A 121,896-nucleotide genomic window follows, 5' to 3' on the forward strand; every position below is an offset into this window, starting at 1 on the left:
TAACATTAGCAGCTAAACACATAACCCTAAAAAAATAACTTTTCTCTTGAATAACATTGAATAAAAACATACTGTTTGAAAATGTAAACAAGTAGGTAAACTAAGTGAACAGGATTGTGTAACAGTCTTATCTTACATTATTATCATGCGTAGCTCAGAGATTTTTTCCATGTTAGCTTATTTAGCTAGCTAACTAGCTACAGTTGAAAATTGACAGTTGCTGGCTAGAAATGAGAAGCTGCTTTTGTCTTCTGCATTATTTTAGACTGCACTAAATGTGATTTCTGTTAAAGTCTTAATAAAAACAAGTCTGTTTTTTGGTCATCTCCATCTTTTGGTGTTGACACACTGATTAAACTTAAACAAATCTCTTGACTCTATCAGATCTAAAAGGTTTGTTGTGGCTCTATATCTCTGTAACCAGACAGAAAACAGTCTGGCTGTTCAGTTTACACTGAAACAAGCTTTGGGATGTTTCCTAAATAACATGCACGGGTTAGAGACGCAACACAGGTTGGATGGAGATAGGCAGCAGCTCTTCTGTACATGTAACCTTGAAGTGGGGTTTAAATGCATAACAGACTAGGGGATTTATTATTATAATCCAGAAGAAGAGCACTGATATAACGCAATCTTAACTGTTTTGGTCAAGCTTTAAATCAGCCATGTTGCCTCCAGAAGATACAGTATGAAGCCCCCCTCCGCCTTCGGCCAGTTTGTTGACAGTGAAAACGTGTTTGTTGACCTCCTTTCTCCCCAGGGTCCTCTTCATGTTGTCTGGGATAAAGACTGAGCACCAGGAAAGCCGGGCCAGCGACCTCAGCCATCAGCCCCGAGGCTGGAGGGATTTCCCAGTGTATAAACAATGGTGTGATCCCTCTGAGTTTACTAATACACATGAAGTCTACAGGCCACGTGTCCAAGCAGAGAGGATAAGCAAGAATAAATCCAACTCTAACATGATTTAGAGTCATCTAGAGTTATATATATATATATATATATAATCTTTATTTTATTTTTTTATTTAGGTTTGAGTCAAAAAAAGCCTCTCTATGCATTCCAGTGGTGATGATATTCACATTTACCTGAGAGGAGGATTTACAGAAAGTAAAATAGCAACTATTTGCTGCTTTTCTGCTTTTCTCTGTTTTATATTATTGCACATTATCATTGTAAGGATGAAATAATCAGAATCAGCTAGTATATCTACACATACAATTTGAATTTTGCTTTCAATGTACTTACAGAGCAAAATTGCAGAGTTATGTTGGATAGAAATAGACATTCAGCTAAAAACAAGGACAACAAAGCTGACATAACTATATAACTGTAAAATGTACATACAGTGTCTATATACAAACTGTAAACAATAATACCATAGTGCAAAGAGTGCTGGGACAAATAATGAATATGTATTTTCTTTACATATGAAGAGGGTGGTTATGTAGAGTAATATGCTTGCATACATGTCTTGTGTACTTGAATTTATATTCGGCAAGGATAGGTTTGGTGATATTTTATATTTTTCCTGTTGTCAACAAAACCTATTAACAGATCAAAACCACAAGTTTTGTTGGTTAAATTGACAGAAACTTAATTGGCAACTATTTTAATAATCAATTACTCGTTTCAGTCAAACTAAAGTGTGAAACATTTCCTGGTTCCAGCTTCTAAATTGTGATTCTTCTTTTCTTTGTCTTATGTGTTAAAACAAATTAATAATTTGGGTTTGTACAATGGGTCAGACAAAACAAGACATTTGAGGACATCAGCTTGGGCTCACTTATTTTTTATAGACCAGATTATTAACAGATCAGTTGATATTGAGAATAATAGTTGCAGACAGTTATTTTTGTACAACTGGAAAAACAATTCCCTAGTCAATTTGTCACAATAAACATGATGATCATTTGTGTTGTTTTTTCCTTTATCGTCTCGTTTCATTGTGCCCAAGTTGCATTCATATCACTTCATTATGTTTCACTCTGTTTGCTGTCAATCAACTGCTGCCAACACAAAACTGCCACAGTATGTGGTGGAAATCTTTGTTTTACTGGAACAACAACTTAATTTCAAGCTTGGTTTGACACAAAAACGGATAAGAAATATGTGCACATAAGAAAAAGCTTATTATTATACAGATTGGGAGGACTGTAAACTAAAGGTAGATGGGTGAAAATAGTCGGGAAGTGAAGAACAAACCTTGAAATTTTGTGTCTGATGCTGAGACAGTTCAGTAAAACAAAGCTGCATCTGTTCCTCTGCAGAGACAGATGTGAAAGCAGCAGGAGAGCAGGTATGAATCCCTGCAGGCCTCCACGCACTCACTCTATTCTCTCCTGTTAAACCTCTGAACAATATTTCTTAGATTTTTTTTCCCCCATTTCTGTGACAAGGTAGAGAATAGGTTTCAAAGACTTCATATCTTCAGAGCTCTAACCTAAATGTAGCAGCGGTGGAAAAGGCTTGAGGTTGCCGTGCCGGTGGGACTCTGCAGTCTGGCGGACTTTGCCGTCTGGTTAGGAAACAGCTGCCTTGACCCACTTCTCTGCTCCATGTGAAGCTCGTCTCTGGATCTGATATGATGTCTATTGCGTTTTATTATTTATTATTTGGACCTCAGCTAAAAGTGGCTGCACATAAAGAGCAGTGGAATCGATATACTGTAAACAGTGGTGGAATGTACCTAAGTACCAAGTACTATACTTAAGTACAATTTTGAGGTAGGCCTAATTGTATTTCCATTTTTAGCTACTTTTACTTCTACTCCACCACATTACTACTACACTTACTACATTTATTTGACAGCTTTAGTTACTTTGCAGATTCAGATTCAATAATACTAAGTACTAAGTAAGTCCACTAATAAATTATGATATATTATTATAGATTAAAATACTCAGCAGTATATAAAGTCATAGCTCCACCTTTACCAACTGCAAAATTAAAGTGATGAACACATCAATGCATCAATAATTAAATGCCAGTTATATGATATTATTTTGAAATGGGCCATTCTAAAGAATGACTATTTTTCCTTTAGTACTTTACTGTAAGTATATTTTGTTATGTACTTGTACTTGTAATCGATACATTTCAGCCATGCAGAAAAAGTTATTAAAAGAGTAGTTTGTCTGTCCATTTAAAGAGCAGCTAGCTAGTGTATGTATACATAAAAAAAGGAAATATAACACATTTATTAAAGGTTAGTCTCAAAAGCCTTCAGATTTTGTGCAAAGTTGATTAAAAACAACAACAAATTAAGCACGAAAGTGCATTCATCAAGTTGAAATGTCTTTTTTAAATGCGTCCTACTTGGCTTAATTTATTGGAAGCCATAATAAAGATGAAAAACATACTCTCACAAACCTGTGTTAAAAAACTAAGCTCCTTTGATTACATCTTTTTGTTTTTATTATTCTTGGAAAATAAATGTCTAAAAATCACCTCAAAGTTCCTTGTTTTCTTGAGTCAGTGCAAAGGAGAAACACAACCAGACATTTTTTTAACTGACACCGGCTATAATGATAACAGAAGAGGTTTTCCCATGTTTTTCATCTGTGTCATCAGCCTGAACTTCCGCTATATTATAAACAAGCGAAGACAACTTTTGTTTGACTTTGTCGTCATACTGCTGTGTGATGTCTTTATTTGTATTTCATATTTCTGCAAACAGCATCCAAGCAGCACTTTGTGTTTTTTGCAAATGTCCTCCCCTCCCCCCAAAGAATTTCTTTGAGATCCACTTAAACGTTCCTTAGGAGCAGGGTAATAAAAGGGCTCAGGTTGCCCCTGTGTTCATTCACTGGAGACGTAGTACGGCAAACAGACAAGGAGAGTGAAAGGCTAACCCTGTTGTTTGGAGTCAACTACATCCTGTACAGTATAATCCCTAAACGGAGGTCTTTTGTTGGGAAGTGCTGAGCTAACTGCAGGGCGTGGTGGTATTACTGTACCATACCTCGACAGAGCTGTCAGGATGAAATACAACTCCCAAAACTAGGAGAAAGAGGAGATGGGTGCACCAAAGAGGCTGATGTGAACCAGTCTGAAAACCTCAAATAAAGGTTGTGTTGTTTTGTCCTGAAAACACCACAGGGATTATAGGTCAGACAAAAAAAGGCCTGCAGTCGACAAGCTTAAATCATATTCATAGCTCTGAACAAAATCAGGTCATTTCATAATGGGAATGTTGCATCCCAAATGACAGACAAATCCAGTCTCAGTGTGACAGTGATTTACAGTGAACGCCCCTGCGGCTGAAAACAGGCAAAGGATGCCAGTGATAAGTGAGAGAATGGTTCACCAGACGTGTTGTTATAACAGGACGTGGTCACACATCCAGCTGCACAATTGCATAATATGAGAATAGGAAATTCTGCTGATAAACTGTCTATTGTTCCAAAAGCAGACCAACAAAATAAACATAACATGGGCTTGTCTGCCAGCTAGTCCAAACAACAACACTGGCTTCATGAGATGGATGTACAGTAGGATGTGTGTTCCAGCAAATTAGACACCTTATAACATACAAAACCTAAATGGATTTCAGTCAGAAACACATGTCAAGAAACTGACTATTTTATAGCCAATTGTTATACAGTTAGATTTGGTGGAAAATGCTCTGCTCTTTCAACAAATATGATTGAATATTTTGGATGTTACAAATCAGCTGGAGCCAAACAGCTGAAGAATGAGCCGGTGATTTTGAAGCGTGAATGAAGCAGCAATCAGCTGAGGTCTGAACTAACAGTATGCTGCAGACAAGATGAAGATGAAGACGTCAAAAGAAATGTGAAAAGGAATTCATTATGAGCATGCTAAACATGCAGCGGTTTCCTTTGACGTATTAAATATTTTTGTGCAGTTTGAGTAAGATGATTCGGGCTCTTGTTTTAAAAACTCAAAACATGTGCTGATAACCAGACAAGTCAAGTAATTTTATCTACATAGCCCAAAACTTCTAATTGTTTAGAGGGTTGACCCTCTACGGTGTCAAGCGACGAAGAGGGGGAACCCTCAACGTCGGCTTATGGATGTCAGGGGGAAATGACCAAATGGCAGTGTGTGACGAATAGGGGTGAGACCGCATTGGTACAATATATGACACATAGACCTTTGATTCCCACGAAGAAAACAAATAACTAGTGCTGTCAGTTAAACGCGTTATTAACGGCGTTAACGCAAACTCATTTTAACGGCGTCAATTTTTTTATCGTGAGATTAACGTTCTTTTTGGCCTAGCAAACTTTGTAGTTTTTTTTCGCTTGCTGTTGCAACAACTAGTAATGTTAGAAAAACTACAACACCACACCGGATCTAGCTAGACCGTAAACAAAACAACAGGTACGCCGCACACACTTGTTTGGGCTTACGAGCCGGCCAAAGAGTAGTAGGCTAACGTTACGTTTTGAGTTGATGGCGAGCGTGAGACGCCGAAATGGATGCCTATAAGATTCTGAATGGAAAGTTTACTTTTAAAAAGTTGTCGAGGGAGACCGTAGTTTCACACATATACAGCCTGTATGACACGGAGAAAGCAGCCCAACTGGAACTGCTGCAAAGTGCTGCAAACGCTGTCTCAATAACCGGTGATCACTGGACGTCAGTGAGTAATCAACATTATTTAGAAGTTACTGCACACTATATTGACTATGTATATCAGCATACAGTTTTAGAACTGTGTTGTTTGTATTGTTTTTGGACTGTTTTTGTCATTTGGGACATTGTCCACCCCCTTTTCTGTGCAGGAGAATTGTTACAGTCCTTATTAGAAAAACGTAAAGGTTACAAATGTCCTGCTGTGGCATCCGTTTTTTGGACCATTTTGTTTGTACTGTATAAGCAAAGTGTTAGTGTTACATTTCAGTTAGGTTAGGTACTTTTAGGAATTGTGCAATAGTGACAGATTCACACATTTTTCTTTTGTTTACAGTAAATAAATAATAAACAATTACAAATCTTAAAGTCAAGTTCATAAAGTAACTTTCTTTGCATTCTTTTGCTTCCCAATTAAGATACACTGGTAAGAATGGCTTTCCATTGTTAATATGTACTTAAAACAGTTCTGAAATGCAAAATAATAGAATTTTATTCATGTGATAAAACATGCGATTAATTGTGATTAACTATAGAAATTTGGCGATTAATCGCGATTTAAAAAATTAATCGTTTGACAGCCCTACAAATAACCATTTAAACTGTGGGAGTCATGTAGAGGGAGCAGTAGAATGACAATATGGAGAAACAGAATGCCAATATTAAGTAAAAAAAAGTACATACCAGATAATATTAGATTAGGATAAATATGTAAATATCCTGTCTAATTTTACTTATTGTCAATAATGTGTTAGATGGCCTTTTAATACTTTATCTGTCACACTGCGCTAGTCCCCACTGGTGCCTACTGAAGACATATACTTGTTAATCCATTGTTTTGGTCTTTTCATGAGATTTGTTGTCAATAAGAAAAAAACTGAATATCACTAGAATAATACTTTACGTGTAATAGCCTAAGTCACTGCGATTTAATTACCTCAAAACTGAAGACCTGTTTCATGCGTTTGTTCACATATTAATGAATATAATGTGCAATGTATAGCATTTGCAGCTGACTGACTAAATGGAGGAGCGGTTTGTCTTGACAGACTTTAAAGGAGTTTTTATTTAGTTATTGTTTCGTCTCATACAATCAAATGCATATCAAGCCCTTATAATAAATATAGATTGTATTCTTTTAAATCTAAACATCTATCAGTCCTCCAGAGGTTTCGTTAGTGGGCCCTCATGACTCTTCTCGCTCACAAACATCCTTGCTTAAAGCGTAACGAGGCCTTCTCACAGTTTGTGTATAACGAGATGAAATGTGGTCTTGGTAAGTGGGTAAAGCCGGGATGCTGAGCTCAGTTCAGCAGCAGCAGAGCCTCAGGGGGGCTTCATGCAGGCAGGTTATATCAGGTCAGGATTGGAGCTGGATCCCCTACAGCGGCTGGCGGAGTCGTATCCTGCCTTGTTTTCATTCTAGATGTCCGCTCGGGGACCAGCTCTGGTGGAATTGGTTCAGCCCCAGGTAGCGGTGGATGAGGAATCCATATTTTCAGCTAAATAGGGAGATCTGCACTGCTGTTCAGAGCAATAACCTCACCATCAGTGGTGAAAACCAGACATATATGGCTCAGACAAAAGGTTGGCTGTCTGTTCCCTTTGTGTCTTGTTATTCCGCTTTTTCATCACAAAAACTAACTTCAGTATATGTTACAGTTGAGCTGAAATAAGCTTTGGCTAAACATGCAGACCAAATGGCACATGATTTGAATTTCCACACACTGTATTTCATCAACAAAACAGCATCTCCCAGGATCGCAACACATCACATCTCTGACTCAGGCTCCAGTTGTTTCGGCCACGACTTTGGAATATGAAATGATTTACAGCGACGTTAAAAACTCCAGCGAGCCAGAGGAATACAAATATAAACATCACTTAAAGTTCCTGTGCCCAGATGAACTCAATAGCAAAAACAAATGTCTGGTTAAGTCAGGCACGGAGTCTTTCTGCACATTCTTTCACCAAATGGGTTTCTCATCTGCTGCTTTGTCTCTTCTTCAGCATCTGTTGCTGCTAGGAAATCTGAACACAGCATTAATCTGAGGTGGTAAAAGTTTCTAAAAATGTTCCTGACGGGCATTCGTTCTGTAAATACAGAGTTTGGAACTTCATGGGGGATTGTGATGACTTGAAACCAGTATGTAATAGAAATAGATACTAATTGACATGCAATACAAAATACATAACTGTTCTGTTTTGGGCTGACAATCATGTATTTTTAATTTATACAACGGTTTTCTACGGGCTTCAGCTCTATCATGGGTGAATATGTGAATGCACTAATATAAATATATTGCTTTAATATCTTTCCAGACACCCTCACATCCCTTTGACTACTCCAAAACCAGTTGATGAGCTAATGGAAAAAACATCTTTTGCTGATTGCTTTCTTTCGGATTGGCCAGTGCAGATTGTTTGATTTAATCCTTTATGTGGTCGGTAAGTTGCTGATGGTCTTAGTACAAAAACCTTTGCTTTGTTCCTTTTTTTCCATTCATTTGTCACCGTCCAGTAGAAACATGTTTCTCCAAATTTGGTGATTTTACATTTTTCACATAAACTGAAGGACTAAACTCTACTACATTATGTTACCTTAAAACATTTCAAAACAACATTGAACTCTCTCAAAAAATGGTATTGTAAAAAAGCAGAATCTTTGCTGAAGAACCTCGCCTCAGTACACTTTATTGGTTTTGCTTTAGTCAAATTATCAATATGAAGAAGTAAAAAGCAGCAAAAGATTCCAGTTAAAAGTATTTTGCAGAGCAGAAACATTGCTCAGCTCTACAAAAATCTAGATATATTTAGTCTGAAGGCCCGTGTATAACTACTGTATTTGTGGCTGCCTTTATTCAGATTGGCTTTGACTGCTCTGACTGTATGGGGGGACGTGACATTGAGACGAAACCACTCCGGATGGTCGAGAGCAGAAACCGGCTCAGACTGCTCACCACAAGTTTGGCTGTGTTTGTGAGTCAGACTGAGAGAAGCAGAGGACTTTCAGGTGATTATAGACGAGGCCCTCAGCTGATTGACTTTCTGACATAATATAAATCTCCGCCGTCTTGAAAAGACTCGAAAAGACATGTTTTGTATCCACACAGACGTTGAGGTTTTCCTCCCTGGGACATCAGATTGATTATTGTGTGCTAAGAACCACTGCCTTGTTGTAAACATCTGTTTTGTATGCTAGCTAATGTGCTAGTGGCTTGTAGATGAATGTTTTCATGGCGGTCACTTACACAATAACAGGAAGGGGGCAGAAAGAGAACATGCATGAAATATCTTCCTTCAGTAAAACTCAGATGCAGGATATCTATTCCATATTCCCTTGTCACTATTTAGCATTATCAAGTTAGTCGGACTATTAGCTTTCGAACAAAACCAGTTACAATGTGTGTTTACTGAGTTTCTCGTCTATGTATCTAATCGTATATTAGCGATTTAATTCAATGGCCATCGTGATGTAACGACAGACATCGTGAGGCCCCCCCCCCCCCCCGTGGCCTTCATTGCGTGCTTAAAAAGTAACATATCTGATGTATTAACGATAGACAGATTGGTTTGCATTGGTGAATATAGCTCCTGTAGTGGATTTTGTGACTATATGATTTCAGTTTGGCTCAGCACTCAGTCAAGCAGCGCAGCAGAGAGGAGATACAGGTAGGCTAATACAGATTTGCAGAATATTAATTAATTCAAATCAATTTTGAATTCAAACTAAAAATAGAATAACCTCTCCTTCCAACAAGTAATCAGCATGGCTACAAAGTCAGGCTGAATGAAGGACAACAATATGGCTTTTCAGTCTGCTTATCAGCCAACCAGGATGCCCCAATTTAGTTAAACTCTTTGGATTAGGCTACTCACATTGACCATAACCTCAAAACATGTCTACCCTTTGGAACCTCTAATTACACTTACAACAGTATATTCAATTCAATTTTATTTATAGTCTCAAATCATAACAGGCACGTTACAGATAGAGAAGGTCTAGACCACCACACTCTATCATTTACAAAGACCCAACAATTCCAGTAATTCCCCCAAGAGCAAGCACTTAGTGCGACAGTGGCGAGGAAAAATTCCCTTTGTTTGGGGGTACGATGAACAGTGGCAATTATAGTCACAATGAAGAGACCACTCTGTACTGTCATACTACTTTGTATTTTTTTTTTCAGGTAGCTTTCTTTTTTCCGCTTGTAGCCACGCTATGCGGTGTGATTAACGAATGCTAATGTGGGTCTGTTGGTCGGTCAACCTGACTATCGCAACTACTTTTTGTCAAATTATCCTGAAATTTTGTCAAACAGTGTCCATGATCTTCAGATAGGCTAATTAATTCAAATTACACCGACTTTTCCACTAGCGCCACCAATTTTTTGATTTAATTTTAAAAGGTTTTTAATGAAATGTCTCGGCATCTATTGGTTTATGCTGATTAGCACATTTTAGCACGTTGTAAAAGTAAACTAAGTGAGATAAACATTGTCTGCTAAATATACTGCTAATATTATTTAAACAGAACTGTGAGCATGTTAGTATGCTGGCATTAGCATTTAAAGGGATACTTCACCGATTTAGCATTAAGCTTTGTATCAGCAGAAACACGGTAGTATTTTTGAATGACCGTGCTTCCCTCCCTCATGTCCCCTTGAGAGGAAAGATCTCTGTATTGTGGGTCTGGAAAAATGTATACCGATGACGCAAAAATCATCGTTTTACGTCATCGGTATAAATTTTGGCAATGGACTACAGCCAGTACTTCCGCATAGCCCATAGGGGGTTGGACTGTTGGCTTTTTCCGGAGATTGCTGAGGTAAAAATGAGTGCCAGCCATCTTGAATCATCGCTTAGCTTCTCAGCAGAAACAGATCTATTCATCCCGAAGGAAATTTTAGAACAACAATTATGTGCATTCAAACTACCGCACACATGTACCACTGGGATACATTGCTAGCCGGTAAGGGGACATCCTCAGCGGTGTGCGGAAAGCGGGACGAGGGTAGGAGCTAGGTGGAAACCTAACGCTAGCTGGCCACCTGTGCCAGGCTTCGCCTGCTACGGAGACCAGCACCTCAGCCTGCAGTGCCACTAGCCGGAATACTTGACTGGCTTCGCCTGCTATGGAGACCAGCACATCAGCCTGCGGTGTTGCTCGATGCCGCTAACCAGTAAGGGGATGTCCCTAGCTCATACTCCTAGCTCATATGCAGGAGTATGAGCTAGGTGAAAAGCTAACGCTAGCCAGCCACCCGTCCCATCAATCCTGCTTGCAAGTGTCTCTTTGGACAACAAACTGGACTACATCCAACTTCAAGGAAACTCCCAACGCGAGTTCAGAGACTGCTGTGTTTTTGTTGTTGTGGAAACATGGCTGAACAACAGTGCTGCTCTGTCACTGGGTAAGACTAGCTAGTGGAGGTGGGCTTTTTTAACACGGACTGTTGCAGAAATGGGGTGCTTGTATCCAACTAACTGCTAACCGCTGGTGGAGTTTGTGACTGTTAGATGAGACCGTTCTACATTCCACGCAAATTTACGGCTGTGTTTATACTCTGTTTACAGCCTGCCAAGCGCTAATGCTAGTATGTGTTAGCTGAACTTTACGGAGCATATAATGTGTTTCGTATGTCGTTTTTATATATTTGAATTGTGTAACCACTTGAGCCACAGTGAAACGTTGTTTCGTGTATAGGGTTGAAATGACAATAAAACACAGTTGAATTGAGTTGACCGTCTCGCTGTCTGTCTGTAAATGGTAGGCATGGCTTGGGAGTGGACTCAGAGCAGCAAAGCAAGTGCATTCTGGGATTTGGTGTCTTTCAGCCACATGAGCAAAAACACATTTCCTGGCTTTTCTCGGCCTAGAAGGCACCAATTTCAATTTTCTTTTCACATTTATACTACATAAGTGACCCAATTTAAAGATATATTCAGCTTTCCAGTGGTGAAATATCCCTTTAACTCAAAGTACTATTGTGGCTTATCAATGGTGGAAGAAGTATTCAAATCATTCACTTAAGTAAAAGTAGCAATACCACAGTTTAGAAATACTCTAACAAGTACAAATTTATTTTACTTAAGTAAAATAAAAAACAGTATTAGCATCAAAACATACTAAGTATGTACCAAAAGTAAAAGTATTCATTATGCAGAATGGCCCATTTTAGATTGATATTATATTATTGGATTATAATTATTGGTGCATCCATGTGTTCACCACTTTAATGTTGCAGCTGGTAGAGGTGGAGATGATTTAATTGAATTTGAATAAAAAGGAAAACTTCTGAGAAGTAGTGGAGTAGAAGTATAAAGTAGCTAACATGGAACAACTCAAGTACAAGTACCTCAAAACTGTAGTCTACCTAAAAACAGTAGGCTACTTGAGTAAATGTAGTTATATTCCGCCACTGATGGCTGTAGACTTTCAATTTTGCTTTGAGGTAAATATCTTTTTCCATTTTTGTTGTTTAACAGATAGCCGTCGTGGTGTGACCTCCAGGGTGGTGCCAGACATGCTTTCAAAGCCTACAGCTTGCTGATGTAATCTGTGTGTTTCCATTTCACATTAAACAAACACAGCATTGTCAATACCAGAGATGTCCCATCATGTCTCCTTCACCCACGGGCCAACACCAAATCCAGATGTAACCCAAGAGCTCACTTTACTTTTTCAGCCGCAGATCCCGGGCAGATCTCCGCGTCTTGACAACGGCAACCAGAAAGCAATCACAGCAGTCAGACCCTGTTCTCAAGAGTTACAATTAGATTTGTAGCGCTCCAGACTCGGTGTTGAGCAATCCGCCAGCCCAGACTACACCCTGCTATGAGTTCATTGAGAAACTACCCACACTACACCCATTCATCTCAGTCAGCAGGGTATGCAGGAAACCAGAACCCCATTTCCAATGCACCGCCAGCCATACCAGAGGCACACACTCACACAAAGACCCCAGCACGGATGGCTTGCATTGTATCACTGACTTTCCTTCCTGCGTATTCACATATTTGCTCAACCTCTTCTGGTTTGATTGTGCTTTTTTGTTTTGGTAGGATTAAGTCAAGAAAACATTTACATGCAGGTATGAAAACAGAGAAGGAACATGAGTGCTGGCTAAATAAAGCAGTAGGGAGAAAAGGTTAATGTGTACAATGCAGTCAGAAGAAGCTCAAAGTAGGTCAGTTGGCAGAGAGCCCTTTTACTGGCAACAAAAAGGTAAGTAACAGTACCGGAGGTAGAGTTAAAGGTCAGGAATCCTTCAACAAATGCATGGTGTTTGTTTTTGTGCATATTTAAACGTAAGTGTACTCTGCAGCAACGTATTTCAAAAAAGCCAGAGGCAATGGCGGTCCTCACCATCCACCAACATGTTTGAGGGGGGTTTTGTTGCCTCGTTTAGATCCTTCACTTCCCAGAATTCCCACCCGCATCGCCCCTGCCCACAGAGCACACAAAGGATGGATGGATCCTCTCCATAAATAACCAACGGAGCAAAGCCAAAACCACTATGTTTTTCTCTCCATGCTTTGTTTCAAAGCCCCCGGACAGCTCACTCCAGAAAGTAGCTGTCCAAATGTGCTGGATCCATAACACAGGCAGATAAATCTTTGGCACACATTTGAATAAAGGGAAAATAAAAGTGCAGGATTTTGAAGATAGAGGAGAAGAAAAGCTGAAATATGATCAGTTTAGACTGACTTGTCTGCACATGAGATTATAAACAAAGAATATGTGTTGATATAATATGTCATGGAGGGTTTATCCCATGGTTTATCAGTTATGAAAAGAGTCTGAAACATCACTTTGAATCAGTGCAAATACTCCATCAACATAAAATGAATCACCAATTTTGACAATGATTAATTGTAATAATTTAAAGCAAAGATGTCAAACATTATCTTGTTCCAACTTCTCAAATGTGATGTTTTGTTGGTTTTGTGTTATTTAAAATGATCCCTCCCTCATATCTTGTTGATGTAGTAGTCCGTGCTACTGATTTTGTTATTATCACCTGACTCTGCAGTTCCTTTCAGCTCTGCGATGCTTTTTAGTCTCTTTCAGCTCATTGTTTTGGATTTACAACCTGCAGTTTCAGTGTTTTAGTGCACTCTCACTGCTCTCATCAATGTTGTTTACCGCAGCAGGCTGAAAATGACCAAAAGATCCCCAACTAATACCGTTTTAAGCTTCTGTGTTTGGCAATAAAAGATTAATTAATTAAACAATCCAACGCCTCATATTCTTCATCTGGTTTTATGTTTCTCCCCTTCTAACCCTAACTATAGACTAAACATTGAATTGATTATTCAGTAAAAATAACTGACTGACGAAAATAATGGTTATTTGCAGCCTTTCTTTACAGACAAAGACACACAAAAACTGCCTCATCGTCTCATGCTCAGCTTAAAGGGTCTCATTTCACTCCCACAATGCTGCAGCTTTAAAGCGCCCTGGGATTAGTGGCCTGATTAAAGCTGCATGTGCTCACACATCCCTGTAACACACCACATACAGTAAACACACACACACACACACACACACACACACACACAACCGCCCAATCAGACATAACAGACGGGGTCAATACTGTCAGTCTGTCACCTTGCCAACCGGAGGTCTAATTGTGCTTCCAACCAGGCAGAGGAGAGTGTCAACACGTTATCAGGCATCATCACCTTCGAGACTCTAATTCCTACACAGTGGTTCCCAACCTTTACTGTCTGACGCCTCCCCACAACCCCTCACAGATGGACTCAAGTACCTTCTTCCACACTATATACTGACTTGATTAGTCTTCTCCTGCTGTGGATTGAGCGACACATATACCAGCTTATTGTTCAGTGGAGTGGATGATTGGGAGCAAGACCTGTGAGCCTATACTGTGTCAGTATGACCTCGGTATCCTCACATTTTTTATTAGAAAAAAAAGGTATTTTTCAGCTCTTGTTTCCACTAGTAAAGCTCTGCTGTATGCCGGGATCTGTATGTTGTCTGAATTTTAAAACTGCTCTTGACACTGAAGCATTATCCTGCAGTAGCTGGTGACAGGATGATGAACAGTTGGCTCTGCAGCAGAATATAAGACCGATCCAGAGGCAAATTACTCACAGGGGAAGGTGTGCCCGGGCAATGTACAGAGAATGAACAAGTGAGAGGGATAGAAAAAACACTGAACGTTGAACTCTGGATTTTAAAAGATGGCCTTGGCGCCCAGTTAAGAGTAATTCACGTTCACAGTGAGCGTTTACATGTGCAGCACAATCTAAGTCCAATTCAGACTTTTATTGCCTTGTTTTTCAGCGACCGTGGATCACTTATATCACTGCCAAGCTGAAGGCCAAATAAAGCAAAGCCTTTAGCCGCGCACAAGGAGCTATTCAGGTCATTGAAATACAACTGTGACAATCAGACGTTAATGAAACCCTTCATGTTAGTGAGGTTGGTCAAACTGGAGCCGTGGAGCGGTTGCTAAAGGCTACAGAGCTCATAGTGCTGTGACTGTTTCTTCTGATCTGTGCTTGATTCAGCTAATGATGCAGAAGGGAATTAATCTACTGTAATGTTTGAGCAAAGTGACTGAGGATATTAAGCACAGCACATAATGTGGGCAGAGAGAGCGGTTTGGAGGTGGAAATCATCAGATCATTTGAATCGAATCATTTCATCCAGTTCAGCACAAAGATTTATAGTCACTGGCCATGTACAATAGTTTGTTGTTGTTAAAGGAAAAAGTTAAACTTTTCTGGGAAATACACTTTTTTCACTTTCTTTCTCAGAGTTAGATGAGAAGATCAGTAGCAAAGTACGGAGCTGGAGCCAGAAAACGATTAGCCTAGCTTAGCATAAACTAATATTGCTAACTTCTAACACATATTAAACAAACAAGACAAAACGTGTTCATCAGTAAGCTTTAAGAGGTGTACGCATATCTTTTTCCATTTTTGTTGTTTAACAGATAGCCGTCGTGGTAGCCGGGCTAGCTGTTTCCACACGCTTCTAGTCTTTATGCTAAGCTAGGCTAATCATTCCCCAGCACCATTTAACTTCTAGAAGCGAATAAGCATATTTCCCCAAATGTTGAACTATTCCTTTCATGTGACAGTGCTACTTGTTACTAGAGGTAGACTCATGGAAAACCAACACGAACTGGGCATACATAAATGCATTTTTATTTTTATTTTTATTTATTTTTTATTTTATATATAATATAATATTTTATTAACAAGTTATTTTTACCTGCAGTTCACAGTCCACACTCTCAGTCTTGCCTCGAAAAACACATGTTGTTCTTCTGCGATGATATTGACACCATATGATCTCAGCTGATTTACGGGTGACTTTGACCCTGTTTACACTTGGTTTTAAAGTGTGTATTGGGTGATGGGATCATAAGTGGACAACACTAAATATAAGTGTAAATGACCACCAAGACGCGTTCTGATCCGATCACTCAAACCACTTGCCGAGGTGGTCTGGGACGCATAATGTAAATGCTAATGCGTCCTGATGCTTCCCCGACAAAGAAAAAACGTCGTCAATGCAGGACATGGTTGTTGTTTTGGTGACAGTGCCCTAACAATCTATAACTTGCCCATTTTACGATGAGTTTCACCAATGTTGCCCTATGGAAGTAGATGTGTTGGATTTTACAGCGATATCTTCAGCTGTACCAACACAACCGTTAACGTGACTGGCGAGAGTGTGGACATCATAACTGAGCAGGGCCCTTTCACCTTGTAGTTGAAGTGACTAAGGCAGTAACGAAAACAAGACAAGAAAAATAAAGACCTGAGGTAAGTGCAGTTTCCAAGCCGAGGGCATCAGTGTTATGTAAAGTACTACGACTTTATGAGAGGAGGAAAAGTAAACAGTATGAGAGAGGATCAGACAGGTCCCAGTTGCAAAACTACAAACCACATTTTTTCTGTCTCAGGTACATGGATGAGAATGCCTGCTCCAAATGAAGGTTTTTGTTTGGGTGTTAGCCATGCAAATCATTTAAGTTGTATGTGTTTTTGAGACTTCTGCCTCCACTAAATTACAATGAAGGTGAATCAAATTTGGTTTGTGGTGCTCACAGCACTGAAAGACCTCACAATTTATGACCAATGGCAACGTGCAGGGCTAATAGGAAGTAGTGTCATTAAGGTGTGGAGGTCCGGGTGGTGGATGGTTGTGTGGCACCTCTGACTTTCATGAAAGAAATCAGATTGTGTACCATGTTTTGATTAATCATAACCACAACCTTTTCATAACCTTAACCAAATGAGCTGCCATAACTTTAACCATACCACACCCATACTACTTTGTCATAACCAGGACCTTTCCCTAACCTTAATCATACCATAATTGCTTAAAAAACCTTGTCATTCGATGTGAAAATAATGTCATGAACGTAGTGGTTTTGCAGAGTTGTCCCCGTTTACTCTGGATAATCCACAGAAGTAGCTGTCAACAGCTTCCTTCAGTAGAAATGAAAACTGTCCATGTTGAAGAGTTATCGGTGTGATGAGACACTTTTTGTGAACAGAGAAGTTGCTGCTGAATTACTAAATGTAATTGTTTCGATCTACGTTGTGTTGCGGCGATGGCAGAAATCTGAGTGACGGATATCTGGAAACAAAACCAAAACTATCTACTATCTATCTATCTATGGATAGTTTCAGAGAGAAGTGAGACAATTATGTTATGCTATGGGGGTGGGGGGGCATAAGGCATAACTTCTCAAAGTTTACGGTACAAATGGCACAAAAACATCATGACCCAAACTGTGTGTCAGACTCATATTTTCTCACTCTTCTCCTTCTTGTGTGTTTTGTGCATTCCTCCGCTGCTGCCGGGCCACATGGCTGCACAAGGTCACAGGGCACAAAGAGGGAGACACTGAGGACGAGTGGGGGGCCTCGCCTGTCTCAGCGCAGGCTGTGGAGTTAGGGTGGTGGAGGGGTGGTGGTCTCATAAATCTGCCTGAGCTGGTTTGCGAGAGTTTGAGGGACAGTGTTTCACAGGCAGCAGTGAGGGGCCACCTCTGCCCGGCCTGCAACAGAGGAGCTGTTGTCAGACCAACGCCTCCTGCTTCTGTCCATCCAGCGAAACGGCAAAGAGGATCCCTGCTTCAGGCAACAGAGCCCTGTGATCTCCACTTATGGAAGATGTATGGCTACTCTGCCCTCTGTTAAACCTGGGGTCAAATCTGCAGGGGCGCTTATGTAACCCAAACACCACAGACACCTGGAGGAGATGAAAGGCAGGCGGCTCATTTTTCACTCGCACTATTACGGGCTATTTCCGTGCTGAAATGCACCATAATACCAATGAAAGACCTCTGGAGGCCTTTTCTGCTCATGTAATACAGTAGGTGTGAGACCACAAATGCTGCGGCCATGATGGCAGTTGTCATGGTGACCAGGGCTCAGATGCCAACACAAATCTCCCCTTGGCCAGTGATTGTTTGACTTCTCTGCTGAGATTCAAAAGGAGGATTTTGGGCTGTAACTCAAGCTTGCAAGAGGCTCTGCTAAATCTTTCATTTCTACCAACGGCGAGCTACTGATGCGTCTCAGGCTTGAGTAGAAACCAACCGAAATGACACGCCACTAAATATTGAAGACTAATGGACTCTTTCAATTCAGCCAAATGTTGTTTTTTTGGCTTATTTCAGGCTGTTTTCTTCCAAAGCGGCTACATAAACAGATGGGAAAAGGAGTTGCGTTTGTCATAGGAAACAGGTGCTTGCATGCACATAATCACATGCCATACACAGAAGAAAAGCCCCCCATTACCCACTTGTGGCCCAGAGAATGTGCTCCAGCTGGGCATGGTGTACATTACACAAACAAGTGTTTTGAGTGCCCTTACAAGAGGCATTCATCTGAGGATATGAGTGTTCAGAGGGGGACAATGAGAGCTGATAGGGTCCCTCTGGTTGTGATAAATGAGCTGACACAAATTAGAGCATTCGGAAACATGAGAGGCAGGCTAATTACAGGAGATTTCTACCCATTTAGAGAAAAAACGTCTCTATACCAAACATACTGACCCACATCAGGCGTGTGTGATGTTAGAAATAATTTCTTTTGCATTGGTTTTCTGTGTTTCATGACATGCCAACATGCAGATCTTATAACAAATGCTTTGCAGAGACAAGCAGTGTGCACTGAGGAGGTGTTAGCAGGGTGATGCAGAAAGGCGAAGGCTTTCCTGCCAGTTTGTCAGAAATCAGCTTGGGTGTATTCTTGTCACCTCCATTAGATACTGAGCTGAGTGTGCAGAGGTGACATCTCTGCTATATTGACTGCACTGTCTTCACTCAAGTCAGGGTGACCACTAAAGATGAAAATTAATGTATAATAACCTGTACTCTTTTCAAGAAAGAATAAGTTAAATATTGTATTGGGTATTGTATTTTGTATTATATTGAGATTGAGATTCTTCTGATTTATGATGTTCATTGTGCTTTGTGATTAATTTCTTTAAATTAATTAAATTTAGAATGTAAAAAAAACCTTGTACACAGTACCAGTTATAAGTAATACTTGTGCTCACTGATAGAGTCTTAGGTATAGTCTTTAAAAAGAAAATACAGGTTTCCCCATGTTTACATGTATCCCTTTATCTTCTGTTCTAAGTTGTTATCAACAAGAGCAAGAGAGAAAAACTTTATTTACTGTATGTATTTATTTATTCATTGAAGAGCAGGTTGATGGCGTTGGTGAAGCTGTGTTACAGCGTGCTGTAATTGTCTTCTGAACCAAGAGGCACATTTCCGTGCAGAAGACAATGCTACATAATCACACTTCCTTCACACTCAGGGTTTCACAGTTTGACAAACATTTTTTCAGAGCCACAACAATTTCCTGATATGCAGCGAAATCATGCTAAAATAATAGCCTGTAGCTAAAGAATAAATTGGGCATTATTCCTATGATCTACATAATTTTACTGTTTTCAACACTGAAACAGATACAGCAAGTAACCAGCACTACAACTTATGTAAATATGCCAGGGGGGACTAAATGATGTTTAAATGTGTAAATATATATATATATATATATATTAGTAGGCTATTTTTTTTTTTCAAAACCCCTCTTACTGTTAAATGTAAAAAATATCTTTGATGACTCATCTTGAAGTTGTATATCCAATCAAATTTGATATAGGGTGCGAGCTAACCTATAAAACTTGACCGTTAGCTAGCAGTGCAATTAGGAGGTGAAATGTTAGTTGTTAAATTTCAGTGATTCAATTAAAAGTTAATAAATATTTTGCTAACTTTTGTTTAAAACATTTAAACTCAATCACACATACATGATATACATCTTTTTAGATACATGTTCTGGGGATATCATTGATGATTGTGTGTCCTTTGTCACAATGATATTATTAAAAGTCCACAAATCCGCTAAGAAATCAAGGGGGAGAAATCAAGTTTCATACATTATAACTGCAGAAGTTACCTCACATTTTTAAGTTTGCATCAGCGTCAAAGTAAACCAGTGATAGTTGTCTGTACTTCCATGGGTTCATTACAAACAGAAACTACTAATAGCTTATTTGGCACACTTTTAAATGGTGCCAATACAGTAGTTATTAAAAAAAAAAGCATGATTATCCCCCAAGGAAACTAAAGAAAATCCATTGATATTCACGTTTTTTTTTTCATCATTTTATTTTATTTTTGACAGTACTGAACCACAATTAAAAGACAAATATTTTTGTTTTTTAAGAATAGGCCTATATCTGTTGTTCCAGACAACAGATTATCTACTGTCTTGTAATAATGACGTCAGATTTGCAGTTCGCGCGGAGGAGGTGGGAGCAGGGTGGGAGGGGTTTGCCGGGACAGAACGAGAACGTTTCTTCCGACCAATCACTGGCTTTTTATGCAAATGAGCTGGTCCTACGGTCAATGTGGTGAAGAGCAATCTGGTATAGAGGGGTAGAAAGAAGTGGTGCGGATTCAGAGATATTCCTACGTGTGTGTTTCTCCGTCTATGAAGCTCTGGATGGCTGGTTAACCACTCAGAAAAACACTTCAGTCCCTGCAGTTACTCAGATGTGCGCTCTTTGAATGCGATAAAGCGGATATTGTATTCACTTTTACTGGAGTCACAGAGAAGAGCGGCAAGATGAAATACAAAGTAAGTGATTGGATCGGTACTTTCTCTTTCTTGTGTCATAATATATGCTGGAAAATGAATTCACAACAAACTGGTTTCTTTAAAGGACTCGACGTAGATGATATGATTGTAAAACCTTTCCACTTTTGGTTTCATGATGGCGGTAATTCTAAGTTCTTTAAATGACTGCATCCGGGTTTGTTTCATAAATTGAACTGGTTAAACAAAAAAGGGAAACTGCCGAGAGGATGCTGTAACTTTTCTTGTAGATGTTTTTTTAATGTTTTTTATATAAATATATATGTCAATATGTGTGTGTAAATGTCTAATTTTGAGGCTACAGCATTCCGTTTTTTGTATGCATCATCTATGCCTTTAGGCTACATTTATTGCGACAACAGGGGCGTAAATAGAGTAAAACCGCACCCTCTTCCCCCCCTTAAAAAGTAGAAATAGAAACAGGAATGTGTTTTTTTCTTATGTTGTTTTCATCATTTGATCTCAGATTGTCCTAGCAGTGTTCTAAAGACTATTGAGACTGTAAACACATTTCACTGAGAGTCAAGTTGCCACCTAGTAGGCTAGGTATAAAAAGCACATTATAGCTTCTTATTGCTTTGCAGACAGTCACGCACGTCCTCTTTAATGACCCCCTCGTTGCTGTTGGACTTGTTGCATATTGACTTTCTCAATATGTGATGTAGCCTATTCAATTTCCTTGAAACTCAATTCAAAACAGTTCTACTGTATTAGGGTGGCAACTGACACTATATTTTCATTAGGCTACCTGTTCATTTAATTTTATACTTTTTATTGATCCCCAGTGGAGAAATTACAACTTTTTCACTCTGTTGTTAGAACACACTACACACAGGACTGACATACACACACATGCTCAGGTCCTATACATGCACAAATGGAGAGATGTTGTTGATGTAGATGCTGGACAGGCGCCTTGAGCAGTTGGGGGGGTTTGGTGCTTTGCTCAAGAGCGCCTTGGCAGTGCCCAGGAGGTGAACTGGCACCTCTCCAGCTACCAGTCCACACTCTGTACTTCGGTCCATACAGGGACTTGGACCAGCGACCCTCCAGTTCCCGAACCCAACTCCCTACTGACTGAGCCTGAATTGATGTCAGCAAATATATTGGCAATAATTGACAATCTACAGTGTTCCCTGAGTCCATGGGGACTTCTTAAGATGTCAAAACTCAAAGATATGCAACTCTTACGATGCCATGAAGAAAAGAAGGAAATCTTTAAAACTGAGATGCTAGAAGAAAAATGGCTTAAACTATGGATTGATTGTCAAAACAGTGTCAATCAACAAATTTATTATTGACTAATCATTTCAGCAGTACTATATATATATATAGTCATTACAACTTAACACAATTGGGAAAGCTACCTAACTAACTAGTTTATATTACAAACTGTATAGTCATATTTTCCACTTCTAGCTGAGATCATTTGACGCTTTTCACTTAAAAATGAATCCTGTCCTCATTAAATCTCCTTGATGCTTTCAGATTTCTCTTTACTTCAGCACGTAGCCATTCAGAGTCTGTTATGTCTGTCACTGTTCGTCATTAGGGTTTATTTTGTGATGAACGGCTTGGCGTCAGCTTCATCTGGCTGGAGATACAGAAAAATTTGGATTGACTGTTGTGGAAAAATGGACATGTCTTGATCTCACTGGACCCCTGCTTTGTGAATGCTTTTGGGCATTTAGCAAGAGACTTGAACTGTTGCAGTTAAGTCTCATCTGCCCTACACTTTAGCCTGAAGTCTGCCTCACCATATTAGGGAAGCAATAACTGTGCAAAGTGTTTGGATGATTCAGGGATTTTTGAGGGCAGTGGCTGTTTTCTGAAGTGTGAAGCAGCTGTTTGCCAAAGTTTTGGCTCAGACTCTCGATTTACAGTTTGGATCTCTTTTCTTCAGCAGTCTACTGGGCCTGGTGTCACTCTTTAGCAGGGTGCGGTTACGATTGGAGGGTGGTGCACGCTGTGTGTCTGCGTCATGGTCCAAACTGAGTCATTGTCCGCTAAGTACACAGTTCACAGAGCGGAGAGAGCCGGAGCAGTCGAGGGTGATGATGATGTTTTTTGGCGTGAGGCCAGTGAGTGTAGCAAGGATCTCTGGGGAGGAAACTGCTTTGATCAGGTCTCCATGATTACCATTTTCATCCTGAACAAGAAGGCAGTGGATGCTAATAAATGTGATCAACACCAGTGTTTCCAAGCTTTGCTCTGTCTATAGGAAGAGGATTTGACATAAAAACTGTCTACACTTTGTTTGCCTTAGGTGAGATAAGGAGAGCAAAGAAATCATGCAGAGTGCTCTTTGCTTATGATAACATACCTACATTTTGCAACACTGCCAGAGGAAAACACGGGTGGCAGGAATGGAGAAGAAAGGTGGGAAATCTTGCAGGTCAGCCTCTCACAGATCATTGTTTAAATCTGTTAAACAGTTTACTATGTGCCCCTATCAGATCTCAGCTCTTGATCTCAGCCGCAATGAATTATTCACAGCTATATTAAGCACTCTTTTCCTCGCAGAGTGGTAATGTTTCAACACAAGCTTAATGAGGCGGTTTGCGCCCGTCACATGTCCTGAGGTGCGGTGCTGGCCAGACGCTGCCCCCCCCGTTTCCAACTTGTGTTCAGGTGTGAAGGGAAGGCTTGTCTATTGTCTTCCATAGGTCACCTAATGCGTATAATCCCCCTGAGGGATCCACTCACCGAGGGATCTCTTAAGGCTCTGACACACCAACCCGACGACCGACCATTGGCAGAATGAGACTGATCAGTCAGAGCAGTCTGATCAGTCGGCTCCCCGATCAGTCGACTTTTTGGACCCCCCGAGGTCCAAAAAGTGCCTCAGAACACACTGAAGCGGCTTTTAATCTGAGTTCTGTACAGATTCTATATATATATATATATATATATATAAACGTGTTTAAAATAGTGTGATCAGAGGCAGCTGTTTCCAGTCTTTATGCTAAGCTAACCGTCCTCTGGCTCTAGCTCTAGCTTAATACTGCACAGATATAAGAGTGGTATAAGTTTTCTCCTCCAACTCTCCACTAAAAAGACAATAAGCTTATTTGCCAAAATGTCAAACTATTCCTTGAATGCTTTACGACAACTTTCTAAGGCAAAATAAGTTCTCATTCCTTTGTAGCTGACGTAACTGTTGCAGAAATAGCTTCACAACCACAGTGAGGAGTGATTAGGTGAACCCACATTCTGGCTTATGTGTGTGTGGGGGTGTGTGTATGTGTGGGTGTGTGTATGTGTGTTTTCTTTAGTTTAGTTTCTTTTTTATGGGTTCAGGCTCCAGGCACTGGTCCAAAAGCAAAGAGGGCTGGAGGAGAGGGGAGCAGACATTGTTCTGAGACTGTGGAGGAGGAGGAGGATCTGTGATGCTGAAAGGGCCTGCAGAAAATAAAAGAAAGAGGAAGTTGTGGGGGGAACGAGAGGGCAAACAGAGTTTGATGTATTGGGTTGGGGGGGATGGGAGCCTGGAGGTCGAGGAGCGCCCTGTGAGAATGAGAGCATTCCAGGCGATCGTGCGTGGGAAGTTTGTTCGAAAGATGCACATGATTGTTTCAAGGTGCCCCTTTACATTGTTAATGAGTCTGGTAGCACTCTTTTCTTGTCTGTGCATTGTGCGAAAGGAGACATTTGTATGCTCCAGAAAGAAAACCAGGCAAACAATTCCTTTAGAGAAACCGCTGCAAGTTTGACGTGCACATTCAAGCAGTGAAATAGCTTTTCCATGCTTTTCCACAGACTTTCTTTGAGACTAAATTCAACATAGATCATTTACTAAACCAACGCTAGTTAAAAGGTGATGGAATTTTTATGCTGTGGCGTTTTCAGTTTAAGGTTAGTTATTAGTGCAGAATGACTTTGTAGTGAAGTTTGCTCCTGTGCAAGATTTTCAGTGAACGTGAAGAGCTTCTCCCCCAGCCAGAATGACAGAATGAATAGCATAGCACCTCCCCCCCGCTGCGCCCTCGCACCATGAGCCAGCTATTAACATTTGAAACGGTCAGCGGGGAGACAGACTACATTGTGTGCTCATTTCAGAGAGAGAGAGAGAGAGAGAGAGAGAGAGAGAGAGAGAGAGAGAGAGAGAGAGAGAGAGAGAGAGAGAGAGAGAGAGAGAGAGAGAGAGAGAGAGAGAGAGAGAGAGAGAGAGAGAGAGAGAGAGAGAGGCAACAATGCATATAATCATTTCCATGTTTGACCTTTGGCGGAAATCATTCTCGCCACCCTCTTCCTTCCCCCTTGAGGAATGCCAAGTATTTTATAGGGTCATCTCTCAAGATGTAGTGGGCCTCTGTCAGCTTGGTTCAACCCTGTGGAGAGTCAGTCCTCGTGGCAGATAAGAGGAGGAATGACAGCTGAGAAGTGTTTAATACCACTGCACTGAATGAGTACATCCTGTAACTGTTACTTGTTTGTGCTTTGAAACTGTGTTTGTCAGTAACTAACTGGCTGAACATGTGATGTAAGTTTGATAAATCAATTGTTTCATTTTTCTCCGGTTCCAGCTTCTCAAATGTGAAAATTCGCTTTTTTTTAATTCTTCATATATGAAATTAAGATTAATATCATTGGATTTGTCATCGACAACAGACGTATAAAGACATCATGGGCTTTTTGTTTTATTTTTTATCTTTTTTTACAATTTGACATTTTATCTGAACCATATTATTTTCATGATTCATCATTTATATGCACCAAATTTATTTATAATAAAAATAAGCATTAGTTGCAGCCGTTATCTCATGGCCAACCTCTGACAGAATTAAAGAAAATACAGAAGTATATCATCAGTGGATGTTCTCAAAAGTTAAAAATGGTGAATAGTAAACAAAAGATTCTCCTTTTATCTCACATGCCCTTCATGTTTCAAAGGAGGAAGATGGCAGCCACAACTGTTTGTCTTTTTGTGTCTGTGACATCTTTGCATAGTGTGAAATTGAGAGGACACAGAATGAATCTCCATCTCATTGGCTATTCCTATATGTAAAAACCATTCAATGTGGCCCTGCAGAGATACCATGAAACATACTTCACATCTCCGCTAATGCCCCCTGGAGGGATTAGCTCTCGTCTCCGGGGGTTACCACGATACCCTCGTTTGGCATCAATTCCGAGCTTGGAAATAATCCACCTCTCGGCTCCGCCAACACTGAGCGCCTCTTGGCTGGGGCCCCATAAATACCAATCATACTGTTTTATTTTGTGTGTTGCTGTTCTTTTTGGGTCAGAGGTCAGTGTCAGCAACCAAACAAAGCCCATCAAGCACGCAGAGATTCATAGCTTTGCCCAAAGACACATCATGAATGAAAACAGCATGAATGCCGGCCAACACGGGTCCTCAAATTCTTGCTGCTTTACACCATTTGTACAGTCCTGGAATGACTTGTCAGCAACAGCGTTGTACAATACAGTATGTTGCCCAAGCAGTTCACAGAATTTGATACACTTTGAGAGAATATCTCCAGTGTGGCTTTCACGTCTAATTATAGGTTGTACTTGGCGTTCAGGACCAGAGCGAGGGAGTCCAAGATGTGAAGTGATAAGACGAGGTCAGCGGAAGTGCTGCAGGCTAAGGAAGAGAGCGTCATGTCAAGTTACCTTGAAGTTTATGTGACAGTAAAAAAATAAAAAAGCTATGATGAATGGACAGGGCGAGAAGGAGAATAGTCATTTCACCCAAGAAGTTACTCAAATCACTTCCTGCGACTCCATAAAAAGGTGGCTGACAGTGTTGCAGTTGTGTCCTGCCTACGTCATATTGCATCAGGGGTTTTACTGCTGGGGTTTAACACTGACATGGTTATTAGCTTTGAAGTTGATTAACAAACTTGTTAGCAAACAGTTGTTTATTTAGGGGCTAAACTGCACGGTGGAGTATAGAAAGAAACTCAGAGAGCTATTGTGATTGATTAGCGCAAGAGTGGCTGGCTAGCGTGTTAGCGGTTAGCTCCACAGCTACAGTATTATTACGACTAGCCCTGCCCCTCTCTAATTTACTAAGCTTTAAGCATGAATATTTCGGCACTTTTTGGTGAGACCAGGTCTTCGATATAAAGATATTGATCATTGCGTTTTTAAATGTTATCTTAACACAAGCAGCAGCCATACAAGGACTAACATTTACTACTTATATTTTTTTCAGGGAAACTCCACGTTTATGACACAGCTTTAGTCATGCATATCCACTGACTAAACAAATATCTCAGCTCTCAAACGGAGATGCTTTGAGCATCAGTGCTTTGTCACATCGTGCAGTGGTTAGACGCAACGCGGAACATCATATCCTGTCGAAGACAGTCGCCACACTATTGCTGTTGCTCTTTGGTTGTTTTGGGGTGTGGAGTTTTCTTTGCAGTGCTGCAGCTCGTGAATCACAAATGAGAGACGAGGGAAGGTAGTGGGTGTCATATTTACACTGGGGATACAATAGTCTTTTATTCAGAATGAATGGAGCCTTTTCTATCAGCCTGGAGGAGCTTGGTGTGCGGTGTCTTGATGTCTGTGTGTTCAATAAAATCCAAATCTGTGTTCAGCTTGTTGGAAAAGAAACAAACGAACAAGCCAAAGTGGTGATTTCTGACTATGGCTGATGACCATGATGAAGGCCACAAGGCTGGAATAAGCTATTGATTGTTTAACAGTTAGTCCCAACTCTATTCGTGCAACTGTAACTGTGTCATAACTATTGATTTACAGCTGCTTGCATAAGATATCAATCAGTCATTGTGTGGAAGAAGTGTGTTGGATCACGTTTCTCTAGCTTAAAATAAAAGCTCCAAAAGTTGTCACATTTTCCCTAAGACTTTTTCAGAAATAGCGGAGGGGAAGTTTCACCAAGCCTGCTGTGTAATTATGTTAATACACGGCCCACTGGCTTAGGCTGTAATCAGAGGGTCAACCTTCCTGAAAACTGTCCAAATGAAGAAATTACCATGAGCTCTGAACCACTTCCCATGAGCCCTTCCTACCCAGAACCCTTCACACGGCCCATTTATTTGAACTGGCTCTCACCCGCAATCTTAGCAACGGCTCGTAAAAAGTCATCAGGTCCTCATTACCGTCATTACTATAATTATTTTCTATATTTAACCATGTGAAATGAGGCCAAATGAGTGTTCTGGTTCACCCCTTTCTGCCAACTACCCCAGGACACGTGTTACAGTTGGTACGTCCCTAATTTTCACACAGATATGCGATGTTCTCACAGTGGGAGCGTACCACTTTTTTTGGGAGCAGGTTGTGTTTGCTTTGGTTATAAGTATCCTCGTCTCTTTTAAAGTAGGACCACTCCTGTTGCCTTGGGAACGCTATGTTTCTGTTGTGTGGTGCGGTTGTGTTTTTGGCTGCTTTAACAGGGGGATTTAAGTATTTGTGAGCTTGTTTAGCCAAAGCCACCTTCATTATTATTAGATTGATGTGTACCCCAGAGATGCAGAGCCAAAACCACCCAGAGAGCTCTCACTGAAACCAAAGGTTGGGCCCCTTTTTATGCGGGCGGTGAAGTTACATAAGGTTTTTATTTTTGGATGGTCAGCACAGGACGTTTATACTGTTTGTGTTCAGACAAGAAGCTAGTGAAAAAAATGCCTTGTTGGTGTTAGAGGTGTGTGAGTCAGAGAGTGGAGAGGCTCAGACAGCCTGGTCTTCAGGCTGTATATCGAGCTCCAGGTGCAAATCGTGACAAACCAGCTTTGCACGATTCCTCGCTTTCTAATGGCGAAAACATACGAGGCCGTGAGAGCGTCTCTGAAGCCAGATGTTGCAGAGGGCAGTATGAGACCTGGGAGACCCCCGAAACCTCCTTTTATCTTTTATACTTTTTATTGTCTTTCTGACCTGATCTGTTTTTCAATAATTAGATTATGTTTGGTCAAGCTTTATCATCAGCTTTTGTCATTAGAGCTGAAATGATTAGTTGTTTAACCGATTAGTTGATCAACTGGAAAAACATTTCAATCCTTAAACGAAAATAGTGGAAAAAATACCAAACATTCTCTAATTCCAGCCTCTCAAATGTGAGGATTTTCTGCATTTCTCTGTTAGGTCGGGCAAAACAAAATATCTGTAGACTTCAATTCTGACTCTGGGACGCTTTGATGGGCACTTTCTCATTATTGTTTAACATTTTGCACTACACAGCTCAGGGAGATGCTTCACGGTCTCGTTTTATACAATGACAATACTTGATACCTGATTTCATAGACTCAGATTTCATAATTGGCAGATTAGCAATGAATAATTGTTAGTTGCCGCTTAAGATAATATCTTAAAATTCCTTGTTTTGTTCACCGTCGGTGCAAAACTCCCATATTCAGTCCACTTTCAGATGTGAAAAATAAAAAGCAGCCCATTATCACATTTGAGAAGCTGAAATCAGAGACTATCAATGATTAATGGTTGATTATAAATAGTTGCTGATTAATTCTTTGTCAAACGAATAATCGATTAATGGACGAATCTTTGCTGCTCTAAATCAGAACAAATGGTAGAAGTCATGGGCAAATAACAGACATTTAACTGGATCATCTCACAAAGAAATAAAGTAAAACAAAATCCAGTAAAGTAAAAAAAAAAAAAAAGTTAAATCAAAATAAGCTTTCTAATAAAAGTAGAAGACATTTTAAAGGACGCTGAGATCGACGGCCTTGTTTCCTGAGACATATTGTTCAATATCTTGTTTGAAGCAACGCACAATTTACATCAGGAAGCAACAGAACGCCTCGCCAACTTATAACAAATAACTTCCTGGAAACTCGTCCATGGGTGAAGCAGAAGGGGCCCTCCCCGCCTGCCCGCTGACAAATGGCAAACGTGTTTGTACTGTAGGAGGATCAATGGCGAGTGGTAGAGTCACCGTGTTGTGACTAACCAATGTTTATACCAGAGATCTGACGCCCGCTTTAACAGTCAGTTTCATCTGCTGCGATTACAGTGATCACAAAGACAGGAGCATCACTTCAAAAAGGATTTGCATGTAGCTGGTACAGCTAACAGCATGTTTGTTCAGTGTGATGAGGGGTGATGTTTTCTGTTTCACGTCACCCATCAGATTTGAAATCTTCTCTGGCTCATGTATGAGTTACTCTTTGTTGTTCGAGGTGCTACAAAAGTGATCCTGATTTCCATTTATATTGTCTGTATGTTGACTTCCTCACAAGCTCTGCCCCAATAAAACTTAACCACAGTGAGAATGAAGGTTACTTGTGTGAAAATGTGTCAGACATTTCCCTTTTGGGATCCTTGTGGTCTCTAAGCTTCAGTTTAAGTTCATGTTTGTTGTAGCATTTTTATCACAGAGTCAGACTGATGTGTAACTTTGAGGCCAAAGTGTTAACTAATGGACTGGCCGTTTATTAAGGTTTTAGTAATCCTAATATAGACCTTTAACGTATGACATCCATACTGTAATGGTTAGAGCCTTTATGTTTTGTTTGGTCTTTATGTCCTCATTGAAAAATCAACCAATTTATTTAGCTTTAGATAAAAGTATTTAAGTGGTTACTTTTAACCACGAACTAGACACATTTAATGAAATAAAATAAATACTCATTTGTACGGTGGCCCTGAAACCTCAACGCACTGCAAGAAAACACAAATAGACAAGATAGCACTTTTTTGTGGAAACTTATATATACTGTATAGTCCAGTTGTGTTTTGTTTTTACAGCATTTAGATTCTGCACATTTGTTGTCAAATTGATGATAAATCTTCTTACCTTGATTGTGTTTTGTGTACAGTTTCAATGTGTTGAGCCCTAGTAGGCCTGCACGATTCGGGGAAAAATATGAATCACGATTTGTTAGCTTTGAATTGATAGCAGGATTCTCTGCCACGATTTTTTTCTCACAAAGTGTAATGTTTATTCCACACATGAACCACGACAAAACAGAACAAATTGGCAGTACCAAACATAGATTTTTTTTGGCACCTATAGCACATTGTGCATCACCACAAGCCTGTAAACACAGAGGCTTCAATGAAGAGAAGGGAGAGCATTGCAGCGCTTTAAAACCTTTTTTATACAGTCCGTTTAAAACTCCCAGAAGAAAGTAGTAGCGTTTGTGATGCAGTCGGCTTATAAAATTAAAAGAGAATTGAAATCATATAAAAAAAAGTTATTTAAAAATTAAATCGTGAACAGGGTGAATCGAGACCGCGATTTTATAACGATTAATCGTGCGGGCCTAACCCCTAGCATACATTTAGGATTTGGGAGTGCTGTGTAAAAAGGACTGTAGAACATGTGAAAATCCATCCATCGTATTTAAACATGTTTTACAGAAAGAATGCGTTGTTTAATGCAGAGGACTTCTTAAACATTAGTTCAAACATACATTTAAGAAGTTTAGGTCAAAATCATTAAGTATCCAAGTGATAAAACAATGTTAAGTGTTTATTTTTGTGCTTTTAAAGGGGCGGCAGGACCCCAAAAAAAACATGGCTACATATAATTTAAAATCTGTACTGAGGCTCTAGAAACTACGAGCATGTTTGAGTGATTGTGCGTGAGCTGTTGACGCCTGTGAGAAGCAGAAATGAACACCTCAGTGTGGTTTAGAGGACGGATGCTAGGTCAGTTTCTCTCGCACATTTTCTTCCACCAACATATCTCTGAGTAGCTGGGCTGAGATGTCTGCTCGAATACAAGCAGTGGTCAGTACCTTTTTATATATGTATACACGTTTGTTTCTGATTGCTTTCTTGATTTGGCAACTGGTTGCAGCGATCACTGTAATCAGCAGCAACAAAGGAGCGTGATATGTGCTGTTCTGGTGTCTGTGAGGTGATTACATTTCTCCTCTGAGCATCAAACACAAAGCAGTTAACCACAGCAGGACAATGAGCCTTATGCAAGAATCACTAGGAAGAACAGGTTTGTTCTGAAGTGGCACGTACGAGTGATTTAAAAGAAATTGTGGCATTCATTTGTTATCCTGTCCAGTATCATCCTCTGTTGCACCTGACTGTTTAACATCCTCTACTGTCGGCTGTAATATTCTTTCAGTCTAATATCTGTCTTGTCACTTCCCCTTGACCACCTCTCACATTAGTCCTGGACCGCTTTGCTTTAGGAAGACACATTTTTTTAGTGTTTAACTTACATTGCTCGGAGTAGAGCCGCTGCTCCTTCGTGTCGAAAGGAGCCAGTTGAGGTGGTTCGGGCATCTGGTAAGGATGCCCTCTGGACGCCTCCCTAGGGAGGTGTTCCAGGCACGTCCAGCTGGGAGGAGGCCTTGGGGAAGACCCAGGACTAGGTGGAGGGATTATATCTCTAACCTGGCCTGGGAACGCCTCGGGATCCCCCAGTCGGAGCTGGTTAATGTGGCCCGGGAAAGGGAAGTTTGGGGTCCCCTGCTGGAACGGGAAAAGCGGACGAAGATGGATGGATGGATGCTTGGGTTTATTTTGGGTCCCCTAACACCACTAGTGACGCTGCTAAACTTGTTATCTTTTTGTCTGTAGGACGGGAAGCTCAGTAGTGTAACATTATTTTGTTCTACTCCTTGGTTTTTCAATTTTGTAAATGAAACACAAACTGAAGAGACCAGGATCGCCTTATATGACTATTTTAGTGCCGTTGATGTAAGGATTACATTTCTCAAACGTGTACAGCCTCCGGTGATATTCATGAGGCTGAAATGAGCGTTTTTTGTGCAGTTATAAGAGACTTTGGCGAATCCGACTTAGAAATAGTGAGACGTTTAGGATAAGAATGTGAAAATGTTTTTGCATTAGGCCCAATGTCAGCATTGAAAGCTGCTTTAAACTTGTCTCTCATTCCTCAGAACAAATGTATTCAAAGTCTAATTAGAGCTGCAGTTGTAATCAAAGCAATCAGCATTTTGTTTCCTCATGGATGCCTCTGCCAGCCTTGATCAAATTATTGCAATGAGCAAACATCCAGGTCAGCTCCCATTAGGCGACGTCAACCTTTGGGGGTCACCATCGAACTTGTTGCAGCTAGCTGGTGGCGGGGGTTGATTGTGTAATTGTGCAACAGGTGTTGCTGGCTAATGGCCCTGACAGTGCACTTTGACAATAGCCAGGGAGGCCAAGCCCGCAGTGAGAGATAACGACGTTAGTGGCAGAGAGCATTTCACATGGGAACGGGCTGAATCAGGCAGGGTAGGAAAGAGGAAGGCCAAAGAGGGTTCAAGAAAGCCTCAAAGCGGGCTTCCTGATTCCCACACTGAGCTACTAAAGGGTGAGGCGTTAATGACCTAGACCAACAACAAAAAAGGTACTAGAAAGATAAGTGAAAACTGTTTCCATTAAGCGTGCAAACACAGCTTCTCAAACAGTCATCGTTTACGTTTTTCTGGTAATCCTCACTCTGTAGAAATATTTATTTTTGATCCAAATGTGCATGTAGCTCGTAGTCTGATTAGGAATTAAAATGTATCCTCTACTCAGCTAATTTCATCTGATACTAGTGAGTTTGATCCAAACTGCAAGATGAGTTTATGAAGATTTGAAGTCTGCAGAAGTGTGACTTCAACTCTGTCCCTCTGTAGTTTCAGTTTCATTATAAGATATTTTTTAGCCGTTTTATTGCTGAAGCAGAAGCAATAAATGTTTAACAAAAGATAGTTGTTTTTTTTTTACTGTCTTTACAAGGCCCATCTTACTAGATAGTGGTGCTATAAAAATAAAAAGGAAGTTGGGTTGTTCGCACGAAACAGACAAGCTCTACAAACACTCCTCTCCCTCAGTATCTAACGTAAAGGAGCCCTTGAGCAAGGTGCTTAATCCCTAATTGTATTTACATAGTTTACATAGCTTACAGTACAGGACTGTTGTGCTGCGCAGCTCCCAGGAGTTTAAATTTGTTATGTGAGGATAAAAAAGCTGAAAAGGAGTGTTCATACTCATTTAACTCCTTCCATGGATGAATAACGGCTAAAGGAAAAAGACTGATGCATTTACTGAGGCAATTAGTCTTTAAATGCCTCTCTTAGTCACAGAAGTGGCACACTCTGGGGTTTTCCTATCTCCAGAATCTGTGGTTTTGAGTCATTATCCCTCAGCCTTCACTGGCCCTTTAGATAACTGTGCCCTCGAGCAGAGAGCAAGCTGAGAAAATCCCATCAAGTTCAGACTGGTTTGAAAGACATCTGGTGTGGAGCAGGGGGCTAATGGGATCCTGCATGGTAATTTGAAGTGCAGAGAAAAGTTCACCAGCATGTCATTCACCAAGGTGTTTTAAAACATGTACATAAACATAGAAGTATTGTAATTGATGTTAAACTCTAGATTGAAACTACTCTCTCTGTACTGTCTGTACGCTAAATATGAAGCTGCAGCCAGCAGGTGATTAGCTTAGCTTAGCATAATGACTAGAAACAAGGGGAAACAGCTAGCCTAGCTCTGTCGAAAGGTAACAAAGGCTCTCAAACTAACGCGTTATATGTCATTTGTTTAATTAGAAAAAAACTAAGTGTGACAACTAGTTGAGGTTATGAGCCAAACTACTTTTTGACAGGGAGCAGCAACTACTTGAAGTCTTGTCATCACCTAAAGATTGCCAGGCAACCAGCACAGACTCCAGGACAACCCCCATGAATCCACAACTTGTCGTGCTTACACTTTTTTGTAGGAATTAAGCAAACAAGATAGAACGTGTAAGTTAGTGAGCTTCCTAGCCAGGCTAGCTAGCTGTATCCCCCTGTTTCCAATCTTTGTGCTAAACTAAGCTAACCATTTGAAGGCTGTAGTCATATTTAAAGTAGAGAAATGAGACTGGTATCGATCTTCTCATCTCACTTAATAAGCAGATTTCCCAAACAAACTATTCCTTTAAGGTTTGATAGAATTAAATAAAACCTGACAGTATGTGACAGAAGGTAAAAGCTGTTGTTCCAACTCATTAACTCTGTAGCTTATTTCGGTTCAATTAAGCAAAGATCTTAATCTAAAAGAATTTCTTCTCTGTCTTCCATCAGAACCTGATGGCCAAAGCGTTGTACGACAACATGCCGGAGTCCCCCGAGGAGCTGGCCTTCCGTAAAGGGGACATCCTGACCGTCATTGAGCAGAACACAGGAGGTCTGGAGGGCTGGTGGCTTTGCTCCCTGCACGGCCGCCAAGGCATCGCCCCTGGCAACCGCCTGAAGCTGCTGATCGGACCCATGTTCGAGGCCCAGTCCCCAACCGCCCAGTCCCCCCCTCAGAGCTCAGCCTATCAGCAAAAGGCTGGCTCGGGGGCTCAGGGAATCTACCAGGTGCCACCGTCCCTCCAGAGTCCACAGCAGCAGAGTCAGCAGAGCATCTACCAGGTTCCTCCTGGACAAGACGTCTACCAAGTCCCACCGAGAAGTACTCTAGCTACTGAAACCCCCCCGAGCAAGGTGAGAAAGAAAGAGAGCTAGATTACATTTCCCTAAGGCTGCAACTAAAGACCATTTTCATTATCAGTGAATCTGTCAATTAGTCTTTTTATTAATCATTAAATCCAATTAATCCAAAAGTAGAGGGGAGGAACTCATTAGTAAAACCACCTGATGAGGTGATTGGCTGGAAGGAACACCTGTGGATTATAATGGCTCTCTAGTCCAAATGTTAAAAAACAAAATTTCAATGATATAAAATGAAAAAAAGCAGCAAATCCTCACATTTGAAAGGCTGGAAATAGAGAATGTTTGGCATTTGTTTTTGATATATATCAATTAAATCGTTTGAGCCCTACATTTCTCCATCCTTTATAGGATTAGGTTTTCATTGTGTTTTAAACATAGTCACAAAGTAGTGGGGTACAGACTTTTTAAAACCTAATGCCAATGATTTACACAAGTTACAAATTTCAGATAAAATGGTAGAGAGGGGTATGAAAGCATAGATCAGTAGAAAATGGAGTGGGTTTAGAGAAGAGAAGAGAAAATGGAAACTGGTGTGTTTGACGTCTGGAGACCATTCTTTGGGATCAGAGCAGATTTAAAACATTTAGTGGGTGTGGCCTGGCGAGTGTGGGTATTAGATGTGATAGGACATGGCATTTACACCGTGACCTGTTATCCTGCCACGACTCTCATCAGTGTGATTGCACACACAGAAAGCAGGGAGACCAGAAAGATTGTGGGTCTGCGATGTGAAATGTGGACAGGGTGTGCCGAGCTTGATGCTTACCACAGAGTAGGGTAGTGTTTTTGTGCAGGGCTCCCATTTGGCTTTATATGTATATTGGCACACGGTGTGTAGCAGAGCCAGTCTAAGCCACAGAAGGGCACTGAATATGGGAACTTGTGGAAAAGCAAACAGCACAGAGCTGTTTTTTGAATTTTGGTGGAACCCAGCTGCCTTTTTTCTGTACTTAAATTACTAGTACAGTGCCTGTTGAAAATGTGCCTGTTTGGAACGGGCCGATTGCTTGGCCTGTGGTATTGATGCTTGTAGAATTCTTCAAAACCAAATTGTACCCCAAAATTACTTGCAGAAGGACCCCAAACCACTTACTCCACTGTATAGCCTAGTCTACATCAGAGGAAGACATTGTACTACTACATTTACCTGACAGAGAACGAATTTAATCACAAAATATCACAATGAAAACGTGGAGTAATCAGACATTTGCCTCATGGATATACATATATACATATACAGTTTATATAAAATATGTATATTATAATACTTTTATCTCCCCTCATCCAATAAAGATAATTCTTTATTAGTCCCACAGTGGGGAAACTTGTCATTTTTCAGCAAAATGGGCAAAGTCTGGCTAAAAAAGGTACCAGATAAACAAGAGTGAGCTCAGTGATCCTTAATTACAAATAGAAGTCATTGAAAGGTGTGTGCTTAAACACAAGGGAAGAACTTTCCTGTTTATTCAACCGCTTAACTAGTTTCAGCACCTCAGACCAGATCATCCCTCTAGGAGACAGATAATTATTATATGCTGGATGAGCTTTTGAAATCCCAATTTTTTTTTAAACAAATCAGCTCCAGCCATCGAGCTAAGGTGTGCATTTTAGTAGGTAAATAGGCAGCAGGCGCCTAAGGCTTAGAGGATTTTGTGTGATTGACTGTGTGATAAAGTCAGTCAGAGCTAAGGGGCAGAGAGGAGAGACCTGCCAATCAACCTGCACACCGTCAACCAACACATCTAACAGGCCTCAAGGCTTACATGAGGAATGGTATTAAAAAGGCTTCAGTGATAACATGGAAAATTAAACCTGCTTCTAATGAGAGTGTGTATTGTGCTTTAATCATGCTATTGGAGAGATTAAATTAAGTCTTGGAGGTTTAACTTTCCCTCCAATCTGTGGTTATCAAAGTGGTTCGGACAAGGCTCTGTTGTTTTCCAGTGACGTAGCTGCCTGTTGGACACAAGCAACATCAGTCCGTGGCCACAGTTGGTTCTGTTAAAGCCAAACATCAATATCTGTATTGAAAGGTTTATGAAGTGGAAGTAGAAGGAGTTATTTTGGGCATTCAGGGTTCAAAAAGTCCCCTTTAACAATGTTAATTTTGCCTAGCAAGGCTTGGATGGACATATAACTGGTTAAATCATCTGTACAAATGATACCTGGGGCAGTAATTTAGCTCTTCGGTAAAAAGTCAAAGATAAAAACATAAGGAGACTGCTAACAGCGAGCAGAAGCTAACAATAATGTTTTGTAGGAAACTGATGATACATTGACCAGTTTCTGTTGACTTTTAAATTCGGGATCAATTAACAACTATTTCTTTGAAGTAATATCTATCCATGAATGAGCGCCAACACAAGTTAGTATACGATTAACCAAGATAACAGGCTTAAGTTTCCCAAACATTTTTGGCTGTCTAGCTGTCTTTTTTTCCTGACATTTTACTTTTTCAAACTCTTCTAAGTCAAGTTGACCTCAACACATCTCTCTTTTAATTAAAGTTAATGAAAAAGTATTGTTTTTTTGGGAGCAAATGCAATCCTCTTTAATCCCAACGATAGCTGAAAACATCTGGGACATAAAGCATGGGATGTCTGAGAAGAGTTGTGCTACTTATTCAATTTTGGTGAAGTTTACAACTGTGGTGATTTGTTTTGCAATGACAAAGCTTTTGCAATTTGTTGTAGCTTCTCCGCCATAGCAGCATCGGATAAGATTCAGTAATTGGTTTTACCAAACTAATGGACAAAAAGCTAGAATAAGTAAAGCTGATGGCCATAATACAAAATATATAGTAAAGAAAGAATTATCCAAAAGACTAGAGTGTCTTCTTCCTCTTTGAAACTCTAAGTAATACTGCCTCACACTATTTGTGGAGATAATTTGTGTTGACGTGAAATCCAAACCCTGACCTTTGCTCCTCAAAACTCAGTCTTGTTTACTACTGCTAGTCTTTGTGCAGCAGTATTAATGACAGGTTGCAGAGCGTTGACTCACACTGCATGCAGTGTAAATGGGCCAAGAGCCGATGGAGCTGAAGGGAAAACAACCATTTTCTTGTTGTCAAGTGACACTCACTTGTTTCCCAAATGATTACGGAGACTGATGCAGGCTTCCGAGACTAATAATCCCCTCTCATGTTACTCTAAGGCCTCCCGCAGAGAACGGTTTCTGCATGTCCTTCACCATGTGTGTGTAGTCATGCATGCATGCGCTCTCCTCGGGTTTGCATGCGAACCCAGCAGTGCAAATCCAGATTGGCGACTGGTTGTTTTCTCTTCATGTGGTGTGGGGCTCTGGTATATAAAGGCACACTGAGGTTTTGGTGCTCTCTGGCTCTTTGGCTGTTTGGTTTGATGCTGCGGCCTTGTCCTTGGGTGACCCTCCTGGGAGGGTGAGCTGCCCCCCCCCATCCTTCGAGGCCTCTGAGCTGGGACCGTGTGGGACAGATGCCTGGAGCTCTCAACCACACAAAGAGCCTCCACACATGGACAAGCTTTGTACCGTCTTTTATCAATCTGCTCTTAGAGGCCTGTTTTTCATCTCAGTCTGCTGCTCTTGATTTCCTCTTTCTTCTTCGGCTCTGAAAGGTGTGTCTGTTTCACGCCGTCAATTTCTCCTCAGTTTCCTCTGACTCGGGCGCTGAGGTCACAGTGTTCAAAGATGGGTTGGGTTCAGAGTTCAAAAATCTCTGTCGAGCTTCTTATCTACTCCTACCAGACGGCCTTTTCATTCCTCACTTCCTGACTTCATGAGGCCTGCTCCTTGTATGGGCCTTTCCTCCATTCACTGTGTCATACCCATAGATCCAATCTGCTCATTGGTGCTATAAAGAGGTAGGGGTGCAACAAAAGGATTAATAAACTCCCACACAACTCAAGGAAGTGCTCCGATAGTCGTTTATGGGATGTAAGGGTGTGCCATCTACCTTGATAAAAGTCCCCTTTTGGAAGTAACCAGGTTATGTGAAATGAATGGCTTCTTTGTTTGCCTGGGACATATTTTCTTGGCCTAATCATGCGCATGACAATCTCAGCACCAGATAAGTGAGTTATTTCTTCCTGGAGCAAGCCAGCTCCTTCAGACGCCCGTCTGCTCGCCATTGTCGCAGTTGTGATAAATCGCTGGCCCATGAGGTTTGACCGGAGGGGGCGATGTCATAAATCAGTTGTACCAAAAGTGATCTGCTCTGCTGTGGTGTGTGCATTCTGAAATGACTTTCTCCCCTTGAAAGTTTTAAAGGAGAGAATGGGATGAAGTAGCAGAAGAGGGAGCTTTGCTGAAAGTAATTTTTTAGCCATAGAGATGGCAACTACTTAATTTTACATTTAAATTGCCATTTTTAATCCAACCAACTGTCCTAAACCAAAAGAGATTCAGTTTCACATCATAGAAAACAAAGAAAATCCGTAAATATTCGAATTTAAAAACCAAAGCAAGTGGATTTTTGGCCTGTTTGGTCGGTCCACAACTTTAATCCAGACTGAAATATCTCAACAACTAATGGATGGATTGCCATGAAATTTGGTTCAGACATCCATGCTGTACTTTAGTGCTTATTAGCAAATGTTAGCATGCTAACATGCCAAACTAGGATGGTAAACATTACGTTTGGATGGCAGCAAGCATTCTGATATGCCTAAGTACAGCCTCACAGAGCTGCTAGCATGGCTGTAGACTCAGTGTTGTTCTCTATTGGTTTATGCTTACATTTATTACATTTATGCTTTCATTGATTACATTTCTCATTTCACATTATCCTCTTATTTTCTTAGGACTGTCTCGTGATATTTTCTTCGAAAGTACACACCAAAATGTCAGACACATATTTCAACATCAAGTTCTTTTCAGATAATCATGCCACCGGATTAAGAAGCCGCTTTGATCAGAGAGGATGAACGATTATCCTTTTTAGTGCTAAAATCAGTGTTCTCTTTTTAATGCTCCTCATTAATCCCACTTTCTGTTTGGGTTTAGCCACTTGGACGTGTTACGGAGATGGCTGAAAGCCTCACAGGATTCACGAGTTAATTACCTGCATTAATTAGTTTGGCACTTTAATAGGCTGGTGCAGGAACATTATCAAGCAGTTCTGGTCCACAACACTGCGAGAGACATCGTTGTACTGTGATTCAGCAAAGCAGAGAAGGGCAGGTTACTACAGAGCAGAAACATCCTACATTTAGGAGATGCAGTCATTTTCAAAATACCACTCTTACTTAATATACTGTAGGAGTGATAGCATTGTTATATTGGTGCCCTTGAAAGGCACTCAGTCAAAAGGTTAACCTGTGCTGACTGAGCTAAAGGTAGAAACCGTTTACTGTCAGCATCCAGATGGATGGATAAGGGCACAAAAAAGGAGATGAAGAGATGTGAATATGGAGATGGAGGGATGAAATAAAGTGCCACTTTGACTGCAATGTCATTATTGTCACCTTCTTTTATAAGCTGACCTTTGGTGAAAAGCCTCGTTAGGCTTATTGATTTGTGTCAGCAGGCACATAAGCAGGGGGAAGTGGTCGGTTGCGGGTGTACGTGACCAATGAAAAGGTGTGACATGATGAATTACTTTTAAACACACACAAGGTGCCAACTCACCCTTAGACAATATTGCAGAAATGAACAATGCCAGGGCTGAAAACAATGACATAACGTTTTATACTCAAACCTTTCAGTGACAACTTGAGGCCTGAGTGGAAGCATCTGCTATTGGTACCGTGTATTTCTCCACTTATTTCAGTTTTTTTTTTCTAAGTGGGTTTTATGTCTTATTTTAATATGGCAAATGCAGGCAAACTGTCAAACCGATGATCAGAGCTTTGAAGTCGTACTTGTATTGCACCTTTCGACAAGTGCTTTACATAAAAAAGGGATGGACAAGATAAAAGGAAACTCAACGCACTATAAAAAGAAATAAATAGGATTTAAAAATAATAAATTGATTTAAAATAGAATGGACATTTGTTGCACATATGCGGTGCATAAAAACAACAATGCTGCTTCTTCAAGTTTAGTTTTGACTTTGACACTATGTCTGGAGGAAAATGTACTTTGTCATTTAACCATTCAGAGCTTTATTAACTAATAGAAGTATTTCAAAATCAATTATTTGACACACAGAAATCCTAAACTAAATGTTTTCAATGCAACGCACTGCCCATCAGTATGTAAAATCAAGAGTGCCTATAACAAACTCATGAGGTAGTTGTTGACGTTATGACGACACCTTTTAAATGACTCTGAAGTAAAGCTTCAAGGTCCTACCTGCCAAAACCTGAGCCTGCCAGGATGCTAAGTAAACACGGTATTGCTGAATGAGCCATGAGTCACTCACCAGAACAACGTAGGAGCGTTAACAAGGCATCTATTTGGCTCCTCAGGGCGCTAGTTTAAACCTGATCCCTCTTTAGTTTGCTCTGCCTCCTCCATGAAGGAATCCTAAGAGTCTATCACCTGAGTGGGAACAAATGTTTGCTTAGTCGCCCAGGCTCTTCATGATGTCATCGCTCTCTGAAAAGGGCTGCCATTGCCACTGCCATGCAAGCGCCAACCCCTTTGGATGCGGTAAATATTTACCCACCAGCAATTATAGCTGCACCGAGCGGCCTCAGAGCAACAGCCTGCTGGGTAAACAGAGGGCGGAGATGGGAAAATAAATGAGCAGTGTGCATCTGGCAGCGGCTGCGAGGAGCCACTGATGGGACAAGTACTACTCAAAGCAGTGACATGTACCTGTGGAAAAGGTCACCGAGGTCTTTGGCAGACACCTAGCTGCCATCTGCAATGTGACAGCTGAGTCCAGACATCCCCCTTACCATCAGCACACAGGCTCAACCCGCAGGGACAGCAGCCGGGCTAAAGTGACCTTTTACCAAGCATCATTTAGTGAACCGCTAGCTTTCTATCTGCTGTGTCTTACATGCTCTGGTTTTCACAGCCTTTTAAAAAAATATATAAACACATTTTATGTAGCAAACAATGAAAATAAAATATGTACAAGTTGGTAACACAGCTCTCAAGCCTTGCAAATAAAACTAGAGAAACTAAGGTACTTAAAAGTACTTATAGGTTATCCAGATTGCAGAAATTTGCATCACAATTGAGTCATAACTCAGTCAAATCTGAAAACGCAGACATACACATATTTTTATATTCCGTGTGACTTACACTCCCCGGGGATATCGTTAGCTCCAATGTCCACTGCAAATAAATGTCCATAAATGTGTTTAAAATGTCAATATAGGACGCTTGTTATAAGTCTAGAACCTGCCTGAGAATCATCACGTTTTTTAAGTTTACTTCAGTATCAAAGTATTCAGCGATAGTTGACTGTATAACTATGAGTGTACCACCAACAGGAACTGCTAATAGGTAATATTGCATCTAAATGGTGATAATTTGCTAAAATGTAAACAAATATAGGCTTTAAAAAAAGCCGTGCTCAAGCTACTTTAATTAACTGACTCAATGGCAACATAAAACTTCCTCTTTCCAACCCCTAAAGCCCCTAAAATATGGAAATTGTAGTTCCAAAAACATGGCGCATGATTATCCTCCAAATCGAAGTAAGACAGTTACAAAATCCATTTTCACACTTTTGATAGTAATAAGGGTTAGAAGGGGGCAGTTTTTCCCAATAATGAACGTGTTCATAGTGCTATACAGCCAGATGCTACATCCATGAACATATGACAGTAACTTGGTGTCTATCACTGCACTGTATGCACTATAAAGTAGAGCAAACATATTTTTACCAGTGTTAACAGCCTGAAGTGTGCGAGCAACAGTGCGTGAGAAGAGCCCAAAGCAGCGAGGCTATTTATTCCTCCGCTGGTTTATTTCAGACATGTTTTAAAGCCAACGGTGTACCTTTCAGCTCTGACCCCACAGGCCCTGTTGGGATGATGTATGCACGGACAGGAATGCCAACAATGAAGACCTTAAATCACCACGGCCTTGTTCAGATTGGAGTTATGAGAACCATATGGACTACTGTTAGTCAGACTCCAGCTCAGATGAATGGCATTCCTTTCCATACTAGGCGACGTACTTTCATTTTCCGTTCCCCTCACTTTCCACCTCTGTTACCTTTTTTCATAAATCTCTTTTGCAAACCCCCCCACCCTCCTCCTCCTCCTCTCCATTGCTGCTGCTGCTTCCTCAGAAACATTAATCCTGTTCTGAGCTGGCTGAGGCTGCAGCTCCTACTGCTCACGCTCAGATAAATGTACAAGAAATTGTATTAGGATATTAACTTGGCTACACGGCGAGTCATGAGTGGATACTGGGATTTAAGTCTTCACCTCTCCGGAAACTCTCCCTTCTGCCAGGAATCCATGAGTATAGTTCCTATTTCGGAGCCCTATTAATGAACCCAGTGTGGCTATGGTGGTGCGTGGGGGCAGAAGAGGAGCACTGGGCTCAGGGAAGGACATTCCTAGCATTTCTCTGTCTGTCTGACGCAGCAAGGAGGTCTGCTTTTAGTGGGACGATGGCGCTGGGGGTAGAGGATGGAAAAACTGGGATTAGGAGGTGTGGAGGGACTGATGAGTCACTGACGGGAAAAGAGGGAAAATGTGGTAAAAAAAAATGTCATGGGCAGTATGTGTTTGTTTTCGGGGTTTTTTCCAAGCAGTAATCACCCCATTATTCTAAAGCCCGTCTGCACCACAGTGTTAATATTTCAAAGGTGTGTTAAATCCTACAGTACAAATGCCAGGGTTGTTCATCAATACCAATGACCCAATGATTACTTCACCAGGTCTGAACGCTCACAATCCAGCCAGTACTACGATAAAATTCTCTTCTCATATCTCCCTTTTAAATCATAAAACAATTCAGATGAAGTCCTTGCCTGGGTTTAAAGTCCTTCACTGTTTTTTTACAAAGTGCTGCTGAAGTTTTACTTTTGCTCATTTTAATCGCTCAACTGAACCACATTTAGTTTTATGTTTTCTTTAGTTTTTATTAGTTTAACTGCAGGATTGTGAGATTCTTTTTGTTCCCTTGGTGGGAATATAAGCCACCAGTTTTAAGTTCCGTATTCACAGTGAACTCTTGCTCTTTATATTGTGCCAGGATTCGCTGCTTTATATCGTTGTAAATTGAATAGTTTTGGCTTTTGGACTGTTGGTCGGACAAAACGAGATTTAAAGACTTCACTTTGGGCTCTGAGAAATTGTGATAGGCATTTTGTGGAATTTTCTGTCATTTTATTGACAAAACCAGTAATCAGTCACTTGAAAAAAGAATCAATAATGAAGATTATTGTCGGTTAGAGCCCTGTTTAAGTTTTGTTATTTTTGCCCCATGTCCAAAAGTCTGAGAGCTGGGTGGCAGGAGGATTGTGTCTGTAATTTGTCTTGAGCACTGCTGTGCCCCGGGTGGGTTTGTTTTTTTTAGTCAGCAGTTCTGATTGTTTGTTTCTCCCCCCTGCTGTGATTGGACAGGTGGTGACCCCGACCAGAGTGGGACAGTCCTACACCTTCAGCCCAGGCCAGCACAACCAGCAGGACCTCTATGATGTCCCACCCAGTAGATCACAGGGGGTACGTGTAGCTTGTTTCCACGGCATGTACAGTTTACCCTTATGACCTATTCTGCCTACTTATACATCTGATATTAAAGTCTAATGTAAGTCTAATAATGCAGTTACCCACCACTGTACATTCTGATTGAGTTCAAAAGGGCATTTTGGGTGATTTGGTGATGGTTTTTCCAGTGTTTAAACACATTTTGATTTTAATTTAATTATTATTTAACTAATGCCTATTTAAGGTTCACTGTGGGGGAATTACATAACTCAAAACCTATTTTAAAGTTTCAAAAATAATCCAAATTACATTCCTACCAAACAGAAATTAATGGAAGGCAATGGTAGGAAAAATGCATCCAAAAATGTCGAGGTGTATCATGCAAATACACTGGTTTGGTTCTTTACTTTGTGAAAGCTTAAATGGATCCTGTGTTTTTCATCAAATCAGTCATAGTTTTGATGATAAAATAAATTCAAACAAATAAAAATGTCAGTAGTCGACACAGCAGGAATAGTTTGAGGCGAATGCAGCAGGAGAATTGTATTTGTCACTTCTTTGATCTTCAGCATGTTCAGCGTTTTAATGCCACATATTCTGTTCTCTGCAGTGACCTTATTTTCTCAGAAAGGCTCCTCGACAGTGGTTTTGTCCTGCCATCTTTTTTTTTAGCTGATAAACCCTGCAGTTTTATGGCATGTTGCATTATTTAAAGCAAAACAAGTGGAGCTTCTAGAAAATAAAAGGCTGTAATTTACTTTAACCAAATAAAAAGTGATGTGCTCAGAACCCATACCATACGTAAACCCTTATTTGGTGTTTATTTCATTTTCTGTTCATGTTTCAGGTGTACGATATTCCACCTGGTCAGATGTTTCCTGGTGCCAGAAACCAAGGAGTTTATGATGTTCCTCCGTCTCAAATGGACCTCAGGATACAAGGCGTTTACGACATACCTCCCTCTTCACAAGGGGTAAGAGAACATTTCAGCAACTGGTACATCTTCCACCATGATGATTAGTCAGACACTGCGTTTATTTCAGTCAAATAAAGTTAGATTTAAGGAAGTGGTGGCTGCTTAAGTTATTTATTGATACGGTTCCTAGTATTTCTCTTAATTGTCTGCAATAAATGAATAATACGTCAAATGTCATATTTAAGACATTCTTGCGGCGGCACTAAATGAAAGCTTTGCCTGCCAGGAGAGTTAAACCAAAAACTTCATGAGTAGTTCTGTGTCTGAACTCAAAAAAGTCAAGGACATAACTCTTCTCTTTCCAAACCCTCTAAGATTTCATCAGACTTCCAGACCCGAGCAGGCAGAGAGCCATCAGTTTGTTTGTAATAACCTGAAATATGCTGCGACCTGTTATTTGCGTCATTCTTAATCACAGTTTTGGACAGGCTTCTCTAACTGTAAAGAGTGCATTTCAAGGCTGATGGAAATCACTTTTTTATTCACCCACTGCGCTCCCATCATGCTCTGTGCCATAAACGTCACACTCTCTGCTCAGTCAAGTTAGTGGGAGGTTAAAGCTTTATGTTATACTGCATTAGAGGAAGGGATCAAAGCAAGAAACTATGAGGTTTTAAATGTGGAGATAGCAGAAGGTCTTTCACTTCCTCAGTGTCTAACTGCAGTACAAACTGTATCCGGTGAAAACCCGCCGACATTCAGTGTGTTTACAGTAGACTTCTTCCAGCAAGCTGATTTCTTAAAAGTCATGTAAACATTTCCTGATCGTAGTAAGGGAGTTAAGAAACCCAATTTCCCCAGGTAGATTTTCTCCTGGACAATGATGGTGTGGGTTTCTATCTTATTGCTTTCTACAAGTAAAAGACTGAGAAAGTAACAGCACAGAGACTGAATGACAGGAGAGATTATAACATGGAGTGGAGTGATGCCTCCTTGTATTTAAAATAATTAAATCCGAAGTCAGACTAAAAAGTCGCCTCTAGAAGTCTAAATAAGTCATAAATATTTCACGATTTATGAAATTCAGACACAATCATGCTATGAGAAATAGCTCTGCTCTGTCTGTGGCTTGTCTCTTTTACAGTCTACAGTTAAAAATTAGAAAGCCATGGTTTCAGTATAATGTCAGGGGGCTGATGGGTTCTCTTGATGAATGACTAGAAGAAACTTGAGTTGTGTTTTAGAAAGGGAACCTTTAGTGTGGCTGATTTTAATTGTAAAGCCTGGGACAGAAGTTTTTTTGTTTGCAAAGTAATGTTCATGTCAACACCATTTTTTTATGTCTTATAAGTCCATGTGGGCTGGGCACTTGTATGTGCATAACACAATAAATAAAACAAACGGTGATTGTGCTCCATGATTTTGAATTTGCACTGGATGTAAAACTGATTGTCCTTTCCTGCAGGTCTACTCGGTGCCTCCCTGCAGGACCAACCCCGCCCTGCAGGAGGGAAACTACGACTTCCCGCAGCCTCTCAAGCACAAGCAGGAAGGAATCTACGACGTACCGCCACCTGCCCTCACCAAACCCACCCAGAGTCCCCAGTCGCATTATGATTTCCCTCCTAGCGTGGAGACTCCTGCTCATCATCAACACCCAAATACCAACAGCAACGAAGGCATTTATGACGTGCCTCCACCCGCCCTTCATTTAGGGGCAGGGTCCCAGAGGGACATATATGACATCCCCCGGGGCATGCAGCCCTCCCAGCACAGACCCTCGCCCACCGACAGAGACGGAAGCAAAGGCATATACGACATCCCCGCTCAGGATGCTCGTGCAGTAGCAGACGTGACAGACGGTGTGAACCGCCTGTCAATCTCCAGCACCGGCAGCACACGCAGCAGCATGTCCACCTCCTCGTCCTCCACGGGCTCCAGCTCTGAGGGCCGCCTGGCTCTGGATGTGGACGCTGCTGTGCAGAGGTTGTACCGCCTGCAGCAGGCCGTGGAGGCCTCAGTCGGGGCTTTACATTCTATGGCAGCTTCCCCTCACTGGAGAACTTTCCCCTTCATGGAGCAGCATGCTAATGACATCCGCACAGTGCTAGACAGGGTCCGGGCTGCCCTGGGGGACTTTGTTGTGTTTGGTAGAGGGGCTGCAGCGAACGCCACAGCTCTATCAGACTCCAGCCTGCACAGTAAGCTGAGACGGCAGCTGGGACGCCTGGAGGACTCGCAACAGATCCTCCTGCAGATCTACCAAGTCCTGGAGAACTGCAGCTGGGCTCTGAATGCCCTAGCGTCCTCTGGCAAGCACCATAACAAGAGCGATGACCTGGATCGCTTCGTCATGGTTTCCAGGACGGTTCCCGATGACACCAAGCAGCTGGCCTCCACGATAGGCAGCAGTGCTGAGCTGCTGTTCAGGCGGACGCACATGAACGGGTCTCTCTCTACCGGGAGCACACCTGATGAGAACATGATCCACCCGCTCACCTCCCCTTCCTCTGATAACGACAACTACGGAGGCAAAACCAAACCCTTCCCCGTGCCCTCCAGCCAAGACAAAGACAACATGAATAGCGAGAAGTGTGTGAAAAGCTGGATGGAGGACTACGATTATGTACATCTGCAGGTAAATCCTCAGTGAGAAAAAGTGTTGAGTTTGAAGTGTTTTGTTTAAAAATGAGAACATTTTGTGTCGTCAAGCAAGCAAGTGTTGCTTTTAGCCCATTGATTCTCAAAGTCCCATTACTCAAATGGAAATCCTGGACTATTTTGTGACTTGACCCATCACTTCAGCCGTGGGTGGCAATTTCCGGAACCCAAGTATTGTGAGATGCCTCAGTCAGCTCATCTCTTTATTTTACCCATGGTCCATTTGGGGCATTTTAACCAAAATGTCCTTTTTTATACTAAAAGATATATTTATAGAAATGGGTAAATCCTTCACTTAGGGGCTTTAATATACGGCCTGTCTTGTTTCTGTGAAATCGTCATGTCAATTTTACATATACTGTAAATATAGCCTTTATACCGAAGATATGATGTCCTGCGATTTTCAATCCCTCTGTTTAAGTCTCATTCCTTTATATTCTTTATGTCCACTGACTTTATATGAGTCTAATTCATGAAGGATGTATTGAAAGGTGAAAGCCGGGCTGTGTGAGTACCTTTGAATGCCTCTTCTCATCTACTCCGCTTCCTCCACAGGGCAAAGAAGACTTTGAACGTCAGCAGAAGGAGCTGTTGGACAAAGAAGACATTATCAAGCAGAGTCAAGTCCAGCTGGGCCAGGAACAGGTGAGCCTCTCGCTTTCTTTTTCAGACAATGAGTATGTTTACATGCACACCAATATTCCACTATAAATCCGAATATGACAATATTCTGAATTTGATACAGGTCATGTAAACAGCATATTCTGGTTTGATATTCCGAATAAGGCCTTTTTCCGAATATAGCATTTTCCGATTAAGACATGTTGCGTATTCCTGTATTATTCGGGTTTAGAGGCATTCTTTGGACATGTATACAGCACATTCGGAATATGCGTCTCAGTCAGGGTTTTTACCTCTTTTTTCCTCTTGCCTGTTTACGGCTTATGGTCAGCTCTGTGCATTAATATGGTTGCTGTACACAAACCACCCAGCCAACAGTTTGCAAGGCTGCAGACCCGATAAGAAGGAGAAACACTGCTACTTTTAAACATTATCAAAGCTTGGATATCAACAGGTTTTTGGATATGCGCACACATCGCTACGCCAAGCTTTTCAAGAAGCTGGTTGAAGGAATGAAAGAGGGACGCTGTGTTCGCACGGTCCAACAAGTCCACCACCGCTGGTAAACTTTGAAAAAAATAAAAAATAAATCGGGAATATTAGTGGAATATTCACTTTCATTAGCCATGTAAACAGCTTAGTTGGAATATCGTCTTTTTCGGAATAAGGGCACAAAACAGAATATTGTGTACATGTAAACGTATTGAGTGTTGCACTGGATTCTATATTATCAATCATACATATTTAAATATTCATATACCATCAGAGATACACACAGCCATTGACCTTTAGGGTCTCATAGGTGCAGTGACTTTGTGAGACAAACAGAGAGTCAAACATTTGGAGCCTTTTTTTGCAGCCAGATGCCACCTCATAGCCTTACACATGATAAAAACAAGCAGAAAATCCTCATATCTGAGAAGCTGGAACCCAAAACATTTGGCATTTTTACTTGAAAAATAACTGAAACGATTAAAATTACAAAAAGAATTCCACCACCTAACATGTACTATTTCCTTCTGATGTTACAAAGTACATTTACTCAAATACTGTCCTTAAGTACAAGTTTGAGGTATTTGTACTTAACTATTTCCTGTACTGTATACCACTCCACTACATTTTGGAAGCCAATATTGTACTTTTTACTCCACTACATTTATTTGATAGCTTTAGTTACTACTTACTTTACAGATTTATATTATTAATAGAACATACAAATCCACTAATAAATTATAGATGATATAATTTATATAGATATAGAAGGTAGTTATATTATAGATATAACTACCCAGCATTATCTAAATTACAATTAGATCCACCTTTACCAGCTGCAACAATAAAGAGATGCACACATTAATGCATCATTAATTATAATCCAGTAATATGATAGGATTCTAAAATGGGCTGTTCTGCATAGTGAGTACTTTTATTTTTGGTACTTTAAGTACTTTTTACTTTAGTAAAGTATTGTTTGCAGGACTTTTACTTATACAACAGTAACAGTATTTCTACACTGTAGTATTGCTACTTTTACTTCAGTAAAAGATCGGAGTACTTCTTTCACCGCTGTCCACGTTGATAAGCAAGCTCGGACACTAATCTCAGTCCTGTCCCCCTTCACAGATCAATCAGTTCAAGAAGCTGGAGCAGGATGTGATCAAACCGGTGGAGAACGACGTCACACAGTGGATTTCACACTCGGGCAAAACCTCGGCCTCCCCCTCGGAGTCCCCCTCCACCCACGTGTGCGCTCGGGACCGCCAGCTGCTCGGCTTCTACTCCGAGCAGTGCGAGCAGCACTTTGTTACGCTCCTCAGCGCCGTGGACGCCTTCTTCGGCTGTGTCAGCGCCGGGCAACCTCCTCGCATCTTCGTGGCGCACAGCAAGTTCGTCATCCTCAGCGCCCACAAACTGGTCTTCATCGGAGACACTCTGTCCAGGCAGGCCGCAGCACCTGATGTGGCCAACAGGGTGATGAACTCCAGTAACGTGTTGTGTGACTTGTTGAAGACGGTGGTGGCTGCCACTAAAACGGCCGCCCTGAACTACCCAAACACAGCTGCCATCCAGGAGATGGTGGACAGAGTCACGGATCTCTCACATCACGCTCAGCAGTTCAAAGAACAGCTGCTGCAACTGGCCAATTTGTGATTTCCAACCAGTACATTTCACCACAGACTCCATGTGTACATTAATCTAGCATAAATATATATATTTACAGTAAATATATATATATATATATATATATATATATATATATATTGCTCTTTGTCTTTAAGTTTTGGATGTTGTAAAAAGTCAGTTCTGTAAATATTTGCTCTATTTTTGTGTAGATTGTTTTATATTATGGTATGAATATATATATATATATATATATATATATATATGTAGATGCAGTATTGGTGTCTCTGTAGGAGTATGTAGACATTCATAACATTCCTGTCGCATATTATCAAGCACCTTATGAGATGTCCTGTGTTTTTCATTTTTACGTCTGTAGAGTGTCGATGTGTCTTACTGCTGAGTGTGACAGTAAATCTTGTAAATCATATTAATGTCGATGTGTGTGTTGTGTGTGTGGAGCTCTCCACAAAGTAAAGGATTGTTCTTAAACATGCGACTGTGTCCTTTAATTTATCCGACTTAACAGTTAGAGGAAGGTGTTATTTGTGATAGTTTACTTTAATGCACAAAATTGTGAACTTGGCTTGGATGTTAGGAAAGGTCAGATTATGTAGGCCACAAAGAAAATAATTAAATTCTAAACATTTCATCAGGATCACAGATCATTTTAATGCTAAATTGTAATAGTCACCACTCTCAGAAATGTATTCATGTCCTGGTAAACACTTTCTTAGAGGCCATGTTAAAGGCAACGTTTAGAAACTGAAATTCAAAATAATTTAAAGCTTACAAGTCTGATGAAGACCATGAGATGCAGCTGAAAGCTCTGGCAAAACTAAACATTTTGGATTTGCATTTGAGCATTAAAGACTGTTGTTTTAGGCTCTGGCAAAAAATAAATAAATAAATACTTTTAACAAGGGGACCTTGAGTTAGGTCTTTGAATTTGGGTGATGGCACTGTTTCAGTGCTAAGAAACCGAAATTTACAAGAGTTCATTCATCCAAAGTATGACTCAGCACTTAATACATTTTCAAATAAAATATCATTGCAGGTTTTAGGGTTTTTCTGTGGTACTGTGGTAGCCCAACGGCTTGTCAAACTCAATCACATCCTCGTGGATGCCTGTGGGATGTTGATTTCAAGTCATATCTGATCAGAGTGGTACCCTCTAATCTTAAGAAGAGGGTCAGTTAAAGATGGCAGCTGGATAAAGTGCCTGTGCCAAATAATTCTTCACTTTCCTCGCGGAACATTAGATAGGACACACAGAGAATAATGAGGGGCAAGTAAAGGACAGTACATATGTTCTCTGGACCGTGAGAAACATGTTTTTCAGAGTGACCCGATCAGCTGCATAACCTTTTTCTCTGGTTCAAAGTGTAGTGAATTGATAAATGTACAGAAACAGGCCTCTTGAGGACAAAGTTGGAGGCTTGGGTGTGTCGAACTACAGTAACTGGCTGTAGGATACAACTAAAAACAGCCTGGTTGTTCACATGCCCCTCTTTCATTATACCCTGAGTGAAATATAGTCTTTCCCTGTGGACAAAAAGCTGCTATATAGATAGATTGATGTGTGAAGAAGAGGTGACCACAGTGAGACTTCAGCTCCAAATCAGAAAATCTCATTAAAAATCCTTCAAGCTCACACAGGCTGGCACTTACAAGCAATCCAACTGCTTTTATTATTCACTGCATCCCACTTTGAGCTCTCCAGGGAGATGAGAAAGAAAGGAATTTGCAATGACTTTAAAATAGGGTTCCCATTAACACAAACTGCAGGCAGACCTGGTAAATCAGGAGATGTCAGGTACATTTTACAAGCCTCTTTCAGACATATTGTCTGCTAATCTGCTCTGCAGAGAGAGCAGGAACTACAGAAGCAGTGAAGTTAAGAAAAAAGAATTTAAAGCAACAGATTTAGATTTAAATTATAATTAGCTCCACCTTTAACAGCTGCACCATTAAAGTGATGTACAAATGAATCCATCAATAACTATAAATCCAGTAATATGCAGGTTATATTATTCTGAAATGGGTCATTCTGCATAATGAGTACTTTTACTTTTGGTACTTTTTGTATATAATTTTTATGCTAACCTTTGGACTTTTAATTAAGTAATATTTTGAATTCAGGAGTTTTATAACAAGAGTATTTTGTTTTACTTTTACGTTAAGTAAAAATATATGAATTTCTCCCACCAGTGCATCTCAGGACATACAGCGGCTCTAAACATTTGAGAAAAAGCTTTTGGCTGATTAATGCTTGAGACCATGGGGAAAGATTGGTGAATCAATGAGTTATTTTAGTCCTGGCAGCTCGAACACATCCACTCGGGCCAGAACACACAGTCCTGGGCTTCTGTGTGTGTTTTGTCACCAGGGGCAGCGTGCCAAACATCTCATAAATTGCTGTCTTTGGTTGACCAAAATTGCACAACTACGCAAGGTGCTGCAGAGACAGAGAGCTGAAGCTGCATTTTGCTGAATCCCCTGGAGCAGCTGTCTCCACGCTCCCCGATGAGATACTGTCTAGTCGGGCCGAGAAACAGCTAACAGGTGCTGAGACTGCTGAGATGGAAATTAAGCAGCGATATACAAGAGCAGCAGCAATCAAAAAGTCAGCTGCTCACCTGTCTGTTGAGTGAACAAACAGTGAAAGGTCATCGGAGAGGTAATGTGTAATACCTGCAGCCAACAACAGGAGCAGAGGGCTAAGCTTGCTGTATACATAGAGGAGAGCGTTAAGAGGAGCACTGGAGAGTCTACGTCATTTCCTTGGTTTACCACAATCATTTCCTGTGTAAGTATTTGCAGGCTCTGAAATTACAGCTTCTTAGCTCAGCAGGGCCTCCTTTTTTCTGAAAAAAACTTCCCCAGCTGCAGGCAGAATCACTCTGAGGTAGAGGCGGCATCATTAGTATGAATAAAACTATCAGTGAGGATTTGCCTCAAAGTCAATTTACTCCAAGTGTGGTTTCTTAATTTTCTGCATGTGTTTCCAGTAGATGACGGATGCAGGATGCGCTGGATGAGTGGATTCTCAACATTTGAGTCATACCACAGTAAAATGTATCAATTTAAATAATGAAGATGCATTTCTTCTTTGCATGTAATTAGATGTGTTCTTGCAGTGGTGGATGAATTACTGAAGTAGCAATACACAGTGAAGAAATACTCTGCTACAAGTAAAAGTCCTGCATAATATTACTTAAATACACTTCTCAAAATCAGTAATGGAAAGTAACTTAGTACATTTACTCAAGTACTGTACTTGAGCACAATTTTGAGGTACTAGCACTTTATGTACTTTACCGCGAAATTCCAATTTCTGTTACTTTATTTTTGTACACACTAATGCATCAATAATCATAATCCAATAATATAAATTAGTCTGAGGTGGGCCATTCTGCATTGTTTTACTTTTGGTACTTTTAAGTATATTATAATTATTGATGTTTACTTAAGTGTTACAGCTGGAGCTAATTTAACGAATGTTATACACTGCCAGGTTCTTAATAACGCACCATACTTTAGATTATTTAATTTTTAAATCATCTTAATCTGCACAGCTACTACAATTGTCGGATAGATGAAGTTTAGTAGGAGTACATACAAACTGAACCTATTGAGTAAATGCATTTACTGTAAATATAAAGTTATAACTGCAGATGGAGGATACATTTGTTGTTGCAGACATGAGTGAAATGATCATTTGAGTTAAAAAGAGCTGACTGACAGAAAAGGGTCTTATAGAAAAACACGAGCGCTGGGGAAATTCAATACATTTGATTGAATTTGAATAGTGTCCATATGGATCATTTAACTTGATTTAACCCTGTAGGCCTCTTCACTGTGCTACGTGATTTTTGCAGTCACAATCATTGCATCCTTGTGTTGCAATAAGTACGAGCACTTTAGGAATAAGCTAATGACCCTTGGGGCTGAAATGGATTAAGCCTCAAAGACAAATGGTATTTTAAAGCTAGACGTACTCAAAATTGCATTATACATACAGTAGATTAATCCACTGCATGGAGTTTCGGGGCAGTAATTTATGGTAGCAATCCGCCAGCAGAGCTTAAAGGGCGCAGAGACAAGTAAGCAGAGGAGTCAGCACATGTGGTTTTTGTGTTAAGTTTTATTTATAGTATTATATTTTTTGCATGTTTAAGCATCTGTTCGGTCTACGAATTCCACTCAAAATCTAATCAGCTGCAGTGTTTGTTGCAGCATATTAGATACACTTCATAAACCATTTACTGATGAAAACTGAGCAAATAAACTATTGATAATCAGCTTTAGTTATATTTTCCTTTCGTCTTCACACCTGATGATCACTAAAAAAGCAAAAAAATAATTTTTATTTCAGTCTAGTTTCAAGTTAAAAACAAAAAAGATGCAGCTGAAAGGATTTTATTTCTTTATCCACATGGATTCATCCACAAATACTGAATAGACTACAGACCAGTGATTCAACATGTACTGGACCATCTTGCTCAGTTGTTGCGTTTCCATTTTAAACTGTGATAGCGTAGTTTGTTAGGGTGGTGTTTTTTTAACAGTGCAATACTGCCACCTTGTGTTTAAACTCAAAGAGGTCAAAGAAACTGACATCACATTGGCATTTGTGACATTTAAAGTATTCAGACCCTAAACTCTGTAAGTAGTTGAAGCAACTCAGGCATGCGACTACAGCCTCGAGTCGTATTTGAAGCCATAACGTTTTGCACACCTGGGGTGCCTGGTGTCCTACAGACGTGACACTTAGAAGTAAAACCAAGAAGTTCAATCTTGGATTTCATCAGACCAGATAATCCGGATAGTGCTTTTTGCTAATTAGACTTTCACGTGTCTTTCACCGAGGAGTGTTGCAGTGATCATTGTCCCTCCGGAAGTTTCTACCGTCTTCATACAGGTTCTCTGGAGCTCTTTTCCCCTGATGTTCAGTTTGACGGGGCGGACAGCAGAGGCCTGGTTGTTACAAACTACGGAGGCCACTGTGCTCTTGGGAACCTTCCCCACTTCTGTACCTCGACACGACCCTGTCGCTGAGCTCTGCAAGTGTTCTTTCGACCTCGTGTGGTTTTTGCTCAGATATGCATTGTCAGCTGTGAGACCTGTAGACAGGTGTTTGACTTTCCAAATCTTGTTCAATCAACTGAATTTACCACAGGCAGACTGCAATCAAGGTGTAGAAACATCTCAAAATGATCAAGAGAAATTGGAGGCACCTGAGCTAAATTTCATAAAGAGTCATAAAGAGTGTGAATACTTATGTCAATGTGATATTTCAGTTTTTTCTCATATATATATAAAAATCCTGTTGCTTTGTCATTATGGGGTATTAAGATTGAGGGTAATTAACAGTTTAACAAAACCTATGCAACATAAAATCTGAATGTACTGAATGAGGCAGTTTATGAAGTATTTATGTTTATTACACAGGGAATGTATAGCTAATATAATTAATACTTTGAACCATTAATCACATTTCCAAACAAACACAACAGGTCAGGGCTCTTTATATTTATGGCATTATTTATTTGAAGCTACTGCTCCACTGAAGAATAAATCACTGCTGAGAAAAAGGTGCCGAGTTAAATGAGTTTTACCTGGAGGGAGAATATTACATAAATATGGATTAGGTCAGCTTTGATTTTGCCCTGTAATGGAAACCAAGCTACTGTCAGCTTTACAAAAGGAGGCCATCTAGACAGGCACTGGTGCACACAGAGGCACAGGGAACGGGAGAGGGTTCAGACACCAGCAGGAAGCCTTGTTTCATTGCTCTTAGCATAAGCTAATCATGTGTATAACTGAATCTGAACACCAACATTTCCTTGAAACTTTCTCCTGACTCTTCAAGTGTGTGTGTGTGTGTATATATATATATATATATATATATATATATATATATATATATATATATATATATATATATATATATATATATATAGGGGAGAAGGAGAAGTTGCAAGAAAAAAAGGTCACATTTTACACAACTAGAATTAAGTTATTTGTCATTTTCATCTTGAGGCTTTGGGCATTATCTGCTGGGTGAGACAGTTTCCACCTCATGCCTAATATGCAGCGTATACTGTGCAAAGAAACAACAAAATGACAGCATAAACATTCCTTTCATTGCACTATGTTGAAGAAAAGTTGTACAAATCACTGTTTCAGTTTATCTTCAGTTGTTCTTGTTGAAATTATGCAGACAAGCTCATTTTTAATCTGCCTACTTTGTTCAAAGTAAGTTTTTTAGGAAAAAAAAAGGTTAAAACATGTACATTAGAGAGAGAACAACACATCTCTTTGTGTGATGGAGCATCTTCATACTCCACATGGGTGGCACAAAGCAGCGTGGCCGCTCACAAAAGCTGGCTGTCACTATTGCAGGATAACAGGACCAGGAGGGGAGCCCCAGACTCGCTGCTCAATACATAATTAACCATATGAACAGGTGACATAAAGAAATGGACAGTAATGGCTTTTCCCTTTGAAACCAGGAGATCTGCCTGGTCAGTTTAAAGTGTCTTGGTGAAGAGGAGGGCTGACTACTTAGTGTCCACAAGGTCCTTGTTTAGTGTGCAGGGTCAGTGGGAAATGCCCCTGATGGCATTTGTAGAGGGCTGACTGGCAGTCACGGTGAGTGAGGGGTCATGAAGGACACACAGTGGCTGTCTGGATGATCTATGAAGTGCTTTCTGGAAAGGCGACTCTTTGGCGTGTGGTCCTGGGCCGACTTCTTGGTGGGACGTTAGCTGTACGCTCGCTCTTGGTTTCAGACGGCTGCGTTTCAGCCTGCGGGGTGCTGGCGTCCCCGACAAGTTCACGCAGAAACTTGAACTTGGACAGGAAGAGTTGCCAGACTACATACCAACCTGCGGGTTGAAGAAGGAAAAATAGCTACATATTTACAGGCATGATAAAGCCACTCTTAAAACCACAGGTGCCCCTCATGTAGTTCTAACCCAATGGGTTTCTTTGCAAAATAAATGCCCACCAATCTTTGAAAAATCCAAGAAGGGCGTTTAACAACACTTACAGCTGTTTTTAAGGTATTTTAAAAACTCCTAAAATACTCTAACCATCTGGTGAAAACATTTTCTAGCCACTGCATGATTAAGAATATTTTTAACCCATCTGCCAAGCTGTCTCCTAAACCAAACAAAGATGGCAGCCAGAAATGAAACAATCTTACTCAATGTGAAGCAAAATTGATTTTTTTTTTGTATTGTATGCAATACATGTCTATATTGATGTTACATATAAATTGTGTGTTTATATTTTTCTTTCGTTAAACAAAACGAGCCAGGAGACAACATTTATGGCTACTTGGAAAGGAAATTTAGTTGGGTTAAACAAAAATTGTCACGCAGACGTAAACATTTTTTATCCAGATGGACAAAAGAGCTGAGGTTGAAAATAACTAAAGTACATTTACTCAAGTACTGTCCTGAAGAACAGTTTTGAGGTACTTTATGCGAGTATTTCCATTTTATTCTACTTTGTTCTACTCCACTGTCAACATTTTGTCGATAATACTACTACTACTACTTAAATTCAGAATTTACCTATAATGGAATATTTCTACATTGTGGTATTGCTACATTTACTTAAGTAAACCATTTGAATACTTCTCCCACCACTGCAAACGAGTCTTTGAGGATTATATAAATACTTTCAAAACAATGTTACGTTTTTTAAAGATGGCTGGGTATTTACAGGATCTTTCAGAAGAAAAAAAACAGCTGCTTAGCTCTGGAACGGGTACCAGTAATGGTTATATATTAAGAGCCACAAACTGAAACTATAGGTGAGCCCCAACATTTCATATTTTCTTTCTTTTTTTCCTGCTCCACCTACACCTGATTGTGTCCGGTCAGTGTTTCCAGTTAAAAGCTAATCAGGTGCAGGCAGAGCAGGGAGAGATGGAAAACAAAGTGCTGGAGGCGGTAGAGGAGGACATGTTTACTTATGACTAAACACTCCTCTGCGCATGATAAAAATAGAAACTTCTTACTGAAATTGAAACACTGGCCAAAGACATTTAATACACTCTGACCTATAGCGCAACTTTACAGGAACAGTTGGACATTCAAGGGAAAACTTATTTTATTAAAACAGACTTGAGTTCATCGCATGTCACTTTACCTTAAAATTGTCACTTTAACGTCATTACATGCTGTGTTACAACTGTTTTTAACTTTTGTATATTCTTCTCACCATGCACCTTTACTACATTCATGTTTACAGTCAGCTTATTCATTTGCAATTAGTCTTTCACAAATGTATTTTACCTCACTTCACATTTTATGTATATATTTATCCCTATATTTTAACGTATGCACTATTTTTTTGTCTTAGATGCTCATTGTTGTAACTTGAAACTTGAAGCAATTTATCAGCTGTTGCTGCCTCTTATTAGCAAACAGTGTTGTGTCATCACTATCAATTTTTCCCCCAATCCGATGACAACCGTTAAATCAGTTACAGAATGGCTTAGGGATCTAGCTTGTTATGTAAGTAACTTATTAAGGTTATTTTCTTTTAACTCACCAAACAGCATGAAGAGCAGCGCACAGACAAGTGTGGCCACAATGACCAGCAGTGTGAGCCCGACACTTTGCCACATCTTAGCTGGACACTTGATATAGCAACAACAGCATAAGGAGGTCGCTGCGGTGTATTTTCTGCTTCACACCACACACAAAAACGTAGCTAGCTAGCTCGGTTAGCCGCCTGGCAGCTGAGTTAGATAGCTAGCCTCAGACGAGAGAGAGAGAGCAAAACAAACAGCAGCACATCGCAGCTTGTTTGCTAGCGTCTGGCTGGCTAGCTTGTTCGCTAGCTGGTTGTGAAATGGAGCAGCAGTAGGTTCACAGACAGTCTGTAGCATTAGCAAACGTTAGCTGGTCACAGCAGGGTAAATTCCTTCTTCTGTGTGCTACATAACTGCAACATGTATTTGACAGTTATTATCAAAGACAGACAGAGCAGTAGCTACAGTAACTGGGTTAAGACAACAAAATAAGCGTCATGTAACCGATTTAAACTGCGCCTGCGCAAGTTCCATTTGATTTCTGGGTAGTGGAGTTTCTTCTTCTTGTTCTTTAGTTTTATTGGCGGGCTACAAACTAACGTTTAAGGTGCATGCCGCCACCTACTGTATCGGAGTGTGTAACATCATGACTTAAAAAACAAGTACTAATGATTCTATTTTAAATTAACAAAGTGTGCATAAAGGAGGTATAGGCTATATTTACATTTTGTTTGTCTTCTACTTTGTTTTACAGTGACATTCCCACAATGAACATATTTTCTGTAACTTAATCCACAATGCATGAAAGCATCCAACAGGAGGAGTCATTATCATATGTCTGTAACCTGGTAAATTGTTTTCAAGTAACACACAGTTAGTAGTAGGTGAAACTGCACAGCACATGAGCAACTACAGTTTTTCCCTATATTTTCCCAATATTAAAATTATATTCTCACTATCAGCTCAGGTCCTTTTGAACTGGACTGTGTAAATCCCCCACCTTTCGTTTGTTACACCACCTGCATTTAAATTAGAAGTATTAGTATTTAAATTATAAAGTAGTAAAGACAAATCTTGTCTGGAGATACATTTGTTTCCAGTAATGGAATACGTCTACTAAGATCCTTTGCTTAAGTAAAAGCAGAAATACTGTAGTCTGAAAATATTTAATTACCATTAAAGTCCTGAATTCAAAATGTTACTCAAGTAAAAGAACAGAAGTAATATCAGCAAAATTTCAGGAAGTGAGGAGACCTTCAATATTTCAATACTATATAACAAAGTTAATGTAAATGCAGTGTATTTGGGTCCGTGTCACCCTGTCTTTGACTCTCATTCCTTGTCTGTATTCTAGGAACTCATATCATGTCTTAACTTGTGCACACTTGCAGTGGAGTGTATCCTTGCACGTACACCTGCCTCAGTATTTGCATATTATGCTAAGGCACAGTGAGAACAAAACATTCAATGAGTCATTCTTCAAGATTGCATTTTAAACGTGTGAATAGAACAGTGTGTCTAGCCAAAGTATGTGGGTCTGGCCCAGATCATTTAGGAGTCCTACCTACACTCACCTAAAGGATTATTAGGAACACCATACTAATACCGTGTTTGACCCTCTTTCGCCTTCAGAACTGCCTTAATTCTTTGTGGCCTTGATTCAACAAGGTGCTGGAAGCATTCTTTAGAAATGTTGGCCCATATTGATAGGATAGCATCCCCCACACCATTACACCACCACCAGCAGCCTGCACAGTGGTAACAAGGCATGACGGATCCATGTTCTCATTCTGTTTACGCCAAATTCTGACTCTACCATCTGAATGTCTCAACAGAAATCGAGACTCATCAGACCAGGCAACATTTTTCCAGTTTTCAACTGTCCAATTTTGGTGAGCTCGTGCAAATTGTAGCCTCACTTTCCTATTTTTTAGTGGAGATGAGTGGTACCTGGTGGGGTTTTCTGCTGGTGTAGCCCATCCCCCTCAAGGTTGTGCGTGTTGTGGCGTCACAAATGCTTTGCTGCATACCTCGGTTGTAACGAGTGGTTATTTGAGTCAAAGTTGAGCTTCTATCAGCTTGAATCACTCGGCCCAGTCTCCTCTGACCTCTAGCATCAACAAGACATTTTTGCCCACAGGACTGCAGCATACTGGATGTTTTTCCTTTTTCAGACCATTCTTTGTAAACCCTAGAAATGGTTGAAACTGAGCAGATTGTAAAATACTCAGACCAGCCCGTCTGGCACCAACAACCATGCCATGCTCAAAGTTGCTTAGATCACCTTTATTCCCATTCTGACATTCAGTTTGGAGTTCAGGAGATTGTCTTGACCAGGAACACACCCCTAAATGCATTGAAGCAGCTGCCATGTGATTGGTTAATTAGATAATTGCATTAATGAGAAATTTAAAGTTCCTAATAATCCTCTAGGTGAGTGTATATTATTATCAGGATTTGGATTGTTCGTTTTAAATCTTAAAATGAGACTGAAAACAATGTTGACAATGTGAATTAGCTTTACAGAGCTTTATAGTGAGTTCCAGCTCATTGCTTAGCTGTCTGACCCACAACTTTACTGTTATGGTTCACTCTCACCACCGCTCTCATAGCATGACTTTTGGCTGCAAAAGGCACACAAAAGAACTCACTGTACAGCTCCCTAAAAAGGGAGTAAATATTATACTTTCATTCATCAGGTGGCTAGAAACACGGCTCCAAATGAATGATACTGTTGCTCCGTAACTACTGGATGAGTAAATAAACCACTGTTTGCTAAAAAGTTCATCATATCAACTTAAAATGTTGTATGTCAATGTTGTGTTCAAAACTTTTTGCAGCCCAGATTTTATCTGATGTAGCAAAATGCTCTGCAAATATCTGCTGGAACCTCAATCAGATTAAACATACGTGTGATTTCCCCTGTTCCATTTCTGTGAAAGTTTTCACATTTTCATTTTCAATTACAGCTATAAAATAAATGCAGTGGTGGAATTTGGAATTTGCCTCTGAACTATAGAGGAGTAGAAGTACTGAGTATCTCAATGTTGAAATACTCATAAAGTGAAGTAGAAGAATCTCAAAATTGTACTTGAGTAAATGAACATTCAGTTTTATTTTGATCTCACAGTATCTACAGTGTGCCCAAATTTGAAGATTTCCTTTTTCCACATCCTCACTCACTGTATGTGTGTGTGCAAATTATGTGTGGGTGGGTTAATATGTATTTAGTCAATATCAAACTGCAGGGTAAGCAGGGAAAGTACATTAATAACACATTAATTTCCATGAATGAGTCATAGCTAAATGTGCTCACTGTGTAACAATATATGAAGCAAACACTGACCACACTGCTACTTATAATAATAATAATAATAATATGTATTTATATAGCACCTTTCATACAGAGTGTAGCTCAAATAAAGTGAGAAACCTGCCTCATGCACAGTATGCCCTATGTGGTACCTGTGGATGAGTTCATGGAGTTTTCTTTTCATGTTATCTAATCCCAACATGTCCGATCATTACCTGATCCTCCTCCACATTTGACCTCATTTAATTGGAACATCTTGTGCTGCTTTGGTTTCACGTAACTTTGTAAGGAAAAGCAATCATGTGGTTTTGTGCTGGAGAACAAGTTCTGACGGCTCAACGGTCCTCATAATTGTTTGTTTTAACCTGCACCATTATGAGCTTTTGACTAAATGTGTTCAAGCTGCAAACAGTACAAGAGATGTTTTGCAGAACATACGGAAACTCGAAGACCTCACACTGGGCGTAGTAGATACAATTATTCGTATCTATTATATAAACCAAACAATGAATGAAATAATCAAGAAATAATTATTAGTTGCAGCACTAGATGCAAAATAAGCTTTTGGCATGAAAACAAAAATCCAAGTGAATGGGTGTGATGTGATGATGAGCAATTTGTTAATCACCATGATATTTAATTACAAATGTTTATTTTATTTCACAACAGTGACATTTATAACTGTTAAAAACAAAAACAATCCAGGTCTGTCACTCAATGGACCATCTGTGAATTTGTACTTAAGTAAAATAGTATAAATGTAACTATAAATAAAACACAGACAACTGTCCACTAAAGCTCTAGTGAGGAAATTTGGAAAAAGTATCCCAAAAACAAATGCAAAAACACATTAAATATACAAAACTGGGAATAAAAAGGATTATAAAGCCAGTTTTCAGTTTTAAATTTAATTTCTTTGAGATTAATTATTATTTACGCTAAGTATTGCCTTAACTGTGCATCACAATAACTCAACATAATTTTTTCGTCATGACCCACCCTCTGCAATAGTTGGCTTTGAAAGCATAAATGTGCATGGTGCCAATATGACACAAAAAGACATTATAGGCACAATAAAAGTAGATTTTATGGCAGAACAGTTGCATTGGAATGCAGTAGATTGTCCAGGTTTAAAATCCACTTTTTTTTCCTTTCACATGTTTAAATAAAGATACAATTTGTATCAACTGCATACTGCCTCTTATTTTATCCAGTTCACTGAGGCGTTCAAATACAGTTTACAGCAAGGTGGATACCACAATACATAAATACACAAACTCATGTTTATCTTTTCAGTCTTTCCAGTGAAAGACGTGGGGTTCGGACCGGCGCTGGACTTCATCTTCTGCTCTGACTCTGCAGCTTAAGGATCTCAGCAACCAGCATCTGTGGATCCATCAGCTGAGGAAACATGTCCATGGCCGTGTCCACCAAGTGGACGCTGAAGATAGCGAGGAGCTTCTTCCGGATAACGTCTCTCTCCTCCCCACTGGGATTCGTCCCCTGAGGAGGCTGCCAGTGCGAGAGCTCCCCCGGCAGGCTGCGGAACCCTGGAGGATGAGCCCCGAACGGATCGGACCAGTACTGCTGCTGCTGCTGGCAGCCATGGACTCTGCTGTGCTGGAAATCTGTTGGCTGACTATACGCAGGCATGCTGACTGGGTATGCACCGTAGCTGGCGTAATGAGTCAGGTAGGGAATGCTGTAATGCTGGTTTTGGTGCTGGAAAGCTGGTCCTGTCCCCCGAGGGGAAGGACCATGTGAGCAGCAGCTGCACGGGGGACAGTACGGTTGTCTCACACTGCGGCTGTGCTGAGAGCTCCCGTATGTCGGCCCATACTGGTGATCACACACACTCCAAGGGCCATCCACTGGCCGGCTGTCTATGGAGCCTAAACCAGAGTCCAGCTGCTCCTGAGAGACACTCTGCCGCACTGAGCCGTGGTCAGAAGACGAGTGCTGGCCGGTCTTCCCCTTTCTAGATGTGGCCCTCTTACTGGAGCGCTGATTCGCCTTCAACTGTTCGTTTTTATGATCTTTCTTTAAGGAGCCACTCTCATGTCCCAGAGTCAGTTTCTTTGCCATATCCTCCACCAGCAAGAGGCTCTGTCCAGGCACAGGACTGGAGCGAGCGGAGGATTTGTGAGCGGTGGACGGGTGCTTGGCGTTCTCCCGAAGCTCATCGGCAACCGAGCGGTTGGACTGTTTGGCTCTCTCAGGATGGTGGAATTTACATTTGATCCCATAAGTGCATTTCTTTCCTGAAAGAAACAACAAAACAGAAGATTTTAGCAGCGCTGATCATTTTCAAACACAACTAAGAGTCTACAGCCAATTTACACTACATGCTAATGTCAGCCTGCTAGCATGCTCACACTGACAATGCTGACAACAGCTGAGACTGATGGGAATTTTCTCACCATAAGGGCATAGCTGTTTTTTCTGAGTCTTTGGAAACTTCCGCAGGAAGTTCTCCAGGGTCGGTCCATGGCGGCCCAGAGGATCATCAGGAGGCATAAACCTACATTACGGTAAAAATTCATACATTAGGGACTGTTCGTTATTTATTTAAGGGGCCACCGGAGGAGTTTTGGGACCTTTAGGCTAAAAAGACTTGACCCTCCCCTCGCCAGTAATAATTTTTCTATGACCCTCCCCTTATGTGCTAGTTTGGGCTTAGCAAAGATGTACAGATGCCATTTGATTTTTTACAGCCACAATATACGTGACTAAACCCCTGCATTCTCATCTTACACATTACACTCCTCTGTTACGGTGTGGTGACCATTTCAGTAGATTTACTCACTAACATTGTTGTGGAAACTAAATGCACACGTCATGCATTACTGCATTACTTCAAATACTAAGTTACTCCTCTAGTAAACTAGTATTCACATGAAATAAAACAATAAAACATTCAGACCATTCAGCAAAGGACACTGGGAAATAACAAATTCAACACTGGTTGCTATGGACTCGTCACTAGGCTTCCTCAGTCGTATATTTTAGCACATAGGTAAAGCTGCCGAAGCTGAACATTATATTCCAAAACATATAGGTTTATTTTTAAAGCAGATTTTAAATTACATTGTAACAATTCGCCCTTATGAAATCCAATCGCGGCACGGCTGTCGCAATAGACAGATGGTGGCAGAATGCCCCGACACTTAAATTCAACTAAAATGTAACAGTGAACAATCAGTGTTCGACCTACAGTCTGTTGAGATGCCTCTCCAAACGCAGAAAGAAGTGCAGTCACACCATAAAACGTTAAGACACGTTGAGAAAAAAGATCTGTATTTTGCCGTAATCCAATGACACGGAAAAAAAAGTAATCCACAGCGATCAGTAGATCCACAAATACGAGCGTCACATTCACCAGCCAGCTCCAAACAGGTGAACGAGGCCTCTCCCCTTCGCCGTTTAAACAAAGTGGAATAAACGTATAAAAGTCCAAATCTACAAAACCCGCAATCAATTAGTAAGCTGACATCACATTTATATACATGGCATTTAGGAAACCTTTATTGCAAGGTTGGCACGGCAAGATGTCCAGACATTATTATTATTAGTAATTTTCGTTTTTTGCGTCCTACTGCTCCCATCGTCAGCCAGGTAATATTTTTTTTTTACTAAAGCAGTATATGAAATCTGATGTATTACCTACCACTATTTAGTTGTTTTGTGTTATTTAAGATATTTATAAAATATCTGGTCATGCCAGATGTAATTATTCCACTCATTTTTAAAACAATGCAATTACCCGTTGCAGCCACCAGGGGGGCAGTGCTCCCTCTGTCCTCCAACAAACTCATGGGTCAGACCCATCTGGTAGCGAAGGAGGGCCGAGACTAAGAGCTACATGAAAAAAATGCACCAAACAAGCCACTTTGAAATTTTGCTGTTTTTATGAATACAAAAGTGGTGTGACCCCCCCCAGACTAAAAAATGTTGGGTGACCCTCCCCTCAACAAAGAATAAAAAGACATGACCCTCCCCTATTTTACTCCGGTGGTCCATTCCATTAATACCGAACGGTCCCTTGTAGTCAAAAAAAATATTTAAAAAATAACATTCCAGGAAAGCAGTGAGGGAAAGCCTCTGTATCAAATAGGCAGAACTCACTTGTTATTAACGAACGAGTACATGAGCAGCCTCTCCTCGATGAAGCGCTTCCACTCCGGCTTCTCTCCCTGAAGGTCCCGGTACATGTCGTTGGACACGATGATGCCATCAGACTCATAGCCCAGCTTGACGATGAAGCTGTCGTCGTTACAGACCACCCGTTTGCCTGCAACACGTCTCGATGGCGTGAAAACCAGAATCTTCCTGCTCTCCAGGTCTCGCAGAATGTGCTGATCTATAACCCAAACGTGAAGTCAGAGTTAAACCTGCAAAATAACCAATTTTTTGGCTGCTTGGGAGCAGCAGAAACATCACCTTTTAAGTTGATATGACGAACTTGTTAGAAAACAGTTTCAGCTTATTTACACGTCCAACAGTTACAGAGCGACATTAGCATTTATTTGGAGTTGTGTTTGTGACCACCGGATGAATGTAAGTCCAATATTCACTCTCCTTTAGCTCTGTTTTTGGTCTCGACCAACTCCTGAAGGAAATATCTGGCTCTTATCTTAGCTAAAAGCTCCACTAAGTTCACCAGCTAGTCTCAACTGTGTCTGTCTGTTTGTTGCGGAGCTTTTTCACTGAAAACGAAGCTATGAGAGCAGTGATAGTGAAGCCGAACAGTACATTTACAAACCAGGCAGCTAAACAATGAGCTGAAACTCACTATTACGCTCCATGAAGTCGAGGGGAGCTGCAGATTCAGGTGATAATTCTCTGAAGGTTCATCACCTCTTTTACATTATCCCATTGCTTTCACATTGTCATGCCAAAAATATTGATTATAGCCACTTTAGGTTAATTATTATATGTCATACACAATCCTAATTATCATTTTTCAGGAAGTCACATTTTAATTTACGTTCTTTCCCAGCAGACAGATTTTACCTGGTTAAATATTAATAAAAAGGGCCCTAAAAGTACATCCTGCAACAAAACAATTTATCAGCATGAGCAATCTGTTCATAGAGCAAACAAGCAGTATGGTGTCAGTAGCTGCCTCCAGATGTAGGTTAACCAAAAGCTGTTAGAAACACTGACAGTTTAAATTGTTGTTATCTTTTGTAATCACAAACCATTTCGAAAACCATGCACATTTATATTTTGAGTTATAGGTATATAGATTACAGATAAAGCTTATTTACTTGGCATTTGCGGGGAAAAACCTACGTGGGGTATTTCCAATTTTGAGCAATAGAGCTCATGCAAAATTATATCCTGCTTCTTCTATTCAGCTGATTTTAATTTTGCCTCTGGCTTTTAAAGTCCATGCAAATCGAAAACTATTTCAAATGAGGCTGCACCTAACAATTATTTTCATTTTTGATCATTCTGCTAATTAGTTTCTCCAATAATCTTTAAGCCTATAAAATATCAGGTCATTAGTAAAGTGAAGGATTCCTGTGCTCACCGTTGTTTTATTAATATAAAATATCAATTACTGCAAAGAAGCTGCAATTTGTCAATGTTTGACATTTCCGCTTAAGAAATGACAAAAAAAGAGGCACAACCTCCTTTTCTAAACACAAAAAGGTGATATAAGAGCTTACAACAACCCAACCACGCATTGGCTTCAATTAACAATAAGGGCAGTGTTGCATGAGCCCCGGTGGCAGGCAAAGAAGGAAGTAGAAAAACGTAAAAAACTGACATGATTTCCTGTCATCTCACCTGTGATAGGAACATCTGGCCGGGGCTGCTCTTTCCTCCACAAGGGAACAAAAACAATGATTTCAGTGTGGCCTCTGTCAGCAAAGAAGTTCACAGCCAGCTGGATTCCCAGACAAGAGAACACTTCCTTGTTCCCATGACTGAATTAATAAATGGAAAGAAATTAGAAAGCATTAACATGTTGTTAATGTTACCCCACTGGATCCCAACTTAGTGGCTTCTGACCCTTTAAAAAAAGAGTAGTTTGACATTTCTAACTACAGGTTGCATATGTGGAGCAGTGAAACCCAAAAGTGATGTTCCAAACGAAGTCAAGTAAGGTTATAGGAGAGTAGGGACTCAGGGTGTGAAAAGCTGTCATCTGTTATTAGATTCATTGTTATTAGCTGTGCGAGCATCAAAATGAGGTTCACATTTGTGGGTTTTAGTGTAATGCCTCGACAACTGTTGGATGGACCGCCATGAAATTTGGTACAAACATTCATGTTCATTCTCACTCCCAACTCGTCAAATAAGGCAGCTTGGTCAGTGGCCCTCAGCGTCTAATGCCGACGCACAAGGCACCTGTTAGCACTTGTATGAGACACACTGGTCCTTGAAATCCTTGAACGCTTGTGTAATTTGAGAGGGGAAATCAATACCTTGAAAGTTCGTAATATGATGAAAACAGCCATGTCTCATCATTTTGTTCAAATGTCTTGTTTTGTCCGATCAAGAGTCTAAAACTTAAAGATATTCAGTTTACTCGGAGAAAGAAAAGCAGCAAAATCACATGTCAGAGGTGGAAATCTGCAAATCTTTCCAAAAACAAATGACTAAAATACAAATTCGAAATTCTAAATAGTTGCTGATGGATTTTCTGTCGATCGACTAATCAGAGAAAAGCAGCAAATTGTCCCATTTGAGATGCTATAACCAGTGAATTTGGGGCATTTTTTTTATCGATTAACAAAATAACTGCTAATTAATTTTGTGTCGATGGACTAATCGATCATTTTAGCGGTTTCTCACCTCATGGCCACGTTGCTTCCATCTATAACCACGGGTCTCAGAGTGTCTCCATCCTCACTGCTCTCTTCTCTGCTCAGAGGAGATGATACAGGAAAAGGCAGCAGCATGGTGGGGCCCGCAAGCTGGAGGTCCCCTCTGGGCACTAGCACGGAAAGCGTGGTCACCGGCCCCTGCTCGGCCCCCCGACTGGCCCTGATCCTCACCAGCTCCCCAAGAAGTTTATCTGTGTCCATGTTGGGACCGAACTTCTGCTGAACGGCCTGAACCTGAGCCGTGGAGTACCCGAGCTTATGGAAGAAGTCCAGCTGGGCCTCCAGGAGCTGGGGTTCCGGGGAGGGGTCGGGGTCGCCGGCGTACATTCTCTCACAAGAGGGACAGGAGGAGTTTGGAGCCGGAAGGAGTGAAGACAAGATCCATGCAGAAGTGTCAGAGTATGGGAGGCACCGACGGGTGGTGTTGGAGGTCTCACTCCACGGGTGTACAGATGTGAAGAGAGCAACATCAGCATTCATTTCTTTAGCTTCAACTCGCTCACCTTCCACCTGTTTGGAAAAACACATTATAAAGAACTTTACTTAAGTACAATTTTGAGGTACTTATACTTTACTTGAGTATTTCCACGTCCCGCTACTTTATACATTTATTTCAACCTAAGTAAAAGATCTGAGTACTTCTTCCACTACTGGCGACCCATCCGTAATCCTAAAAGACTGAATGGTTTCTTACGGTGCTGTATTCAAAGTGCAGAAAATGTTTTCTTTGTCTTATATGTCTGTAAACTGAATATCTTTGGGTTTTGGACTTTTGGTCGGATAAAACAAGATCCTCTTGTTCTAGTTCAAGTTATAATGGGCATTTTAAACACTTTTTTGACATTTTATAGAGAAAGCTAGGAATAGAATAGATATATTGAGAAAATAATTTGCAGATAAATAAGCCCTACTTTCATTAGTTTATTTGTCTTGAACTTAGCCTACATACTTACATTCCATTTTATGTATATTATAGATTTTCTGTTCGTTCTATCTTAAAACACATTTATTTACTCTTAAATCAGATTGTTACTTCTAGGGCTGAAACTATTGACTACTTTCGTTATCGCTTAATTTGCATATTATAATTTTTTATGTCGATAAAATGGCATGAAAAAAAATATGCCCAAACAGTTTCCCAGTAATCAAATGTCTTGATTTCGGTTGTCCTGAATCCAAAAGAAAATCATTTTCCACTGATTTAAATTAGAGAAAATCAGCAAATCCTCACAGTTGAGAGGCTAAAACCAGTGAATATCTGCGTGATAAAATGTCTGAAATTATTCAAAGATCATCAAACTAGTTGCTGATAATCTTAAAATCTACTAAATCTGTCAGTCTATCACTGTGGTTTGCTGCTCTGTAAATGCATCATCGTCTTCACATCTGACGAAAGTTGAATGTGATCTAAAAGGAGAACTGAGAGGGGAAATAAACAGATATTCTTATGTCCTCTCGCTATCTATATTATTGAAATAACATTGTGAAACTTCTCATTTAGTGGTGGATCCGCTGTAAACACAGAGCAACATATTAATTGTGGTTACTCGTACAATATAGTTTAAAAAGTCACTACTTCTGTTTCCGCCTCAACTTTAAACGTTACAAAGACGAGATAAACTTACCTCAAAAGCTCCACACGAGCTGTTAAATGTGTCTTTCCGCTGATGTGTCCATGTGAAGAGTTTGTCGCTGCTGATAAAATGAAAGGTGGCGACGAGACGCTTCTTTACGGAGTTGTGAGCCGGTATTGTGGAAACAAGGAAGTTGGGTTTTTCCCTATCAGCAAACAGCTCGAGTGCAGCAACACGACGACCGACGTGCGGGTTTGGGCGTGTCACATGTGCTGGTGCACCAGTAAGAATCTAATCTGACCCTCTCTGTTCATCCAGTTCACTGCTATCGATTACACACGCATACAAGAGGAAAGATTAGAAAATAAATATATGTAAAAGCAGTGATAGAAAAAGTATGCATTAATTTGTAGGCTATATCACTTTAATGTTGCAGCTGGTAGAGGTGGAGCCAATTTCAACTACTTTATACAATGCCAGTAGGCCTACTTTTTTTGTATTCTGGTGCTTTATTTTTTCTGACAGGCCCACTCCTCCTACCTACCACTGTATACAAAGGTTGTGCAAGTTTACATTATTTATTTTGTTAATGTATTGCTTTGGAAAATACCACGTACCTAGTCTGGAAACCAGACGAATCGGCCAGCTTCTCAATGAAAAGATTATGACATCGTCATAGCATGGACTTAGGCGGCGATGATATAGTACAGGAATGCAAAGATGATCAATGACTGCATGTAAATGAAAGGCGAGAAATTAAAATAAAATCGTAAATAGAATTGACCAAATATTTTCTTAATTTAGATTTTCCCTCTTGGTGTAGGCTATATCAGATATAAATGTTGGATAAAAGTGCGATTTGATGACTTTTTCATGTTTTTTTTTTATTTTTTATTTTTCCTTACTTTAGTGAGGATTTATTTGTTACATTAATTATCTTTAAACACTACTTTTCCTCTTCCAATATACCTGCACTGTTGTTTTTAACAATGCATGTGAATATTAGTCAAAGTACGTAAATAGATGATGATGAAATAAAACCATTTACACTTTATTAAAGTTTTCAGGACAAAACACAATTCCACAGTTTTCCTTTCCCGAATTTTAAAACATAATATAATTAATTTAATGATACATTCCGTAATTGATCTACCCTCTGAGACAATTACGCATTCTCCACTGTTGTCCTAGCTTGTGGTGTATTTTAAGAGGGATGTGGGGAAGCACAGCTGGATATAACTCAGGTACTGCTGCAGGCAGAGTGGCTGGTGGATTTATCAGCTGTGGTGTGTGCTCTGCTGACTCAGGTTCAAGTGAGTGTTCATCTTTATTTGTGGGGTCTGACTCAGGTGTAACCTTTAAGTCATGCCCAGATGTTGGTGATTCTGGAGCAGGTGTTGGTTCTGAATCTTGCCCAGATGTTGGTGATTCTGGCGCAGGTGGTTCTGAATCTTGCCCAGATGTTGGTGATTCTGGGGCAGGCGTTGGTTCCGAATCCTGCCCAGATGTTGAAGCTTCTGAAGAAGGTGTTGATTCTGAATCCTGCCCAGATGTTGGAGATTCTAGTGCAGGCGTTGGTTCCGAATCCTGCCCAGATGTTGGTGATTCCGAGGAACGCGTTGGTTCTGAATCCTGCCCAGATGTTGGAGATTCTGGTGCAGGCGTTGGTTCTGAATCCTGCCCAGATGTTGGTGATTCTGGGGCAGGCGATGGTTCTGAATCCTGCCCAGATGTTCGTGATTCTGGGGAAGGTGTTGGTTCTGAATCCTGCCCAGATGTTGGAGATTCTGGTGCAGTTTTATTTTATTTTATTTTTTTTCCCTTACTTTAGTGAGGATTTATTTGTTACATTAATTCTCTTTAAACACTACTTTTCCTCTTCCAATATACCTGCACTGTTGTTTTTAACAATGCATGTGAATATTAGTCAAAGTACGTAAATAGATGATGATGAAATAAAACCATTTACACTTTATTAAAGTTTTCAGGACAAAACACAATTCCACAGTTTTCCTTTCCCGAATTTTAAAACATAATACAATTAATTTAATGATACATTCCGTAATTGATTTACCCTCTGAGACAATTACGCATCCTCCACTGTTGTCCTAGCTTGTGGTGTATTTTAAGAGGGATGTGGGGAAGCACAGCTGGATATAACTCAGGTACTGCTGCAGGCAGAGTGGCTGGTGGATTTATCAGCTGTGGTGTGTGCTCTGCTGACTCAGGTTCACGTGAGTGTTCATCTTTATTTGTGGGGTCTGACTCAGGTGTAACCTTTAAGTCATGCCCAGATGTTGGTGATTCTGAGGCAGGTGTTCGTTCTGAATCCTGCACAGATGTTATTGATTCTGGGGCAGGCGTTGGTTCTGAATCCTGATCAGATGTTGGAGATTCTAGTGCAGGCGTTGGTTCCGAATCCTGCCCAGATGTTGGAGATTCTGGTGCAGGCGTTGGTTCCGAATCCTGCCCAGATGTTGAAGATTCCAAGGAAGGCGTTGGTTCCGAATCCTGTCCAGATGTTGGGGATTCTGGGGCAGGTGTTGCATCCGAATCTTGCCCAGATGTTGGTGATTCTGGAGCAGGTGTTGGTTCTGAATCTTGCCCAGATGTTGATGATTCTGGAGCAGGCGTTGGTTCAGAATCTTGCCCAGATGTTGGGGATTCTGGGGCAGGTGTTGGTTCTGAATCCTGCCCAGATGTTGAAGATTCCGGGGAAGGTGTTGATTCTGAATCCTGCCCAGATGTTGGAGATTCTGGTGCAGGCGTTTGTTCAGGATCCTGCCCAGATGTTGGAGATTCTGGAGCAGGTGTTGGTTCTGAATCTTGCCCAGATGTTATTGATTCTGGGGCAGGCGTTGGTTCCGAATCCTGCTCAGATGTTGGAGATTCTGGCGCAGGTGTTGCATCCGAATCCTGCCCAGATGTTGGAGATTCTGGTGCAGGCGTTGGTTCCGAATCCTGTCCAGATGTTTGAGATTCTGGGGCAGGTGTTGGTTCTGCATCCTGCCCAGATGTTGGTGATTCTGGAGCAGGTGTTGGTTCTGAATCCTGCCCAGATGTTGGTGATTCTGGAGCAGGCGTTGGTTCTGAATCCTGCCCAGATGTTGGGGATTCTGGGGCCGGTGTTGGTTTTGAATCCTGCCCAGATGTTGGTGATTCTGGGGCCGGTGTTGGTTTTGAATCCTGCCCAGATGTTGGAGATTCTGGTGCAGGCGTTTGTTCAGGATCCTGCCCAGATGTTGGTGATTCTGGGGCAGGTGTTGGTTCTGAATCCTGCCCAGATATTGGAGCTTCTGAAGAAGGTGTTGATTCTGAATCCTGCCCAGATGTTGGTGACTCTGGGGCAGGTGTTGGTTCTGAATCCTGCCCAGATGTTGGTGATTCTGGGGCTGGTGTTGGTTCAGAATCTTGCCGAGATGTTGGTGATTCTGGGGCCGGTGTTGGTTCTGAATCCTGCCCAGATGTTGAAGATTCCGGGGAAGGTGTTGGTTCTGAATCCTGCCCAGATGTTGGTGATTCTGGAGCAGGTGTTGGTTCTGAATCTTGCCCAGATGTTGGTGATTCTGGCGCAGGTGTTGGTTCTGAATCCTGCCCAGATGTTGGTGATTCTGGAGCAGGTGTTGGTTCTGAATCTTGCCCAGATGTTGGTGATTCTGGCGCAGGTGTTGGTTCTGAATCCTGCCCAGATGTTGGTGATTCTGGGGCAGGCGTTGGTTCTGAATCCTGCCCAGATGTTGAAGCTTCTGAAGAAGGTGTTGGTTCCGAATCCTGTCCAGATGTTTGAGATTCTGGGGCAGGTGTTGGTTCTGAATCCTGCCCAGATGTTGGTGATTCTGGAGCAGGTGTTGGTTCTGAATCTTGCCCAGATGTTGGTGATTCTGGTTCAGACATTGGTTCTGAATCCTGCCCAGATGTTGGTGATTCTGGTTCAGGCTTTGGTTCTGAATCTTGCCCAGATGTTGAAGATTCCGGGGAAGGTGTTGGTTCTGAATCCTGCCCAGATGTTGGAGATTCTGGTGCAGGCGTTTGTTCAGGATCCTGCCCAGATGTTGGAGATTCTGGAGCAGGTGTTGGTTCTGAATCCTGCCCAGATGTTGGACCTTCTGAAGAAGGTGTTGGTTCCGAATCCTGCCCAGATGTTGGTGACTCTGGGGCAGGTGTTGGTTCTGAATCCTGCCCAGATGTTGGTGATTCTGGAGCAGGTGTTAGTTCTGAATCCTGCTCAGATGTTGGTGATTCTGGAGCAGGCGTTGGTTCAGAATCTTGCCCAGATGTTGGTGATTCTGGGGCCGGTGTTGGTTCTGAATCCTGCCCAGATGTTGGTGACTCTGGGGCAGGTGTTGGTTCTGAATCCTGCCCAGATGTTGGTGATTCTGGTTCAGGCTTTAGTTCTGAATCTTGCCCAGATGTTTGGTTTTCTGGTTCAGGTGTCGATTCTGAATCCTGCGGAGACTTTGGTGATTCTGGTTCTGTTGTCTGTTCAGAATCATCCCCAGATGATGGTGATTCTGGGGCATGGTCTGTTTCTAGTGTTGGTTCAGGATCCTTCCCAGATGTTGGTGATGCTTCAGGTGTAGTATCAGGTAAAGTCATCTTTCCATCAGGTCTTTGTCCTTTTTCTTTACCTTTACCACAATTGCACGGTTTTAATTGAATGATGTTTTTAATAAGATCAGCGCTGGGGAAGTTCATGCTTAAGACACCTAAGCAACCTTTATTTAAGGAGCCTTTCTTATGTTTTACCAAGAAGTTAATAAGCTGTTTGTTAACTTTTTTAGCCAACTTTTTAGGACTTTCAAATCTTGACGCTGCATTGTCAGTCAGTACAATGTGATGGTCACAGAGGTGTGACTTGATTTGCTTTATTTTGTCTTCAACATTGATTAACTCTTTATATTTAATGAAAAATGATTCATGATTTAATGTTCCATCATTGAACATGTTACTCTGGAGAAAAACAATCTTGCCCCTTGCCTGTTCCATGGTCGGTACCGACAACGTATTCCATATCTTATTTTCGAATTTTTCAATTAATTTCTTCATCAGTTCTTCTTCGACTTTCCTCTGGTATAACCCTTGCAGTGTAACTTTCAACAGCACAGTCTCAGTACCATGGACTGTGAGGAAATCTGAAACAGTCCCTAGGACTTCATCAAATTGAATGTGTTGCGAAAACATCCAGTGTCTATCCTGGATATGAATATGGCTTTGGGTGGGCAGCCAAATCCCAACATGCACATCAAAATACCGTATTCCCACATTAAGTTGGTCTTTTAAGGTCCAAACTTGACATTTAGCAAGTGGTCCTCCATGTAATGATAAGCTTTCATGTGTTCCAGGAATGGAGATAGCAGATACTGGAGTCTCGTCAGGTATAGATTTCATCCAGTTCAGGTTATACAATTCTGGATCTAGGGTTGGTACATCATTGAAACCTGTCCCTGAACCAGAACAGTTGGTTATTCTGGTGGGATAAAACATGATATTAACTAATTTGAACATTTCAACAGAAGAAAAAAGTTTAAATAGTTCTTTAAAAAGCAAATAACAGGACCACTGTTCAAAAAATTTCTTAGCAAACCATACTAAGTGATGTGATAAAGCACATTCTTTTATTCAGAATGTGGAGATATGGCAAAAAAAAATTACAACTCAATACAATTATCAATATTAGGTTTGACTTACATCGAGAGAAGCCAGAGGTAAAGATGGATCCTCATAATCGGTTTATTGGCTCTTCTACTGTATAATCCGGTGAGATCAATCAGGATTTGTTCAGCTCTCTTTGCCAGATGTTTATATTTTTGTCTCATCTCTCAATTTGTAAAACATTTCCCAAGAAAAGCTTTTACCCGTGGACAAGACTGTGACAAATAGGCAATTGTCTCCCTTGTAAGTGAGCAGCCGTAACAGCGAGCATAAAGATACACTTTCATTTGCATGATACTCTCTAATCTTTTTTTTGGAATAGCAGGGAGAGAGAAAGAGACAAAGACGTGTGGGCATTGTATAAGTGGTGAACAGATCATATCATAACGGTTTAGTTTGTAAAATTTGACTTCAGGAACGAGTCAATTTAGCTACAGCAACTATCCTTTACTAACACTGCATGTAGAATTCATTTATGACCTAAACTAAATCATTATAATGTATTAACTTGTATTGGAACAAATATTTGTGCAGGCAGGTACATTATATGACCAAAAGAATAGTATGAGGCCACCCTTGTCCACATACTTTTGGTTTCCCTTCTGGCTGTGACTTCATATTTACTGTACAGATACGAGTGTGTTGTCAATCTTCTCGTCTAAAGACAAGAAAACAAATAAGCAAATGTCCCAAAACGTCAAACTATTCCTTAAATGCTACAGCATCAAATGATATGTGTGCAAAATCTTGTGGAATGGTTTCCCAGAAGAGTGGAGGATGTTACAGCAGCAAATTAATACTTATGGTTTTGGAATGAGATGTTTAACAAACACATACTTTGTTCAGGTTACCTCATGTCTTTGCCCATGTAGTGTTTAATAAAATACAATATAAATGTCTAAAATTGTTTTCTCAGGCCTTACTTTCATGTTTGCATTGTACTCTAAATTATTGTCAACAAGCCTATATAAGCACAAACTCCTGTGATATACAGTAGATTGAATTGTCTTTTCTCAGAAATTGAACACATGCATACACAAAGCCATTCTTTGGTTGGTTGTGCTGTGCTGTCACATCATCCGCATCCTGACCAATAAGCTTGCGTCTGGTGTCCGCTGATCCTCTTCCTCACCACCTGTTGCATCTTAGTGTAACAGGTTATCTTGAGAAGCATGACCAGATAAGACTTAACATGGACAATTTCTTACCAGTGGCTATTCACAACGGGAACAATCAGATAATGCCTTTTAAACAAGAAGAGTGTTTTTAATCTAAAAGGGGATCAGCTGCTTCTAACGCTTACTTCTGCACCAGGGTTTTGCCTACGACTTAATTCCTTCTTTGTCTTTGCAAGATGTCTGAGAGAACTCTCCCCCTGGTTTTCATTAATCTTGGTGGAGAGATGCTTTATATTCTGGACCAACGCCTACACGCTCTCAACACATCTGATGACAATTCAGAGAAAGGTAGAGGTAGCTAGAGAACTCACAGGTTTGGCAGGTGTGTACTGTACGTGTTTAGCACCCAGTCATCCCTCCTCCTGACAAGCTGTAGCTGTCAGATTATAAACTGAACATGTGCAGCTCATATATGTAATACACAACACCAAATCTCAAGTCTATTTTCTTTTTTTCTTACTTTGGAAAACTGACACGGATGCAGGAGTTTGGTCAGAAAATGACAGAAAAAGAGGTATCCATATTTCAGCACATTATTGTTTAGTCAGCTCCTTGTGTCCCTGTAGCAGCGGTGGAATAAGTACTCACATATTATACTTAAAGTAGCAATAGCACAGTGTAGAAATACTGTAGAAATATGTTGTAATTAACAGTCATGCATTTTCATTTGTACTTAGTAAAAGTACAAAAGTATTAAAATATAGCATATACTTAAAGTACCAAATGGAAAAGTACTCATTATGCAGAATGGCCCATTTTTTAATAATGTCTATTAGTCTCTATTATTGGATTATAATTGTTGATACACTAAATGTGTACATCACTTTAATATTGCACCTGGTCTCAAGACTGGCGACAGAGTGCAGGAACTGCATTTTTTGGGCCTTATTTTAACATTAAACAACTTTTTTCCCGTTGCTTCTGTATTACTGTTCTCTGCTTTTGTAAAGCAGTCTCCCAATGAGGACAACCAGCTATAGTAACAATGCATTAACAATAAAAACAGGCTCTTCTGTGCGGTTTAATTGCATGACCTAAAATAGCAAATTCTAAGCAGAATTAACCACCTTTCTGTTTCTGTCTCTTCCCCACTTATAGTTATGAATGACATTGTTGGGACCATGTTTGGTAAAGACTTTATGGATGAACTTCTCAAACCTCAGCAGCTGTATTCTCACAGGACCATGAAAACAGTGCTAACTCGGTTAGCGCATGCCTCTATCATGAGGCTGAACCCGGCCAGCATGGACAGGGTATGTAAATGATGATAGAAATAGACGTTTTAAAACCATTTTTGTTTTCTTTTAAAGTGTTAACATATCTAAAACCAAGTTCTTTCAATCCATGCCGAATAATTGTACACTAGCCTATATTGAAGGTGTGTGGCTATGCTTGCAAGGCCGCCCTGTCTTATTTTCCAGGATTTTACCAGGTAAAATCTTAAAGTTTTAATGGTTTAAATTGTTTAAAGTCAATTCAAGTTTTCAAGAGAGTCAAGCCTCAAAATACATCAGCCCTCAAGGGTTCATTTTTGTATCTCATGTCCAAATCTTAACTCTACAGCTTTTATACTTGTTGCAATTTGAAAAAGATGTAGAGAAAATTGGGTAACTTTATTTGAAGGGGTGTGCATAAGACTGACATGACACTGTCATTAATATGACATGGCAACTGTCAAGTGTCATTCGGTAAATTATGACACTTTTAATGCGAAGTTAGCATTATCCGAGATGTCTTTGTCATGACAACTTGACATTAACGAAGTCAACAATCTCTGTTATGACAACTTGACATTAACCTAGACAACATAACCTGTCATAAATATGTCATGACAGGCCCAATTATCAAACTTTTAATAAACTATTTAGCTTCATGTATTAACATTACATTAAACTGTCATTAAGAGGTTGTTTTATACTGTACATTGGCTGTCATGAGAGCATTATGAATATTTTTCCTTGACCTCAAGTAAAGTGAAACAATTTGGACCTGTCATGAAGTTTGATTTCATTATCAAATGCTTATATTATGGTGTCATGAATAATAACCATAACCTCAAGTAAAGTGAAACCATTTGGACTTGGTATTAAGATGTCTTAAAAGTTATAAGACCAGTTTGACGACAGTGAATGCAGTAACGAGGTGAATTATTGAGTTTTGGACTTGTTACTAACTTTAGTTAGCTGCCGTTAGCTGTAACGTAACAGCTGTCCAATTAGCTAGCTGACTCTGGTCCTGGGCTGCAAAGAGCTAAACCCGGAAAGAAAACCATCTCGGTAACGGTGCATTTCCTGCATGGATGTTGTATTAAAACCATTGACATATATATATAATGGACCAATAGATCCCGTTGCTCTGGACGGAGACCAGTGAAGGATATTAGAAGCACTTTTCCGGTGATGGCTGAGTGTTACTGTGCAGCCTCCAACTGAGCTTGAAGACGTAAATGTGACGTGAGCAACCTGTCTGAAAGTTGTAAGTCTTCTGGTAGCTGTGCCAAGAGAAATCTCAATCATTCCCAATCTTGCAGAAACGGAGAGCGTAGGTATATGTAAGGAGATAACATAGACACAGGCTAATTAGTGCTAACTAAAATGCTAGTTAACATTAGTAATTACACTTAAACAGCTAATGTGAGACAAAACTGCCTGCACCCTTCTCCTTTACTGTACGGTAATTTCTCTAGTGTGCGACAGTAAGTCGCGTTGTAATGACACAATCGTTAGCCTATTTTTACAAAAACGTCTGCTACGGAGCCATAACGTGAGGTACAAGGTAATGGAGCCTTTTATACATTGTCGTGTTTCTTTAGAAATAAACAATGGACAAATAGAGTCTTTAAACGCTTCAGATGTAAAGTTATTTGCTGTCAAAGTGACGTCAAAATGAATGGCGCCATAGGAGCTACCAAGGGGGTAAGCTTCTCCTTGGACTGCAAACCTCCTATGGTGCCATTTTGATGCTAATAAGCCATCACCTCCCGTGTCGTTAGCATTCCATTGACTGCCATTCATTTTGACATCACTTTGACTGCAAATAACTTTATCTGATTCAGACGAGCGAGTGAAGTCTCTCCTTGAGCTCAGAAGCAAATCCACAACAAAAGCCATTCTTTCACTTCTGAAATAACATAAAATGTTCTGCACGTAGCCTAGCTAGGCCTACTGTAGGTTTTGGTGTATAAAAGTAGTATGTTAAATGCAATTAGGTCGAGCAGACAGTCCGAAACATTACAAGCTCGCCTCGGCTGGCTCGGCTCGCAGACAACTCATGAGTTGCCGACAACTCACAAGTCCTCGATGACTCATGAGTTGTTGATGACTTGTGAGTTCTCGCGGGAGTCAGTCAATCCCGCGTATCAGCCGGCTACGTTGTTATGAGTGGATCTGATTCAGACGAGCGAGCATAGCGAGCGAGTGAAGTCTCTCCTCAAGCTCAGCAAATCAACAACAAAAGCCATTCTTTCACTTCTGAAATAACATACAATGTTCTGCACGTAGCCTAGCTAGGCCTACTGTAGGTTTAGTGTATAAATGTAGTATGTTAAAATGCAATTAGGGCGGGCAGACAGGCCGTAAGCTCACCTCGCCGACAACTCATGTTTTTTTTGTCTTCAAAAAACTTTATTATTCAATTACAGATACACATACACATTGAAAACATTAAATGCATACATACATACATGAAAAAGGGGCGCATGGAATTTACATTAAAGAGGTTGTAAGTCATTGTGAATGTTCAGAGTCCGGATGGCTTTCTTATTTGTCAGTCCTATTAAAGTTTCAAAATATAATTTCATGTCATTTTTAAATGAATATTCGGTTTTCTTTCAGACCATTTACATTCATGGATATAACGTTTTCCAAACAAAATTAAAAGATTCAAAATGAAAACATGGCATTTTATCCAAATCAAAAGCTTGGCTTGGATGTAGCATACAATACTGACTCAAGTGACTCGCACAACCCGGATCAGTTTAGCGAGTGACTCAGAATAACCCGAATCCTTAAAAGGAATCGAGTTTGCCAGGCCTACCGAGGAGAAGCTTACCACCTTGATTAAAACTGGCCTCCTCCGTAAGTCTCGGAGGCTGTTTTTAGCCCAGCTTAACGCACATTGGTTACTGTAAACGCTAATCATAGCTGCAACGCGACAAGTCCCTCCCTACTCGTTGCCTTCGTTAGTTTGATTGGTTAGGTTTAGGCATTAGGAGTGAGATTGGTTAGGGTAAGAATAGTTTGGCCAATCATAGGCCGTGTAGGGCGGGACGTGTCTTCACCATCAAATTCGCTTCGTCGTTAACGGAGCTTTTGGTGTCGGTGACCACGGCTAGACGAATGGGACCAAATACAGCGGAGGCCAGTTTTTCGACTGGGAATACACTACCGAGAGGGTTTTCTTTCCGGGTTTGGCTCTTAGCAGCCCTGGGCTGAGTCAACTAATTTAACAGCTGTACAGCTAACTGAATTCACTAGCTAGCTAACTACAGTTAGCGGTTACTGTAGTAAGCTGCATTCACTGTCGTCAAACTGGTCTTATAACTTTTAAGACATCCTATAAGTCCAAATGGTTCCACTTTACTTGAGTTTATGGATCTTATTAATGACACCGTCATATAAGCATTTGATGATGAAATCAAACTTCACGACAGGTTCAAATTGTTTCACTTTAGTTGAGGTCAAGGAAAAATATTCACGACACAATTATAATGCTCTCATGACAGCCAATTAATAAAACAACCTCTTAATGACAGTTTAATGTAATGTTAACACACAAAGCTAAATAGTTTATTAAAGTTTGATAATTGGGCCTGCCATGACATATTTATGACAGGTTATGTTGTCTAGGTTAATGTCAAGTTGTCATAACAGAGATTGTTGTCTTCGTTAAAGTCAAGTTGTCATGACAAAGACATCTCGGACAATGCTAACTTTGTATTAAAAGTGTTTTTAATAATTTACTGAATGACACAATGACAACAGTCATGAACACAAAATGACTCCATGTTCATGACAGATGTTATGTCACAATAATGACAGTGTCATGTCAGTCTTACGAACACCCCTTCAAATAAAGTGTTACCGAAAATTGTAGTATGGAAGAAAAAAAACATAGGTTTTGTTTGATTCCAGGGGTGGCATATCCTTGAAGTTTATACCTTCTTTCTTTCCCCCCTGTAGCTTTACGAGCTGATGGTCATGGCATTCAAATATCAGGTCTTGCTTTGTCCACGGCCTAAAGACTTGCTGCTCATCACTTACAATCACATAGATACCATCAGGGAATTTGTAAAAGACACTCCTGTGGTCGGGAACAAAGTGGACGAGACACATAGGAAGATCATTGAGGTATATTGAGAGAGGTTATTTAAATCAACCTTTAATTATCATATTTTGTTACTGAATGCTTTAATCACATTACCCCAGGATGCAGTAGTCTAGTCTGTACAATAAGTTACTACATACTGTATACTGGATTCCAGCTGTCAGTTTGTATCACCTGTGTGACCTGTTTTTGTTCTTTTAGATATACTCATCTTTACCAGAGGGTGAATTCCAGCTTCTCAGACAAACATTGCTCATATTTTTTCAAGACATGCATATTCGCGTGAGTCCTCTGCTTTTTTTTTTTTAATTCATCCTTCCATACGGTGAGATGAAAATATTATTTTATAGTTTTATTTCCTTCTCTTAGGTGTCACTTTTCCTCAAAAATCAACTCCAAAATCCCAATGGACGTTTTGCCCTGTCGACATCAGGCCCAGTGCCTTATGGGATGGATGTTCCAGGGCTTATTAGGTAGGTAGATAACAAACATGGCTTTGAATGTGTCCTGATAATTAGAAATCTGAGATCTGTGACATACAGAGTGCTGTTGGATAACGTAACATGATCCAGTCCTGCCCTGCTTTTCTAGCTAGCATCTAGATTCCACTAGCATTCAACAACTACAGACTGAAATATCGTGACAAATACTACATAGATTTTGTAATTTGGTACAGACATACAAAGTCCCCAGAGTATGAATCCTAATAACTTTGGTGATCTTCCGACTTTTTATCACGCACCACCAAGAGGCCAAAGTATTCAATTAACAAGTGAAATATCTCCACATCTACAAGATGGATTGGAACACAATTTGGTACAGACATTAATGCCCCTCTCAGGATGAATTGTAACAACTTTGAGGAGTCCTTAACTTTTCAATCATTACCATTTGTCTAATACTTCCCATCGGCCTCCGCTGTACGTTTTTGCATATTTTGTTACTTTAATCATACATTTAAAACCCATTTAGCCTACAAAATGGACAGCGTGTTTCAGCTGACAATAAAAAACACAATTAAACTGATGGTTAATGTCTCCGCTTCTTTACTTGGAAAACTGAATATTTCATTTCTAATAAATCTGTTCTTTTTCAAATTTATCGAACGTATATTTCTTTTTATGAGCAACTAGACAACAATTTATTTGATTTGGATACTAGCAAAAGTAGCCATTTACTCAGGGTAACTGTCCATAACCTTGTATGCGCAAGGAGTTTCACAACTAATATAAACCTACCTTACCTTTACACACCAATAATTTTTTTCTAGCCCGAGTGTTGGACATTATTTACAAACAATTTAACACTTGACCTCCATTGGCACCAGTTGTGCTGCTTGTATGACGCAACTGCAAAGGCTCCACTGACAAGCGTACATGTCTAAATTTTAAACTGCTTATAAAGGAATCTCTCAATATTCCAGAGTGTCATCATCTGCTTCTTGTTTCCACAGGACATTTGACAGAAAGGGCAGAGAAGTGAGACGAAGTGAGTTCCCCACAGGAGGAAGTTACACCAGCCCCATCAGAAAGGGATGTTTTGAACTGCACGGAGACAGAGTCATCAGACTGGGCATGAACATGTAAGTATGAACTGTATGCTACTACAGTGCATATACTTGATCTTACATGGGTAATATGATATATGTGGATTAAAAGATGACAGAGCTGTTTTTTTGTGTTTCATGAATTAAAAAAGGTACACTGTAAATCACCCAGAGGAGACACACACATCCAAGGCTCACTCTGTCAAGGTAATAGTCCCATCAGCAGGAAAAACACAGGTGTAATTAAACTCCTAAACTTTTCATATTGATTTATTTTTATATTACGTGTTCATTTTTCCCTAGCTACACAGTTCCTCAGGCAACAGTACACCTACATTTAAATTAATTTAAATACATTTTACAGCAGAATGGAGCTACAGATTCCAGCAAGCTACCATGCGTTACTCAACTAAAATCTTTATATAAATATATAAGCACAATGCCAGTGATGTAACATAACTACATTTATTCAAGTACTGTAAGTACAATGTGTGGTGGGTACTTGTAATATACTTAATATTCTACTTAATATTCCTAATCCACTACATTTTAAGAAGAAATATTCTACTTTCCACTGCCCTACATTTGTATGAGCTTTGGTTACTAGTTTCTGTGTAAATTAAGATTTTCCATACAAACCATATCATCATCATCATCATCAATAATAATAAAGTTATACAATTTTAAATATTATAACCTTCAAAGGGTTATTTTTCTGTACAAGTTCCTATTGATACTGTAAGTACATATTGGTGATAATCTTGTGTACTTTTACTTAAATAAGATTTTGAATACAAGACTTTTACTTGTAATTGAGTATTTAATTGTGGTATCGCTACTAGGATGTGGATACCTTTTCCATCACTGCACAATTCTCTCAGTCATCTCACATTATGAATCATGCATAACCTTCCTGTACACCTCCACCATCCTGCTGCAGACGGATGACACTCCCAACCTGCTGGCCAAAGAGGAGCTGAACCTGCTGGCTCGTCTAATGGGCAGCATGAAGGCCGACGCCATGCCCAAAACTGAAACTGGCTTTCAGATCAACCTGTTTACTACAGACCAAGAGGAGGAGGAGGCGTGAGTGCTTTTCTTTTTCTTTACTCATTCTCTGCTATTTAATTGACATTATTTCACACCAATATAACTTTATATTTTGGTTAACAGGGAAGCTTCAAGTGGCGCTGAGGAGCCCTTGTTTGGAGTGATAAATATTCAAGCGATGCAGGTAGGGTGATGTAATACTGTGGGCTGTTAACAAGCCAGCTTTTAGTCATAAACTATCTGTCAGCAGCATCTAAACCTGAGAAAGGACTGTCAGCACGTTAAAAACACCAGGCACTGATGGGACACTCCTTATCAGGCTGACATATATTATAATTGATATGAACAAGGACAGAAATAAGTACAGATAAATAGAAAGTAAAAACCCAATGATAAGAGGTATATTAAACTAAAATTATAGAAGTAAAAATAGAAAATATATAAGAGCAATTAAAGATAAAATTACAAGGCAAAAGTGACAGTGAGCTGATTATTAGTAGCAAAGTTAGGAAGGTATAGTAAATGTAAACTGCATAGACTAGAGTAATTTATAATATGATTATACGCACATCACTGGGTTTTATAAATTTGTGAAGAATCGACATGTTTGGAATTTTGTTTGTTTCAGGATGAAGAGGCTGCGACTCAACTGGCTCAAATCGCAGGACAGTTTGCAGAGAGAGAAGAGCAGCCGGAAAATCTCAGCAGCAGCAAAGGAGAAGTCCTGCTGGCCATGATGGACGACCTCTGACCCTGTTGTGTGGTTTCATTTGTTATTTTAACTTCCTCACTCTTTATCTCAGGTAAAATCACATTATCTGTCACTGTGAGTTTCTGTTTAACCTGTAAAATGTGCAGTTGTTGATGTATTCAGTTCTACAACTGGTTGTTTAACATTGAAGTAGATTAGAGAGTATGATAAATATCAAATGACTCCTAAACTATACTATAAATTACTAGCACTTGGAAAAATACTACATGAATGCAGTGCACATTGTAAGTACTGCTATATTTCATTATGTATTTTCTACATAAGTAAATGTTTTAAATAAAGCATTTATTCATATTTTTATGTTTGTGTTCCATTTGTTTTTTAACACGATATAAGACTAAATTAGTTGTTCTGATGCAGGGATTTTGATAAGGATTTACGAGTGTCAGAAATTATTTATATTAATCATTATTTTTTTACTTATTGATCAAATTGCCTTAGGATCTGGAGATTTAGTCAAATATGGTGCATGCATATAAAATTTCCATAAGGATTTCTGAAATACATTTTATTATGCATTATAAATAAACCTCAAGAACCCATCATGAAATATGTTTCATGATTTGATTTATCCCTTGTATTTATTTTGTATATATGCAAGTTTTCCTCGACATAGTATATTTATTGCTGTTTTAACATGATCCTTCTAATCATAATTATGATACATTTAGGGGGAAAAAAATCATACATTATTGTTCTGCAGTTTGATTTTTGAAGCCGCCTGCAGAGGGCGATGTTGTTCTAAATATACGCAAAACCATGAAACGTCATCACGCTGCGCTTAGGACTTCATGCGGGAAAACTTGTTGACTTACCGGTATTCGAACGGTTTATCTCCAATTGCAAAGAGTGTGGTGTTGGTTTTCACATGAAATAAGGATTTAAGTAATCCAGGTAAGTCTAACACACATCATCTAAGAATATAATATACAATGTGTGTTATCTGCTCTGGCGCGCTGCTAAAAGTGAATCTGTCTTGTAATACAACTGGTCATTTTGAGGCGAATGGTGCATAAATGAGTTGAGCTGCATCCTCTGTCCTCCATAAACCTATACCAGTATCATATCTGCCTTAAGAAAGGTTCCTTTTTTGGCTAATTTGACAGAAGAATTAATGTTAGCCCCACAATCAGCTAAATATTAGTAGTAAACATGATTTTACGACTGATAGATACTGATGCTGCTCTTCAAGGCTAGTAGCCCAGTCAATAGTTGATCAATAACGACAGTGTATGTGTTATGAATAAAGGGAACTTTATCAGGATGCATAGTATCCTGGATCCATGAAATAACTGGCCTTTAAAAATATCTTCCTGTATTTTAAGGAAGAACATTTATTTATTTACGATACATTATTCATTCACAAAGAAAATTGGTGTCCTTAAAGATTGGATTTTTCCTCATTTTTTAATTAAGGCATTAAGATCAGTTTCCTAAAGATGATTTTTTTTATTCCTCTTTTTAGTCAACTTTAGCATGGGTGTGCTAACTTCTGCACATGACTGTATATATATTTCATATTATAGTATATATATTTCTTTTGGAGTAATAATATCTTACCTGTTTTCTGTACTGAGCTCCCACAATGACTACCGAGTCGCTTGTGTTCAGTAATAGTGCATCGCCGAAATGCTGATTGACTCTGATTTCTAATTAGTGCTTTATTAAATGCAGGTGTGCCTAAGTCTGTAGTTATTTGTAAAAAGACAGTGCTATCATCAGTTACAATGCAATGCAAGTGCCTAATTAGAAAGATAGAAATGTAGATTTTCAATTTGATCAAGGTAATGTATGACTTAAACCAAATTACTTGCTTGTATTTTATAATTGACATTGATTGAAACTTAAAGTCTACAAATGAAGTATGTTTTAAAGCTTTTCACTGCTGAGGAAAATTACTACTGCAGCTTTCCAACTCTTCTTCAACTATAAGTTGTTTTGATTAGAAGTTTTCATATTTCCCCAGTTTTTGGTTTCTGTTCACTTCAGTTTTACTGCACAGAACCAGAGTCAGTATTAGTTTTCGATGCAGCTTGTTAACAAGGGTTAACAGTGACAGCAGTATTACATATAGCCTAGAGTCTAGGCCCTAGACATATAAAATACATACAATAGACAAACCTCAATAAAACATGTTACACAATAAATAGCAGTGTTGCTAATGACTTGTATGGCAGTAGCTAATCTTCTGCTTGTCTGCCGGTATCCCTGACCTCTGGAGATCCTCTTCACCAGTGTCCATGGAGTCTGAGGGGACTGAATCCCCACTGTCGGGCCTGGTGCCTGTAGCTGAAGTCTTCAACTCCATCCGGGAGCGCACAATCGCAGAGAACAGCATGGTGGTCCTGCTGCAGGGCCTGCAGGGAGAGGTGACCACGGTGGACCTGAGAAACGAGAGCACGGCGCGGGGCCGCGTGGTCAACGTGGACGCATTCATGAACGTACGTCTGGAGGATGTACTGTACCGGGACAGACGGGGTAAGCTCACCCGGATGCAGGACCTGTTTATCACGGGCAGGAACGTCCGCTATGTCCACATCCCAGACCACATGGACATAATGAAGACCATACAGAGCCAGCTGGCCAAGATCCACCGCGTCCGCAACTTTGCCAGTCATGGAGGAGGCAGAAAAGAGTACTCCAAGAAAAAATAAAACTTATTTTCTTTTTCATAGAAGAATACAAAACTCAGTTGGGTACTGCTACTTTAAGACAACCATCAATTTTCTTTTCTCCAGATTTGAAGACAAGCATAACACTAGATCAGCAGTTTCCAACCTGAAGGGTCACAAAATGATTCAAGGGATGACAATGAAAAAAAGATTTCAGTTACGCAAAAATACATTGTTTATCTGACTGAACTGCTCACACCTCACGACCTGTGATGAGGGGTCTTAAGCTAAAAGGTTTGGCAATATAGCCTTACTGATTTTTTTTCTAGGGCTGCAACTAACAATTATTTGGATTATTAATTAATCTGCGGATTACAGAATGTCACAATGTCAAATTTCCAAAAGCCCAATGACATCTTGTTATAACTGACAAAACAAAGTTTACAGTGATAAGAAACAGTAAAAGCAGCAAATAAGGACATTTGTGAAGCTGGAACCAGAGAATGTTTTGGCATTTTTGCTGAAAAAATGACAAACCATTAATCGATTATTCAATTGTTAGTAGTAATAGTTTCTTTCAATTGATTAATCATCTTATTGTTGCAGCTCTACAGAAAACAGACATTTTTGATGAACCACTGGACGAGCTAATGAGTTGAACACTGTCTTTGTGTTTTGGTCATTGGGTTTGAAGTTTGTAAAAGTTTTGTAATTGACACAATAGAGCCATCCATTTATTTTGAAGAAGTAATATTAATATTAAGTAGTAACTATTTTTTTGTAATACAGATGGGAATTATGAATAAAGATGCTTATTAACTCATTTGTCTGCTCAAAACATTTCTTTGTTCCATCACGACTGCTTTATTTAAAATCTAATGGAACAGATGACAATAAATCGTGAGTGCGTATGTGGCCCAGAGTGTCAGTGTTTGTGCTCTTGAGCACTACAAAGCCCATCTGTCTGTCTGTGAAGAAAGTTAATAACTGCCCACACGCAGGAAAACAGTCATGATCAATGCCAGTTTGGTGGAGGGAAAAACAAGCAGACGTGTTTTCACAGCTTTCATCTCACAAACATCTCTGCTGCATGCATCAGTGAGCTGTCACTCTCTCCTGTGATTGGTGGTGTGACATCCAAACCGGGCAGGATGGGACTCTGTTTAGCCAATGGAAACAAGCGGAGCGGGGTGAAAGGAAGAGAGTGTTTCTCTTGGAAACTGCCGTCCCAGTGTTCTGCAATATACAAATACGATTGGGAATTTGAGGAATTTGCAAAGGGGTATGTTATTCATACACAGTGTCAGGAAGAGGACAGGTCTGACATAACAGAGGCAGAGGCAGCTGGTGCAGAAAAACCCTGTGCTGTAGATAGATGGGAGTGCATTTACCAGCCATGTCATTTTAAGTGCATTAAATTAAAAAATATTCACACAGGAATGTCCCTCTGTGGTTGGGTCATTGTTTTGGCTGTAGCTTCAGTGTGTTTTTAGGGACATATTTTTCTCTTGACTGCTTAAAAACCGACATGACAGCAGCCCGCATAATGACTGCTTACTGCTTTGCTAAAAACACGACAGAGTGCCACATCAACACTCACTAAACTCAGAATAGCACAGGCTCAACCGCATAAACAATTCTTTTACAAGACAAAACCCGGCCTGGGTCAGTGTCTCAGACTTCACCAGTGGTCAAAGAAGTAATCAGATACTGTACTTAAGTAAAAGTACCAATACAACAATGTAAAAATACTCCATACAAATGAAAAGCCCTGCATTCATTTTCATACTTAAGTAAAATGTATTTAAAGCACTAAAAGTGAATGTACTTTACTTAAGTACTGTACTCAAGAACAATTCTGAAGTACTTGTACTTCACTTGAGAATTTGTAGGTTATTTCTACTCCACTACATTTCTGAGGGAAATATTGTACTACTATATTTATTTGCATATTCAGATTAATAATACATAATATAATCAACAATTAAATTGTGTTATTATATCAACAAGATGTTATTGATCCCCTGGGGGAAATTCACAAGCTACCCAGCAGTATATAAAGTTTTATATTTATATATATATATATATATATATATATATATATATATATATACACACACATATGTACTTTTGTAGTTTTACTTAAGTAAAATTTAAAATGCAGGGCATTTACTTGTAAGAGAGTATTTCTGCACTATACTATTGCTAATTTTTTCTAATATTTGAGTACTTCCAAAACAGAATAGTAGAAGTATAAATTGGCATAAAATGGAAACGCCTAATACAAAATTGTACTTGATTACAGTACAGAAGTTAATGTACATTCCACCTCTGGACTCCATCACACAGCAGCACCTGCTGGCTCCACTGTTTAGTTATTAAACTCAGTTAGAGACACAAACTGCACTGCTGAGGTCTTTTTTTCTCCTCCCCCGACGCTTAAGATTAAAATACAAAGAGCTCAATTAATCCACCAGCCCCCAAAGGCACCGCGGCCCGCTGCCCATGGCAGCCGACTAGCTATTTCCTGTCCCACCCTTCTGGCTTAACAGTGAACAGACCTCACTCTGGTGCGTTTGTGGCCAGCAGAGGAGAGATCACCTCCCATCTGGACAGTAGTGTGGCTCAAATCTGCACAGAGGCAGAATAACTCCCGTAAAGGGTGATTTCTATAAAAGTGTCGACTTTAGTGTGGTTTATCATCATTTTGTGGCTTTTATTTTGGAGTCAGCTGCCAGTGGTACATGCATGAGTTTGAGTTATCTCTCAGGAAAAGGAAACACCTCCTTCTCAACACATGTGATGACCGTTTCTGGCTGGTCCTCCTCCTCTAAAGGATGACAGGGAATGGATCATAGTGGAGGGCTGCTCCCTCTCCAGCAGCTACATCAGCTCCTCTGTCACGAACACTGAGTGACCAACAACCTCTAACTGCTCCTACGTCCAAATTATGGGATCTTATCTAAGTGTTGACAGACAAGGCTCAAATTTGGATCTAAATTCTTTGTTTTTTTTAGTGGAAACCTTGTGTTAGTCAAGCTGTGCAGTTCTCATCTGGGACCAAGGTGAGTGATAATTCAAGATGACGATTATCTTTTAGTCTTTTACTTATGACACATTTTTTTATGTGAAGCATGCAAATTACAACTTTAAACATTTTTACATTTTCACAAGGATCCTGCTTAAATATACTGCTGTTTCTTTGCTGTCAGGCAATAAACAAGGCAACAAACATAGTTTATTAGTAGGGCCTGCACCATGTTCTTTATAATACCGCAGACCATAAAATCCTTTATAGGTGTAGTAGCTACAAAGCCCAAAATCATCAACACTTTGAATATAAATTTGAAGAGAAAACCCAGCTTCTTTCATGTATTTTTTTTTATAGTTTTATCCACTTTCACTGTGCTAGATGAAAGTATTTTTGACAGTCACTCCAGTAAATATTTGGTGGACTACTGTAAAACAACAAGTCTTATTTTCAATGGTTTCAGGTTTCATCTTTTGACTTAAACAGGATTATCTAGGCAGGAAGTGTGGGAGGGTTGAACGGGAGTGCATTTTATGGGGTTACATAAACAGCTACAGCTGCCGGGCTTTGCATGTGTATAGTTAAGTTGAGAAGTTATTGGACTTGTCTGGAAATGTTAGGTGTTAAATCTGTCTGCAAGAGACTGCGGTGGCTGTAAAAAAAAAAAAAGGACATTTGTCTCTCTCTGGTATTTGTATTGTGCTCCCAGCTCGGGCAAACTTCACCACAAACTTCCTGCTTCAGGCTGTCATGAAGTTCTGTGGAGCTCTGCATACATTATATGTATCTTAGTGTTAATCTGCAAGTGAGAGAACAGATGAAGAGTGTGAACATGCTTCTGCTAGGGCACAATAGTGTTGTTTGTCCAACTGTGGCACTGCGAAACGTCTTATCCTTTCTGTCTATAATTAATTCCTACAAATCTTTTAAAACAAGTTAAAGTGTCAGTGAAGTGATGTAATTTTAGACGTTTTCAGACATCAGCTTGAAATTTGACAAAATAAGACCGGCAACTGCACTACACTCAATGAAAATTAAACTTAATTTTGCAAAGAAAAAAGTAAATTTACATTGGAAACAAGTAGAAATATTTTTACTGCACAAGCAGACTGTTATTAAAAGAAAATAATATTTGTGCTTTCTTTTCTTACCGAGAGGTAGATTTGAACATCGATACCATTCTCTGAATGAAGAGTGGTATTAATCTTCTCATGTAACTCTCCACAAGAAAGTGAATATATCTCAAAATGTAACCTATTCCTTTAAAGACTCAAACTACAAAAAAATACGACTTGATGAAAAGGCCATAACTGTAGGGTAATAAATGCTACAAGTTTGATCAACAGTCTGATCGGTGGGCATGTAGAAGTCCTTAATTAAAACAAACACTGTTTGACTTTAAACGAGCTGAAGCAGAAACTAAATTGTCCACTTATGTTGTTAAGGTCTGGAGGCCGCAAATTGAGGGTTCAGATGGAGTCATGCCTCTTCGGTCTGTGAGTCAAATGCCGAACAGAAGGCAGTGCTGATCGAGACCCACCAGTTCCCATGAGTCAGCAGCCACCATAGAGACGACCACTGTAATTGCCCTCTTAAAAAAAGAAAAAAGAAAGCCTTTGAGCGTGCACACAGTCTGCCAAGAGTCACCAGGATAAAGATCAGGGTGGGAGAGAGACTCAGGCCCCCCCAAATGGCAGCAATTTGAGCAGGGCATGATTTCGTTCTCCCTGGAGAGAAAGCACCAGAAAGAACAACATTCGGCTCCCACGCACATTGTTGTTGTAATGACAGGGAATGTGAGGGGGTGGGAAATATCAGTCACCATGTTTACATCAAGCTTTACTGTAACTGTGGGACCATCTGTGACAATCCCCAGTAGAAAGTAGTTCCAATGGGGTCTGTCAGTTATCCACAGTAATTAGGGCCAGGGACAGGAAAGGGATGTCAATGTCCGTATGTCGGTAGGTCAGTCCACCACTTTGGTCCAGACTGAAATATCTCAACAACTATTGGATAGATTGGCATTCATGTTTCCCAGAGAATGATTCCTACTGACTTTGGTGATGCCATGACTTTTATACTAGCACCACCATGAGGTTGACCTTTCTGGTTTTAAGTGAAATGTCCCGATAACTACTGGATGAAATTTACTATAAACATTCATGTCCCCCAAAAGAAGAACTGCAATAACATTGGTGATTCCTCTGACTTTTCATCAAATGCCAGTATCAGGTTAATATTTTTAGTTTGTCCAATACCTTTAGAACTACATTCCCATAAGCCTCAGCTGTCTTTGAGTTTAGTGCTAATGAGCATTATCATGCCAACACTTAACTAAGACAGTAAACATTATACCTGATAAACATCGTAAGCATTGTTGAGGTGACTGTTCTTGCCGGTACAGTAGACAACAATAAATTATTTTGTTAATAGCTGGAGTTTCCATGTGAAATTTGTTATGTGACTTGTTTTCTGTGGGGAAAAAAAGAACAAAAAAAAAAACATTTGCATGATGCTGGGAAAGAGCCTCCTCAGGCACTAATGTCATAAATATAAACATCCGACACACCAGACACAGAGGGCCTCATGTAGCTGTCTCACCGCAGGCCTGAGTGTAAAACACTTATGAGGAACACAATGTCCTCGTCTACTGACCTCTGACCCCAGTTTAGATCACAGGAATGATGGGTGGGGAACATTTTGTTAGGCTTTGGTTATCTTTTGGATGAGCTCAGACTTCCCTAGTGGGTTTAAAAATGACACTATATTTTATTATATCAGATTGAACGTACAGGACTGACTGTCTCCTTGTGTTTTTTTGGTGACAGGATCTGTGTTGGTGTTGGAGTTCAGTGTGTAACAGAAAGTCCTGGAGATGGTAGATATTTGAACCCACAGTGAACCAGGATGGAGCCTGTTAAGAGAGACATGGAGCTGCTTAGTAACAGCATGGCGACCTACGCTCACGTCAAAGGTAAAAACCTCAATGTGTGTAACTGTGATTCTCAACCTGGAGCTCAGGGCTCCATCAATGAAAACTGTGGAACATGAATCTGTGGAGTCACCAGATGATTACTAGTGTAGGAAATATAGAGAAAAAAAACGTTCTTGCCAAATACTGTATACTTTTTCAGGCCTCTAAAAATGTTTAAAGGAAATACACTTCCTAAATATAAAGCTACCACCAGTAGCCACATAGCTTAGCTCAGCAGAAAGACTGGAAACGGGGGGGTGTAGTCTTTCATTGCCAGACCTTCCTCCACAGCGCTGCGGAGGAGGGTCTGGCTAGTCCACACATCATTCCAGGATGGGAGAAAAATGTACTCTGGTTTATTGGCATTTCTTTAAACCAATCACAATCGTTTTGGGCAGCGCTAAGCGCCGAACACAATAACGGTGCCTCTGTAAAATAGCCTCGAGAAGGAACTTGTTTTGGTGGAACATGCGCTTGTTCAAAAGTTGTTTTAGTCGTGCAACAGAAAACTCAGATTGGACAGTTAGTCTAGCTAGCTGTCTGGATTTACCCTGCAGAGATCTGAGGAGCAGTTAACCATAGTCCTCATACTTCCACCGGAGTTTAGAATGCCAACACAAAGAAAGCGGAAGGTGACGGACATCAGGCGGAATTTCAGGCGGCACCTGAACAATCCTGGGAGTGGAACGTCATCGATATAGACTAGAGTCATGGCAACCTTATAGTAACAACAAAACCACAAGCTGTCCTTTTTTACACTTTAGCTTTTGTACTAAAAAGTAACAAATAATTACAACTGTCAAAGAAATGTAGTAAGTAAAAAGTATAATATTTCCCTCTCAAATGTAGTGGTGTAGAAGTATAAAGTAGCACAAAATGGGAATTCTCAAGTAAAGTACAAGTACCCAAATTGTACTTAAGTACAGTACTTGAGTAAATGTATAAAATGACTTGGTACTTACTGTTGTCGAGGTCATATCAAACTCGTCCATTGTGTTTCTCTGCCCACACAGCCAATCCAGAGAGCTTCGCCCTCTACTTCATGATGGGCGTCTGTTTCGGCCTGCTCATGGCACTGTGCCTCCTGGTGGCTGGCATCGCCTGCAGGACTCGCCGCCACAGCAGACCTCCCCCTTCCCCCGAAAGGAGACAGCTGAAGGAGTCCAGCGAGGAAGAGGAGGATGAGGATGAGGAGGACATCGCGGAGGAAGATGGGGAGGGGGCGGAGATCCCTAAAGTGACAATGGGGCCCATGAGTGATCGCAGCAGCCAGTCTAACGGGACTCTGAGGAGCGTGAACGTGTTTGCGTCAGCTGAGGAGCTGGAGAAGGCGCGACGTCTGGAGGAGAGAGAACGAATAGTCAGGGAGATCTGGAGGAACGGGCAGCCGGACATTCTGGTCACAGGGACAGGGACTATTGGACGAGTGCATTACCACTAACAGACACTTTGAGTAAAGATCCACCTCACTGAATGCAAAAGGCAGGACTGATTTTTGGGGCGACCCAAAGTGTTTGATATTAAAATAAGGGACTGTACGAAAATGATTGGGGTGGTGAGAGGGACTGATGATATGTTTCTTACTTTTTCAAAACCAAAGCCCTCCCCAGGGTCATTCATGTTTAAACCCTCCTTTTGATTTACAAACAAGATTAAAAAAAATAATATAACTGTTAAATTAGTCCAACTTCTTTAATTGTGGACCCCAATTTAAACCCTAAAATATCACCTGAACTTCTAATGTGCACATGAATATAACACTGAGCGACACAGAGACTTAACTGTTGTCCTCTACATACGGCATAAAGAAAAGTTAAATAAAATAAAAAATGTAAGAAAGAAATAGCCTTCCCCTTTTCTGACCCCCTCTCTCCCCTAATGACTTTCGTACAATCCCTAAATAAATAAGACATTATGATATAAGTAATCATGTGAGAAAATACACACAAAATATGCAATATATTTATGATATTTTTCAATAAATTTTTAAAACTTGGTTCAATGTTAGGAAATGTAATTTCAGCTCTAGTGATATAGGAAGAAGCTGTTTGTCCTGATTAAAAAGGGCATTGTGTGTGTGTGTGTGTGTGTGTGTGTGTGTGTGTGTGTGTGTGTGTGTGTGTGTGTGTGTGTGTGTTGGGGGGGGGGTGGAGGAGCATTATGAATTAAAAAGAGATATTGGGGGAAAAAACATAGTGAAATAATATAAAATAACATTATATAACAATGAGCTGAGTTTCAAAAACGTTTTTAATTATTTTACAATGTCAGTGTATTTTGTCTGTATACATTTATGTGAATATTCTTATTCATCTATTTAATATTGAACATTTTGTATCAAATTGACATAAAACAGATTTTGTATGCAGCATATTTGGCTTCATCTGTATTTTACCATATCTTTGCGATGTGAATCAATAAAAGTTTAACCACTTTTTCAATCAATAACGGGACATATATATAGCTATATATATATATATATCACTGGGTAGCAGTGTGATTATTTGTCTGTCAAACAATGTGTTTATTTGCTTTCTTGCCGATTGCCGATTTTATTACATGAGAAAATCGCTACCACACTGTCTGTATGCTAGCTAAGTAACGTTATGTAATTAGCTATCTAAAGTATTAACGTTAGCGTTAGCTGGAGCCGAGAGCATGGATGTATTAAGAGAACGCAGAGAGACGGTTAGCTAACCTTAGCACAAACACTGAAAACACGTAGAAATTGCTAGCCTGTTTCTGTCTAAAGGCAGAGAAGTTTTAGAAAAATCGTATTTGTAATAATATGTTCTAATTGTTATGAAGCATCTTTGCTTAAGAGGTAACAGGCACTTCCAAGTGTAAAAAGTATAGGTAAAAAGCACAACTTGTGATGTTGTCGTTACCGTGACGTTGCCACGCAACCCGGGGAGACTCCACGAATGTACTGGTCCCGCTCAAACAATGCTAAAAATTCTCTGTGTTCCAGCTTCTAAAATGTAAAGATTATCTTATTTCTTATTCTTATATATATATATATATATATATATATATATATATATATATATATATATATATATATATATATATATATGATAGTAAATAGAATATGTTTATGTTTTGGATTGTACTAATTTATGTTTTGAACTACTCAGGGAAATGTTTTACATTTTTAAAGTTGCTTGATTTGTCCAACCAACAGTCCAAAATCGCAAATAATATTAAATTTGCAATTAAATTTAAAGAGAAAAGCAGCAAATCTTCAAATTTCATAACTTGAATCAAAGAAGGTCTGGCCTTTTATTTGATACATTACTTGAACAATTAATCAAATAATAAAATTGTGTTGTAGTTTTTTGACTTTTTATTCAAGAAAATAATCTGTAGGCTATATTAATCAAGCTATATTGATTATTTGCAGCCCTGGTGTTAAACTTCTCCCATAGATGCAGCTTCATGGTGGGCTAATCTTAGCAGAGAAGTCAAATTCCCACAGAAAACCTTCCAGTCTTTTCCCAGCCTTTACACTGGCTTGTGTCTCTGACCCCATCATTTCCTGTGCTTCCCTTTTCACAATTCACAGTACCCTCCCTCCCAGTTTCAGCTACAACACTGCAGCTCTCTCTGCTGAAGACTTGTCTATTTAGTGGCTATGAAAGAGCCATTTACCTCAGCCGTACTGTAGATGTTACCAATGCAGAGCTTCCCCAAGTGAATCCAAGCAATGTTCCAGTAGACAGTCTATTTTCTGTTGGCTGAATTTTCCTCCTCTGTCCATGAAAAGGCTCTTTATGTTACAACTGCAGTATAGCTTGTGTCCAGTGTCCGTTAAGTGGCACTGAATGCAACACTCTCAATACAGACAAAATGAGACACTCATGACTTGATGGTGTGTGCTCATTTTGTGACAAATTCACACTTGTTTGTGTTCTCAGAGGCCCGGCCCTCTTTATCAGCTCAAAAAACATATGTAACGTTGTCTCACCACCTTCGTACTTCATGAGATATGCTTAGAAACATGACTTTGAATTGATTTGTTTCAGACACCCCTGCTTTAAATCAGGTCAGTATGTGGAGCTGAAAGCAGATGTGACTGCCTGATAAGCAGAGGTGGTATTAAGATTGTTTACATTACGTACTTAGTAAAAGTAGCAACGCCACAATTTCCAAACATAATTCACAAAGAAAGAAATGTCCAGAATGTAACGGGCATTATTCACTAATTTCTGGTTACAGACAAAGAATAAAATTGATTGAATCATTAGTTGCAGCTTTAAAATGCTCTATGGTTATTTAGTATTTTGTCACTTTAATCAAATGTAGGCATTAGTGACCAGTTTGTGGCAAAGCTAAAAGTTACCACTTAAATACTTTTATACATTGGGTATGGTAAGGATAAGGTCAGAAATTAAAATAAAATTATTTTTACACATACTGCAGTGGGGTACGTAAGACTCCGAACAATATTGAGGTAAATCAAAAAACATTTAACACATTTCTACAGTCGGTTCATTTGTAGATTTCAAAAACCACAATCACACATTGCCCTGAATCAAAGAAAATTTTATTTAAAATTAAAAGACAAAGTACTCCAAAGCTCTTGAGAACAGTACAAAAGTTTTCAGCCTTAGATTAAACAAAAACAAAAGTCCTACAGTTCAGTTCAGTACATGCAAGTATGTACAGTCAAAAGTGGGACGAAGCAGCACAGTGAGATCCACAAAACTAGTTCTGCTAGTTGTGTCAACTCCTCTTAAAAACATACACTTTAATCATTGCCTTTGACAAAATGTTTTGTCACAAATTTTAGGGTTTCACTTCACTTTTTTAATGTTCAGGTACTCGGACAGAAGATTAAATGGGTCTTTTTTAGTGAGAGATTAACTGCAACTTTTGTATTTAACGAAAAATAACCATATTTGTTTTTTATTTTTCCTCCACCAAGATGTTTAGATTACATTACTTTAGGTATTTTAATTCTATACATGTATTAGCCTCTTGCAATAATCTTTTTATTTCTAAAATCTAAACAAAAGGTAGCCACTTGCCTAAATTGATATAACAGAGGCAGAAAACCTACAGTAGCTGATCGAAATCCAGGGATTTTGGTGCCAAATTCCTTACAATTCTTTTTAACTGAAAACACCCACAATCAATGAGAATATACTGCAACACACACATAAAATTGCCTTCACTCCTTCAGAGAACTACAGGTGAAGTGGCACTATATGAAAAAGCTTGGATAATATATTTGACAAACATCAATCGTTCAGGGGTTCAAAAGATAGCAACTTTTTCATGTTTGATTATTTGACGATCATGAGCCCTGAGCCCACTACTGATTGGTCCCGAGGAGCAAAGTATGAATCAAACGTATCATGCGGTAACATCAAAGATTTATCACAGCCCCAAAAACAAAAACAAGATGTACATTCCCACAATTAAAACGGGTACAGGTGTACCTCTCATAGCCTGGGCTGTACCTTCAAAGAGACTACACAAGTATTATTTATATTCATTTTCTAAGGCACAAATGCATTTATTTTGTCATGTTTTCAGAGAATATTCATCTTTGTTGCCTTAGTATTTTCTCCCTTAAAAAGATACAATTAAGTCGACCAGCTGCAAAACAAAAACTCACCTTTGACATTTAAAAAAAGACTGAAATGAATCTAACCTTACATACGACAAGTAACAGAGTGCTGCTCTTCATTCAAGTCAGTTCTTTCTTCACTTTAACTGTGAGAAGGCTCAAACTCACTAAACACATTTTTTAACAATTAAATGAGGAGATGATGTGGAAGGTAAAATAAAGAAGAATAACCGTTCTGACACTGACGCACTCATGAATATGTAGATGATGATGGAGTGAGTGGATCTACTGCTTCTGAGCGGAGGCGTCTCCGGGGTTCTTGGTTTCTTTACGGCCTACTTCTATGGTGTCATCTCCTAGTTCCCCCCCTTCACCTCCCTGGAACATGTCGTGGGTCCACTTCGGGCTGCTGCCCCCCTTACGGTAGACGAAGCGTCCCCGACGAGGCGGGAAGGAACCCCGGCCTCTTCCACGGTTGTCTACCCAGGTTTTCTCGCCATCACGATCGTCATGCTGAAAGGGGACACAGGCAACATTAAAAGGTCAAGTCAGAATTCCTTTACACAGCAGGATAGTTAAGCCCCGTGCTGGTCTTGTCCCAACACCAAAACTCAACACTAGACCAACTTAAAACGTATTAATATTTATGGAAACACTGCAAAAATGCTTCAAATTTTAAATCTTAAAGTTTTAAGTTGGTCCAGAGCTGAGTTTTTTGTTGTTGCTGTGCAGCATGTCGCTTCTTCAGTCAAGATTAAAGCCTTTACTTTGGTTAAAATAACCATCAGATACTTTCCAGTAAATGTGATTCAAAGACTAATGATAATTAAAGCTGCAAGCAGCGACTTTATTTCCACGACCATCGGACTGTGCGCAGAGTGCGAGGTGCTGGAGATGATGTATTGTAAGTAGTGTGTCCACTATGTGGTGTTAGACAACAAGCACTAAACATGCATTATGCAATTTCATGTAAATCAGATGATGCTGATTTCCAGTCAGTAGGTGGCGCTATGACTACGACACAATATTGGCATGTTATGTCCCTAGGCCTGGACTCTTATTAAGCATGTGACATTTTGGCAGATTGGACAATGTACAGTCATTTACAAACCACATCCTGTATCGTGGCGTAACATGGAAACTCGACTCCTTTCTACAGCAACACCGTTCGACCCAGAGTAAAAAATCTTAACTCAAGTTAACTTTGCCAAATGTCTTTAGATTGTACTGACCAATTTTGAAGTCAAACGGGTTAAATCTGTAGGAAGAGTATGTTAAAATACAACGCCTGCAAATGGTCAAAAACTTAAAGAAATTGGACAGTAAATTTAATATGGCTGACTTTCTTTTGCGTTTAGGGGATGGCTCCAAGAGGCTTTTGTTTTATCTCTGAAATCTTTGCTGACCAACGTTGTCAGTGCTCGGGCCCTAAATAGACCCCGGCTCTCTGTCAAAGGTGCTGAAATATGCCCCCAAATAGATATAATAAAAGGTGTTTCCACTGCTCTCTCTAAAATGTACATTATGCAAACATTAGGCATTGTGAATGTGAGCGCTATAGGTCTGTTAAAACAGTTTTCAATCGCATAGTAGGTCCTTGATGTAATTTCACATTACCATACTTGCCTACTGGCTTTTGCGGAATCAACATCCTGCACATAACCTACCTGCAACCCAGTGCTGATTCTCCCTGCCTCACCCTCTCTGTCTTTCAAAGGCACCTCCACCTCATCCGATCTCTGATATGAAAGCAGAGTTGAGTTATCCTATTGAGCCTGTGATGTGTGAGTCTAACGTAAAAGTAAACTAGCAGTGAGAGAGACTCTGCTTTTCATAGGCTACATTGTTGACGGATACTTGCTGTGGTTTAAAGGTGGACTCGTTTTCAAGTTACAGTACATAGGTTAATAGAAAAACCATGTTGGTTGCAACCTCAGAAAATCAGCAGCTCAAATCACATTCTCTGCCAGAATCTGACGGATTGCAAAAAAGTAGCATATTAAGCATGATTTTTGTGCTAAAAGGATTTTTTAAAAGAGCAGTGGAAATTAGACCTCAGCTACAGTTCATGAAAGCTTTATATATTGGTGTCAGGTGGTCTTTCAAGTAAACAGAAATCACAAATTGTTTGGTATACATGAGAACTGGGTTCATGTACCTTTAAAAACTAAAAACTTGCCTCTTGCCCTCTCTCTCCCTTTGCTTCCTGCTGCCCTCTTTACTATCAGCTGTAAAATTATGCAAAATTGGCCTAACAATAAATCAAAATGTGAGCGTTGATTGTGACCACATTGCTCAACATAACCGTTTGATAGGCTTTTTTTACAGCAGACATTTGACACTTGTCATAGCAGGTAAATAAAATGTGTAAATGTTTTGACTGGGACAAGTCAAAATGTCTCCAGTGAAAATGGTCTATGTTTTTAGGGCCTTATGAGTGCCACTGAATCAATTAGTAGCTCCAGAGGCTCACCAGGTAATACTTCCTGCTCTTGGGAGTGTATTCAGGGTCCCACTCCTCCTCGGGAGGGCGCACTGCAGGATTCATATTGGCAGGGTTTCCATTGCTGTTGTTGCCTGGATAATTGCCCCTGTTCCACCCTCTCCCTCTGACTCTGGGGAACTGAAATCAAAACAACAAGATGGATTTAAACTAGCATTCATGGGACAAACGTATATTTCTACAATAAGATAAAAGAATATTTTTTATCTTTAATATTTAATATTTTTGGTCCAAGTTAGAGTCAAAAAATAGACCCAGGGACAATGAGAACGACAGAACACACAAATAAAAAGCCATACTGATGGAAATCAGGCATTTGTTTTTAGTGATGAGGTGAAGTTCCACTGATTTACACTACATTACCTTAATAAAAATCAGGTAGTGCATGGAATATGTATGATAGTGTCATCATTATCATCATCATCATCCACATTATGTTCCTTAGCATTAGGAGGAAGGAACAGAGCAGAGAAGCGTAGTCTACTGTGATGCCATTAGGACAAAGAATTGCAAAAAGATGAGATGTCAGTACCTCAGTGAAAAAAAACTAATACAGCTGAAGAGATAAACAAAGCACAGACAGGAACTTACAAATCCACGGCCTCGGCCTCTCTCTGTGTTGTGGCCCTCATAATCTCGAGGGCCTCTGTCTCCAGGCCCACTGTAGTCCCGTGGAGGATAACGTGAGTGACTGTAGCCCTCCTCTGATTGCTCCATCCCCTCTCCTCCCATGAACTCTTTACCTCTGAAAGGTGGAGGACAAGGGGATGGAGAGGATGAGGAGGAAGAGGAGGATGGAGAGCGATCCCGTTTCTTCTTACCCTTCCTGTGAGCACAAACATAAAAGCTGAATGCAGGTGTCATAAAAATGCGCTTTACAGTCCTTCACAAAAACAACGCCCTAAGCACGCATTTTTGTCTGCGCCTGTCGATAATGCCCCTTGGAAATTCTTAAAGCTTTACATCAAGAACACTTTCGTTTTTAAGTTAGCGCAATGTTTTTGTCATCCATCTTAGTGCCTGATTGGTAATCTTTAGATATGTGCGGACATACATGTGTGGGGAAAAAAGGAGGAGGAAGTGGCAATTGCCACTGCTGTAATCTTCCCAACATGGCAACATATCCACAGTAACAACAGTAACCACTTCCCTAAACACTGTGTTCCCTATTGCCTTGTTGCTGGTTTGATGACAGGACTGAAACCTCTCTGGAGGGAAAAACTGAGACAACTAATTGAACGTACTTGGATTTCTTGTGGTGTTTCCCAGATTTCTCAGAGGACCTCTCTCTGCTGGGTCCTCGGGAGCCTCCGGGGCTCCTGCCTCCTTCACGCTTGTACTCCTTCCCACCAAACCTCTTACGTCTTTCAATATCCAGGCGAAGGTCCATCACGTCGCCTTTGAACTTTTTACTTGGATCCTGCAGAAATATGTGTTAATTAGCCACTAAACCAGCTGTTTGTAATACTAATGGACAAATTCATAATACATGCTATTAATTATTTGGTAAACGTGACAAAGACAATTACAAAAAAAGCTTGAAAACAAACATCACTGCATTACAAATAAAGATGCACAACATATATTAAGTATGGTGTTCCCTCTAGTGGTGAAGACAAAATGTGAATACTGACAATTCTTACTTTAAACCCCACACGACATTATGATGGGTACTTATGCAGTAAAGCAAATGAACAATAATACGAAATATTCTTAAATAATTACTTTTCACAATTTAATATTAAAGTATTTGTTGAAACCAGCAGCATGCATGTAGCTTATTAAAATAAATTGAATTTCACAGTTTTTTGTAGCTTGATTTTTTTTGCTTTTTAAGAAAAATACTTACAAGGTAAAGGCACTGATAAGCATCCCTTGAGAGGCTTGGACTCAGGATCTTAATTCACTTCCTTATAGCCTTTGCTTGGGTTCGTACATACCCAATCAATAACCATATCTCATAGGCTGGGGGGCTTGCTTGGCACTTACAAAACACAATTGGGCTCTTTTGATTTAGAAATATGCATCCTTTGAAAGAAAAGCACAAAGCTGAACACTGCTGCTTTAGATCGTCTCAAATTTGCTTGTTCCAAATACGTCAAATTTCAAAATGGCGGGTCACCTTGTAGCTCGTCTCCTCCATATCCTCAAACAGCTGAGAGTGCCTCTTAAAGGCACTTGGGGAAACATCGATTCTCCTAAGAGGAGGAAAAAGCACCGTCAGTAGGCAATGACTGTAAAAAGATGGAAGTGCTTTGTTGAATGCATCCCTTAAGATCAGATGATTAGACATTGTAGATACCTGTGGATTTCTGGGCTCTTTCTTGGCTTCATCATTTCTACCTCTGCAGCTTTTCTTTGGTACATGGCAAACCGCTCACTTAGACTCATGTCTGAGGATTGGAAGTGTTGAGCTGCAAATAAAAAATAAAAAAAAAACTATTATTCCAGAAACAGCAGCACCAGCTGTGGTAACTGACATGTAATCAAGTAATGAAATGTCCAGTGGACCTCCTCAACTGTCCAAACTCCTGTTGTCTTGTTATCTTTAGTCTGTAGAGGTTGGACAAAACCATATCCTATCATACTTTACCTTTGATGTAGTGCACGATTGAGACTATGTGCTGAGCAAACAGCTCAGAGGGGCTGCGACGGAGCTGTGCTGACTGAATGTGCTGGAAAATGGAACGAAACTCTGTATCTTTCTTAGTGGGCTTCGGCAGTTCTCGGGACATGAGGCGCTCTTTAGACAGGGAAGAGCTGAGAGAACAGAAGAGGTGAAGAACATTAAACAATGAGATGTAAAAATATCTACCATATTGGCCCAAATATAGGACGAGAGGGTTATATCATATTCACGTATTCAGATGTTCTTATTGAATGGAGTTAGAACATACAAAATGCTTTTACAACGACATGTTTTTTTTGTGCGTTATTAATTTATGCATTACAAAACAGAGTGTGTGTGTGTGTGTGTGTGTATATATATATATATATATATTTTTTTTTTTTTGGGCCAATACTGTAATATTGCAGTGGTAAGTATATGATCAGGTATTACTAAACATACCTGGGCATTTCATCTAGAGAACCGATTTTGAGCTCAAAGTCGTCCCTTGACGCAGACAGATGTCGTACAGGTGACTCCTCACGAAGAGCGAAAGCTCCAGGAAACAGCGGCCGCTCCTTCCCCCTGGAAGTTGCAGGAGGGGACGGACTCCTTCTGGACTTCTCCTTTTCCTTCTTCTCTTTCTTCTTGGACTTCTCCTCCTTCTTGGAGCTGTGCTTGCGGCTTCGGTACAACTCCTCCTCCATGTGATCTACGGGCTCTGCCTCTTCAGCATCTCTGCGGGTTTTCTCTTTACCTGACGAGTAGGACGTTGAATAGCTTGGTTCATCCCCCCATTTCCCGAAAATGTCTCGAGCTGTGAGGGTTGTTTTGACCTCACCCTCCTCCTCCATGTCCCTCTCTTTCAGCCCGTGAGACTTCAGGAACTCCTCTTCTCCAGCATCAAAGAAAGGCATGGTCTTGTCTTCCTTGGAGTCGCTGAAAGAAGTGGACGAGATGTTGAAAAGGTCTTCAGACTTGTTCCCTTTCTCTAGATCGCCATCTGTGTTGCTCTCCTCTTTATCGCGACCATTCTCCTTTTCAGCAGCCATCTTTCTGCTTTTGTTCTCAGCCAAGAATCTGAAACAGAGAACCAAACTGAGCTTTAGTACCAGCAACGCCACAACTGCATTCGTAATGTTATTTATTGGATTATCAACTTTCTTGCCGTCTGTGAATCTAAATCCTTTCTCCTTCCTTGTTTCAAACTGACATACCGTTGTACTTATGCACGTTTTGAGTATTCACTCTCATTGTGTTACACTTGTGTATCCAAAACCCTTAAAACTATAAAAACCAACAATGCAACTTAGTTTAAACTGGGTTATTATGCAAGGGAAAGCTGTTAAGAGAACATTTACATTTTGACAGTTGGGCGGGCTAATTTAGTTTTTCACTGGCAGTGGAGTCTTCTTTGGAAAAATATTTGGGACATTATTCTCAGTGTTAATATACTGGCTCATCAGTAAATTTCTCCAGTCAAAATACACTTAAACTTAAAAATAAAAACAATAACTTTAAATCACTACTGCCTGCTTCACAAAATGGCAGATCTTGTACAACAGATAAACTTATAAGCTCCAAAAAAAAGAAAAGAAAAAGCCCATCCGTAAAGCAAACAGTACAGATCACGACTCACATTACAATAATTATACAGAGTCTTATGTATATTTCTTAATCTGTATTGCTCCGGGGGCTCTTTGAAAAAATCTTAACATTAAGAAAGAAAAATAACGTTTTATAATTTGTTAGAAAAATTCAAGTAACGATAAAAGTAATAAACATACTTTTTGAAGGCAGCAGAGATCACAGTCTTATCTCCACATTTGGCGTCTTCCTTTGAGAAGAACCCAAAGCCGCTGAAGGAGGCCGTTTGTCCAGACTTTGTGGGGCTCTTTACCGGAGGGGACACGGTGCCGATTGTTTTCCACAGAGGACCGCCACTCCCGGGTCCTTTGCCTTCATCAGGAGGACTAGTGGGAGCATCCTCCTTTTTAATTTCTGGGCTGATTCGTTTAGGGCTGGTGTCATAGTCAATCCATTTACCTCCAGATACCTTCTCGATGGCACTGCCGTCTGCTGCCTGACCTGATTTCTCTGCTGGACTTTCTAACTTTTCCTTAGAATCCTTGGTGCCAGGCTTGCCCTTGCTGCTGCGATGACGTGGTGTTGAGGAACGGGACCGCGAGGAGTAGCTGGAGCGCCTGGAGCGTCGAGATCCTCGCGAAGACGAGCGGTCAGAGTAGTGGGAGCGGCTCCGGCTGCCTGAGCGCTTCCTGGGTGTGCGGGAGCGTGAGCGCCCCCTCCTGGGGCTGTGTGAGTGGTGGTCCTGGTCATGGTGCCGATCGTGCCAGCCTCCTCCACCACCACCACCACCCTGCCAATTGGCCTTATAGCCATAGCCGCCGCCTCCTCCCCGGTTCTGGTAATGACCGCCGCGTTGGTAATAGCCTCGGTTTCTGCCACGGTAGTGGAAGGGCCTCCGGTAGCCTCGGTTGTAGCCTCTGAACCCACCTCGGTTGTTCTGATAGTCCCTGGTAGGATAGTTTCTGTAGGACGGAGAGTGAGAACGGGAGCGGGAACGAGACCTAGAACTGGATGAGAGAGAGAAAAGACAAAAGAAGAAAAATTATGTTATTGGGGGCAAAGCATGTTTTATGGCCTTACACAATAATTTATCCTTGCAAGTCAAGAGCCACGCAGTCTGGAAATTTAAGCAAAGGACTGTATTCAGAAAACCTTCTCTTGTAGGGAACGCTATACAAGTGAAACGGCAACGACCCTGGACAGAAGACTGAATGAACACCAGAAACAGACAAGTCTGTCTGTGAACACCAGGCCAAAACACGTCACAGCACCGACTGGAATGCTCCCACATGCAACCACTTTTCACATGATCAAAATTCACGAGTTCCAACTATTGAAATAGGAATATTTGCTGGTTTTCTATGATTCTTTAATAGTAAATTAAACATCTCCGTTTGTGTCAGTTTTTGGCTGTTGATGTCACCTTCGGCTTCGAGAACTAGAAAATAGTTGTCAGTTGCAGCTCTATAAACTATAATATATTATACTTTTACAAAGGTTTAAAAAAAAAAGATAAGACTGATAATTCAGTTATCTGACCAGCAGATGGAGTCTATGACAACTTCTCAAAACCTCTTTTACTGTGGTAACCTTTGAGACTGATATAATGTGTACGCAATGGCCCCTGGTGGTCCCAAAATCATATCATGGGTAGCCTTTAGAGCTGCAAAGATTAATCGATTAGTTGTCAACTCTTAAATTAATCGCCAACTATTTTGATAATCGATTAGTCAGTTTGAGTAATTTTTTAAGACAAAAGTAAAAATTATTTGATTCCAGCTTCTTAAATGTGAATATGTTCTAGTTTCTTCTCTACTCTGTGACAGTAAACTGAATATCTTTGAGTTGTGGACAAAACATTTGAGGACGTCATCTTGGGCTTTGGGAAACACTGATCCACATTTTTCACCATTTTCTGACATTTTATAGACCAAACAACTAATCTATTATCGAGAAAATAATCAACAGATTAATCGACTATGAAAATAATCGTTAGTTGCAGCCCTAGTAGCCTTGACAGGAGACAGAGACATATTACTGCCCCGGTGTCAACAGGGGGCCATGTAAGCTCAGTGATGACAGGGAAGTATCTCCACTGAGCAGAGTTGTCTCCGTCATTCACTCCGAGAGGCATAATTACCTCTGAAGTGAGAATGGTACAAACGAGTTTAATGTGATTTTAACTTGAAGACAAAAGACATGATGACAGACATCAAACATATCACCATGACACTATACCGCAAATAAAAAAACAGCAAACTGTAGCTTCACTTATCAAAGACTACAAATAAAAGCCATCCAAACCAGAGAAATGTAGAGTAGCATGTAAATTCTGGGATATAAGAAATGTGACTTTAATTGACACAATGTTAACACTGCAGCTGCCTGAAGGCCTGTAAAGCCACAGACAAAAACATTAAGTTTAAGTACATGCCAACTACATACTTACCTTTTGCACCTTTTCATTAGAGCAGAGCAGTCCTGAACAAAAGACAGCAGGCCTGTCTGTGTGGCTTTAATTTATGTGTTGGACAAAGAGTACACCCAGGACACAACCTGCTCCAATCCACAGAGGGTGGAGGCAGTGAAGGGGGAGGGAGATACATCAAGGCCAAGAGTACTCGCTCTCTACTCCTTTTGACAATCATTGACATGCAGTGTAGCAATGCTATGTAAAGAACAACTCAGTGTCCGTGAAAGTGCTTTAACTCCCAAGCTTCAAACCAAAACATGGACTGACAACAACAAGGCAGCCAGCATGGGAAGCACTCCCTCACTTAAAGGGATACTTCACTGATTAGCATTAAGCTTTGCATCAGTAGAAACCTGGAAGTATTTTCGAACGACCGTGCTTCCCTCCCTAATGTCCCCCTGAGACGAGAGATCTCTGTATTGTGTGTCTGAAAAAAAAAAAACTCTAACGCAAAAATCGTCATTTTGCGTCATCGGAGGCTTTCTCAGACAGATGCTATAGACTACAGCCAGCTAGTTCCACATGTTTTCAACCCGCCCATAGGGGATGGGACTGTCACTACCCGATGCGGGTCGAGTGTTAGCCATCTTGGAGCTAAGCTAACAGGCTCTCTCTTTTCAGCAGCAACCTTGCAATTATGTGCATTCAAACTACCGCACGTGTACCACCGGAATACATTGGTACAGATCGGAGAATATGCAGGAAACGTTATTACAGACGGAATACTCGACACACTACGCGAGCTTCGCCTGCTACGGAGACGGAGCTTGATGCCGCTAGCCGGGGAAGGGGACATCGAAAGCGTTGTGCGAGAAAGCGGAAACGCGGACAGGAGTTCAAGCTAGGTCAAAAGCTAGCCGGCAAACTGTCCCATCCATCCTGCTTGTAAATGTCCACTCATTAGACAACAAACTGGACTACATCCAACTTCAACGAAACTCCCAACGCGAGTTCAGAGACTGCTGTGTTTTTGTTTTTGTGGAAACATAGCTGAACAACAGTGTACCAGACTCTGCTATCCAGCTACCAGGCCTGCTAGCCTTCCGAGCAGATAGAGATGCTGCTCTGTCGGGTAAAGGCCATTTTATGGTTGTGCGTAAACTCCACACCGTATCTAAGCCGTCGCTCCTACGGCGTTGTGACCCTTTCAGAGTTCTGCGTCGGGGTTGAACAGGTTTCTTTGCATCGCGGTGCGGGGTCAATCACGAAACTCTTTGTTTACTTGTGCGTTGGTGTGTGCCTCGAGCCGCTGTTTATGGAGAAGGAGAACCAGGAAATGAGTCGGGGGGAAATGCAACGCTACCAAGCCACGGCCGAGCGACGTGCGTGGCTGCGACGTGTAGTTACATTTTTCAAGAGGTGCACGTCATGCTACGGCGTAGGGTCCGGCGTAGACGCAGAGGGGTCTGCGGGGGTACGCCGTTGATTCTACGCACAACCATAAAACGGCCTTAAGACTCGTGGAGGTGGGCTGTGCATATATGTTAACACGGACTGGTGCAGAAATGCGGTGCCTGTATCCAACTACTGCTCACCGCTGGTGGAGTTCATGACTGTTAAATGCCGACCATTCTACATTCCACGCAAATTCACGGCTGTGTTTATACTCTGTGTTTACATCCCACCAAGCACTAATGCTATTAAATGCGTTAGCTGAACTTTACGGAGCTATCGGTGAGCTCCAAAGCACACATCCGGATGGACTATTTACTGTTGCTGGTGATTTCAACCACGCAAATCAAGAAAGTTCTTATATTCTACCTTCACCTCACGGTGAACCTAACTTATAACAATCAGTGCTCTGATGCCCTCTGATACAAGTTTACTTATGCCCTGTCTTTTGTTGCCTGTCCTGTCCCTTAAATGTTCTACTTTAAGTAGTAATTGCACTTTATGTATAGTCTATGTGTGTGCACTAAATGTAGCCTGTTTCTTATGTCGTTTTTATATATTTTAAATGTGTAACACCACTTGAGGCACGGTGAAACGTTGTTTTGTTTCACTATATACAGTGTATATAGTTGAAATGACAATAAAACACCCTTGACTGCCTCTGTAACCGGTAGGCGTGGCTGGGGAGTGGCCTCGTAGGGAAGCGAAGCAAGTGCATTCTGGGAATTGTTGTCTTTCATCCACATGAGCCAAAAATAAATTTTCTGGCTTTTCTCAATCTAGAAGGCACCAATTTCTAAAATTATTTCACATTTCTACTATATAAATGACCCAATTTAAATACATATTCATCTTTCCAGCGGTGAAATATACCTTTTAAGGAAAACATTATAACATTAAATTAAAAACCAACAACATTATATTGGGTATAAGGGTTGACATCTTAAAACTTTAACAAGTCAAAAATATAGATGACTGGAAATTCCTAACAAGAAAGAAGGTGAGCTGACGCATATAGTTCGAGGCTTTGTCAGCCTTACTCCCACACAGAAAAAACATGTATGCAAATTGAGAGCATACCTAGAATGAGTGGGGCCCGATAGGGAAATAACTCCCAAGTATTAAAATCGAGGTAGCAGAACTAAAGATACAATCTTTTTATGCCATGTGTTGTTCTTCCTTGTCAAAATAAGTCGCTACTCAACTGGGGCTGAAAACAGCTGCTCAGCTGGACCGGAAGTTGTCCTTTTAAATAAATAAATGAAAATGAAATGTATTCACCACATACACAACAAAAAGGGGTAATGATTAATGTCAAAAACAGAAAACTGGATTTACCTATAACGACGTTTTCTGGATCTTGAGCGGGAGCGGCTCCTAGAGTGAGATCTGGAGTAAGATCTGGATTTGGACCTGGATTTGGACCGAGCTGGAGAATCTGGAGCCTTTGACATCTTTGCACTTAGGCCAGTATTAATATTCTTTTCCTTAAAAACATAAGAAAACAATTCTTATTGGTTTTACTCAATGTTAACAAGGGGAATGAAACAGATACCAAAGGTTACGTTAAACAATTATGCTCTTCAAAAGAAAACATTAAAATGTAATTCAAACAAATCCTCCATATATAAGGATTGTACAGCGTGCATGACCCCCTGTCGTCCGTCACAAAGACCCTTGCTCTAGCTGCTTTAAAACCTCATCAACAACAGCCCCTAAAGCCCCACATGACCTTGAACTGTCGAGACCAATACAGTGATGATAACACAGAGGCCAACAGGTTAGCCTTAAGACTGTAGCAGACAGCTGGAGCAGCATGTAAACATAAGCACGAGCTGGCAGCAAAACACAACAGGTAGAGCTTCTGTGCAGCAATGTGCTGCTGAGGAGGAGAAAAGGCTGGCTCAACATCAGACTATCAGCTAACACAAAAAAAACGGACCCTTCCAATAACAGGATACAGCCTACGACACAGGATCAATTACTGTGAATTTGTCTTCTTTACAACAATATGTATCAAACGAGACTAGTTAAAGCTACATAATCAGCTCTGTGGGTAGCTGTATTGAAGCTAGGCGATCATGAGAGAGGTGCTATATTTGTGATACTTTAACATTCTGGTATTCACAGTCCTTTGCCCCAAAATATACAGTCCTTTTGCTGATAAACAGAATCAAGGTACTGTTAAAGTCATCGAGACAATCTAAATACAACTGTATTCCATGCTTTTTAATAATGTAAGTACGATTTGTTTTTGTTTGTTTTGGAACCACCAAAAAGTATCAACCACTGGATACCTTCCATTGAGCAACTTTTTACTATTTCACTGCTGCTTAACACCTTCTGGAAAGCATTTAGATAAAATGCAACTCTGGATAACAAATAGCCTAGTGCTTCAGTTAAGTTGACCTGATCCCCAGGCTAACTATTGAATCAACATTAACTGAAAATGACAACAACATGTACAACATTGCATCATTTATCTTTACTTTTATTTTTTTCCATTTTCTGCCATGGGGAAAAAGATAAATATTAAAATGACTGACTAAAGTTTAGCAGCTTTTGTCTATCTTGCTGCCTCTTTGCAAAGATGCTCTAATAATGCCTTAAATATGTTTTCTCTTCATGTATTTAATCTCTTCTACAAAGAGTCTTCCTACGAGTCTCTTAGAAAGCAGCAGACCTGGAGCAGGTAGTGCTGCTTTGATGCCGTGGGGCAAAGAGAAACTACTACAGAGACTTCCTAATTTTGTAAAGGAAACGTCTCTGGTACTTATGACATCACTCTGCTATGCCATAGGTTAAACTAGTGTCTGAAGCGTTTGCATCGTATTCAAGATTCCCTTTGAGAACCCAATGAAAATGCATAACAATGTTTTTTCACCGAATGTTGAAAAAGAATGCTGGTTTTCTTTCATGTTTAAGCGGACAACAGTTGCTATGTGCCATTGGTTGCTACGTGTTCATGCAGGGTTTCCCATTTCCCCTGTCTGTCCAAATCTAAAGAAGTATATTTAAGTGTTTTATTGACCACCGAAGGCCTTCATTGCTCTTCTGCTGAACCTCAAATTTTCAATACACATAATTAAAGTACCATGCCATGCCTATGTCCCCCTGTTTGTTAGGTATCTCAACAACTTAAGTCCCAGTGGTAAAACCTGGTCTCTCTCATCACAAAAAGTACATCCATGCTCATTATTTCAAATGTAAAGTCAACATTATGAGTTGTATTGCTGAAATTCTCAACAAGCAGGTTTCACTGAGTGAGTTTAAAACGCAGAGCTGTGCAAAAGAAGATAGTAGCCTAAAACGATAGAAACCTAATAAGCATGATGGGTAACAATTAGGTATTTTGAAGAGTTTGTATTCATAGCATCATCTCTGAATCTGATCTTGCCTGCAGACTTTATGTATGCACTGAATGATAATTACAGGGAGGTGCATCAGTAAGTTGACTCAAGGTGTTCACCATATTAACTACTGTATGCTACCAAAGTCCAGCTCTCACCTTGACATCAAAACAAAAACAGAAGCAAAAGTGAGCATGAATCATTGTAGGTTTTTCCATTTCATCATTGGCAAAGATGTCTGTAGTCTGTACAGCTGTATGTCCTGCAAACATCCAATACAATAAACGTTCACATGCCTATTAAATACTTTTTGTTCTTGTTATATTTTATTTGCAATATATTCTATTATATTAAGACTCTGCTCTATTAATCTAACCACTGTCACTTAATCACGTCATCTGTTTCCAAATGCTCTGTATAGTTTAGTTTCTATATATATATACACACACACACACACGCACGCACGCACTTGATTTTAGTTCATGTACCTCTTATTTATTTGTTACTTTCTTTTCTTTACTTACCAGTATTAATGTATGGTGTTTCTGTTGTACTGCTGCAACAACAGAGTTTTTTTTTTTTTTTTTTTACTAGTCAAATATCTTGATCTGAATATTTCTTTTACCACTGGGCATAACTTACATGTCACCAACACAAGCCACTGGGTTTAATGGTCATTTTGGTTGTATATTTAGCTAGTTAACTGCGTTAATAATCACTATTTAAGGCTTTGTGCAAAGAGATAATGTAAGATTAACCTTAATGTTACCTGTGCAACGTTACCGCAGAGGAAAAAGTACCAACACCTCAACAGCAAATAAACTGATATAACGAACTACACACAAAATACTGTAGAAATATGAAGTTAGCTTTGCTTAACGTGCAGCTACGGGGACACACAACATTGTAGTCGATACTAAAGTCCAATAAAACTGACTTGAAGCTATCGATACTGAAAGCACCGACGTTACCATTAACAACGCAGATACTGAGTACTACTTACTGACTGATCAGCTTAGCTACAAAATTAAATTACATTTACCTTTTCCCGTTTTCACAAGACTGGATGAGGCTCGTTTGTATGAATAAATGTTTTCAGAAGTAGAGTAACCTTTGAGGCCAAACTGCTCGTCTGGTCCCTCCTTCCTGGTTTTACTGTAGGAGTGTAAACGGATGTTAGCAACCTAGCTTGTTAGCAGTGGCACCGTTACCAACTAGGCCAATAAAACAGACACACTGCGCCTTTAGAATAGGCCAGGCACTCGGTCCGCCGTGTCCGTCGCCATAAGATATATCCGGGGATGCTTATATGCGTTTGTCAATTGTGCTAAATGTGTGTTTTTGGCGGCATTAAGATATTACGGTAGCTAACGATCGACACACACAGTTAGCTCACGGTGCTATCTTCGACATGCTCAAATCACGCGAGATTCTATGTGCCGTAAAGTGTCGGGGAGGAGAAACTTTTCTATGAAGGTGTAAAATGAGAGCTCATCGTCTGCTGTATTTCTTCTGTAACACCTGTGGCAATGTAGTAGCAATAGCCTACTACATTGTAAGTAAGTAGCATCAAAATATAGAAAGTATTAAAAGTAAAAGTACCTATTACGCAGAATGGCCCATTTCAGAACAATAGCCTATGTATTATATCACTGGACTATTACTGAATTGATGCATAATGTCCACATTCCACAGCCATAGACTGTAAAATATGGTTGCAGATGGTGAATGTGGGGCTAATTTTAATTACGTAACATACTGCTGGGTAGCCCAATTGATAATAATACATTATAATTGATTAGTTGATTCATATTTAGTATTATTAAACTAAATCTGCAAAGTATACTCAATCAAAGTACAAGTACCTCAAAATTGTACTCAAGTACAGTATTTGAGTGAATGTACTTAGTTACACTCCACCATTGGGAATATGCACCAATATGCACTATAGCTGAAATATTGATGGTAAAAAAAAAATGTTGATGTGTCTATACGGCATCAAAGCAAAGGGGTCCTTTAACCAGGCCCTCTATTTGAAGTGACTGTTAACAGCAAAAATCTATCTCGTTGGAAAGTAGGAATGTCTCAATCCTATTATTTGTGCTCCCAACAACTGTCCTGTTTCGGATAGAGACTGATATCTCTTTATTTATTACCGGATGTCTGTCTACAAGATCTGGTAATATAAAGCGTGACCTACCTTAAGGCCCCTATCACATCAGTTTGTGTTGTGTATTAGTGGCACAAATATTCTCATATTACCAAACAAATTGCCAGCTAATATCTCAGATTTGGTTCCTGGTCAGAAAATAAAAAAATAAAAAAATCCTGCTGCACATATATGACCAAATTACTTTGGTTTTCCAAGACTTGCATCTAAGTTTGCCTCACCAATCTTAAAAAGAATTGTGCATTATAAGCCTTGATAGTGCTATGCATACATCTACATTTTTACTTGTATGTGTGGTAAAAAGGCATTCGTTATGTATTTGATGACAACTTTTTTTAAAACCCATTTTAAACAGTGTTTTAGAACATCAGTGACACACATAAATGTTTTCTTAATGTGGTTACTCCCTGTAAATGAATACATCTAATTAAATGATAATAATTGTCAGGATCCTCACACACTGACCATTCAACATGAACTATTTACAATCCCCTAGCATCTCACAGCTTTAGAAATGTCTTTTTTTTTTGTACGGCTGTGGTGGAAGATGTCCGTGCTCCCCCTCACACACACAGTTATCTTTTAGCTTGACATTGGTGTCCGCAGGGTCTGTGCTGTTTGTAGTGCTGTGCACTATTTTTATCAGACTAAAAGCCACATAACACCTCCTATGACAGAGGCAGATTCCATCCTGAACACCACTCAGGGCCCACCTGGCCTTGGCCAAACACAAATACACTTAGTTACTGAAGTTGGGTTCTGTCTCATCTCACTAACATGTTTTCTGTTGGAGATGTGAGAGTAAGTAGTAAATGAATAACAGATCTATCACAAAGACTTCTTTCATAGTTGTGTTGTAAGAATCTGCTGACTGACTTGTAAGGATATTAATCATTTCTTTCTATGGGATGAATTTCAGTGTCTTTTAAAAGCGAAAGAATCTGTGTCAGGTTTTTCACCAAAATATAAAAAACAAGACATTTCAAATAAGAGTAAAACTGAATAACTGGCTTCCCTGCTTGTAAAACATATCTTCTTGTTGTGTTGTGTAGCAGTTGTTCACCTCAGGGAATTTATAATCCCACATAGTGACGAGGAAATCAATCCTCAACAACTAGATGCTAGTGTTGTCTCAATTTCCTTTTTAATACACAATATTTAAATAATTGTTTTGGTCCCACTTTTAATCTCTATTGTGCATCAACATTCAGTCAGGTGTGATAAACAATATGTTTATGTATACACTGTCTCACTATTAACATTACGTATACACTATATTTTAGTTTGTACTGTATATATCTTGTTTATTGAATACATATGCACATTTACTCATCTACATTTCATTGTCTCAGTAACTTTACTCTGTGCAATGACAATACAGATTCATTTAATAAGTACAAGTACTGGGTATTGGTGACTGCAGTGTTGAGTGTCAATATCATGACACAATGTTTGCATAAGGGACGCTGTCTTATTTTGTATTCCAGCTTCCTTGTTGGTCTTTGTGTGTGTGCTTGTACTCTGTGCTTCTGCAAAGGGCAAATTGCGTCACATGAACTTGATCATGAACTTCATCCCCAAAGAAAGAAAGTTATTTTGTGCATTTTGATATTGCAAAGATCATCATTCCAAATCATCCTTCCATACGATTTAGAATCTGGTGCATCACAGCCCCTGAAGGCTGTCGTCTCAGTTCAAGCACTGAGAGGATGTGCAGCTGAGCCTTAAACCCAGTCCTTCATTCTGCACAATAACAAGTCTAGTCCATCTAGTCCACAGCCTGCATAAAAGACCTGGTTTGAATTTTCACAACTCCTCATGGCACGCTGTGATCAAGTCACTCCTCGTTGACCTTCTACAAAGATATGCAAACAGTTTCTATTCACTGTCATTTTCCTTTGCAGCACAGGTGTTGGACACTTGGACGTGCCAAAGTTAAAATTAACTCCCGACAAATCTCTCCTTTGGCCACAATGTGAGACCAGACATGGCTCCTTGTCTGTCACTCACTGTTACGAACTGTTTATGGTCTCACTGGAGGTTTGAATTCCAAGGGGCAGAGGACAACTCTGACCAGTGAGGTCATGACATGAAAGTGAAGTAAAAGTCAGTAAGATTAAAGGGATTATAGCTGCAACATGAAACTTGTGGAGCATTTGTGTCATCATTCAAAATAGAGCAAACAAGCAACAAGCAAGAATAAAATAATAGCGAGCATCTTAGAAACACAAAACAGTTCCAAAATCTCTAGGGTTTGGGCTTTAATGTTATGTATCATGTCAGATATTACTGGCTGATATTAGAGCCAAAATGGAATCATCTGCTGTTGCCAAGTACTGAGCACAATAGTTGATCTTTTTTTGGGTTATCAGAGTGAGCATTATTATAAAAACAATTTTGCTACAGTTTCAGTTGAAAAATATTTATTCAATTGACCACATTTTAAAAATGGCAAAAGAGTGAGATACGGCTTTTTGGCACAAACATTTTCTCAATAGCCTAATGCATGTAAGTAAATGTATTAATAAAAGGTTGACTTACATGCAGTTATACTAATTATTTTATGTGTTTATAGAGATTCTTTAAAAGTTCAACAGAAAAATCAGTTGATTTTCCTTGTAGCCTGGAATTTTTAAAGCCTTGGTGAAAGTTGCTGAGCATTACCTTAAGCTCACTTGCACCCTTTTGGCAGACCAAAACCCCACTTTTACTGTTACGCCTTTCAGTTTGATTTCAGTTATGTCCTTTTGGCACTGAAAAGATCTCACTGAGAGCTTTCAGTTGATATATAATACTTATATTTGCTCAACATCACACTTATGCCCCTTTGGCTCCAAGCCCTCCTTATCTTTTATTTAGTAATACGAGCTTTCTATTTTATTTCAAATGTTATTTCAAAAGAAGCTTAATGTTTATTTTATTTTATTTTATTTGTTCTCTCGCTGAAGTACAAAAAGTAGAACTTCCTCTTATTGAAGAAAAATTGTATCAAAAGAAAAACACAATGAACTTAACTTAGAGACGGTTAAATCTTGCACTAATAATAAAAAAGCTGTAAAGACCGTAAATAAGTCTATTGCTTTCAGTGATGGAAAAAGTACTCAGATCCTTTACTTAAGTAAAAGTAGAAATAGCAAAGTGTAAAAATACTCCATTACAAGTCCTGAATTCAAAATGTTACATAGAAATACAGAGGTTTTATCAGCAAAATGCACTTAAAGTATCAGAAGTATCACAAATAAAAGTACTTTATGCAGAATGGTTTCTTTTTCACAGTGTTATAAGATTCTGTTTTCATCACTAATGAATCAAGAGCATTTTAATGTTGTAGTGAAGCCAGTTTTAGATACTGCATAGGTTAGTAATAGAGTGCTGCATATTATATCATACAAGCATATTATAATAAATGCAGTGGAGTATAAGTGTAAAGTAGCATAAAATGGAAATAATCAAGTAAAGTTCAAGTACCTCAAAACTGTACTTAAGTACAGTACTTCAGTAAATGGACTTAGTTACATTACACCACTGATCGCTAGTAATGTCTATATTTATTTTATTTTATTAATTTATTTAATTCTTCTTCTCATTGTAACTTTTTTATTTCTGTTCCTTCTGTCCTGTGTACTCCCCCTCTGACGTTTTTTTTTTTCCTCAGGAGGATTGTGCTTCATTTAATTCAATAAAGAAAAGAGAGTAAGACATTGAAACCTACAACTCAAATTACAATGTGTACTAACTCAGCAATGCTTAACAACACATAGCTGCACAAAACGTGTGAACATGAGAGAGAGAAAAGAAAAGGCTCACCTTGCAGGGGAGAGTGAAAGTGCTGTGAACAGAGAAGAGCGAGACATCTTTTTGCTTCCTTGTTTATAGAAACGTGTGAAGAGGAAGAAACCTCGGCGATTGCTGTCCCCCAACTGTCTGACAACCACTTGGTGAAATCACATCTCAATTATAAATAGTTCACTTTCTGGAAGCGTTTTCGATGATGTTGTTTGAAGTGATGATCTGTGAGTTACAGAATGTGTTTGCTTTCACATATTAAGATGCCTGCAGGGTCTGCTGGTGATTCTAAAGGGAAAATATAAAATGTGGACTTTGTATTTGATGACGGATTAAAGGTTCAACATCATTCATACACGACAATGATCTCATTTCATTTGTCATGTGAAGGATGAGCAGGTTGGATCACTACATGACATGTTTTGAAAGGTGTATCCTGTTACTTTTGGCTGAAGTGCAGTGTAAATTTAAGCAGCTAGTAGCTCGATAATGCTCCGCCTCGGCCCATTCACAGCAACACTGATGCTCTTCAGTCAGCTTGATATCTCTGCTTCCATGCTGATTGGGCCATAAAGCAACCGAGTCAATGTGGGACAAGAGATAGCATCCTGAAACAAGGTAAAGGCCTAAGTATGTATGACCACACATTGTTCACATATTCAAACATGTACAAACCATGATGCGTCAAGTCACATAAAGTGTCATTCCTAACACATATAGTGGTGATGCAAAAACCTAACCGTCCAGGAACATGAAGAGGAAAAACATTTGCAACAAGATAACATCATTGTCATGCTCTATTTGGATGATCTTTCTCAGTCAGAACTGGTTCAATGCATACTGTATTTGTCTGATGCCAGCATGCTAACATTTGCAACATTAGGACGAAGCACAAAGTACAGCTGAAGCTGATGGGAATGTCATTCGTTTTGCAGGTATTTGGTCATAAACAGTAAATACCGGACAAGTTAAGATTTTGAGGGGCATTAATGGGTGAACTGAATGTCGTAGAAATCCATTCAGT

At 40.0% G+C, this 121,896-nt stretch overlaps 7 protein-coding genes across 13 annotated transcripts; 4 read left to right on the top strand and 3 right to left on the bottom strand.

Moving 5' to 3' along the window:
* Nucleotides 1–20,516: 20,516 nt before the first annotated feature.
* Nucleotides 20,517–51,122, top strand: nedd9 (neural precursor cell expressed, developmentally down-regulated 9). Its single transcript, XM_078267750.1, has 7 exons — nt 20,517–20,751; nt 34,734–35,138; nt 44,606–44,704; nt 45,537–45,662; nt 47,071–48,243; nt 48,822–48,911; nt 50,511–51,122. Exons 1-7 carry the CDS (start codon nt 20,740–20,742, stop codon nt 51,036–51,038), a joined length of 2,433 nt encoding a protein of 810 aa, XP_078123876.1. The 5' UTR covers nt 20,517–20,739; the 3' UTR covers nt 51,039–51,122.
* A 6,167-nt stretch (nt 51,123–57,289) lies between these two features.
* On the bottom strand, nt 57,290–60,089 carry smim13 (small integral membrane protein 13). Its single transcript, XM_078268152.1, has 2 exons — nt 59,580–60,089; nt 57,290–57,901 (listed from the first exon to the last, which is right to left on the bottom strand). Exons 1-2 carry the CDS (start codon nt 59,653–59,655, stop codon nt 57,711–57,713), a joined length of 267 nt encoding a protein of 88 aa, XP_078124278.1. The 5' UTR covers nt 59,656–60,089; the 3' UTR covers nt 57,290–57,710.
* Nucleotides 60,090–63,510: 3,421 nt separating this feature from the next.
* Nucleotides 63,511–71,480, bottom strand: zc3h12ab (zinc finger CCCH-type containing 12Ab). Its single transcript, XM_078267805.1, has 6 exons — nt 71,340–71,480; nt 69,683–70,224; nt 68,672–68,811; nt 67,001–67,235; nt 65,296–65,396; nt 63,511–65,136 (listed from the first exon to the last, which is right to left on the bottom strand). The coding sequence occupies exons 2-6, from the start codon at nt 70,192–70,194 to the stop codon at nt 64,214–64,216; spliced, it is 1,911 nt and encodes a 636-aa protein (XP_078123931.1). The 5' UTR covers nt 70,195–70,224; nt 71,340–71,480; the 3' UTR covers nt 63,511–64,213.
* Nucleotides 71,481–78,294: 6,814 nt separating this feature from the next.
* oscp1a (organic solute carrier partner 1a) lies at nt 78,295–87,111 on the top strand. The gene is made up of 11 exons (XM_078268484.1): nt 78,295–78,406; nt 78,603–78,632; nt 79,217–79,371; nt 83,299–83,466; nt 83,645–83,725; nt 83,813–83,916; nt 84,897–85,025; nt 85,142–85,196; nt 85,930–86,075; nt 86,163–86,223; nt 86,668–87,111. The coding sequence occupies exons 1-11, from the start codon at nt 78,295–78,297 to the stop codon at nt 86,788–86,790; spliced, it is 1,164 nt and encodes a 387-aa protein (XP_078124610.1). The 3' UTR covers nt 86,791–87,111.
* A 486-nt stretch (nt 87,112–87,597) lies between these two features.
* Nucleotides 87,598–90,246, top strand: lsm10 (LSM10, U7 small nuclear RNA associated). 2 transcript variants are annotated; one of them, XM_078268394.1, is made up of 2 exons: nt 87,598–87,705; nt 89,033–90,246. In XM_078268394.1, exon 2 carries the CDS (start codon nt 89,052–89,054, stop codon nt 89,463–89,465), a length of 414 nt encoding a protein of 137 aa, XP_078124520.1. In that variant the 5' UTR covers nt 87,598–87,705; nt 89,033–89,051; the 3' UTR covers nt 89,466–90,246. The 2 variants fall into 2 exon arrangements, with proteins under 2 accessions (XP_078124520.1, XP_078124521.1); XM_078268395.1 differs by having other exon boundaries at nt 89,047–90,246.
* Nucleotides 90,247–92,001: 1,755 nt separating this feature from the next.
* Nucleotides 92,002–97,078, top strand: eva1bb (eva-1 homolog Bb (C. elegans)). Its single transcript, XM_078268065.1, has 3 exons — nt 92,002–92,488; nt 95,283–95,428; nt 96,442–97,078. Exons 2-3 carry the CDS (start codon nt 95,362–95,364, stop codon nt 96,867–96,869), a joined length of 495 nt encoding a protein of 164 aa, XP_078124191.1. The 5' UTR covers nt 92,002–92,488; nt 95,283–95,361; the 3' UTR covers nt 96,870–97,078.
* Nucleotides 97,079–99,956: 2,878 nt separating this feature from the next.
* On the bottom strand, nt 99,957–120,914 carry thrap3b (thyroid hormone receptor associated protein 3b). 6 transcript variants are annotated; one of them, XM_078267090.1, is made up of 13 exons: nt 115,959–116,344; nt 115,075–115,178; nt 112,905–113,053; nt 107,902–108,708; nt 106,577–107,194; nt 106,100–106,266; nt 105,809–105,920; nt 105,629–105,704; nt 104,751–104,926; nt 104,098–104,332; nt 103,477–103,626; nt 102,671–102,742; nt 99,957–101,516 (listed from the first exon to the last, which is right to left on the bottom strand). In XM_078267090.1, exons 2-13 carry the CDS (start codon nt 115,132–115,134, stop codon nt 101,289–101,291), a joined length of 2,850 nt encoding a protein of 949 aa, XP_078123216.1. In that variant the 5' UTR covers nt 115,135–115,178; nt 115,959–116,344; the 3' UTR covers nt 99,957–101,288. The 6 variants fall into 6 exon arrangements, with proteins under 6 accessions (XP_078123216.1, XP_078123219.1, XP_078123218.1 ...); XM_078267093.1 differs by lacking the exons at nt 115,075–115,178; nt 115,959–116,344 and adding an exon at nt 120,894–120,914; XM_078267092.1 differs by lacking the exon at nt 115,075–115,178.
* Between the last annotated feature and the right edge of the window lie 982 nt (nt 120,915–121,896).

Source organism: Sander vitreus, chromosome 14 (assembly GCF_031162955.1).
Source record: "Sander vitreus isolate 19-12246 chromosome 14, sanVit1, whole genome shotgun sequence".
Taxonomy (NCBI): Eukaryota; Metazoa; Chordata; class Actinopteri; order Perciformes; family Percidae; genus Sander; species Sander vitreus.

Coding starts and splice junctions, on each gene's coding strand:
- nedd9 (XM_078267750.1), top strand. Junction 45,663..47,070: donor TACCTCCCTCTTCACAAGGG/GTAAGAGAACAT, acceptor CCTTTCCTGCAG/GTCTACTCGGTGCCTCCCTG. Junction 48,912..50,510: donor TCCAGCTGGGCCAGGAACAG/GTGAGCCTCTCG, acceptor CCCCCTTCACAG/ATCAATCAGTTCAAGAAGCT.
- smim13 (XM_078268152.1), bottom strand. CDS start 59,655: ATGTGGCAAAGTGTCGGGCTCACACTGCTGGTCATTGTGGCCACACTT. Junction 57,902..59,579: donor GCTGCTCTTCATGCTGTTTG/GTGAGTTAAAAG, acceptor TTCAACCCGCAG/GTTGGTATGTAGTCTGGCAA.
- zc3h12ab (XM_078267805.1), bottom strand. CDS start 70,194: ATGAATGCTGATGTTGCTCTCTTCACATCTGTACACCCGTGGAGTGAG. Junction 67,236..68,671: donor GCCAGATGTTCCTATCACAG/GTGAGATGACAG, acceptor TTTGGGTTATAG/ATCAGCACATTCTGCGAGAC. Junction 65,137..65,295: donor AAAACAGCTATGCCCTTATG/GTGAGAAAATTC, acceptor TGTTTCTTTCAG/GAAAGAAATGCACTTATGGG.
- oscp1a (XM_078268484.1), top strand. CDS start 78,295: ATGTCTGAGAGAACTCTCCCCCTGGTTTTCATTAATCTTGGTGGAGAG. Junction 78,407..78,602: donor TGATGACAATTCAGAGAAAG/GTAGAGGTAGCT, acceptor ACACGGATGCAG/GAGTTTGGTCAGAAAATGAC. Junction 79,372..83,298: donor ACCCGGCCAGCATGGACAGG/GTATGTAAATGA, acceptor TCCCCCCTGTAG/CTTTACGAGCTGATGGTCAT.
- lsm10 (XM_078268394.1), top strand. CDS start 89,052: ATGGAGTCTGAGGGGACTGAATCCCCACTGTCGGGCCTGGTGCCTGTA.
- eva1bb (XM_078268065.1), top strand. CDS start 95,362: ATGGAGCCTGTTAAGAGAGACATGGAGCTGCTTAGTAACAGCATGGCG. Junction 95,429..96,441: donor GACCTACGCTCACGTCAAAG/GTAAAAACCTCA, acceptor CTGCCCACACAG/CCAATCCAGAGAGCTTCGCC.
- thrap3b (XM_078267090.1), bottom strand. CDS start 115,134: ATGGAAAAACCTACAATGATTCATGCTCACTTTTGCTTCTGTTTTTGT. Junction 103,627..104,097: donor GAGGCCGAGGCCGTGGATTT/GTAAGTTCCTGT, acceptor TTTTGATTTCAG/TTCCCCAGAGTCAGAGGGAG. Junction 102,743..103,476: donor AGAGCAGGAAGTATTACCTG/GTGAGCCTCTGG, acceptor CTTTCATATCAG/AGATCGGATGAGGTGGAGGT.